This window comes from Solea senegalensis, linkage group LG1, assembly GCF_019176455.1.
Source record: "Solea senegalensis isolate Sse05_10M linkage group LG1, IFAPA_SoseM_1, whole genome shotgun sequence".
Lineage (NCBI taxonomy): Eukaryota > Metazoa > Chordata > Actinopteri > Pleuronectiformes > Soleidae > Solea > Solea senegalensis.
The window spans coordinates 41,490,565-41,616,934 of record NC_058021.1 but is presented as its reverse complement, the minus strand read 5'-3'; the positions used below and the strand labels follow the sequence as shown (position 1 = coordinate 41,616,934).

The following is a 126,370-nucleotide window of genomic DNA, read 5'->3' as shown; positions in this document are numbered from 1 at the left end:
CACATTAACAATCCAATGCAGTGTCGATGTTTGGTTTCATCAGTGACATTCTTTGGAAATGAGAGCACAACCTGACTGTGTGCAGTGTTAAGTTCAAAGTACAATTTTAATATTAATAATCTTTTTTCTGACATAAAAATTGGGTTCATATTTCTTCAGGTTCCCACATGTCCTGGAACACCTGGAAAACCTGGAAAATGACTGGCCAATTTACCAGAAGTCTTCTTTGGAGGAGCGCGCGCACACACACACACACTCACACGCACGTTTAAAACACACGTTTCACTGTATGTGCCTTTATGTGTATGATACATATGCAGCCGGTCACACGATAACTCGTCGACATCTAGGACTTTCTGCTCTCTCCGCTCTAATCAATGTTTCATCTCCAACAGTAGAAATTGTATCGACTCCCATTTATTTGGCGACACATCAGGAATGGCACTTACGCAGGAGCAGGCAGACGCATGCCATCTGTGGCTTTATCAAACTCCCATTCACATCCCTGACAGTGCAAGGACAGCTGGTGGGTGGATCGCTGGCTTGGCACATTGAGTCAGCGTACACTAGAATCAATAGACAGAACAAAGGGGAAGTTAAACTGCCTCCACTGGAACATGATGGAAATACCTTTTGTCCCCGCCGCTCTTTCAGGATCGTCGTTGTTTCCTCTCCGCTCGCATCTGTTGGCTCAATACAAAATGTTGCGGTCATAAGGTACAAGTCACCTTTTCCATCTGTGATCACAGGAATCAAGTCTAATATCTGAGAATTAAAACACATATGTTTTAAATGCAGCTGCAGATGCTTGAAGCAGAGCAGTTAATGTATTCCGGCCATAAAAGAATCTGCTTTCTTGTCACGGCCACAAACCAATCTGATGCCCTCTCATTTCAATACAATCTAGGGCAGCAATCGGCCCCTCAGCTACAGATGGTAATCCTCTTCACTGTCGCACACGATCACAACCCTTCTCTATTTTTTTTCTCAATGCCAAATCCAGCACTTCTGGCCTTCAGTACCACACCTAAATTGCAAATCAGCCTCAGCTTGGCTGGGATTGGCACCGCGAGCCCCCCCGCCGCCCCATTGAAGAAATTATTTATGTATCAAACCGACGCCTTCCATAAATAAAAGATTCACGGTCTGTGCCGGAGTTGTGGTGAGCTTGGAAGAAAATGGTTTATACTCTCATTGATGCTGATCCCCACAGTTTCATCAGAAAGAAGAAAAATAACACACCTGTACAACGTGTAAAACATTATCTCCCATTCTGCCTTTTTCTGGATAGAATGTGTCCCATAGAAATCACACAGTCTTTTTAAACAATGGCTCTTTTCTTGCATCTCATTTACAGTCGGCAACAGTAACCCTGTCACCATGATTTCATATTAATGTTACGTCTACGGTATTCATTTACTCATACTTAGTACTTTTGTGGAGAAAAGATATGGCAACAAATGTTGCATCAGTTTAAATGCTGAGTTAGTTTTTTTTACATGACAACAGGAATAATTCTGTTCATTTAATACAAACAAATTCAACTAACTGTACGTGTGCTGCCATTACTGTGTCATGTTAGACATAGAGTATGATTCTTCTTGTCCCATCTCACTTTTCTACAGTGAAGTCATTATTTCTGGTTTGCAGAACATTCACTTTTAGTTGTGGGAACATCCCGTGAAAGTTTACACTCGGTAGTCCTGTGGTTGTCATGGAAACGTTCTCCTAACATTACTTTTGTCACAACATTTCGTAGAACATTCTTTTAATGACAGCATTTGGTACAAATGAATTGTATTATTTTACACAGTCTGCACATTAGTACTCACAGTATGATACACACTGTACTTCACTCTCCTAAAAGTTACACACTGCATCTTTATACTAGATACATGTTAAAATATAAAGTTGCAGCAGTTGTTTACCAATCTTGGGCATGTCATCTCAAACTGGACAAAAAAAATGCTCTGAAGTTGTTGAAGAAAGAGAGGCACAGGTGGCCGTGGGGGCCCAAGATCCAAAAACAAGAAGCAATTAGAGAGTAAACAGACACACAGACAGTCAGAGAGACAGACGGGCAAGGACAAAAGAGTTATTTCAGTGGTAAACAAAGGGCAGAGGAAAAAGAAAGTGAGTCAAGTGCAGGGAGGAGAACTCGACGAGGGAAGCTTTCAACACTAAAGCCTGACATGGTTCCCTGAAGGAGCGAAGCACCAGTAAACATGAACCTGTTTTGGCAGACATGGACGGAGGGACTGCTAATAAAAACAAGAAGACGGTGTGAGAAAGAAGGGGCAGAAGTGGTGAGAGACAGACAGGTCTTAGCAAAGCGGTCCCACCTCGTTAAACCTGTCCCTGGGAGTCTTTTTTCTTCAGGATAATGACTGACCTGCTAAGTAGCTGCAGCGTCACGCTTCTTTGAACAACTATTGACCTCAAAGCTTTCACTTGCCTGCACACCAGTGCCAGTTCCGACTCGCCGCACTCAGACGTTGTTTGTTGCACCGTGGGTTTTAATGCAGCTCTAGATGTATTAATATGGCTTGTTGTCTCTGTTGGTGTGCTCTTGTGTTTTAGCTACACTGTGTGTGTGTGTGTGTGTGTGTGTGTGTGTGTGCGCGTCACACACATTCATGATCACAAATGATGTCTTAAGACCTTTTTAAAATACGCTCCCCAGCCGGGGCAAATTGGCATTAAGGATATGAAAGTGTTACCCATTAATGCACATTTATTCACCATTTTACATTTAGGGGACCCACCGCTGTCAGACATCAAAGCCCAGCCGGCACATGGAGCCATGAGTCAAGAGGAAGTAACGAGGGTAATGGAGGGATAGAGAGGGAAGAGAGAGACAGACTCAGCGCTTCTCTGAGGATTACTTCATTTAGGCTGCTTTGATCTGTGAGATTTTAATTGCTGGGTCTGACAGAGTCCTCACAGAGTCTTAGAAACACCACCACTCACGTCCGTCCTTCTCTTCTTAAAGGTCCAGTGTGTAAAAATGAGTGACACCTAATGGTGAAATAAAGAACTCCTCCACAGGGAACTACAGTGGCCTTCACGTACCAGAAAGGTGCGTCGTAAATACTTCTTCAAAATGCAAAATACAAGGCCGAAATACAAGATAATGGTAAAGCAAAGCACTTGGTAAGGTACATACATATAAAAGGCTGACGCATCCACCAATCACCCTGTAGTCAGTTCCAGTTATTTCCCTCTCCACAAACGTCCGCCTGGTTCTTTGTGCAGAAAAGATGTATTTTCTTGCTTTGTCTAATGAACAAAAGTTTCAAAATAAATAATCATATCTCACTCATAACTCATCACAATGTGGTCTGTGTATGCAGGATCAGACACTCTGAACACATCAGGATGAATTTTGTCGTACTTCTGTACGATGGCAACATTTCAGGTGTGTAAAACACAGGTGACAAAGTGTGTGTGCGCTCTGAGTGACCATTGATCACATGTGCATATGGACAATTAGTACATTTCAGACATTTTCCAATGAAACTAAAACCTCCTTTGCAGTAGAGCCTTTCATGTGCCACAGTGGATGTAGATCTCTGCAGCTGTGGTTGTGAATGGTCACCGGGCAGGGGCTGAATAGAAATCTTACAGATAAACTCTTTCACAGACTTAAGTCCCTTTGAGAGAAACTGAGCGCTCACTGCATTAAAGGGCTGCTTGAGTTTTCTTCTTAAAGCCGTGTTTAACCCTTCATACAGAAGCTCCAGGGGTTAAAGAGCTCATTCAGACAGATGAAGGTAATGCATGGCTTCCTCCTCTCTCTCTCTCAATCTGTCAGCTTTATGTGTGTGTGTCTGTGTGTGTGTCTCTCACGCACACACAGACACACACATCACCACATTCTATTTCTCACTGTACGTCATCTACTCTGTACAACTCTCTCTCTCTCTCTCTCTCTAACCGGCTGCTGTCCAACTTCTCTGTCATCTCCTTTCATCCCCCTTCATTCTCTCTGGCTAAGACAGGAACAGGCAGATTAAGGAGAGGAAGAGTATTAGGGGGAGCTGTTCTTTGTGCCTGTGTGTGACGCGCGGGTTGGCAGAGCGCAGCCCTCCCTCTGCTGAGTTTGGTTGTTAGAAAGTCTGCAGAGCAGCGGGGGTGAGGGGGTGGGGTGAGTAAGCCTGGGGGAGTGTTTACATTACAAGAATACTGATCTCATGAGACTCTGGTGTCCGGAGGAAAAAAAAAAACATCCTCATATTTCAAAATGCATTCAAGTTCAGTTCTACATGTCAAAGTCCATTCATTGCAAAAATAAATAAATAAATAAGTTTAAATCAATAGAATGAGCATTGTAGGGGCCAAAATGCATATTTGGTCTGTTTGTTTATTGTTTATTTTGAAAGGTCACTCATACTGTTTTTTTGGTCATGTCACTTCCGTTTTGATTGACACATGGGTGTGGTTTAATCTATACACCTGGGCACTCGGACGGGCGGTGGGTAAGAGAGAAAGGGGGTTAGTGGCGTTCCTGATTTATATTTTCTGTTTACCGTCAAATCGTCAAATAACCAAGAATAAATCGTCAAACAATAAACATCACTGGACTTGGATTCATTTGAATGACGCGTAACTGCCTGGAGCCCACCTAAGCCTCTTAGCGACCTTTTATAGGAAAACTGTCGCTACAATTAGTAAACAGAAAATCAATCCATAAAACACCACGGCATGGACGGAATTCAACGTTGCTCTTACCGCTTGGATCTCGATGTTTTGCACTGAACGAACTATGCAACACATTGGACTCTTTTCCGCGGATGCCTTGGATCAGAGACATAAGTGACAGCAGCGCATCACAGCCATCGGAAACGGTATGTTGGTTGATCCTCCTGTGTATTTGTTTGAAGTTGAACACAGTTTGGAGAGGCTGCCGTTTTGTCCATTGGGGACTGTTTGTTTGGGCTTGTGTTGCGCGTGCTTCGTTTGTCGCGATCGGCAATTGTTTGGGCTGATTTGACTGTGTGGTGAGCAGTGGCCGCCGTGCTGTGCTGTTGTGTTGAAAATTGCATTGTGTCTGTTGCTCAGTGCTTTGGTGAATTGTGCACGTTGAAAGTTCACATAATGAGTGACGCAAATGAAATGGAAAATACGGAGAAGAGAACGGTCGAGCTTACAGCCAAAGCGCTGGCTTGCAAAATGGAAACTCTTCAAAAGCAACGTCAATCTAATGTGACAAAAATGAAAGCACTCTCACGCGAAATTAAAGAGCTCATGAAAAATTATGAAAATGCAAAGAAAGTGCAATTCAAACTGAATGAACTCAAACAACTGGATGAAAATGCAAAGGCAGCACATGAGTCAGTGATTGTTTTACTTCCCAAAGAGGAAAAGGTAACACAAAATGAGTGGTTTGGACGCATAATAAAACACAACACAGACTTCACTGATGATGTAAAAACATGGCTCTCTGAGACTGAAAGACACTTTCAGCAAGCAAGAAATGTGACTGCAGATGTGTTTGCTGCACAATCAGTCAACTCTCCCATTCCACCAGAAGAAGAGGCACCTGTTGCACCTGTTGAATTAAAGGAAGATATACCACACTCTGATGTTCCAACTGCCATTCCTTCTCAACAGAATAAAGCAATATCTGACATGCAGGATGAAATTAAACCAAGTGACAGTGTGTCAAATGTTACCAACAGGAGTCACAAATCACATTCTTCATGCTCAAGATTTTCCACCACCTCATCTGCATGCATCAAGGCTGAGGCTGAAATGGCTGCTCTTATTGTAAAACAACAAATGCTAAAAGATAAACATGCCATAGAAGCACAAGAGGAGCAGCTAAGGAGAAAAAAAGAGCAACTGGAGCTGGATGGAAACCTTGCTGCTACAATGGCAAAAATGAAGATTCTTGGAGCCTCAAGTAGATCTGGTGTGTGCAGCCACAGATCAAGAGTGTCGGATGGTATGAACTCGTATATGGAGAAAAAACAACATGAAAAGAAAACACAAATGACTGCCACTGCTGACGGAGACAGTACTCAAACCCAATCTCTCCCCACAGTGCCAGTGACAGTTCAGTCAAATACATTAACTATGGATGCACATGTTACAATACCAGCCACATTGCCTGCTCCTAACAATGGTGAACAGAGCAACATGCTTAGCATCATGGAAAAGCAAAATGACATCACTGCATTAATGGTCCAACAACAGTCTCTCTCTTTAATGCCCAAGAAGGAGATTTGTCGTTTTTATGGTGACCCACTTCAATTTCAAACATTCATAAAATCCTTTGAACACAACATTGAAAGCAAGAACCCAAACCCCACAGATTGTCTTTATTATCTGGAACAATATACAGAAGCACAACCAAGAGAAATGGTGAGGAGCTGCCTTCATATGACAGCAGACAGAGGATTCAGGAAGGCAAAATCTTTACTGCAGGAGCACTTTGGCAACGAGCATAAAATTGCTACAGCCTACATGGAGAAGGCTCTTTCATGGGCGTCAATTAAACCAGATGACACAAAAACACTACAAGCATACACTCTGTTTCTAAGAGGATGTTGCAATGCCATGGAAGATCTCAACAACATGCAAGAGCTCAACATGTCAGCTAACCTGCTAATTATAATTAAGAAGCTGCCATATCGACTGAGGGATAAATGGAGATCTGTGGCATGTGATTTTCAGGAAAGGTACAAACAAAGGGCTACCTTCAGGGATCTGGTCAATTACCTTGAAAAACAGGTGAGGATTGCAACTGATCCAGTATTTGGAGACATCAGAGACACTCCAACACCAAGCAAGGATGGAAGAAGTTTTATGTCACTGTGACAGTTGCACATGAGAAAAATGGAAATGGACCGAGGAAAATGGAGAGTTGGCCGGCTGTAAAAAGGTGTTTGTTCTGTGGAGGTGGACATGCTTTGGAGGTGTGTTTCCTATTGGAAAAGAAAGCACATCATGAGAAAATCACTTTCCTTAAAGAAAATGGAGCCTGCTTTGGTTGTTTGCAGATAGGACACATGAGCAAGGACTGCAGGAAGCGACTCAGCTGCAACATATGCAATTTGAAGCATCCTCAGATGCTGCATATCCACCAAAGGAGATTTGAAATGGACAAACATCAAGCTCAAACAAAAGAAGAAGCTGACATCAGAGCCATAGCCTCGGTACAGACAAGTGGTCTTACTGGGGCCGGTGAAGACAATTGCAAACTGTCAATAGTGCCTGTGAAAGTAAAGGCCAAGAAGGGGAACACAACAGTGCATACATATGCATTCCTTGACCCGGGAAGCACTGCGTCATTTTGCACATTGGGGCTAATGAATAAGCTAAATCTCCAGGGAAGAAAATCTAATATTCTTCTGAGAACAATGGGTCAAAAGAAGGTCGTTGAAACCAGCATTGTTTCAGGCCTAGAGGTTACAGGACTTCATGGCACTGATTTCTGTGATCTCCCATGTGTGTACACTCAGAAGACCATGCCTGTGCATAAAGGAAACATCCCACATCAAAATGACATCAATCAGTGGCATCATTTGAAGAATATTCACTTACCTGAACTGGACTGTGAGATTGAGTTGTTGATTGGCTCCGATGTACCAAAGGCTCTGGAACCACTTCAAGTCATCCGGAGTGTGGGAGATGGACCGTATGCCGTCGAAACAATGCTCGGCTGGACAGTTAACGGACCTCTGGGAGGAAAAGATGATTATGCTCAGGAGCAGTCAGAGATCAGGGTTAACAGGATATCAGTTGTTGCACTTGATGAGCAGTGGGAGCAGCAGTTCAAGATTGACTTTCCTGAGTGTGTCAAAGATGACCAAGAGCCTTCAAAAGAAGATCAGCAGTTCTTGGATTTGGTATCAACATCTGCAAAGCTAGTTAATGGACATTACTGCTTTGGTTTACCATTGAAGGACAGGGAAATCTGCTTGCCTGACAATAAGAACTGCGCTGAACAGAGGGCACTAAACTTAAAAAGGCGTTTCCAGAGAGATCCATGCTATCACTTGGAGTACACCAACTTCATGTCTGACATGATATCCAAGGGCTATGCGGAGAAAGTACCAGAAGGAATCTTGGAACGTAGTGATGGCAGAAAATGGTATCTACCACACTTTGGAGTTTTGCATCCACAAAAGAAAAAACTTCGAGTGGTGTTCGACTGTGGAGCAACATATCGAGGAGTTTCACTGAACTCTCAGCTCTTACAGGGACCAGACCTCACCAGCACCTTGATTGGAGTCATAGCTAGATTCCGTAAAGAACCTGTTATCATCGCTGCGGATATCGAAGCAATGTTCCTCCAAGTGCAAGTACCAAATGAAGATAGGGACCTGCTACGGTTCGTCTGGTGGCCTGATGGAGATTACAGTCAGAACATGGTGGAATACAGAATGACGGTGCATTTATTTGGAGCAACATCATCTCCAAGTTGTGCAAATTTTGCCCTGAGGAAATGTGCTGAAGACAACACTGGTCAGTTCAGCCCACAAGCTATCAACACCATCTTGAACAACTTTTATGTGGATGACTGCCTCGCTTCAGCAGCTTCAGAAGAGGACGCAATAGCTCTCTTTCACGAGTTAAAAGCCATTTGCTTCAAGGGAGGCTTTGTACTCACCAAGTGGATAAGCAATAGTCGTCATGTATTGGCTGCCATACCTGAAACGGAAAGAGCAAAAGAAATGAAGGATCTGGATTTGGACCATGACAAACTACCTGTTGAGAGGATGTTAGGTGTACAATGGTGTGTTCAGTCTGACGTCTTCAAGTTCAAAATCATCCTCAAAGACAGACCACTCACAAGACGAGGGATTTTGTCGACTGTCAGTTCTGTATATGATCCCCTTGGCATGTTGGCACCAGTAGTCCTGACTGCAAAAAGGATCCTGCAGGAATTGTGTCGGGAAAAGACTGGTTGGGATGATGTGATACCAGACCCTATTGTGCAAGAATGGATGAGCTGGATTCAGGAACTCCATAACCTGGAAAACTTCAAAGTCAACAGATGCTTCAAACCTACAAACTTCGGAGAGGTAACATCTGCCCAGCTACACCATTTTGCTGATGCATGTCAGGATGGTTATGGAACTGTGAGTTATTTGTTACTGCATGACAACCATGGACAAACGCATTGTGCATTTGTGATGGGAAAGGCCAGAGTTGCTCCTTTGAAGGCAGTCACTATCCCTCGCATGGAGTTGACTGCTGCTACCATGGCGAGCAGAATGGACACATTATTGAGAAAAGAGCTGCAGATGGAACTAGCAGAATCTACATTTTGGACTGATAGCACCTCTGTGCTCAAGTACATAAAGAACAGGACCACACGATTTCGAACATTCGTGGCTAACAGAGTGACTGAAATTGCCAAAGCCTCAGATGAACATCAGTGGAGGTACGTCAACACAAATGACAATCCAGCAGACATGGCTTCCAGAGGTCTGAAAGTCCAAGCTTTCCTAAAGAAGGAAATGTGGGTGTACGGACCTCCGTTTCTTCTTGGTCCTCAGGAAGAGTGGCCTCAGAACCCTGATGGATGGGATGCAATTTCACCAAAGGACTCTGAAGTCAAGAGCATAACTGTAAATGCTGCTCAAATAAAACCTGAAGTAGTGGATCCAACAACCAACTTCATCCATTACTTCTCATCCTGGAATCAGTTGAAAAGGGCAGTAGCATGGATGCTCCGAATCAAAGGACTGCTTCTGCAACGAATCAGGAAGAGGAAAACAGCAAGTGGTGTTCTCTCGTTGCAAGGAAATCTTGACACCCATGAAATCCGTCTCACAATCGGTGAATTGGAGAACGCAGAGATTGAGATAATCCGCTTCTGCCAAAAGAAGAGATTTGGAGATGAAATCTCAAATCTGAAAAAAGGAATGAATGTTAAAAGGACAAGCCACATTCATAAACTCAACCCCATTCTGGACAAAGATGTGTTAAGAGTTGGTGGTCGCCTAAGCAGAGCAGCAATGCCAGAAGAAATGAAACATCCTGTCATTCTGGCCAAAGACTTTCACATTGCTGACCTCATTCTACGACATATTCATGGAGAGGTGGGACATGGTGGTCGCAACCATATGTTATCCAGACTGCGTCAGAAATATTGGATTCCTGGTGCCACAGTATTGATCAGGAAAAGCCTGTCTAAATGTGTTGTTTGTCGGCGTATAACTGCTACTCCTGGACAACAGCATATGGCTGATCTACCCCTGGATAGAGTCTCTCCAGATGAACCACCATTCACAAACGTTGGAGTCGATTACTTTGGACCCTTTGGAGTGAAGCGTGGCAGAAGTGTCGTGAAGCGATATGGTGTTATTTTCACCTGTTTGGCTACAAGAGCAATTCACCTTGAAATGGCCTCATCGCTTGACACAGACTCTTTCATCCATGCCCTTCGGCGCTTCATAGCCAGACGAGGCCAAGTAAAAGAACTACGATCAGACAATGGAACCAATTTTGTGGGAGCACAGCGCGAGTTGAAGGAAGCTATTGAAGGATGGAATCAAGGTCAGATCCATAACATATTGCTTCAAAGGGGAATAAACTGGATATTCAATCCCCCTGCTGGCTCACACCATGGAGGTGTGTGGGAAAGATTAATCAGATCAGTGCGGAAGGTTCTCAACTCAACACTAAATGTGCAAAGTCTAGATGAGGAGGGACTCCACACAGTCCTATGTGAAGCTGAAGCTATTCTCAACAGTCGTCCAATCACAAAGGCTTCTACAGATCCCAACGACCTTGAAGCACTCACACCAAATCACCTTCTGCTTCTCAAAACTACGCCATCCCTGCCACCAGGACAGTTTCAGAAGGAAGACCTATATGCTCGCCGCAGATGGAGGCAAGTTCAATATATGTCTGACTTATTTTGGAAAAGGTGGATTAAGGAATATCTTCCCCAACTACAAGAACGACAGAAATGGTCCAACATAAGACGCAACTTCACACCAGGAGACATCGTCGTCATTGTGGATGATTCCGCGCCTCGCAACTCCTGGTTGACTGGAAGGATTGTGGAGACCATTATGGACAAAAAGGGACTTGTACGTCAGCTTCGGATCAAGTCAAAGACCGGATTTCTGACCAGGCCCATCAACAAAGTCTGCCTACTATTGGAGGCAGAGGATCATTGACTGACCCAAACTGACTTTTGACCCCTTGACTTTGTTCCTGAACACTTGACTTTGACTAATCACTCTTTCCTTAGAGAACGTATATTGGATTACAAATAATGAAGAAAGAAGATCAAGAAAATATATTTATATACTATGTTGATTATGTCGAAATTGTAATTATTATTTGAAACATAATAATTAGGGGCCGGAATTGTAGGGGCCAAAATGCATATTTGGTCTGTTTGTTTATTGTTTATTTTGAAAGGTCACTCATACTGTTTTTTTTGGTCATGTCACTTCCGTTTTGATTGACACATGGGTGTGGTTTAATCTATACACCTGGGCACTCGGACGGGCGGTGGGTAAGAGAGAAAGGGGGTTAGTGGCGTTCCTGATTTATATTTTCTGTTTACCGTCAAATCGTCAAATAACCAAGAATAAATCGTCAAACAATAAACATCACTGGACTTGGATTCATTTGAATGACGCGTAACTGCCTGGAGCCCACCTAAGCCTCTTAGCGACCTTTTATAGGAAAACTGTCGCTACAAGCATAACTGGTGACAGAAACCAGTGAAAGAAAAAATATGATGGGAACTATTTGCATAATCCGAGAGAAGTTAATAAGAAGTGAAAAATTAATTTGTTTTTTAATTAAAGTCAAACAACAGGAAACTCATAACCTAGAGGAAAACTAAAAATGAAAATAGGGGTTTATTGTTGTGGTTTTAGCATCACGAGTTACAAAATTAAAGTTCCATTCATTTTGGAAATACATTAAAATGAACATCAGGAAATGATGACACACGATTTAGAGTTCTGTCTTTTTCTACCGTGATGACTGAGCATGACTGAGCAGGTCTGCATCACATGTAGTGACACTATGGAACCTCTGGTTTCAGGTTGATGCCACAAAAAGATTTCATTTACTGCATCATCGTTTCATTAGTTTGCTTTTGGGGGGGGGGCTTCGTTTTCACTTCTGATTTACTGAAAAATAAAACAATGTCATCATATTTGTATAAAATGCTAGTATTATTATTATTATTATTATCATATTATTATAATAATAATAAACGTATAATAATAATATTTTTATTTTTGCACTTTTCCTTCCTACAACACAAACAATACCGTTTACCAACTATAGAGGGACCCCAAGATCAAATCCTGCTTACTTTAAATATGTTTTCTCGCTTCTGTTGATGTGACTGTGATTTAAGCTCCATGGCACTGAGACGTCCGCTGCCTTTGCTCCTGCGATGTAACCTCTGTGTGTAAAATAAAGTGCACAAATAAGCCAGTTACATTTGAAAAATCAAAATTCTTTTATTAAACACACGTGGTGAGCGTGTTGTCGATGGAAAACAGAATCTCTCGATGCCCTTGTGTTACCTTGCACTACTCTGAACAGCTGTTACATCACCCTTGAATCATTTATTGTGATAAACACAAAACGTGTGGCGTGTAACTGGCTCTCTGGTTTCAAACGATTAAGGAGCACACAGCGTAGTGGAGGCCTACTCCTGTTTAACAATCAGGCCCACACGCATGTTGTGACGTCTCGAGACTAATGTACAATATAAATCATTTACTCGTGTGGGGAAACTCATTGTGAGCAGCGTAACTCAAATGTTAAATCAAAGATCTTGACACAGGAAGTGATTGTTCCCGGGATCTTGGTCAAAGTCAGTCTTCATCACGTCATCTTGCTTAACGTTACTCGCTCATCGTTCCGCACGGAATCTCACGTCAGCAGCAGAGAGACGGTGGACAGTGTCCGCAACACGGCTAGTAATGATGACTCAACGTTTGTTCTGCGTGGGCCTAGTCTACGTACATCAGGCAAATTCACAAACTTTCAAGGATTTCAAGGACCGGGAACCATGTTTTAAGTAATATTCTCTTAGTTTTTGGTGAGAATTCCAAATTCAAACACCTTTTTTTTCACTTTTTCCTAAATTGTTTATGAAGATGAAGCCAAACTATATGCTTCACCCCCGTGCATGATGTCATAGACTCCACCCACTTCATGTTTATGGTGTCACATGGTCAAAATTTTTGTTTAAAAAAGCCATCAAAGTGCAACACTCGTTCAGTAAATGTTCAAGTTTTAATGTTTGGATGAGTTATTTAAAGCTATAAAAACAAAGTGAAATGTCATGATTGACAGCTGAGACTGACCTCTGACCTGTCATAACCCACATACAGGATACTTTGTCCACATTTTTTTGCACAGTGAGAGGACGTGAAGCTGCACCGGCAATCTTTACATAAACAGTAGTCGACTGATTATCTTAGCATATGGCAAACCTGATTATGCTTTTTACACCATTCTCATGGCTCAGGAGGGTGCGGGGATTTAAATGAATGCAAATGAAATTACAATAGGATAGAACGAAAAGCCTCTGCTCTGATAATAGTCATTATAATCATCACGTTTGCAAAAAGACAGATGAATCCTTCATGCTGCTGCGCTGAAATCTTTCAATCGACGATGTCAGATCACAGTCCGGCAAATTCCATTGAAATAAACACCTCGTGTGCGTCAGCGTAGTCATTTGAAATGTCTTTGATAGAAAGTGGAACACTAACGTCAGAGCTCTTCAGAGTACCTGGCCAGCAGGATCTGTGTTCCAGCCTGGTATCAAAAACATGATGACAGTGAAGGCAGGTCTCACACCAAGCCAATGGAGTCATCAATAATAAGACAAGGTGAATGGATGGTGGGAAGGAAGGGTTATCTCTGTGCAGCACATTCACTTCCCCAGTGGACCACGGGGGCAGACACCACAGAGATGCCAGATACAGTGTGACGCTTGTGGAATCCGTGATTTTGACGTCTGGCTCTGTGTGAGAGTCTGTCAGAGGGCAGCAGAGGGCTTTTTTGAGGTCACTGCCTCTTTCTCTCAAGTCAGAGACTCCGGGTTTTACTGAAGAGATCTGACTGGTGGGGCACAGGGAGTGGATGAGCAGCGTGGCGCTCAGTGGAGGTGGTCAACTCTGAGTGACACGCTGAAAATAAGTCTCTGAGCAAGAAAAGTCAGTCCTCTTCTTCCACATATGTGGAGGGAAACCAGCCTACCTGAGAAGACACAAAGCATGCAACACAATGAACTCTGCAGCAGTGCCTCTACATTACATTACATTACATTACATTACATTACATTACATTACATGTCGTTTGGCAATTACAATAAGTGTATTTCAACATTTGGGTACAAACAAGAGCTAGAAGTAAGTAAGTAAGTCAAATTATAACGTGCTAGTTGTCATCGTCTTAGTCGAGGTAGAGTTGAAGATCTACACTATATGGACAAAAGTATTTGGCCACACGTGTTATATTATAATTAATATATAATATTAAATTCAAGTGTTTCAGTCAGGCTTTATCTCCAACGAAGGACAAACTTAATGCTTCAAAGACCTTTTCCATAAAGCAAGGACTATGAAGACATGGTTTGACTTGGAGAACTTGACTGGCCCGCACAGATCCCTGACCTCACACCCACTGAGCACCTTTGGGATGAACTGGAACAGCATCAGTGCATGACCTCATAAATGCTCGACAGCATGAATGGACACAGATTCACATAGAAACACTTTAAAATCTCAAGGAAAGTCTTGCAAGAAGATAGGAAGCTGTTACAGCTGCAAAAGAGGTATGTTTTATATTAGCATATTAAAGTACTGTTGGTTTAATGGTCAGGCGTCAGAATACTTTTGTCTATAGTGTATATTAGATATAGAGGTAACACTTAACACACTAAGGGTACACAATTCTTCGTGTTAAAAGGTTTCTTCTCTCCACTGTTGTCCAGTGCTTGTTCATTGTGTGAATTGTTGGGTTTCTCTTCTCTCTATAATATTGTAAAGTTTCTGCCTTACTCTGTACACTGCCTTGAAATGTGATGGGATTTGGCGCTTTACAAATAAAATTGAATTGAATTGAAACTACAGCAACAACTCTGTTAACACACAACTCTTCTGTAAGTCTTTGTTAAGTGATGCATGACCCACTTTACAATAAGGGCCATGAGGAGCTTTAACATAGGTCAACAATGGTTAGTTATAGTAAAATAATGCTTATTCCATACTCAAATACACAGTTAAGCTTTAACTGATGATACCAATAAATCCTTAATTGGCCGTGAGTAATTGTTTATCATAGCATTAGTAATGAATGTCCCCTTATTGTAAAGTATTACATAGAGGGAAAAAAAGATAAATCTTCCCCAGTCTTCACATGCTGAGTGTAAGGATGATGTGTGTGTAGTTGAAGAGTCAGACGACCACAAACAATCTCTTGCAAGTTTAATGACGAGCTCCCAGGAGTCAGAAACAGTAGCTGGGAATGACAGCTATCTAGACCATTTCTGCTCTCTTTCAATGTGCAAACATGGTGAACTTATGAACTCTTTTGCTTTATGCTTATATAATAATGACAGAGAGAAAAGTGCATGCTGTCAAACCGTTCATCCACCACGTACACAGCTGAATCATGCCAACATGAAATTGTCGGTTAGGTTCGACACATTCATCCGTCCATTATTTGGTCCCTGATACTTTTTTATTCCAATAATCACTTTTAGATTCATTTATATTGTATTTGCAGAGTTCAGTGCACAGACGCAATTAGTTTTTCCCTCTTATGAGTGGTTTTTTTTTGTTACACTTTCAAAATAAAAGATTGCTTATTTTTTACTTTGTCTCGTGAGTCGTGCACTTGGGTCCGAGACCTTGTTCTGTTGTGACATGGAAGGGGTACTCAAACTAAGGAGCTAGAAACTGATGAGGTTCACCAACTAACAGCAGCAGATTAGACTTTTTTAATGCATGATATACAAGAGCTGTATTGACATATTAGAATGGATAAAGAAATTCTGCCACTGCAAATGAAAAGAATACAGATGACACAAGGTAATAATGAAATAAAAGTGTGACTAAATGACAGGACCCACCTTGCCGCCGACCTCTCCCTTCCACCACCCACTGGACATCTTGGTGTAGATCTTGATAATGTCTCCCTGCAGCAGCGAGAGCTCTCGAGTGTCTCTGGAGCAGAAGTCATAGCGCGCCACCGCAACACCCACCACCCTGGGGGAAAACACTGAGACACAGAGAGCCCTTTTATTGAGGGGGCCGTCTAAACTTAATATCACTAATATTCCAGGAAAGTTGTCAGAGGTAAAGAGTTGTTTAGTGAAGTGATCTAATATCTCACTCAGGATGTGGAGGTAAAGGGCACTTTACTGTCACTGAACTGCCCAGTAATATCTGAGTTAAGTCAAGTTCATTATACTGTTATAGGTGTATTATTATCAATATTTGGATTTGTGTTGATTGTACTGAGTTTCCAAAGGTGTAAAAATCAATCTCTAACAGTCTGTCTGTCTGACTGTTAATCTCTAATTAATAACTGTCTAAAACATAACTGTCAATGTGTGTGCAATGCCAACATTGATGTTGTTTGAATTAGAAATGCAAGCAATATCAGTGGAAATGTGACAGATACTTCGCTACAAGTCCAATGCAATGAAAATAAGAAGATTTTTGACCAGTGTGTACTTGTACACTTGCCCAGAGAATCCTCTGTGACCCCTCCCATATTTGACACTGTCAAGTATAATCACTTTAATTACTCAGTTTTTGCAAAGTGTATCACAGCTCTTAACAGTAGCTTAGAAGAAGCAGCGATACTTACATGAGGATGGCATTTTTATTTATGTATTTACTTTATTTGTTTTTATTCTGGTTTTGTATGATGCTTTAACTCTGATTTGATGATGTTTTCCTTCTTCTTTTATGTTTGAACCACGTCTGATGCTCTATGCTATATGTACCTATACCAACCAACCGACCCTACATCAGCACCTAAATCTAATCATTTCTTCCAGCAGCCATAACCTATACAGCCACAGACAAACGCGATGCTGCTCACAGACAAACAGACAAACACGAGCAAAATATGAGTCAGGTCTAAAAGAAAAGATGACACAGATGTGGCTGCCAAGTATCGCAGTGCGGTCATGAACTTGTTTGAAACTGCTTGGGCACTTATCAGGAATGACCTTGTATAACAAGTCAGGGCTGGTTACATGTGAACACTGGTGGGTTTTTTTATCTCTGCCACATCTGTGGAAATTTCAAGCTGGATCAAAGACACAGAATCCTCAGCTCCATCATGCACGCACAGGCACGTCCCACCTTCACAGATACATACGTGCATGTTCAATATACATAAACACACACACACACGTGTGCAGACCGTAGATGATTACACTGCTCTGCAGCCATGTCAGCATAATGAAAACTCTGCTTCTGAAGTGTTGACTTTTCCTTAGTAGTTAGTAGTTCATGCCACTACTAACCTTTCAGTCACAACTTAGAGAAGGGATAAAAGGCCTCAGTTTAAATATTATTATTGTGCTCATATTTATTTTGGTTCATTAACAAGTGAAACCAAATGTGTTTGCCCCCTTTAAATCAGCTGAACCACTGAGCATTATTGGTTACAATTTAATTCCTGTGTTTTAATATTTAATAAGTGACAGATATTACATAAAGCAGTAACATTAAAGTAGGTTTGTTTTACAGAGACAAAAAAATAACAAACCTGGAAAATGTGGTCACACACACAGCAAAGAGAGTAGAAAAGCTCTACCTGTACCTGACCAGAAAGGCGAGGAGGAGGGAGGAACAAAGCTGCAGCTGCCAGGAGGAACTACAGAGAAACCAAGCGTGTAATGGGAGGGGGGTTCAGGCCGTAGTGGGAGCAGAGAGAGTGAGAGAGAGAGAGAGAGAGAGAGAGAGAACATAAGTAAACACAAGTTTGACAGAAAGAGAGTTTTAGAGAGAGACAGAGCAAAAGTGAGGAAAAGTTGGCAAAGTCAAAGAAAGAGAGCGAAAGTGAAGACAGATGGGAAAGAAAAGTCAGAGGGAGCAACAGTGAATTAATCTGATGATTAATCATGTTATCTTACACATAGACTGTACACACACACACACACACACACACACACACACACACAATCTGATGGACATGAACCACTCGACCTCATACAGATTGACTCACTGACTCTTTGCATCCTCCATTCCAACACTCAATATCTTTGATGTATACACTATTTCTCTCTTTTTTGCATTGAATTGAATTGAATTGAATTGAATTGAATTGAATTGAATTGAATTGAATTGAATTGAATTGAATTGAATTGAATTGAAGCAAATCCCTCCACCTTTTACAATTTCTAACATGGGGCAGCTTGTGTAACTCTATAGCCTTTTCGAGTCATTACGTATACGAATATCACAAGATAAGCTTTCAGGCTTCAGACCAGGTGAGATGAAGCAGCGATAAACGTCCATGCACAGCATCATGCCTTGGATATCATGCTGCAGAGACAATGATTTCTGTTCCCATGTGAAAAACCATCTGAGGCAGCAGGCAACACATACTGAGGAAAGCGGCTCCTGTAAACACAACAGCATGGTTCCATACCTCCTTCCTCTACCCACAGGGATACGTATATACAGGTCAGTGTGTGTCTGAAAAAGATAAATAACTATTCGCCCTGTCACAGGAAACTCAGACAGTATACACACAAACATATACCGTACACACACACAGGATTACAATGACTCTTATATACGAGTATTGTGAAACAGCCAGTACATTTTTCCATATCTGTCTGATAAATTGACTAATATTTTTCAGATTGCATTTGAAAACTCTCCATTTATAGTAACCACAATCAATTTAGGAAAACAGGATAATATATCCTGCTGCATCAAAGCTCAGCCACAAACATCATTCCCCTGTCAGACAATGAACAATCTCTTAAATTATCTCTATCGCACACAGACGTATTTCTCTCAGTCAGACTTAATTAAAGATGCTGGATGAGTTTTTTTCCCCCAAACAAATGACTCCAGAGTTTTTGGTGTGTGTGTGTTTTTGTTTAAATTGTTCAGCATTTTGAAGTTGTTTGCTCAGTCTTCCATTGTGTGTTTTCTTTAGTAGAGATGTTTTGAGATTCAACACATTGTGTGTGTGTGTGTGTGTGTGTGTGTGTGTGTGTGTGCGTTTGTGTTGCTTTTATTGTTTTGGAATGACATCTGTCTTTAAGCAGGCAGAGAATGAGGTGCCCACACTAAGTCGTTCTATGGGGGTGGACTACTTAAGGCAATAATAATCTATCCCAGAATGCACTGAGGCAGCAGCGGCGGCTCTGTCAAGGCTTTCTCACAGAAGGAAGTGCGATGAATGGCAGAGATGCACAAGCATACCTCTTGCAGAGCTTTGAAGCCTGATGTGCTGGGGAGACTGATGCTGCCAAAAGAGGCAGGGGGACAAGGAGGCAGCAGAATTTCACATCCAAACAGACACAAAGGGCTAACTTTGACTTTGTTCCAGCGTTCGGCTGCTGCTATGGCGGCTGTGGTTGTTTACACCTACACCTCTCTTTCAGTTAAGACACTTTACCTCCAGCTGCTTCTTGCTCTTTTATGTCGAATCATATTTGCAAACTTTTCCCAGTTTTGTGAAAACCGGCGCCGTCCCTCTGTTGGACCAGCGGTGTCCCTCAGGTGTGTGTCAGCAGGCGGCTGTCACACAGTTTTCCCTACTGCCAGCTCAAGTGAAATGTTGTGTCCTGTCAGGAAAATTGTGAAGCCATCTCGAAGCGGAGCAGCGTGCTGAGTGTGACGTTTTGGAGCAGCGGGCTCCTGGTGCTTGCCTGGGGCATTGGGCCCTAACGGAGACCTCTCTGCCAAGCCTGGCGAGATGCCACGGCTCCTTCTTTTTTCTTTCATTCACTGTCTCTGTCTTTTTGTCTTGTGCTCTCCCTTTATGTCTCTTACCCCATATTTTTCCTTTATAGTGTGTGTCTCTTTCTTTAATACCTGATATGACTATGCTATGTGTACACATAATATCTTTTCTAGACATTTCTAGACATTAAAAATGCATTGCAGTCTTGAATGCGTTCAGAATGGCTGCAGATCACATATGAAAGTGACCTTTGGTGCCCAGATTAAGAAATGATTGACATATTTAAACATCTGTGGGATGAATATGTTTTTGTGAAGGGTACCTAAGCTCCACACGTCTGATTCTGTCTAAATTTACCTACTAGCACATGAAAACCAAACTCAATATTTTCTCAATAACTATATTATGTCCATAATGATAATTATATATTACTTTTCATCTTATTTATATGTAGCTTATGTAATTTTGAATGTCATTATGTGCTAGAAAGTTCAATTTCCCTGTATTATGTGTGGGACAATTGTATTAAGAGTATCTCAGGGTAACTGCTGCTGTTTTCCACCCTGTGATGTTCCACAGAAAATGATGATAGGTCATTATGCTGCACTAAGACACAGTTTTAACATCCTCGCTATTTTTTGCATTGGCATGATACTGGAACATTAACTATGGCATTTTAAGGATCAGGTACAACGAAATAGCTGGTCTGATTATAACAGGTCTGTGGAAGTGAGATAATCCTTTACTGAATCTCTGTGATAACCTGAGAAATGTACATCTCCATCAACTGTTCTGGTTATGTGAAGACGTTATACAAGCCTTTCTAACCTTCCCAGGACAAAATGCTCCTTATTTTGCCTGAAAGACACACTCCTCTCCAAACAGGTCAAAATAAACACTCAACCTTGATTTATAACTGGATTCAAAGATGGGATCTGCACTGGTTGCATTTTGTCCTGACAAACTGTCTCCGGGAGAGAAGCTGAATAATTGTGGAGACTCACCACTGCCAGCTTTGGTAATGGCCATTGGCATGGTTCCATTGGTCAGTTCCCTGTAGGGGACCTGGAGAGTGGTGTCAAGACTGCTGAAACCTTCCTTCAGTGAGTGCTGCTTGTAATACTCCACCAAGTCCTGTGTAAAACAAGCACAGGAGTAAAAACCAGAGCCTGGAAAAATGAGTGTCATTGTGAGAAAATGCATCGTTGAAATGGTTAACAACACAAATGTCGTCAGCACTAGGTAAGAGAACATTTCATCTGTTCATTTTAGTTGTATTAAATAGAAACAGACTCATGTTAATGTCATAAAATAAAAGAACAGTTGCTCCCAACATGTCACTGTGACTGTGTGACAGTAAATGCAAATGTACAAATAAAGCATGGCTATATTACAGGGCCGTGCTCAATTCCACTTATTCCTGACATCAATGCTGTTTTTAAAACAATAGATTTAAGCCTCTACTCATCATTACCATGTGATAAAGTGGTTAGTATCTGTTTCATTCACACAAAGCTAATTAAGCCCAACAGCTCCACATAACTCTGTCTGATGACTGAGCAGACGAGGCGGAAGAAGCACAAAGTGCGAGTAAAGTGAAACAACTTCATACAGCAGTGCTATGGCTGACAACATCAAGAAGCACACATCATGTTTAAGAAGTGGATTCTACTTCTAAAGATAAACTAAAAATGTTCAGAAGGAATTTACAATCGCTTTTTCATCACAATCGTGATTCTAGTTTCTCACAAACATGATTGATCGATATTCAAAATATGCAAACAGCAATCAAGTGCTCCCTGAAGAGCTGTCTGACTATTTGCCAATGTGCTTGTGTATTTTCTATACGTCCGTTTCCTCGATACAGTCAAGAGGTTGTGAACTGGGGCTTTAAAAACTATCTTCTGCTTAGTGGATCCTCTTTATCCTCTGCACTCAATATCTTTGGAGTGCCACAAGGTTCTATTCTGAGTCCACTTATTTTTTCACAATAATGTCCCATTGTGTCTCTGATGCAGACGATACCCAGGTATGTTGTACTACCCTATCACTCAAAATGATCCATATATCTCCACATGCAAAACGTCCTAACTGAAATCAAAGAGTGGATTGACTTACTTGGAGGCCATTTATGTTTTCATCTTTTCCTGACTCGACTCTTACATCGCTATTACTCCTGCCATTATTCACAGAGACTGTCATGTCTACAACTGATTCAGCTTTTATATGGGTATTATGATTAAGGACCACATTACACATGTTTTATCATCATTGCAGTGGGTCTTCTTACATTAGGGAGTTCCATTTAAAATTGCATTACTTTAAAAGTTCAACTTGACTGACCCCATAATAACGGATCTAACTTTTTCTGAGCCTGAATGTGATCAGTTACAGCTTGTTGTTTCCTTCCAGGTCCAATTCTGTGACAATGGGAATCATATGTTGAGGCAGGAAATCGTGTAATGTAGTAGTATCTTACTAGATTTTACTATTATCATACATGTGTTGATGTGTTGATGTGACCATGTTACCAAAATCCTGCAGTTTTGTTTCTTCTTGACGGTCATTACAGTTATTCTTACCGTCTCGACGCTTATTTAATCAGCTGTTTTGTATGTGTTGTTAAGCACTTTGTAACATTTGCTTTGACAAATGGTATTTTAATAAAAATACAAGTTTCAAAACAAACGCTATATGTTCACTTGCATGCTGTGCTCTATCTCAAGAGAGTGCTCTGTAAGTAGTGTGATGTCAAAATGATTATACTCATTAATGCAACAGCAGTTTATGGGGCACAAAAATCCATACAAAGTTAAAGCCTTTACCAGCAGCGTCTTGAACAGCCGACTCTCAGCGATGTAAAAGCAGCCATCCTTGGTCTGAATCTTAATGTGCCTGATTTTATCGTTGAACCTGTGGAGGATGAATAAGACATGGGCTGCTAATCAAGTATACATGGTTCCACATCAATCCAGTCTCTACAGTGAATCGTCACGAAGGTCTGTATGTGCCGACTGTCAGTTACTGCTGCTGATTCAAGCAACTTTGTAAACCTTGGGTTTTTTCCTGCTTGCATCAGATAATATGCTTTTAAGATTAATTTATCAACTATACCATATTATATATTTACCATATAATAATCCATATCATTTTGAACCTTTCTGGCATTTTTATGAATCCACATCTGACTATGGACATGAGGTACATGCTTTGTAGGAGTTTCTTTCTCTTTTTGAATATTTCTTGTCACGCAAAAGATTTTCCTGACCAAACTCTTGCCAGAAATAAAGCACTTAGTGTGCTCACTTAACCCAACACAGAAAAACATCAGATCCACATATCAAAAGACACTGTACAATTGAGTGTATCCTGAAGACCTGATTAAATAATTAAGTGATTAAATAAACATATGGCACTAGAGAACAGATCAGGCTAAGTACTTTGATGAAAAGTAGCGCAGGCCGACATTGAGAATACATGTACACTGATGTGCAAGCACAGGAACTGTACATTGCATGTGTTCCATATGGTGATGTGCAAGATACACTGGAGATAGATCTGCACGGTAAATCTCCCAGTGTGATATATAACGGATGAGGAGAATATGGTCATGTTGCAAATTCACTGATACATAATGAATATATGGGGACTAATACATTATTGATTTGTGTTGAATTTATATGATGCATAACACATGAAGACAGGTGCAGGCTTCAGTCTGTCTTTCCTGCTACAGGCTCCCAAGATTGCACACGCACAAACACCATCCAGCACACACGCAGTGTGACCACTCGTAGCATTTGACATCAGACGGTTGCAGTTGATTAGCGGGAGCTCGCTGTTATGAAGCTCCATTATCTCAAATGCCTGTCCTGATAATGATCTTAAGCAGTGAGACAGGCAATTAGGATTGGTTGTCTTCAGAAAGTGGCCCCGTACATCAGCGCTTTGAACGAGGGGTGGTGTGAGTCCACTGAACCAAATGGGCTGGAATGGTGTGTCACTGTCTTCATAGTCATACTGTCCAAACACCATTTCGGAGTGTGCACTTAATCATTCTAATCTTCTGGAGCCATCAAGCCTGGTCAGAAGGACTCAGTACTCTGATGTAGCCTGAAAGATATTAACAAGTGTAATGAATGGGATGAATTGTGTTATGATAAAGGGACACAGAGCACTCAGCTTCCAGATAAAGCAGACATTTACTCAGGTCTAAGGGGAATGATTGTTTTTGTTGGGTATTTTTTGCACCGATGGAAGCAAATACGTTTGAACATATGCCTAAGCAGAATACTAAGATGCTGCAAGATCCCCCACGATGCATCCAGTTGAGATAATCATGGACTGAGTGAGACCATCAGAGGAAATTTAAATGAACTGCAGGCTTTCCCAATCTTTCTGTCCTGCAGTTTTAATCACCAACATTTCATTGATGTTAAAGCTGGAATAGATCATTTCCTGTAATCTTGTTATGATGGAGAAACTGCCTAACCCTTGCTTTCACTATAGGCATGTTTCCACTGCAGAAACAGGTGACCAAACCTGGAACTATGAGAGTTTTCACCACAGCGATCAGGGATTAAATGGTAGTTCTGGTGCCTGGAACTTTAAGTGCCACAAACATTTTTCAAGAAGCTAAAAGGTGTGTCATTTTCCAGCCTAATTCGACTTTTGCAGAAAAACGAAGAACTACATGGTGTTTGCACACAATAGTATTTGTGCTAGAATTGTTGCCTCACAACAAAGGTCACCAGTTGGAATCCTGATTTGACCAAGCTCCGTTTACATGTTCTCCCAGTGTGTGTGCGTGGGTTCTCTGCTTGTACTCTGGCTTCATCCAACAGGCCGAAGACAACATGCAAAATTCGGGATTAGGTTAATTGAAGGTGAGTTGGGATTGTGAGAGTGAATGGTTGTTTGTCTATGTATTTTTGAACTGTGATGGACTGGTGACCTGTCAAGGGTGCACCCAGTGTCAGTTGGGATTTGATCCAGCCTCTGAGACCCTCATGTGGAGCGTAAAGCAGTAGAAAATGAATGGATGGTACTAAATTATTCTTTTACAAATGCTGCAAAGAACTGCATTCACCGTACAGAATATATACACACACAGGGGTGTTGAATATGACTGAACACAACAACAGCTTAATCACCACACAGGAACTGCTCGGGGGGACTTCTAAGTAGTTAAAAGCTAAATACAGTTATCCAGGGTAAATAAAAATCTAAAGTATCTCCTGTTCTGAGGTAACACAACTGAGCTGCCAATGTTTGTATATAACAGTAACACATATTTGCCTGAAACTTCTGATAAAAAGCAAGAGTCTGTGATTGTTTTTCTGGAACATTTATTTGGCCTTTTTTCAAAGTTTTTAAATGTCATCTCATTCAAGACAATGTCTGACAACTTATTAACAAAATCCTTCGTTAATCATGTTGTCATTGTACCGTTAAAAGTTAATTTTAGCACTCTGACTCATTTTTAATTTGCCAAAATGTGTCATAATCACACAGTGAAGTATCTACCATTTGTTTATTGGTGTAAATTGGGATACAGGCTTTATCTAATTTAAGATAATTTATCTTTATTCAAACAACCGTTTAACCACACATTTCTTGACCATTAACATCAAAGAGCACATTTGATCTGTACAACTATATAAAGGTAATTATTTTCACAAAATGGTCAGTGGTTACCTTTAAACAAAAATATGTATAAAAGTATAAAACCTTAGACTCCAAGTTATTTATCTGCAGATGTCCATAAATATCTTTGATGTTTAGTTTGAACTTTGTGTTTATTAATTTAACACCAAGTCTCGTACGTTCTCAATATGTGCAGTTTATTTACACAGTGTGACTGTCACAATGGAAAAGTTCTTTATTGGTTTACCTCAGCCGCCCGTTTTAATGCTTTTGAAACATCTAACAGGACTGGGAATATTGTTTTTTTCTGAAACAAGATTGAGAAAGATATCTTTAAAAACCCAGAAAAAAACAGTATTACCATTGTCAGCCTCTCGGCTGGACGGGGACAAGATCATGTTCAAAATAACTTGAAGTCCACAGCGGCTTTACTCTCCAGGTAACGTTCCCATTTATTATCGATATTATGCAAACGTTTCAAATCTCATTATTGCAACATGAGGTGAAGGATAATCTAACTGAGGCGTGTTAGCGGTAAAAACCGTGTCATCTCTCCACCACCCAAGTAATTAATCCATCTGATTCACCTGTGACTAAATAGGTTCACCGTGAGCTGCTTAACCTCCAACACCCCGAGTGCAGACCATCACTATTACTCAAATTTAAAGTTTAAATTTGCCCTTTAAGGTAAAGTCTGTCCTCCGCCATTTACATTACCAACATCAACTTTGAGACATAAACATTTCTCAATCTTCATTTGCAGACTAATTATGATTTAAAGTCATTACAACTTCCTGTTCTTTGCTGACATCTGTGCAGTACAGTAACATCTCCACATGATGTTCTGCCGGTGTGTCAAATTCTTTCTTTTTACACTCTTGTTATTCTTATTACACCTGTTTCTCACAACAAAGGTGTTTTGTGTGGGGTGTATGTGCTTTGTTTATTTCACAGTTCGGGATAAAGTGATGAATAAAAATGGTGGATTTGGAGATTGAAGCCTCCGTATCACTTACTTTATACTTATGGCATACTCCGTGCTCTCTTTACTTCTGTGTCGAACTAGATAGGTGCTGTTTTCTCGGTCCAGAAGTTCCACCTCAGCCTGGTATCTTTCCATCGGTCCAGCAAACCTGAAACACGCATAAACAACCACTGCACTTTACACTGCTATCACTCTTCCTGACTATTAGGATAAGAACCGCTGATATGAGGCAATAAAATACAGAACATATGACTTGCGGATATTGTTAGTAATCTAGAGTGATTTGTTTTTGTCACTTACCAGAGCTGGGCAGAGTAATCCACAGGTTTTGGAACCTGACATGGGAAAGAATTGTGGTTATTATGTGTTTTAATGGAGTCGATGCAGAGGGGGTAGAGGTCATTTGTGGTCAGGTGATATTCAAGCCACATCTAATGGCTAGAATCAGTCTTCTACAGAAAAGCAGAAAAAGAACTGAAATTGAAAAAGCACCATATTCCTTTGCTGAGACATCAATAGTAGCAATTATCTACTGAGTGCATTGTTATTGCACACACAATGTGTCTTATTGATGAAAAGAAAAAACACACACACTTACACATGGGCAAGGCCTCACAGCATCACTTGGAAAGAAGCCAATCTTGCTCGTCCCCAGAATTTTGCCCTGCAATGCCAAACTGGCTTGTTAATCGCATTATATTTGTCCAGGAGCAAGTACCACCTCCCTCTTGTTCTTCTTCTCCTTCTCCTTCCCTCACAGTAGCTTTAATAAATCCTCAGCAATTAACACACAACAAGCAGTGCATCTAATTTGCAGCCCAAGTTAATTATGTTTCAAACTCTGCCAGCAGTAAGATTTGGGATGCATCAAAACAAGAGCCTGTTTAACACTAAATAATGGATCTTAATCTGTTCTTTGAATATCCAAACACCATATGCCCTCAGGTTCACGTTAAAGCCTCGCTATTGCATTTTAGTTAAACTGCCTCAAGCAAACACAAGTAGTTTGATATGAAAATCAGAATTCTTTCAACTGAATCAAAACAAAAAATAGTGTAGAAAGACTATTTTAATCAAATAAACCAATTGGGTCATATTTTATTTGAGTTTTATACACACATACACTGCAAAAAAAATGATTTTCGAGAAAGTAAAATAAGCCTGTACGTTTCTGGGATACTGTTCTTATTTTTTGGCAAACTCTTGGTACGAATATACATATATATGTATGTATATATATATACAGTATATACAGTACATATATATACACACATCCACTTGCTTCTTCATTCATTCATGGATACTTCAGCTTATAACCTTAATTCTCTATTGTGCACATGATCTTGTAAATGGTGATAGATCAACATCAAGCTTGAGATAAACCAAGTATCAAGTTCTGAGCTCAAGGTCAATTTGAAGTCCATTGAGTCAATCTGAGAAGACAATGACTGTTGAGTGCATGTGGATCCTCTTCATTGAGCTTCCTGCCCTGTTGATGTTTTTCTCCTCACTCCTCTTTATTAGAGTAAGAAATGCGTTCCGGGGCCGTGCAAGTCTCGGCACTAACTAGATTGGAAAGCGAATCTTTTACCCAGCTCCGTGATTCATTCTGTGTAATAACATTTCATCAAAAAGGTTTTTGCGAGGCCCTCTCTATTTGTTATGCCTTCAATAAGCGTATGATAAAGATTAAACTTATTACTCTGTTGGCATAAATAGGCAGCAGCCAAAGGATCAAATGAAATTACAGTGATTGATTGTATTGTTCTGCCAGTGGGATGGGGGATAATTGCCTTCTGGGTAACATGGGATATGAATTCTCAATGTTCTGTAATTCCATCCTCTGGCGCCACTGGGGACACTGAAGATTAAAGGTGCCCTGTGGAGCTTTCATTTTAAACAAACACAGTTTCTTTAGAATTTGTGTTTTTTACCAAACACAATGTGTGACCACAAGACCTGACAAACTTGTTGGTAATACTTTTGTGTCCTTTTAACCGTTATTATAATGAATTCATTAGATTGTAGTCTTTCTAATGTTTTTTTTTCCCTTTTATTACTACAAGCAGATGTTAAACACTAAAATGTACAACATCCTTTTTTTTTTCTTAAGTTAATTTGTCAGAGATTTTTATGCCAGATGTCCTTCCTGACGCAACCCTCCCATTCATCCAGGCTTAGGACTGGCACGAGGTTTACACTGGAGGTGCCCCCGTGTATGTCATCAATTTAGGATTGACAAAATAACAATGAGCAATGGGAATCAGTGGGAACCCAGCCCTTGACCTGGCTGCCCAAATGTACAATACATATAAAATCCTACAGTAAAAATACAAAAATACTGAATTTCTCCATGTACTGGAGGAAATGTAAAGACAGCATTATTATTGTTGTTGTTGTTGTTGTTGACATGCAATCACTTCCACCGATGTCACTGCCTCTTACTGTTTGTGCACTGACAGAAAACAGATCGGTCACAGTGTGTTAGCCTGGTGATGAGAATGTTGCTCTATAGCACCACAAGTGGTCAAAACCTACACAAGGCAGCTTTAAGTCACCTTGTTACAGTGTAATTATTCACAAGACAAGAAAACATGAACGTGCATTATCATTGAACGCCTCCCCAGCATGTGTGGTAACCATGGCAGCAGTGGCAACAGTGCATCCTACTCGCCTCTCTACCGGCTTAGGCAGAGTCCTCCTAGCGTCCATGTCCTCACCTTCCACCTCGTGCCCAGTCACAACGGGAGAAACATGGAGCTCAGGGAATCGGGCTAACTACCCACTCCGAGCTGTGCCGTTGGCTAAGACTGCAGTGTGATTGGAGCAGCATCAGGAGGAGGAGGAGGAGGCTTTAATACTGCTGTAAAGCAGAGTGAAGAACAGCGAGGGAGGCTGCCGCAAGACCCCTGATAAATAGCCATCCTTTCAAAAATAGATAAGGTCAGACACTCTCAACCATTGGCTGACCTCGTGAGGTGGTTGCTAAGTGTGCTTGTACATGAGGTTGTGCACCACCATTAAAACATCTTCCAGGGACTCAACTTCCTGCTATTTCATTGTTTTTATGTGACACTCGATCAATCAAGTGAAGCCACTAATTGGTTAGCTCATCTGATGTGAGGCTGGGATTCAGTCTGATGAGTGAACAAACGACTCTGTCTGTAATGTAACTGAGGTCATATACAGTAGATCTTCATCTTAAGATTTCTAAATGACGCTGACCTCATCATAAAGTCATATTTATGGTTGTCAGGATGCAGAATGTGACAAATATCCACCAATACAATGAATGATTTATGACAATAATGTCCATTGGGAGATAAATTAAGGGCATCACCCCATTAATGCTTCTGTCAAGTCTTATCGCTGCTTTCTGGGCATCCAGCATTGGAAAGAAGAGATGACACACGGCACTGATTTAAGCTCATGACACCGCAAAGACATTGCATGCTCCGAGTCAATCTGGCATGTTGTTATTTCATGGTGTCACAGATGCTGCGATAAAAGGAGAACGGGCTGAGTGACACGCACCTGCCACCAGGAGCTGTGCAGGTCTGCAAACATCACTTCGATGACCTCCCCCACATGAATGCTGAGTGGGGGCCCATTCTGTGGGTGGGGGACGCCAGTGTAGTCTCTGATCACAACCATCCTGGGTAAACCTAGCAGAAAGGGAATGCAAATATATTTAAAATCAAACCTTTACACGTTTATCCACCTGTCAAAAACATATCAACATACTTCTCTAATATGAGTTTTGGCTAATATTTGAGTCAAATTGGGAAAGCTGAGGAAAAGTAATATTTCTCGGGCAGATATTATACATTTATTGCTTGATGTGTAGAGCTGAATGTTGACATTTGGTCCATAACGAACTAACATAAAACTATATATTTTATACCTGAACCACATACAAATTGCATTTTATGTTTAATTTATATTTTTTAGTATATTCTCCTAATATGCTGCTGCTCCTAATTCTAGGAATGATTTAAACGCAGGGAGGAATTTCCATACGGGAATAAATCAAGTACCAAAAATTCTAATTCAGAAAATTCAAATATGGCGAGGTGAATAAATGCTGGTGAGTTTTGCAGTCTTGTCACAGCCACAAGGTCGGCTAAACCATTGGTTTTCAATGCTTTAACCATCATAGACAACATTCTCAATGTAAAATAAATAAAAGCAAACAAAACCACTTGGAGATGTCGGACTTGTCGATGTATTTGGAGTGCTTGGGCCAATAACCAACACAACCCAACTACATAATAATTGTCATACTCATGTCACACGTGATGTTTGCCGGTATCTGATAATACTATTTAAAAGACAATATTGGCCGATATCAATACTATGCCAATAATATTATGCATCTCATGATAAAAATACGTGCACACATTAGACTGCTTCACTGTTAGTGCCAAACATGTTGATCAATGCACATAAACCAGCAGTTGTGACTTTGAGTCTGTTGAGTGAAGTTTAAACCATTAAAATGGCACAGTTCTGAAAACCACAGAGTTCATTTCTTTGATTCCTGAACGGCACAGCGCGACTCCTGAGCATGGCAGACAAATACAGCCACAAGCATCAAGCTATGGCTAAGACTAAACACTGCTGCCAACTTAAAAGACACAGCCACTTACTCTCCCCAGACTCACACATTTAGCCCCCGCTCAGACGCAGCTCCCCTGCAAATCAGCCGCAGGAAACTATTATGGTGACCTCCACTGAATGGAATATCTCACATTCATGTTTTTAATGAGAACAATAAGCACAGCTGTCTTTCTTATAAAGCCCCCTATGGAAATTGATTTATCATGAAGGCACAGCTCAGCAGTTGAGACTGAGGCATATAGACTGCTGGAAGTGCTGCCAGTATTTCTCCTGCCATTGTTCTAATAATGATTCCACCTACTCCAATTCATCTCAATGCCGTCAAGGGCTTAGGCGTCACAGCACGTGGTGAGGAAAGGTTGCTTTTTGCTTCTTTTCTTACATTTGCCAAGAGGAAACTCATTTCCTGCTTTGAACGTGGATAAATTCATGTCTGTGAGCATTTCATCTTCAGGGTTTTTGTGGCTAAAGGGGAAAAAGTTGTATAATATTTGATCAGGAATGTGAGATGGTTATGAAAACAACAAAAGATTAGCTTTAAACCCTTTAAACCACCATCTATGTGCTCCAGGTTTCACTCTGGCATCAACCAACCAACTCCTTTTTTTAACAGAACAAAGACACTTATTCACTTATTGCAATTCATTGCAACTTCATTTCATCATTTTTAACATAAACATTTAAATCTTAAGCAAATTAGTTTGGAGCCCCCAAAAAAATCTCCCGCTACCCATCTGTGGACCCCGAGCCAGACTTTGGGAATCACTGCTGAAAACAGTTTCACAGAAGTTATCATGTGGTCAGGCCAACTGACCTGGATCTGGTGGTGTTGTGTTTTCCTGTTAACAGAGAGACAAGGCACAAAGAATGACAAAGGAAACACATTACAAATTAAAGCAATAAATAAATAATGGACAATGGTATTGGGAATGATATATATACACAGAAACCCTGTCTAAGTTCAGCCTAACCCGAGGAATGAGTCATACTCTTAAAACTGTCATCTGTGAAGGTTATACAGATATCAAAGTACAATTTATGAGTGTCTGTGACTGTGGATTTTTAGCTTTATTTGGTAAAAAAATTAAAAAGCACAGAAATGTTCCCAGACTTTTTATCGTCATAACCATTCAGGGTATCATATAGTGTTGACTAATTATGGATTATCTGCCACAAATTAAATTTACAGCAAAGTGGAAGGACACTGTTTAAAAGCGTGCTCATATGGTGAATTATGAAGAGCCTTAAAGGTCCAACATGCAAAATTCTGCCTCAGATCTGTGTTCACGAGACCAGCCATTCTTAACACTCCCTTTGTTTCTTAACTTAACGAAAGCTCAGCGGTCCAGATGCCCTGAATACAATGTGCATGCTGTAACAACACGTACACGGGAAGTAACAAGCTTCACAATGGCGGAAATTAGTTAGTAATAAGTAATAAGTATCCAGCTGAAAGCAGCTTTCAGGATTTACATCCACAGAAAGCTCATTCTTTGGCTTAAATGGTGTCAGACAAGGATAGAGATAAGACTAGGGTTCATTTTAGTCTGGCATTTCTGTAATGGACAGTTCCAAATGAGCTGCAAAAGGGCTCCGAATGACTCAGAGCTATAGCTTCTCTTCTTCTGCACTTGTATCATTTGATACATCCTTCATGTTATACGACTGTTCTCCTTGTAATCAGTTAAACCAGACATGACTGCATGCTAAACTGCAAGGAAAATTCTTTTTTTTTATTATTTTTTTGAAATGTTCTCACTATTGCACTGTATTTTTGCACTTTTTTAATCTTATTTTATTATATATTTTTTTATTCTTATTCTTATTTTTATTCTATTCTCTTTTTTCACAACTGAGCTGTGGTGAATGTGTGTTTCCCCCCTGGGGGAGGAAGAAAGTCAATTCAATTCAATTCAACAGTGGTCTTTGCATCGCTTTTTTTATCCTGTAATCTGTGTGTTGGCCCTGCGATGGCCTGGCAACCTGTCACATTTCACCCTATGTCACCTGGGTCACATGTGGAGGGTAAAGCGGTAGACAATGAATGAATGAATGAATGAATGATAAATCAATTCAATAGCAGGAGCTAGTGGTCTGGTAAAACAAAGCCTCTGCAGTGTGAAGGACTTTTTAAGTAATTAGTGGGCTAGAACTGTCTGCAAAATGAATGCAATAAACTGGACACATTAAACAGGCATTTTTTTACCATTATTGTAATATAATGTTTATGATTTCTTCTAGATTTACATGTAAATGCATTATTTTATTCAACATTTACTGAATCAATGCCTTCCTGTTAGTTAAATAGCTTCAAATACATATAAATGCATTCATTAACTATAACTGCACACAGTCTTCATTGTTTAACAGCCCAATATTGTCATATCTGCTGCATTATACAAGACATCAGTCATAGTATTGGCTTGGGAAAGAGGAGTCGGACTCCAGGTCTTACCTTTGTTCTTGACCTGGCAGAATCTGCAGTCAGGGGAGAAACAGACACAGTGTGAAGGACTGAGACAAAACAAGTGTGTGGTGACACCTTGACGTACAAACATCATCTGGTCCTCAGAGTGTAGAGCAGTGGTGTCAAACACATTTTCATTCAGGGGCCAAATACAGAACAATTTGATCCCAAGTGGGCCAAACCAGTCAAATATAGCATAATAACCTACAAACAACAAGCACTCCAAAAAAAGTTTCCCTTTGTTTAACATTTAGTTTTGTATACTTTTTTCTTTTCACAAAACACATTATAAACAACCCGACATTTCTTGAGAAATACAAGTGCAATTTCAACAATATCATGCCCAAGTTTACTATTTAGCCACAGGTACCTGCAACTGAAACATGTGAAATATGAAGGCCAGAGCTGCCTTTAGTTGTCTGGTACAGCATCAGAGTCCTGACAAGGGTAAGGGTTTTCTAATCATCTCATTTGTCTAATGTATTTTCTAACACATTTTCTTTAAGAGGGAATAATGAAATATTGAGTCTTTTTATTTATCCAAAAACAATCCACAGAACTTAAACATCTTAAGGCGTGAGAGTGGCACAAAACTAAAATGACCTGGTTGATCCTCCATGAATGTGTCGTGGATGTGTGTGAATAAATGAAATGTCACATCCTCATCAAAGTAACTCTACATTACATCTCTTGTAAAAGAAATGTTATATCATGAAAAAATGTGCCCTTGTTGTGATTCATACTATAAATAACAATAATCATTTTAAAAAGTGGGTCCACATATAAAACTCTAAAATGACATACTAACAAAAAAACATTCAAAGGAAGGAAGCAGCTTTTAAAGAAATAACAATAATAACAAAAGTAATAAATCTCCATCTCACCTGTTCTGCCACACACTCCCAGTCGACCCAAACACTCCTTGTGAGCCCCCATACCACATTTCACACAGAGATAACCCTGATTAAAGATGCCCCTGTAACAATAAAACCATGGATACATGTCATGTACAGCTGACTCCTAAAGAGAAATACTTTGACATTTTGAATTTTCAGGCTCATGTCATTCTCAGGGTAGAATAAAAAGACACCGGAAATGTCCTTCAGCTTTCTGGAGCCATAAAACTAAGATGTTAAGATGTCTATATTGTACAATTCTAAGTCTTTGTTTCAATTAAAATGTAGTGTTAATATGTGATTTTCATCTTCATTTTCATTCAACACCTTGGGGAAATTTAACTGCAAACTAAAAGGTCACAGTGTCTCCTCTGTGCCTTTAATTTGAATAAAAGATTTGAAGTGAAGTTTGAGGAAAAACTTTCAACTTTTAATATTATTGCGCCATAGGGATTGTGATCTACAGTAGACAGTAGGCATATAATAAAACACAAAAACAACAAAGATAGTCGTAGCTCACTTCTCTTTGTAACTCGGCTCAGATGCAAAGGATCTGCATTTTATGGCATTTTTCAAGCGTTAAACACCATTCAAAGCTGTTTTGTGCTACGATTTTGCAATCACAGGTTAATACATCACTTCTTCTATCAATCATCTATCATTACATTCATACACTGTTGACTGTCTGGGGCAAACTGCAGAGGTAAGTGTCCTGCCCATTGGCATGTAGACTAGTGGTGCTTTTCCATAATACAGTTGTAGCACTATGTAACTTGACTTGATTCTACTCTGGGGGTTTTTATGCTTGACGTCAACAGACTGCCGGCCACTGATTGGTCAGAGAGTGTCGTCACCGGAAGAGTCATGAGCGCAATGTCTGACACAAGAATCAAACAAATTTCAGAGGAGGCAAGTAGAACCGAGTCGTTCTAGAACTGTATCATGGAAAAGTGCCATATCAGAGCTGGGGATCTAACCCACAACCTTCCAGGTGAAAGACAATGAGGCATCAAGTCCCACATAGCAACATTTTTACTCCACTGCAACATCACCATTTCTATCAAAGAGAAATACACAACGCTGGACTGATACCTGAGCAAGAGTTGACAAAAGCTACAGGACGTGATCCTTTCAAACGTGTGCATCTTGAACTGGTGCGAGTTGTGGTTTGCTTTTTCTGGTCGGATATTTGATCTGAGACACAGAGGCAGGGAAAAAATATACAGTGAGTTCAATGCAAACAAGACGACATGTTGACACTGAAGCCAGGGCCTCAAACTCAGACTTCTCGTCTTATCCGGAGGGAGCTGGCCCATCAGTTCATCATTATGATGTTTAATGTCATTTATTTAATGATGTGCTAAACCTCATATTTTATAATTATAAAAAATATTCTTGATGTCAATTGCTAAAATGGGCCTGTTTCCATTATAACTGTGTGGGTGTTCATTATTAAAACTTGTTGAGAAATTTCAGTCGGAACCAAAGGGGTGGACCAATCAATCAACTCTGTCGTTGCTATTTCTACAGCCATGCTGTTCTCACTGCTAAAACTATGTGGCAATTAAATTTAAGTGGGAAAACCTTTCTTTCAGTTCTCACAAAATGTGTAATTTTCATCATGTAGGTTATTCCTCCACCTGAATGAAATAAAAGCTATTTTATCCCCAGCATGAGCATATGTATAAAATCAAAAGGCTTGTATCTGCACAGAAAAATCTCATTTTGAACTCCATATGTTCAAATACAAGAGGCGGTAGACGTGTGTGGCAGTAACAGGCCTCTGACACAAAAACATTTTTATGGTTGAAAACTTAAACTGAGTGCTCCCATGAATTCCACATACTGTAGGTACAATTCTCAATTTTTGAAGAGGCTCTTCTGGAAAAACAGTTTAAAGACTGAGGTGAAAAAAAGTCTGAAATCCTTGACAACAGTGGTACAGAGCAATATTTGTTATTTTTTAATAATCAGAATGAGTCGATTATTATTTACTAATCAGCCACAATTATTAGAAATTAACCATTTTTGGTGTTGAAAACCTTTTCTAAGTCAATAATACTTAAACACATAATTATATATTATGTATTATATATTTTATACATATATATATACATATATATATATATAAATATATATATACCCAAAGGTTACATGACAATTTAGAGCAATATTAATAAAAAAAAAAAGTTACAAAATGTACAAATCCTGAATTTCCCATAGTTTGAAGAAAAGTAAAACCCTGCTGTTTTACTTTTCTTCAAACCATGGGAACCATGTTCTCTTTTTGAGGTTTGGAGCCGGTGTCAAGAGCCTATAGTGGGGAAATAAGCATGTTTCCTCTAAAAGAACACATGACATGTCAAATGGTGCCGGTTTGTTCATCCCCACATACAACATTCAGTCGATCAGAGTGACAATCGTACATATCTGCTTGCAAAATGCAAAAAAAAAAAAAAACGCATCTATATTTAAAGAACCACTGAGCAAAAGTGATTCCTTTGTATTTTGTGTATTTTTGTGTGTGTGTGTTATCGTACTGTCGTCATCAGTGTGTGCTTGGTTACAGCAAAGACCTGATCAAACACAGCACATGACATGAGTCAACACTTCCCTCGGCCTTGAAACAACATGCATGCAAACAGAGACAAATGAAAACTACACACATTTTCTTCTTCCTGTCACAAACACATTGGTCTAATGTGTTGATCACAATCTGCCTGGACTGTGGTGTTTAAAGTCTTGTTTGTACTTACATGGCCATTTCAAACTGATCCAGCCACTTCTTCATCAGCTCTCTGGTCTTGAAAAAGAGCTCATAGCCTGTGTAGCCCTGCTGGTGAGTCACATAGAACCCATAGCACCACTGTTTGGGTCCAGAAGGAGACAGCCATCAAAACAAATGTATTTTCTCATGCAATCATCAGAACATATGAAATGCCACGTGGATAGATTCACACTGCAACGATCATCTTGCAGAACATAAACATTCAGCGAGTTAAAAGTGCATCAACCTTTGTGAATTTGCATGTTTGTGTTTGTTTTCATCTCTTTTGCGGATCAATAACGCATGCAGGGTCGCTAAGATGAGAAAGAAGAAACACTGTGTAATCCACAGCAAGTGGCAGACACTCTGCTTCAAAAAATGGAAAAATGGAACTAGAGGCGTGGCTAAAAATACAAACCTGATAAATGAATCCTTTAAGTGCTGAAAACAATCATTTTAAGGTAACAGAAGTCCAGTCTAATCGTTTTTTGCACTTACTGTAAATGACTACTGAGAAGACTGTCAATTCCTTCCTGTCAATTGCAATGGAAAATACTTATTTTAACCCAACTGGCACTCTTAATACTAAAGGAATATTCCTAGATTTGAGAAACACATATTTCAATGTCTTGCACTCTTGCAGTTATGACCACACCACATGGTAAATAGTCTAATGGGCACTTGTGTCATTCGTCTCTATTGAAATTCTTTTTAGAAGCTATAAAAAATCATAATAAGTGGACGACACATGAAAACATGATGTCAGAGCTTCACTAAATGTAAAAATGTGGCAAGACAATTAAAGGAGAAATCTGGAGTTACAGACATTCTAGGTCTACTTTGACAAGTTTAATTATTTTCTATTGTACAGTTTAAAAACCTCAACTGTAGCCATCTATAAATGTCCCATATATGCACGCATATCTGTTAGAATAAAATATATGTCTTGCTTGCTTGTTTTCTCTTGTGAAACACATTCAGGTATAGTGCCACCTGCAGTCCTCACAGGTGAAGTGCCTTGCCAATGGGCATGATCGGCCAGGCTTGCAAAGTCATGAGTGTTTTAGGGCTCTGCTGACGTGTGTTCAATCACTGATGACACCACATTCACACACAGTGAAGTTTCATGATATATGGCTATAAGCAGCCTTGAAGGACTGCACACATTCATCACCTGATATTAGCATGAGTGTGTGTGTGTGTGTGTGGTAAAGTGGAAATACTGTAGTTATACACAGAGTGTGCATGTTTGTGTATATCTGTCTTTTTCTGATGTTGTTTTCTTATTTCACTCCAAAGAAGTACTCGTGTATGTGTCTCTGTCCTTTTTGTGTGGCTGGTGATTGATGACGCTGTTCATTGGAAGATGGACGGGATAAAAATAAAGGGTAATGACACCTCCAAGCACTATTTATGTCATTGCATGTTTAGTACAATATTGTTGATTTATAAGACACAACCAGGAGTAATCAAGCCCATAACGTCACAAAGTCAACTCTCTGCAATGACAATATCCCACACAGACCTAAACAGACATACACCATGACAACAATATAGTCATTACAGATGATAATAGAATAATAGAATGAAACATACACAGAACCACCCCATTATGGCAAGCTGTCACTGTGAGGTTAGCAATCAACACTAGAGTGAGAAGACACCATCTGTGAGCACACATCAACAAGCCCCCTTCACCGTGGTACAGCCCGCAAACGTTCCACACAAGGTGAAAAATAGCATGTGGTACAAAGTGTATGAGGTGTCAAAACAGATCCATGTAGGGTTCTAAATCTGGATGTTCCACAACAGAGAAACCCCCACTGTCCCTGCACCAACAAACTGCAAGATATAAGCTTTGATTTTTCTTTATTACACCGCAAAAACTGATTTTCAACAAAGCCAAACCAGCGAAACCAACCATTGCGTACCAGTAACACGCTAAAACAATGGTTTGAGTGCTAATATAAGACATTCTAATAATTTATCACAAGCAAAGAAATTCGGTCATGTACGAAATGTCCAAATCTAAGGTTTTGACCAGTTTTCTTGTTAATATTTTATGGAACATTACAGTCTGAAAGTGGCTAAAATCACAGGCTAGTTTTATGTATTCTAGCCAAAAAAAAGAAAGAAAGAAATTTCAATAAATGTAAGAATATTTGCCTTATTTCTGTTGGGGCAGTTTTTGCAGTGTAGCCAATTAAATGATGTACAATATTACATGGGAACATGTCCATTGTGGTATTTCTTTGTATTTACAGGAAATAAAACAAAAATAATGAAAATGCTCACTGACCTTTTTACTCTCTCTGTCAGAGGTGGGGTTGTCCGTGACCCTGAAGTAGTTGAGGTCGAGGATGTCCTTCATCTCATAGTTGTCTCCTCGTCTCTTGCAAATGATGACAGCCACGTCAAATAAAAAGATGTGTCTGCACAGTCAAAGAAGTTATACTTTAATGTACAGTAAATAATGTCATTTAATGTGTTGTGAATGTAAAAGTGAACAATGCAAGACCTTTTCATTTAGATTCAATGTTACCCATGCATTCACTGATGACTGTGAAATAACCCCCTATATCTGGCCTGAATAATGATATAGTAACGGTGACTTAATAAGACATTTTATTGATTTAACATTCTATTTGACAATGAAAGTGAAGCAGAGCCACCTGTCTAGTTTCCTCCTGTCAATGCTGGAGAACACGCGCACCTCTCCGTCTCCTTTTGGACGCCCAAAGCTGATGAGAGGTTGATTCTGCAAGAAACACAAAATAAACGGTTTTAAAATAAAATATGGACACCACAAAAGCTCATGTGCAACATATAGTGTTTTGTCATGTCAAATTTCTGATATCTAGACCTTCTCCCAGTGTTAGTCTTGAGTATTTTTTGCTTCTATATTGACATGAAATGAGAGATTGATTCAGAGTGGTTTACAGCAGCTCTACCTCCATCACGTGTCACTCACACACCAAACTGATGCAGATTCCTCAGGCTCTTGTTGTACCTTGTTATGACAAATGACATTCACTTAAGGGAATCCTTATGGCCTGAGAAGCTCTCATATTGCCCATATTCTGCTTCTGTTTCTATTAAATGATCAACCTTATCTCATCCTGTTCTACTTTCTCATTACCAAACTTTGTCATGTGTTGCATGATGCATCTATTATATGTTTTTTGCCTGAAGCGACACTGTCAGAGGCATATGCTGAATATGGTGTTTTAATGAAGTAAGAATTCATTTATTAGACTGGATCTGCTGTAGCCAGATGTTGCTGTTCAGTTAGATGTTCCCTATAATGTGTGGAATTTGGAAAAAGTCTATTCAACTCTCACAATGCAAAAAGCTTGTTTTGTCCCTACATATTCAAAAAGTCAAACAGTTTCAATTTATGACAAAGAAAGGCAAGAAATGTGCAAGTGGAAGTTTAGTCCTTTTACTAAAATGGTTCATTTATCACCTAAATAGCTGTTAAATGATTAATCATCAACAAGATTAATTTCATGTCAGCAGAGTTTCTAAACCTCAGGTTTAACTTTATATTTATGATCATATTCAAGAAATTTCTTGTTCTTTTTTCTAAAAAAAAGGAGAAGGAAACATTTGCAATAGTGCAAAGAGTCAATGGGTTGCAATGGCAACTGATGAATTACGACAGAAAAACAACATGGCTTCCTGACGTTTGTACAGTAACAGTCTTTGTTAGTGTTAAAGAAAGATTTTTCTGACTTACCAAGTTTTCGATAGACCTCTGGTACTGGTCGATCTCCCTCAGTGTCTCATTATCTCGCTTCATCTCGTTGACATACTGAGCCAAGTCCTGGACACACACACACACACACACACACACACACATTGTTTATTGAGTGTTTGTATATAAACTGCTGCTGTAAATTAAACTTCAACACACTAAATGACGCTTTTCCATTATAAAGTCCTAGCACTGCTCGGCTCTATTCTACACAGTTTGGTATCAGGGACGTTGATTTCCATGGCTTCATAGAACCTCCTCACCGCGGTCGCAGTCATCATAGCACAGCTGCACGAAAGTGACGTGATGTTGGTTTATAAATGACGCAAACTTTGACGAGCAACGACCAGAGTACAGACAGAAATCTGGCTGAATGGGTTGTGATTCGGCTCATTTCACCAGCGCTGTTGCTACATACACCAGACTCCTCTGTTAAATATTACCGTGCTAAATGTTGGAGATTAACATCTCTAACAACTAGGGCGATGTCAATAGATTCCAGAGTAATCTCACGTGTTGAAATGTGTTAATCTAGATTAACAGCAATGAAAAGTTTCCTTTCCTTCTCGTGACTAATTGAATGAGTAATGAGACAGTGTGCATTTCAGACACCATTATTTAATTGCATCTGTCTTTTTAAACACAGAACTACACATAGAACGATGTGATTTCAGAGAGACTCAGGTCAACGGGGTCATGTTCCCAGTGTTGGTATGAATCAAAACTGTCGTCGTATATTTTCTGTGCTCCTGTCGTTGAAATATTACAGCCACAGTCTATGCATTTCCTGTATTCCTGTCACATTCAGCACTCAGTTCAGCACTTGGGTGATGAAAATTAGGTTTAAATAACGTTTTGATCTGTAGTGGTGAAACATGAATGATTTTTTTCCCATGTGATGGAAGTTGCTCGTGGCAGAGCATAAATTAGCCTTCCACCAGTAACGAGCTGAAATGGCAGCGATTACAGAGCATTTACCATGAGCACTGCTGCACTTACCTTCATGGCATCCAGAGCGATCTTCAGGTTACTTATTTCAACAGCATCGTGAGTGTGTTTGACCAGCTCCTGGTGGAGGAGGACAGAGGAGACACATTGACAATACTCAGATATCATGGTGTACACATATGGAACTCTAAAGTTCAAGTAGCCAAGAGATTGTCATTGTTAGAAATGTTTAAATAACAATAATAATAATAATTTGTTTTTACTTTTAGTTATCTAATTTTTCCTTTTTGTTTCTTTCTTTTCGTCTGTGGCTTCTTGATGTCTCCTGACATGTTTTACTATTCCTTTTCCTTCTGAGTTTCATGCTATTGGTGTGTACAAAAAAAATCTAACAAATATAAAATAAAATGAAATGAATAACATTCAGAACTGGGTTAACACTTCTTGTTGATGTTTTCTTTTTTTCGTTCTACTTGCATCCACCTGTTTGAAACTGTTTTGGTTCATTTATTGAAGCATCATCCTGTCCTTCAGTGTTGAGACGACCAAACGTAACAAAGTTAAAAAGACAAACATATGATTTCTATTTCTCCTGAATACATTTTCATAACCAAACACAGAAGTTGAGGAATTATGTTCTCGTTCTCTCTGATTAATGAACACATGGGAGTGTATTTGGAAAAGTAACCTGCACTGAGGAACCAATCTGTTGATGAAATCTGTCCAAAGTCTCCAGTGGAAGTCTCATTAGCATCAAAACAACAGTCAGTAAAGGAGACAAAAATATACAAATTTGAGTCATTTAGACTATTTAATTACTACTGCAGTGTCATGTAATCATAGTTACGATGACATGTAGTCTCTTTAATACAGCTGTTTAATATCTATGATGGGTGGAATCACTTTAGGTTTTAATAACATCACAAAATGAAGAGATTGACTATTTGTCTATGTGCTGAAAGCCACAGCCACTCTCACTTAACTTCCACTTCACCTCTACCTCTTTCCCTTTCCTCTCTTTTTTGCCACTTAAGTGTCTCCTCAGGGAGGAAGTGAGGTGAAGTGGCTAAGCTCACTCAGGATCACCACCACACAGGCCCTTTCCCTTCCACAACAGTTTCAAACCAGTCTCTAGTCATTGTCCTGCTCTGCCCAACCAGCTCCACTCTGACCCGTCATTCATACGAACCGAGGGAGACTCTGTCCCAAAACTCTGAGGATCGAGAGGGGGGAAGTGATCATTCTACACCGTGCTATACAAAACATGTCGAAAATCTAATGTTACATTTTTTAATACATTATACATTAATACATAAATCTTGTATTTGTCTTGACTAATTTAAACCACAGGTTGGAACAAGGGCCTTTCTGCATGGAGTTTGCATGTTCTCCCCGTGTGTGTGTGGCTTTTATCCAGGTTCTCCGGATATAAAGTGATTGAATGTGAGAGTGAATGGTAGTTTGTCTCTATGTGTGTGTGTGCCCCTGCGATGGACTGGTGAACTGTCCGAGGCGTACACCGCCTATCGCCCTATGTCAGCTGAGATTGGCACAGCACGCGGTAGATGATGGATGGAAGACTGTCACTGTCAGGGACTTGACTAAATACAATAGATGTGTTTTGTGAAGTCTGGATCTGCTCAGACATTGTGGAGTAAAGCAAACATGTGGAAAATGTCGCCATCTAGTGGATTTTAATATGCTTGGGTGGGAACGCCTGCAAGTTCACTTTGCTGATTTTAAGATAACATCAAAGAATGAAAACAGAACATTATGTAGAATCTCTGCGCGTCTCTCTACCTGAAGAAGCAGATGATACTTGAGGACTCTCTGCATTGGGACGACCAGCAGGTCGCTCAATGTGAACTTCCCATTGTTGGCCCTCTTGGAGCACTCCTGAAATAAATGCAAGAGGAATATTTATGTCAGTTTCTTTCTTTCATATTTTATGAAATTTAACTTCTCTTTCAGGCCCAAAACCAACAGAAAATGTTCAGTAAAAAAAACATGACTGTTGTGGTGGCTGTGTGATATGAGATTAACAATAAACAATATTATATTATTATTATTATTATTATTATTATTATTATTATTATTAATAACAATAATAATAATAATAATAATAATAATAATAATATTATTAATAATAATAACAATAATAATAATATTATTAATAATATTATTAATTAATTTTAACTTGATATTAGACTGGGGGCTGTATGTTTGAGACCTCTCTTGTAAAAAGATCAGAGATTTCTAAAGTCTTTTTTGTCAACAAGCTATGACATGACACTGTAGAGCTGTAGAGCACAAAATATAGATTAGAAGTGACTGATAAACTGTGTGTGTGTGGGGGTTAGGTGTCTAACCTCCAATTTAAGTCGGACATCCTCTCTCTCTTTGCAAACAAGGTCTAAAACAGCGATGGCGATCTCCACACGGCTGCAGTATATCCCATAGATGAGCAATCTATAGTTAAGAGGAGAGACAGTCAGACTGGGACGACATCAAACACAATGCTTTACTTACATGGAATATAAAAGGGTATCATAATGTAACTCATGTTATGTTGTATTTAAGAGATTATCTTTTCATAACACAGGCAAAAGAATGAAGAAAAGATGTTTTCTATTCTTTATTAATCCCCTAGGGGTAAATCTTTCTCTGCATTTAACCCATCTTCTACTGGGACCCTTCCTAGAAATGAGCAGTGCCAGGGAGCAATGGGGGTTGGGAACCTTGCTCAGAGGTACCCCAGCCCTTTACCCCAGCTCCAAACCAGCAACCCTCTAATTACAACAAGCCAAGTTCCCTTTCCACTTGGCCATGGGCTGACCACCCATCACAAAAAAAATACAGATTGATCCGTCAAAAACTGTATACAGATAGTTTCTTACAGAAGGACAATCTTACAAATAAACCCCACTGACAAAAACATAACCTTATAACCATAATTAGCTTCATCAGTGAAAATACTGACAATATTTTCTTTCTACCTTAGTGTCATGAAATTCTGCTAAATAATAATAATAGGTTTTTAAAAATGACAGATTTTCGTTTTCATTGCATTTTTTAAGAAATGGGGTTTGTACAATAATGTCTAAACCAGCTGGAAACACACAAACACGTTATATACAAATGAGACAAAGTTCAAGTCAAATAAACGGCTTCAAGTGTCTTTAGCAATTTAAAATGTTTAAATGTTCGCTCACTGCAGGGGAAAGTACAGCACGGTGTAGCAAACATAAAATGAAAGCATCTGTACCAGTAAAGCTGTTCTATGAGCTGTAACTATAAGCCAATGACATACTTTCATTAACACCTGCTTTTTAAACTTCACACCTCACGGACCTCACACACATATCAGTGTGGTTTGTCAGTATGTACCTCTCTTTGTAACTGATGAATATCTGATAGAGGTTTGAAGCGTTTTTGTTCAAGATGGAGTCCTGCACATCAACCATTAGGCTCTTGTGAACTTGAACCAGGTCCTGCAATGGATGGGAAAGCCATCAATGTCTAGTCAAACACATTTTTAGTAGACAAGGAGCAGATAGTTGGAGGACTTACGGGAATGTTGAGAAAGATTTTGTCAATTTCAGCAGCAGAGCAGAACTTCTTCAGCGGATTTAAAAAATACTAGTGAGAGAAAACAAAAACCTTTTTTTTTCAACTATATAAAGTCACTGTGCTACGTAAGAACAGAAATGTTGTTTTCTTCATATGAAGACAGCAGAATTTGCCGATCAGATGTCAATGCAGAGAAGATTATCGAGGCACGTTCCATACCTTCTCGATGGACTCCAGTGTGTCCGTGTATTTCTCCTCCGTCTGTTTGATCTCTGCGAGGCAGCAGCTTCGTACATCTAACTCCACCTGCTTCTAGAAATACAAAAAACTTAGATTTAGTTTTTTATATATATACATATACACACATATATACATATACACACATATATAACTACTATAGTGAAGTTATCAAATTGCACATATGTGATTAGTTTCTATTTTAATACACAAATAGACTTGCATGTATCATACAAGCTGAGACATGATTATATATTAAGCTACCCAAGCATATACTTCTATTATCAACAAAACTACAGTTTCCCAAAGGGTGGGTTGTGGCCAACTAATGGGCCTTGAAGGTAATACAGATGGGCTTCAGAGAGATTGAACAAATGAGTTCACATTATTCAAAACATTCAATTTTTGTGTTCCCGGAAAGAAAAGGCTAAATTACTTAAAAAGTATTAAACATATGGTATAAAATATTATATATGGTATGGTATATTATATATGGTTCTCATAACTTCAAGAGGTTAATGATACTCATTTTATTTATATAACACTTCTACAAAAAAAAGTTGTGTGTGTGTGTGTGTGTGTGTGTGTGTGTGTGTGTGTGTGTGTGTGTGTGTGTGTGTGAAAGAAATATGCAAAGTGGTACCTGTGGGGGCTGCTGTCCAGTCCTCATGAGATCTTCATAGATCTCTCCACCTGTGTCGTCCTCTTCCAGCCCATAGACTGCTGTGTACAAGTCGTCCTCATCCTCAAGCACATTCTCACTATAACACATGTGCACAGTACACACACACACACATACACATTAACACTTCTGTGTTGATCAGTCATAAATGATTTCTTGTGGCTAATGAAACAATAATAGCAGTTGTGTTTAAACAGCTCCTGTTTGTGTGTTTTCTGTCAATGAGAATCAGAGGCAGCATTTAGCGCTGAGACACGGAAACAATCTGCATGATTATAAATAGTTTTAAATACATGACAAATAATGAAGTCGCACAACAGTACATGAAAAATTTAGATGTGGCTGTGTTCTCGATCGTGGTTGTTAATCCGTCAATAAATAGATTAAGAGAAAATATGATCTCAAACTATACATAATTGATTTCCATTGTTTCCTCTTTAATATATTAAATCAAACAGTCAACAGAGTCTTGATGTGGGTGGTGTGCAAGCACTCAGCAAAAACATGCAGAATTACTCATTCATTTCCTCTGACAGTAACAGAGAAACGGAGCCAAGTCAAAACATGTGGGTGTCCAGACCCCTGGAGAGCATGGATGATGAGCAGAGTGTGCTGGTGCTGCCACTGAGCAAAATAATCATGTTCTATCAACATCAGTAACGGGCCCGCAGAGTGACGCCTCATACATACTCAATCAAGTCTTCCAGATTATTGTAAATGTCCTCGTCCTTTAGGCTCTCTTCTGTTGGGAATGGTCTAGAAAGGACAGCGAAACAGCATGAGTTTCAGTTTTGAACACACACAATTATTATTTTTTGATATAATTATTATAAATAATAATTCCCTTTTTTAAACTTAATTACTTTGCCACAACTTGTGTCATTCTGCGCTGTTCTTTCTTTAACAGTTATCAGAATGTATTGATTAAGATTGCTTTTGTTACAGCTACTCCAAACAAGAACTGAATATAAGCGATTCACAGCCTATACTAAGATATTAACTAAAGTACGATAACCTAAGAAAATGTAGAAAAAGAATAAAGATTATATACAATAAAACATTAACCTCCTTCAAATATACAAGACCTGAATAAATAAGTACCAATATATAGTGTATAAACAGTATTATAAAAAGTTAAAGAAACTAAACAAATGAAGAATGTATAACATTTAAGTGGCTTCATTTAAGTCCTTTGGGTTCTTTACCTCTCCCTGCACCGACATTTTTATCTTTATGTTCACATATATATATACTGCACAAAAATACAATGAAAAAATAACTATGAAAAATTTACTTGTTCAGGAAACTTTAAAAACAACCTTAACCTTAACCCATTATCAAGAAAGATTGATGGTTTGCATTTAATGATTTTTGAGGTCACAATAAAACATAAGCATGAATACAATGCTTATGGGAAATCTGGAAAATCTGCAAAATAATGAGTAGGACATTTAATATCTATTATTTGGTAAAAATGCTTGGGTCAGTTGAGGTCCAAGTCTGTGTTTGTAACGTTCAGTGACTTACTTGAATCCTGCTTGCTGTGCAATGGTTGTGTACGACAGCTTCGATAGTGTGTCCATAACCTGGTGAAACAAAGGTGAGTCAGTTCTCATTTCTGGATCAAAGGGAAGGTCTTAGAGAAATAAATAAAGACAGAGAAAGATTGTTGCCATGCTGTTAAATGTGTCACTACATCAACTTTCAAGGTTGTTCTTGCAAGTGGGATAAACCACAAGATTGTATGAAAATAAGATGGATGCCTCACATTAGACAGACATTAATCCAAAATCAATCTATTAAACCTAAAAACAAATGATTGTGTTACAGCAGCATTGTTTCAGGGACTTTACAACTCTTATAATCTTAAATATAAGACATAGAAAACTATGAGATAAAAGCCAAATATACATGTTAGGAAAACAAGATGTTAGAGAATAAATATTATAATAAAGTGTCAAGTGTGAGGGCATCCACTGCCACTAACCAGATAAACAAACCAAATAAACCACAATGAATATACTTTTATACTTTATACTTTTTTTCTACAAAAGCATCTCTTTTTCTACTTCTACTTTATGCTGGTGTTTTGTGAGTGGACAGCAAAGTAAGAATTTCATTGTACAGGGAAACGTGTTTCTTTACTGTGCATATGACAATAAACACTTTGAATCTTTGAATCTTGAATCTTGAATAATTAGTGCAACTAAGCCATTTTGTGCTAAAGTTCTAAATGAATATATTAGAATGGAACATGAGTAAAAACTACAAGTATGCAGTTTGTGCAAAATATTGGTTGAATCTTGTCTTTGAACCATTTGAAAATGCTTTAAATGGTTATTTACAGCCTTAAAAAAGCAGCAAACGAGCTACTGTGTGACAACCATTTACCAAATCTACGTCTAAGTCTTACGATCATGTCAAAGGCAACTAGAGCATGTACGCCTTTTTTTAGCATTAGAAACTAGCATACGAAAGACCTGCTACACAACTAGCTCAGTATTGAGTTTGACATCCTCATACCTCGGTGGCTGACATACCAACCTCAAAACCACCGGGGTGTTTCCTCTCATTCTTCTCTTATGTCATAAAATGCCCAGAAAATAATAATTAAAAAAAAGAAAATGCAAAGTGGTAGCAAATGCTAATAACAGCTAATGTATACGAAACAAGCAACAACATATACATCTACTTCCAGCAGCAAACAAAGTGAGTGAGTGAGTGAGTAAGTTAGTTAGTTAGTTAGTTAGTTAGTTAGTTTGCTGATGGAAGCTGAACATAATCATGACACTTGATCAAGTTTTGAAACCTAAATGTGTTAAATGTGACTTTGGTGAACAAAACAGAATCAAGCACATGAACATTTGATGCATAGTATGCAACTTTCCATTCTTTTTATTTTGTTTTATGTATTCATGCTCTGTGGAGTCAGAATCCTTTCTTTTACCTTCTCAAGTCATGTGGTTTCACCTGAATGTCAGATTTGATTTTCAGCCAACCTGATTTGACCTTCATTGTGCAAAGTGAGCGAATGTTTCAAGTTTCATAGCAGTGAGACAGTACCTACACCAAGGAGTTCATGTTTTTGGCTTTGTCTGCCTACCTGTCTGTCTGTGAGCAGCATTTAAAAATACTAAGAAATATTTTGATTACACCTTCTGGGAAGAAATTATTAGTGGTAATCTGGACATGGATTCAGGTCTTCTTCTCTGAATTATTTCTCAAGTACATTTTAACTATCAGCATGACATATGTGACACATATACACAAATGACGATGTTGTACAATGTTTATATATACCACAATGATCAAATCTCTAATTATAGAGTGAGAAATGTAATTTTGTTGAGATAAACTATTATAATTTACTTGATTTGTTTGTATTTTTTTCCTAATTACACTTTAAATTAACGGATTACTACATGACCTATTTGGGCCCTGACAACTGATAAGTAAATTCCTGTCATTAAATGTCTTCTAGTATCAGGATTAACCACCTACCAGTTGTACTTGTGGTTTTAACACTGCTCTATCACACTACACTAACAGAATTCTATTTTATGTCACATGAGACCTGTGTTTCACAAAGCCACAGCACTCATTCACACAGGAAGAGTGCAACTAAACAGGTAGATATCTAAGCCACCAACTATCTTCTCCACGGTGTCTGTGAAGCTAAATATTTGTGCTGCACTTGACTTGATAGAATAAAGTGACTGAAATCATTACATTTTACATGTTTATAATGACACAAAAACACAGATTGCATAGTTTTCTTGTTATTATTTCAGCCTTGTCAAGGTTCAAGGTTCCTTTATTGTCATTTACATGTCTGCACATTTGTGTAAAGTAGCTAATAATATGAATAGTCAATAATAATAAAAGAGTAAATAACAGAGAAAAAAAAGCACATAGGTATTTTTAACTCAACTCGGCATAAGTATTTTTGAGATTAGGGTTATGGCCCACAGACGGAGTAAGACTGGGGTTAGGTAAGGTAACTACAAATTCAATTCCTGTATACAACCCATAGTTACTGTACGTTTCGTTGTCTCCATGCACAACCATTTACCACAGATCATTCTAAGCTGTCTCAGTCGGTCTGTTCAGAAAGATTTAAAGCAACACCATGCACATTTTTAAAGTCTAGAAACACATTGTGATGGCTCACAGGCTCATAACAGAGAGAATAGTGCATCTTTCCCTGAACTCAGATTTCCAACTCTATGCCACCTCACCAAGAATCACTACAAACATTAATATAAGTGGCTATGGTAACGGCTACGTTGATGGCTGGAAAAGCATGTAGCTCTGCTTTGGAAATGGTGCATCTCTGGCAAAAAGAAAAGTTGGCATCTTATTGTATGTCAACTGAAGCTGAAGCTGCTGAAAAACATCTAAACGTGGGACTAAATGGTTATGAGAAAGTGAGAATGGGGTATTAATGATGGAGAGCTCCCCTATACACCTGCCATTAAAATGTGTTTTCTGTGATCAGATTGCAATGATATCAAATAAATATCCAGAGGACGGATTGTTATCCAGGCTGGGAAAGATGTGGTCAGAGACGCATTGTAACCACATTGAACAGAAGTGTAAATGCAATAAGTCTCCGATGCGTCTCCGCCACACCAACAACTATGTGAGCGGAAAAATGTCGGTGGGTCCATGAAACGTGAAAGCGACAACACAAGTGTGCTGTCTCCTCGTGTGTTTCCTGTTTGTCGAAGAAGACTTCCTGACCTGCTTCAAAAAGCAAAGTCCATACAATAAGATTGTTGTTGCAGCGCACAGGACGTGACACTGTGGTCTGCTGCTGGACATCTTTGCAGAAAAAGTGAAATGACTGTGATCGGACAGCAATCGGATGTTGATGTGGACACCAGAGACGCATGATGAAACCACATGTAAAAGCATGTGGTGAAGCGCTATCTGATCGCTATCTGATCGCTATCTGATCGCTATCTAATCACAGAAAACGCATTCTAATGCCAGGTGTAAAGGTGACTCAATCTACCAGAATCATGAAATTCAAGTTCAAGAGTAATGCTGATCTGACTGACTGGCTTATACAGAATATTAAACTATGGCACTGAACTAAAGAGTGAACAATAATAAAAGGAAACCATTTAAATATAAAGAGTATAAGATATTTCAGGATGGAAGTAAATAGACTTCAAAACTGTGTGTTTACCTATAGTTTTAACGACCGGCATTACGCAAACCCAAAAGCAGCTATAAGTTGTTGATAGTTAGATAAATGTCTAAAACCATAAGAATTTCATATGGTCCTTGAGTGCAATGAGTGCAGTGATGATAGTGATGATAGTGATGAAACAGACAGCTGACGAGGACACACACAGCCATATCTCTGCGACACATCAGGGTAGAACTGTCCAACTGCTCAACTTCTGGCTTCAGCAGCAGCTTCATATTCACCACACAGACACAAGCCTGAGACATAAATCTTAAGATAGATAAGATGTAAGACAATCCTTTATTAGTCCCACAATGGACAAGGTAACGTTGCCACTGCAGTAAAGACCGTAAAGGTAAATAACATACATGCATTTTCACATCTATGAATTTACAATATCGAAGAAATTGACTCTTGAGATTATAAAACTAGAATTTAAGGATACATACAGTATGAGGAAAAGCAAATATTTTTGCTGTTAAAAGGGTACAATTATTTCAGGCTAAGGCAGTAAATACTCTCTCAGACCTGCAGGCTGCTGCATGTGGTGAGTGTACATGCTGCCCAGGGGTGACGCACAAGAATGTAGGTTAGAAGGCTCTTATTAGATATTCAGTGGACTAATGTTCAGTCTACAGGCCCAGTTGGCACAACTCAACCCGAGTGGATTAGACTGGCTGAGATTTGAGATGTTCTCTTTAGATGTTCAGCTGTACAGTACAACACCACCTGAAGCTCGTCCAGTCCAATCGCTAAACCAACATTTGTAAAAATGATGCAGTGAACTCTCCTTCTGCAGAGGCTTGCTTGTTTAATGGACAACTCTTGGACATGACTGAGATTGATGTACTGTACATATTTGCAGGCACCTCCTCCCTCCCCTGTGGGATTACTAGTGGCCAGATTAACTGCAAGCTTCTTTAGAATGTATTACACTGAACTGAAAGAAAATGGACTGTGTGAGGAAACTGCATGCAAGGCTCAACATTGTACTACATTAATCAGTTCCCTAATACTAAAGACCACTTAGTATTCCCTGCAGAGATTTGAGTTAAACACTGTAATCATGTGTAATACGCCTAAATGAAAACAATTAATGAACCTTTCCCTGTGCTGTGTCTAAAGGAGCCTGGAAAGCTAAGACATAAATACCTGAGAAGCACACATCCCTGAAAATCTCTAAAAAGTACACATAGTTTAATCGAGATATTATATTGTAATATTAAAAATATTTATGTGTGTGTGTGTGTCCTTTTTTCCTCTAATTGCAAGAACAAGCACTGATATAACTGTTCATGTTTGATGAAATTATTTGAAACAACAAATACATCATACTTAGTTACATATATTAGTAATACGTGGATTGTCTATATAAAATCACATGTACCAAACAACAGAACTGTGGGAGTGCGACTTCTCAGAGTGAGTGTTCTTTCTTCATCTGAGTTCATTTAGGCTTCTGTGCTAAGAGTGAGTCCACTGAAGTAGCTGAGAGGAGTGCACTACAAACCCACTGACCCACTGATAACGCTGTGTCGCTCACACAATAACACAGCAATCCTCCAACCCTTCAGACATGCACAGGGGAGATACCAGGCCAAATTACAGATGCTTCTAAATAAACACAAACACACACAAACACACACAATAGGGAAGGGAAACACATCATCACACATCTCGATTTACACTATCTCATATACAGTATGTTAAAATTTACTTTGGACAATTTAGAGTCCACTCCAATCACTTCTCTGTTGAGATTAACAAGACCTCAGTTTAATTCAAAATCATTTTATTTTGGTACATTTTAGTTATCTGTAGCATCTGCCCCTGAGATCAGGTCCACTATTAGCCTACATAACTAGATCTCTCCAAATTAACAGTGTTGCCTATAAGGACAGGCATATATTAAAGGACATTGATCTTATCATTTTATAAAGTGATATTGGGTCAATCAACCGAAGACTGATTATACTGATTAAACTTATTTTCTTTAAACTCAGTCCTGACCTTGGTAAGGATGGACATTTCTAGCAAAAACACTATTTGGATGTTCTAAAGTGCAGTGCATGAGAGCTAGTGAAAGTAATGCAGGGGTCACAGCATATTGCGCAGCTCATGAGATGCATTCTCTGACCCTGGTTAATTCCATCACTTCTGCTGAATCTATAGTGTAGTGCACTTAGAAGAGCAGCTTCAAGATGCATTCAAGAAACCTTCATCACTTTCATCACTTCTGCAAACATAAGCCACAATCTAGGATTGGATCATTGCAGTAGAAAGATTTCTTTTTCTAAATGCAATAGTTGTTTGATATTTTTTCAATATGTTACAAATATTCACAGTAACTAAACTAACCTTTTACAATCATCATTTTCTGCTCACATATATAATCACACGTTCTCAAAATTTGACATATTTTCCCAAACAACTCATCTAACAGAGTTACAGTATATAAGGGAAACAACCAATCCTCATAATCGCTCATCTGCGGTCTATGTGGACTATAGAGGAGCTCATCGTGACTAAAGGAGATGAAGAAAAGGGAAGTGACAAAAAAAACATCACGATGGACGGCGGTGTTACCTTGACGAAGTCCCGGACGTCAAAGAGATCAAACGCTTCAAATAAGTCACTTTTCTTCATCCCAAACACGTCACAGCAAGATGTCAGGAACGTGCGGATGTTCTTCAAGCACAGGAACTGCATGGAGCAACACAGGACAGTTGTAAATTCTTATGTTTCTGTGTTGTTTGGTTCATTTATCGACAAGATTATACAAAAAAAACTACACAACCACTTTCTGTCAAACTTGATTGACGGACAGTTCCTGAAAAGAACACTTTAATCTGACACCAAGTTAGGGCTGTGTGAGGCGGTCAGTGAGAAATATTGATTTGTTGATATATCGATAATCAATATGCCAGGGCAAATATTGATATTTTAATGAATAAATAATAAACAGTCCCTGCCAGTTTCACTCGCCTGGCGTCGCTACTTCATGTGTCGTCATGGCGACGTTAAGCGATGCTCCGTCCACATTCGATACATAGACTTTATACACTTTGTTCCCGTGAATAAATAGAGAAATCCTGCACTTTTAACTTTGAATGAACGTTTTGTTTTCTTGAATTGTTAGACAGATATCTTGATGATTATTGATATGATTGCCTTGTTATTGATCATCACAGAATCGTACCATGATATTATTGGTATCATGGACCATGTACATATTGCATCATAAGGTACAGTAACTTGTAATACCCATCCCTGTTGCTCACGACAGATTTTAATGTCTCCAGTGAAGATACTAACATGGATTTCTATAAAGATTTTTCTCACCCAAATGTGGTTAATGTTTGATCAGAACCAGTTGCTAAGTCTGTGTCTGAAAGTTCCAGTGCTCGTATCTATAAAAACTTAAATAAAAGGAAAATAACATTTGTTTGCAGACGCTGTGTCTGATTTAATGAACTGTTCTAAATGGTCGTACAGTGACTTTATAACCAGAACCCTGTGAGTTTCACAACGACGGCACAAAAGTGAAAGTGAGCTACACCACAAAGTGAAAAAGGTTTCGTCGCGCAACATCAAACCACTGACAATGTGCTTGCTTGGTGTCACTTCCTGTTAGGATCAGGGTTTCTGTGGGAAAAGTGCAGACAATGAATTATGGTTATAGGTTTGGATTTGGAGGTCTGATTATATAGGTTGGTCCAGTTGAACTAAAAAAAAAAAATCATCATTTACACATTTGCACATTTTACACATTACCTTTGCCATTTCAGTTCATTATTAAGTGATGACTAAACAAGAATGTAAATATGTGATCATTTAGAGAAATCCTTGGGAACAGATGGACCCATTTTTATCAGTCCATCGTGGCGGCGCCTGTAATTACTCCACCGCCCTCTGGGGTCCTGTTTGTCTGCAGAGGAAGGGCATTAACATGATGGCATTGCACCGCTGCCAGCTTCATAACCCAGAGTACAGTCATAGTCCAGCTCTTCACCGACTTTGAGAGCAAAACCGAGCACGTAAAGCACTTTTTTAATGATTATTTATTATCTTAATTTATTTTCAGTAGGTATGCGAGTAAATAAGACTTAATAATAATACTTATTCATGCATGATCCACACACATATGACATGTCAGATGTCATGTTCAAGGCCTTACATACAGTATGATAAAAATAGTAACTTTTGCATCCCTCTACACTGCTCTCTTACCGTCGAGTCTATTACTTCCGTGTCCTTGTTTCCACTTCCAAGATCAGAGGTCAGCCGGGCACAATGAGAGGGCCATTTCAAATCTGGCACACATGCATTTTTCAGCAATAGTCAAATGACCTACAGCTGCAGGCTGTGACTATCCATTGTTCAGCACCCTGTGTTTGCTTTCAGCATCTGTGAAGATGATGAAAGGCAAGTGCACTGACAGAGCATACAGCTACAGAACACTGCCATTGTAGAAGAAGGAGCACGACCAAACACCCAGCTATAGGACACTGACATTTATTATCCAAAGATCTTTGAAGGCATATAGCATTTTTTTGGCTAAATAAAGAGTATAGATAAGTAAAAAAAATATCTGATTAAAGCTTGAAGCCAGTAATAAATTGCCAGAGTGACATTTGTACGTGTTCTTCATAGCTTTGTATGTGTTCTTCATAACTGTGAGTTTCTTGGAATCAATGAAACAGTTTCTAATGCTTGCTTGAATTAGGTCGATGCACAGGAAGTCTCGCTCTTATCAAGAAATATCGCAAACATGCATGAAAACTAATAATGAGGAGGGATATACAGTATGTGTTGTTTCTTGCTTTAAACATCTGTGACATGGTTTTTCACAAAATATAGTTATTAAATTGTATTTTATTCTACGTCATTTTAAATAAACTGACTTAATAATATCTATAGCAAGGACATCCGGTGTCCATGATAGAGAGAAGAAAGAAAGAAACATTCTTGAAAAATGACTAACCACAAGCCTTTGCACAAATTGTCAGAGTTCCAACCAAGGGGTGGATCAAAGCCAGGATTTTATCAGGCAGGAGGAATGATGAGTGAAGAGAACTCCGTCAAACCTCGGACCATTCATTTAGGTTTTTACAGGCTAAAGGACGTTTAGCTCTGTGTCACTTATGCCAGAGTAGTCATTACAAACAGCAGGCAACACGTTTGTTTGGGTTAATTATGTTATTTAGAAGAAATAGATGTGTACAGACAGGTCCACATCACACAGTATAATCCCCAGAGTCTGACTGAGGTCACTCTGTGGCCTCTGTGTTTACAGTGACAGATATCACAGTTTGAAAGTGTGCCAAGGAAAAAAGAAGGAAAAGAAAGAAGGCTAACAGTTTCCCAAACTTTGGACAGATGGTTCAAAAGCTCAATTTAAGATGCAAATCTTGACATTTTCCTCTTTTGAAATAACCTAGATACTGCGCACATGCATTTGATTTCAACATTTCTTTTTGTGGTTGTGGGTTTAAGACCTTTATTTGAACATTCCCAGCCAGTATGTCCAAGATTATAACACTTATGGGACGACATAAGTGTTACAACTCAAGCCCACTTAGTACCCTTTCCAGGCTACCTGGGTACACAGTGGGCATGGGCTCAAAGAGGGCAATTGTGCAGGTCCCAAATTAGTAATTAGCAACTATTCTGGCTAATCAGGGTGATGTGTAATAATATGGAATCATTTGTAAAACCAGACAACAGGGTGAATGAGAAGATTTCCAGTAAATCATGGACTAAAGAGATGTAAGTATTTTATAGGATATTGATTTACAACACATTTACCACAATAACTTAACGTGCCGCACAAACACAATTTTGTGCCAGAAAATTACTGGCTACATTTTAAGCAAACTGCCAAATTAAGAACATATATGTTCAAATCAAGCATAATTATTGTGCTGAACCTTAAGTCCGTCAAAGTAATCCTTCCCATGGACCATGGCTGATTTAAAATGGTTCATGAATTACGCAGATTGGGTGAAATGGAGAGTCACACTTTCCTCTGTATATTGTCCTCACTGTGATGATGTAAGAGAACACCTTTACTGAATGATATGTATTCTCAAACTCACTGATGAAGACAGAATGGAATGGGTGTTTAAGTTAAATCTATAAAAGTTGGTGCACCTTTGTTTGTAAAGTCTGGGGGAAAAACACTGTGTAGTGTGTGATTTGTGTGCTACTGTGGTTTGTTGCTGCTCTGTATATTTAAATAATGGTGTCTTGTATGCCCATTTGAGCTCGATTCGATTTATTCTTTATGCATGACAAAATAATAATAGTAAACAACTTTATGGGGCCCACAAGGTAGCTGTGATGTTTTTGTTGTGTTTTGATTTTCCCTCAAAAAAGCAGCTGCTTTGATTCATGCACTCACTAAAGCCGTTTACAGTGAGGCATAAAATACATACAAATAGAGGAAATTTAAAATGTAACACAGATGTGTACAGAGCTTGTATTTAAGTGAACATGTTCAAACAGGATGTGTACCTGTGACATCTGTGGCCGGAGGTTTATCTCCTTCAGGTTGATGGTGTGAGGTCTCAGGTTGTTGAGCAGCTGACACAGCAGCACCCCGTCCCGCAGGGTCTGCGCCAAGTCGAACACCTGCGCCGTGTCCGCAGTCACCCGGTGGTTCACCGGCAGCACTTTGCAGCTGATCAGCCACACTGCACATTGCCTCCAGTACTCCATAATAAATATCACAGGAAACAGCGGGTTAATGTAGACTCTTAGTTCAGACTTCCTGTTTCAAACACGTGCATGTTTTGGAGTAAAGGAGCAGCGTTCCGTTCCGTTCCGTCCCGTGCGCTCGTGGCTCTGCGCTCCAGCATCGCCTGTGTATATGACACTGACTTTGAGCGCAGCAGCAAATGCGCGCAGCACCGTGAAACCCCCTCTGACTGTCTCACTCAACTTCCCCTTCCTCCTTCTGGAAGTGACATTTCCTCTGAGGTGGTCGCTGCCCTCATGACTCACTTTAAATGTCCCCCGCACTACTGCGATGCGTGGAGTTCAGACACACCTGCAGAACCCCACTGCAATTACTGACACACGGCTGCTACTGCGGTTTGTTAACCTCATAGACTTAACACATATAAATGTTTGTGATTTTTTGATTTTGATTTTGTAAATAATAATCATTTTTATATATCATTTTATGACAATAAATACATCTAAATATTAAAAGACAGAGGGAATATTGAATCCAATAATAAATGAGATGGCAAACAAAATTCATATCAGTCTTAATTGAATTATAAAAAATGATTCTAAATCACAGTATAAATCATGCCAAGAGCAAATGCGTGCATAATCAACAAACTAATTTATAACCATAATATCTGTAACAACTAATATCATTTTAATTTGGTAAGCAAATGAATCACAACTTCATTTTATGCAAATACACATAAATCTGAACTGTCATGACCCATCTGTGTGTCCCGACCCAGACTTTGGGAACCGCTGTGTTAGTAAATCCCAAAAGATGCTATATGCTAAATCAGCCTGGGCACAGAAACTGTAAAAGTGTTAATATTTTGTCCCATTTTGTTGAATGTTTATCAACCATTTAACATATTTAACTGCATGTTTTCCATTCAGGAGATAATCACTAAAAATGTCAGCACTTGCTGGTGCTAAATGAAGTATGAATAGTGCATATGAGGAATTACATGTGGGTAATCCTTCACCCCCACACTCAGCTGACATTCCATGTGGATTATATGCAGCTTTGACTGAGTTTGGGGCAGATATGAGATGTGATTTCAGTATCATCACTTGCATAAGTAGAAAAGGGATGAACAAGAGGCAGAGAGAGAGGGAGGGAGGGAGGGAGAGAAGGACATCTTCCTGCCATGGGATTAACTGTGGTCCACTGTCAGCCGGCCCATGACATAAACACAGGAAGGAAGCTGAGGGACCACGTCATGTTTTAGTCTCAGTGAGAGATCCAGATGTTTCCAGCAGTGAACAGGACTTCAACGGGGTTAATGCGTTGACTTGGAAGATTGTCTGTTCTTACTTATGATTAATCAGAATCAAACCCACACCTGCAGGGAATTTAGTGGAAGGTGGAAAGAATTGACTGGAAAATCCATCCATCCATCTTTTCATCTTCTATCACTTTATCCTCCACAATGAGGGTCACGGGGGGTGCTGTGCCATCTCAGCTGACATAGGGCGATAAGCGGGGCACAGTCTGGACAGTTCACCAGTCGATATAGGGACACACAGTCAAACAACCATTCACTCTCACAATCACACCTATGGTCAATTTAGAGTGTTCATATTGCATGTTTTTGGACTGTGGGAGGAAACTGAAACTGACTGAAAAATAGTTGTTGTTTTTTAAAGTCCAGCTGAAATAAAATCAATTTTGAAGAAAACATGACAAGGTCGGCAACTGCTCAGGTGTGTGGAAAAAAAGGAGGGTCCATTAGAGTACAGCTTACCACCACTGGGGGGCGCCAAAGTTCGAGGGGCCCTTTTGATTAAGAGGGTGTAATAATTTGTGATTGTAACATATAACTGTGGAGGGCAGCATTCCACCACTCAGTGTAAAAAATAAAGATTAAAAGATAATAAAATATAGACGACTCATTTTGTGAAGAAAAACAAAATATAAGGCTTTCATCAAAAAATTATATTAAAAAAATAGAAATAAAAGTAATTGTTTAAGTCTTGTGAGAACGATGGCACTCATACAGACACCGGGACAGTGTAGTCAATATTTTCAAATTAACAGATCAATAGATAAATCGGCTGCTTTTTAATCAACAATGCTCTCATGGTTTTTATTCTTTTTTTATTATTTCAGCATCATTCAGTTCACTGTTTTGGTTTGATATCACACACACAGTGGTAGGAGGGGGGTCATAAATGATTTTGATTATTATTTAATAATTGGTGGTACTTACCACAACTATATTATTGTTAACAATCCACAATGTCTGTTTGTTGATTTATTTATTATTGTTCTGTATTACATTATAGGATATTGTTATATTGTGTATGCTATATTATTGCATATTAAAATCTAGATTCATCTTTAAGTATGTTCACATCTAAATAGTGTTTATTACTTGGTTTTATTTTGTAGCTGAAAATTGCCCATTTGCACATCTGTTCAAGTTTTAAAAACCAAAATGCACTGTTTGCTGTATTTTATTTTTTAATTCAAGATAATAAAAAACAAGAGTGAACTGGTTTGGTGTAAATAACACAACTATAATTAATGTAATCTGTTTGTATCAATGTTAGTCAAGCACAGGTGACTCCAAAGTGGTGCCACTGAATACTATACAATCTATTAGTAGGCTATTTATATATGTTGTAGGTCTTTTTTTAAAAACCTATTTTCACTTATATTAACGCTCGAATATCCCCCATGAACATCAACTAGGGATTGTCATTGTTATTATTAATAAAATAATATTCAGTGATGCGCACTCAGGCGCCTTTTATCTTACAAGTCGTACTAGTACTATTGCAAATACTCGTAGTAATTGTTGTGGTAAGAATGGTAGTATGATAGTGTTGCGTGAGCGTTTATTATCTGCAAACGTCCAGAGTTAAAAAACAAAAACAAAAAAAAAACAAGCGAGCACGACACCGGAAATAGAATCACAAATAAAGAAGCTGAACCGTCAAAACATAAACAGAGCAGTCAACCTTGTGTGAACGCTGTTAGCTCATCGTCTGATCGCCATTATACAGAAATATTAATGCACGCAGTCCCAATGTTGTGTGTTTCCAGTCAGAGAAACCCCAGTATAGACACTTAGCTCAACTGCTAAGCAGCGAAGCAGCGCAAATAAATCTGCAGCAAAGATTAGGACTAAACTAAGAAGACGTACGCCTCGTCGGGCCTTCGAATAGAGGTAACGCTAGCTGTGCAGCTAGTTAGCCACGACTAACACTGTTAGCTGCTGTCTCGCCTGTTTTGGGACAACCAGCTGTTTAGTTGCCAAGCGGAGCTGAGCTGCAGTATTTTACTTTCGGTATTTATTGGCCTCAGGGATGCTAGTTAGCATTAGCAGGCGCGAAGAACAGTGCAGTGTCACTTAATAAGGATGCTTGTTGCATTGAAGAGGAGATGTAACTATTTAACAGCACAAAAGCGACAGAAGTCAGACGGGCCTGCGGGGCAGCTAGCGGCTACGACTTAGTTTGTTTACATTGTAATGCAAAGAAAATAACGTTATCCTGCGTTATAGTTAGAAAGCCAGCGATCTAACAGGTAACCTGTGCACACTGAGCGACGTTGGTTGTTGACAGCAGTTTAGTGAGTACATTGTGGTGACGTCAGTCATTCTATATATTACCAAAATATCCTAATGTTGCGTGTGTGACACTTCACAGGCTCTTCCTCGGGTCGACGGAGGACAAAGGGGACAGAATGGCAGAGGCTGACGGCAAATTGACTGCGCTTAACGGTGAATGATCAGTGCCTTTAGTAACATGTCATAACTGTGCTAGCCGACGTGCTTTCCCACTGACTGAATATTGTTTGGTGTTTCCAGGTGGATCTGATGAAAAGGAGCCAGGAGAAGATCAGGACAAGGAGGTAGATGCCTCTGGCAGCAAAGAAGCAGAAACACGGTCTTCTCAAGATGGTAAATCCACTCTTCTGACAAAGTAGTTCCTGTTTTGTGTGGTTTTTGTATGTTTAATCATTTCTCCAGTATGTAACATTTCCAAATGGCTTGAGATGGGATCTCTCAGGTCTCTCAGGACTGATGACGATAGTGGCACTGAACTTGGCCAAAGTTGTCTGAAACTTATTTCTTTCTTGTGTCTGGGTTTCCTTTTTTCTGTAGCTCCCAAAGAATCAGGGGAGGCATCTGGAGACAAGCCTATGCCAGACACAGAAGGGGAGATGTGCACAAACAGAGGGGCAGGGGAGGAAGAGGAGGAGGAGGAGGAGGAAGAAGAGGAAGACACAGACAGCATGGATGGCAGTGGTCTCTACTCCCTAACTGAAGATGGTGAAAGAGAAAGTGAGGGAGGCAGGAGAGAGAAGGTAAAGGACACAGATGGCAGCAAAAGGGCAGCGAGAAAGAGAAATAGACCCGGCGGTGGCACAAACCACTCCTCCAGCTCAGACGAGGATGACGATGAGGATGAAGACGATGAACAGAAAGAGGATGAAGATGATGATGATGATGATGATGAGGCTATGGAAGCATGGCTGGGGGCGGAGCTCTGTGATCTCCGTGGGCCTGTATGGCGGGCGGTACCTTCACTGCGCTCCAGGGAGATCGGCAGGGACTCGCACCAGTTTGTGAAGCAGGTGTGTGGAGCCCGGGGCCTCGTGCAGAGGCTGGAGCTCCAGGGCCGCCTGGAGAAGCACACTGGCTGCGTCAACACGTTGCACTTCAACCCCTCAGGCACACGTCTGGCTTCAGGCAGTGACGACCTGAGAGTTGTGATCTGGGACTGGGCTGTCCGACGTGCTGAGCTGGAGTTTGACAGCGGCCACAAGAGCAATGTCTTTCAGGTGAGGGGCAACAATAGTCATGTCAGAAAAGTAACGTCATCAAAAAATATATTTACACTGTTGTGTAAGAGAGAAAATCAAGAAAGCCGTGACAGACAGTGGCTGACATGTGCTTGAAGATTACAATGTAGAGACTGGATTGATTTCATTCATTTTGTCAACAATTATAAATTGTAAATTATAAAACGTGGAGGATAACTGTCTAATCAAAGTGTATTTTTCTTGCTGCTGTTATTGTACCCAGGCAAAGTTCCTGCCCCACAGTGGAGACTCCACCTTGGCCATGTGTGCTCGAGATGGTCAGATCAGAGTGGCCGAGCTTTCTGCCACGCAGCGCTGCAAGAACACCAAGCGGGTAGCACAACATAAAGGGGCAGCACACAAGGTGACTCTTTGCACTGTGCAAAGTTATGTGTTCGTGCTGGTAGACACAGTGGTTGTAAGATTCTCTAATCTGTGTGTCTTGTATCTGTATATTTGTACTTCAGCTGGCCCTCGAGCCAGATTCTCCCTGCTCCTTCCTGTCTGCTGGAGAAGACGCCGTGGTGTTTGGAATTGACTTGCGTCTGGACCGCCCCGCAAAGTGAGACATATGCAAGTTTAAATTAAAGGCTTATTTGTCCTTCCTTCATGATAGATATAACTGTCACTGTCCATGTACTGTCATGCGCCTGTCCCATTGGGATTGTTAATTCATACATCCAATAGAGAGCAGGAAAGAAGGATGATGTGATAATGTCCATCCATCTGTTTTGTACCGTTTTGAGGGTCGCAGGTGGAGCTGGAGCCAATCCTGGCCCACTGCTCTCCATGAGTTCATGTTCTGCAGTGTTTGCTCTGTATAAGATGATAAATGATTAACCATGAGACAGTGGTGGTTTTCTGATACAACTTTGTTGTTGATTTTTAGGCTGTTGAGTCCATATTATAGTCAGTTAAGTTTCCTGTGTGTGTCATACACTGTCTGGACTTTGTGACATTTTGTTGGTTTGCCGTGGCTCATTATAGTTTCTCCTCTTTTGTGTGTCATTACATTTGCGTGGCAGTAAACTGGTGGTTGTGAAGGAGGGCGATAAAAAGGTTGGACTGTACACCATCTATGTCAACCCAGCAAAGACACACCACTTTGCTGTGGGTGGGAGAGATCAGTATGTGAGGTAGGAACCAGTCTTTATTTGAATAAAAATCGAAGTGGAATGCAGCTCAAACTGTCATTTCTCTTTCACTTTCTGTTCCTTTTACTTTCTCTTCTCACTCTCTTAGGATCTACGACCAGAGGAAGATCAATGAGAATGACAACAATGGTGTTTTAAAAAAGTTTTGCCCGTCACATCTGGTGTCCAGCGAGTCCAAAACCAACATAACCTGCCTGGTGTATAGTCATGATGGCACAGGTAAATCCCCTTGCACCATGAAAACACTTGTTTAAAATGTTCTAATTATGTTATAATGACTGTGTCTTAGAAAGAATTTTTGAAAATAACAAAGCCTGCTTGAAGTAGAGCAGCTCTCTGTGACACGTGCATCTGCCAAAGCCAAACTATTGAACATGCATCTAGTTCTTATTTCAATAAAACGATGTTGAATACTCCATCTCACTGTGATAACATTTGATATAAACAAACATAATCTGGCCCTTCACTGAGAGTCGGTGGTTTCTGTGCTCGCCCTTGTCTCAGACGTCCACCGACTTTACTGTAAATCTATAACTTTATTCCTATAGCACTGTTTAGAAAGTGCTTTCACAGAACACATTAATGAAAGCCAAAGAAGAAGACAGACAAGAAACAAACTAAAGTAACACAGAATGAAAAGTAAAATATAACAGTAATAAAAGTTTAAAGTTAATAAGCATTTGAGAGGCAAAGGTTTAAAGGTCAATAATAACTGTCAACCTCAAAGGTCAGGATAAGGGTAGATGGAGAAGTATAAAAACAAGTAAGTGAATAAATATATATGTCAAGGTCACAAAAATGCCAGTCTATAAAAATGGGTTTTAAACGTGATTTAAAAGAGATTTAAAAGAAGAAGTCACTGATGTATTGCAAACAATCGAGGCAGCAAAGAGATCTGGCAGTGGTCATCGCTTCAAAATGCCAAATGTCTCCTTTCTCAATCAAATCATTGAATATCAAAAACCTGCAAATACTGTCAGGTCCAAACTCTTGAAATCACCTTATTTGTACAGATCACCAGAAAAGTCAGGTTCACAGATGATCAAACCTTTTTCTATGATGTCTAATGTTTTTATGGGTCAAACCCTCCCATCTGCTGCCTTTATGGCATCAAAAGAAACTGAATAAAGTCTCTCTGTGAGTCTAGAGCTCCTGGCAAGTTATAACGACGAGGACATCTACCTTTTTGACTCCAACCACAGCGATGGAGCCGACTATCGCAAGAGATATAAGGGACACCGCAACAATGCCACAGGTATTCAATCCATATTCTTGTTACAGCATGAAAGTGACCTGTGTTATTCCTCCTGTGTCATCCTCTCCTTCCATGACTGTCTCTTACAGTGAAGGGAGTGAACTTCTATGGACCATGCAGTGAATTTGTGGTCAGTGGCAGTGACTGCGGACACATCTACCTGTGGGACAAGAATTCTGCACGTATCGTTCAGTTTATGGAGGGAGACAGAGGAGGAGTGGTGAGTAGAGGGAGAACTGTCGATGAGAACTGAGATGTGTGTGTTAGATACCAGGGATGAGCATTTGTAGCGAACAATTCTATTCAAATATTCAATTGTATTTCTCAAATATTCTAAACTCTAGCGCATGAGAGCTGGTTGAAGTAATGCCGTTAACAAGACGCGTTCAAAGTCCCTGGTAAATTTCATCACTTCTGCAAATGTCATCACTCCCACAAACACGCATTTGTTTTGGTGTCTTTTTAATCGGACAAAAATCTAGAAATTATTATTGTAAATCCATTAGCATGGTCATGCTAATTGATTTTTCATTTTAAATTGTTTTTATTGAAATAAAGTAAAATGAAGGCAATTTTAAACGTTTTAAATGCCCTTTTTCTAATTGCTTTACTGAAAATTTGATAAATAGATGTAGAACAAGTATAATAAAAAAAGTGATCCTAAGTAGAAACTGACAAGTGAGCAACCTCATGTTTCTGTTCAGAAGCGGGGTTTACTAATATGACCATCCACGGTGGATGCTATCATTTTCCCGGGTTCGAGCCCCGGTTGGAACAAGGGCCTTTCTGCATGGAGTTTGCATTTTCTCCCCGTGTGTGCGTGGGTTCTCTCCGGGTCTCTATCTTTATGTGGCCCTGCGATGGACTGGCGAACTGTCCAGGGTGTACCCCGCCTATCCCCCGATGTAGCTGAGATTGGCACAGATTGGCTGAGATTGGCACAGCCAAGTTTTAAGTTCAACTTAAAACTTTAAGTTGAACTTAAAATGAACACCAATAGTTAGTTGAAGTATATAGTTGTCACCAGTTAACATTCTCCCTGACGTTAGTCTAAATGCAGTATAATGCAGAAATGTACATGTTATGTATACATTTAATGAAATTGAACATATTGGTTTAATTTTCATGGATTATATGATCTGTAAATGTATCTTTAATGTAACACATCACCACACTAGGTAGCCATTGTTTCCATCATGTCTGTCTCCACAGGTGAACTGTCTGGAGCCTCATCCTCATCTTCCTGGTATGGCCACCAGTGGACTGGACCATGACATCAAGCTGTGGGCCCCCACTGCTGAAAGTCCCACAGGACTCAAGGGGCTTAAAGAGGTATTCCGCTTTATTCTATGGTTCTATTATTGTGTATTATAGCATTGTACCCACCTCTGGCTGCAGGGGTGTCAGTAACATCATCACACAGAGTTTCATGTACTAGTTTGTGTTTAAATATAGTGTTTTGTAATATTTGTGTTAACTGCACAGCAGTGTCACGTGGTTTCAGAGACATGAACGTGTAGGGCCTTGTTTAGCCACATTCTTACCTCTAATCGAGGATGTGTGTTATCTCTTTCTTTACCAAGGTGATGAAAAAAAACAAGCGAGAGCGCGATGAGGACAGCGTGCGCCACGGCGACCAGTACGACACTCAGCTGTTGTGGTTCCTAATGAGACACATGAGGAACAGGCGGCCCATGAGGGTGAGTTCACAAACTCCCCAAACTTTAATTCATATTTCCAAATAGGTTAATCAGGTCACCATTGCATCATGGGAAATGAAAGATTGAGCATTTTCCATCCTTCTTTATTTCATTTTTAACTTAAGAATAAAGTTAGGGCTGTCACAAAAAAAACACATATTTACATGTTAGAGCTGAAATTTATAATAATTGGTGTTTAAATGTAAAACCACATCATGAATGTTTGTTTGACACAAAGGAAATGTTCTTTAAGTGTAAACACTGTGAACTACTATGATTTAAAACATTTTTATACATGAACAGAGAACATTTTTGCATACAGTTTGTTAGGAGGAGTGTGGTTATAGTTGCATATTATTAAATGGTCTTAATTGTGATTTAGTCTGTTTTCTTCTCTCTTCTTTAATGTAGGCTCGTCGTGAGGGTGCAGACCCGGACTCGGATGAGTCCTGGAGCTCTCCAGATTCTTCTGACGAAGAGGAAGGAGGTCCAGACCACGTCCAGTGCATGTCCTCCTGAGCCAGACACACACATACACACACACACACACACACAAGCACTAGGGCTGTTGCTTTTTTACATGAATATCAGAAATCTGGTCAAACTTGGGAGGGACAGTTCAAACCTGACGCTCTGACTGTCTGGAGTCATTTCTGTGTCATCCAGCAGAAGGCGCTGTGAGCACTTTGAACGCCATCTTGCCCATAAGTAAGACGGTGATGTTGTGTTGTTCTGCCGTGAAAATGGAGGACACACCACTGAGCTAAACCGGAGTAACATGCAAATCCATGGACTCAGCTGTTAGCTTTGCAGCTAGCGCTAACAGAATCAGCAGAGGAGGAGGAGCCATCCCAGACAAGTTCAGCCTCACAGGGGTGGGTTCTCTGTGTTGTGTAATATAATTCTTGTTAAATCATGATTTTTGTGAAAAGTGACAGCCCTAATGTGCGCGCACACACACACACACACACACTTTATTGCCCTTGAATTGATGCACATAGGCAAGCACTATTGACACACTGGCACACTCAAACACTGATGAGCCACAGACTTTGGGTGTTTTTTGTTGTTGTTTTTTTTTCTTTCTTACAAAATAGAGTCTCATACAGACAAACATGCATTTACCTAAATCTGCTGTTGAAGTAAAGTGACACAGGTGTGTACACACACGCACACATACACTTCCAGAGGTAATGTTTTTTAGGTTCAGTGAGTGTTTACATCCCTGTAAACCACTCGGAGGCTCCAGTTTGTCCTTATCCTTGTCCCACTACTCCAGTGTATACTGAGGGTGTAGAGCAGCAAGCACCTCCAACTTTACTCACCCTGTAGTAAGCTACTCACACAGACTGCTTATAAAAACTGGATGCAATCTTCCGAAGTAGCAGTTTGCCACCTGGGGGCGACTCCACTGTTTCCGGTCTTTATTAGCACATGATGTTAGTTTTGTGAATGACGTTCCCGTGTAGAGGGAAATACTTGATGAAGCACAGCACATATGAGCAGACACCAGTGTGATTGATAGCTGGTATTGTCTGATTAAGAGCCTGTGAACTTCCAGGTACATTACAAAAAAACCAAAAACAAATCGTTGGTCCGGGCAATTCATGAATGTGGAGGCTTCCAAACGGGAGATTACATCCATTTTTTCTGTTCAGTCTGTGTCCTACATCACCAGCACACGGTCCCTCCTCTCTAAGCTACACACCAACGAGGTTCATCAGTGAGGAAGGACGTAGACTCTCACCCTCATCCCCGAAATGTGACTTTAATGTTTGAACATAAAGCCCCGTCTCAGCCATCCATATTGATTCTTGACCTTGGAGCTTGAGCCAGTGAGTTCCATTACAGGCGACTAAAACTCAGCCCCCCACTACTGAGTGCACTTTGAATCAGGGACGCTTTGGTTTGAGATGCAGACAAAAACATGCACTAAAGCCTGTCATTTGTTTGTTTTTGAGGGGCAAAGAGCTTTTGTCTTGCTTTAGAAAATCCACAATGGAGTTTTTCTTGCATTTTTTATAGGGAGGGGTATTTTTTTTTTTTTGCACTATGGTATTTCTTGAGTAAGAAAGAGGTTTAATTTTTGCTTCCACCAGCCTCTCCTCTACTCCTCCTCGTCCTCCTTCCTCATGTCCACCCACCAACTCTCAGTCCTGATGACCAGAGAATCTTGACTTCAAGGAAGAAATGGTTTTCAGCATGTGCATAAGAAAATACAGACTTCATTTTAGTTTTCTTCTTTTTGAGAGCAGAGCTGACCTGGATCAACTGAAACACGTCCTTCCTGTGAGACAGTTGAGACTGGAATGATCATGGACTCCACTCGTTCTTGCAGTTCTGTTAAAACAAATTATGTGTGCGATGCTAAGTCACATTTGAGGCAGGTCGGATGTCTCTTCTGTCTCATGCCGTGTCAACACGGGCGCAGAGAGGAGGACGGGGGTCGGCAGGGGTCAATATGCTTGCCAGTCATTTGTTGTGTGAGAGCGATAAAGTCCAGCTTTTTCTCATTTTCTATGAGAACCCTAGTTAGTTGAATTTATATGTACATATATAAATATATATTAAAACTGTAAAAAAAAAAAAACTTTAGCAAATGCTGTTTGACTTCAAAGAAGAAAAAACAGATTGAAACATTTGATTGGTAATTGATGCAGAGGTTTATATTCTATATGAGAACAAAGTACTTTTAAATTCAAGAGGAAAAAAAAAGACTCGAGGCTCCATGTTTCCTTTTATGAATGACATCCCTCTGTAATGACCAGAAACACTGTCCTTGTAGGTGTTGATTGAAGTTTAGATTCTTTCTCATGAGGAAAAAAAAAACAGTATTTTCTTTCTATACTTCAATCCATCAATAGAGACAGTGATATTCAGAATTTTTCCCACTGGCTATTTTTGGCATCTTCTATACATACTGAAGCTTTTGATGGAAAAATCTTTCCACCACTGCCTAAAATTGTATTTTACCAGTTGAGTTGGAAATGTGTACAATTTGTGCAATAAACAAAAAGACAGTGCTTCTGATGTTGATGATGTTTGCTGGTCTCATTCTTCTGTGCTCAGCTGGTCACAACGCTTTATATTCTTCACTGTCATGGTTCTCAAACTGTGGTACGCGTTGTGTCAGTGGTACTTGGAGGGAAATCACTACTGTTGATGTGATCAGAGAGTAGAACATTAAACAACTTAACTTAATGTCACCTTATCTCTCGCTCTATTTTAACCCAGTTTAGCATATGTGAGGAAGAGGAGGATGATGAGAGAGCTACACCACTGTTTTTTAGCGTTGGTGATGATGGGGTTACTTTGAGAGCTCAATATTGTGCCAGTCTCAGCTGACAGGACGATAGGCGGGGTCACACCAGCTAAGAAATGACTGTAACAAATATTATTCTCCCATACAGTAAAGAAGAAATAAACAGCCCACCACATGACTCAGGCAAAATACTGTTACACATTTGTATTTACATATTTAAAGTCATAGTAGATCATTTGTATAATCAATAATTCATTTTTTATACATTATAAAATTATAATCAGAGTAGACAATTGAGGCCTAATTACAGAAATAAAGCGCATGACATAACATGTAATGCAGAACACTATTAAACAATAATACAAGTGGAAAGAAGAAAAAGAATTGAGAAGGAAGGGCTGGTGAATGACTTTACAAGGAACACCTGAACACATCACAAGACACATGGGTAATCTCGCGAGATTACAGACTGCTTAAAGAGGAGGAAGAGAAGCGCTGTGTGTTTGTTTAGATTTTCGAGGACAAAATGGGGACTCACTCCGGCTCCGTCTGCTGCTGCTTCTTGGTACTCTTCGTGGCGCTCTCGCGCTCATCGGCATCCTCAGAAGTGTTCGACAGTGTTTTGGGAAGCACCGTCTCTTGCCACAAATCATGTGAAATGACCTACAGTTTGCACACTTATCCGCGGGTGAGTGCTCATCGTCTGATAGCGTTAGCTTATCAACGCTGAAGCTAAAGCAGGCTACTTATCTCCCTCACTGTTTACAAACACTCCGTGGAATCGAACGCTGTCTCCGACGTGGTGTTTTGACACAACTCAAACGTGTAAAGTGCGTCGACTTTGTCGTTCACCGTCCTCTGGTTTGTTTTTGCAGGAAGAGGAACTCTACGCGTGTCAGAGAGGCTGCCGTCTCTTCTCCATTTGTCAGTTTGTTCGTGACGGCGACGACCTGAATAAAACCAAGTCATCGTGCGAATCCAGTGAGTTCCCCTCTTTATCTCGTTATACACCTATACTAGAGCTATGGATAGGAATGGGACAATTAATAGAACTGTACTGTCTGTGTCTCACTCGCCCACATCTCTTCAAACATCTGACATCTCATGATTTAATTATTATTACTTTAAGACCCAGTGTGAACGAATTCATAACGCCTAATGTTAAGACTGTAAAATGCAATTTATGGATTATTTGCGCATACATCTCAATCTCCCTGCCTTACATCAGGGACACAGTTGCCTTACATACAGAAATTATTTGAACACTCCTAGTCTTTCTACTGTTTCCTCCACTATTGTTTTAGTGGCTCTGTGTATCTGTCTGTCTGTTTGTGTTTCCGCCCCTTGCTATTATGACCAACATAACCAACAGAGGCTGACAGAGGCTTGTTGTGTGAATGGGGTGAACCCTAACCCATCTCTGATTGCCTTGTTGGTTTATGTATTGGGTTTATGTGTGGCATGCCACTCAGCCTCTGTGTCATATGCAAAACACATGTCTGTTTGAGCTGCTTTAGAAACGTGGCCACGTTAGATTAGATTTGACTTTATTAATTTTGTTAACTTGTTACAGCAGCTGGGTCTGGAGCACAGCAGACAGTACTACACTAGGATATGAAATATACAAATGCAAAATGGAGTGTTTTTAAATATCCAAGTATGAAAAGTAAAATATTAACACCATTTAAGGTGTACATATAAAAAGTGTTTTGCTACAGATGCAACTAATGATCATTTTCATAATCAGTGGATCAGTCATTTATTTTATTGATTGTGGCCCATAAAATATTCTGAAATGTCCGTTTCCCCATGTTCACAAATGTCTTGTTTCGTACATAAATAAAAATTATACAGTTTTTATTATTAATTCTATGGAGCAAAGAATCCAGAAAGTAGCTGAAAAGAGGCTTGTTTTGATGACAAAAAAAAACCTCAACGCTTAATCAATTATCAAAATAGTTGACAATTACTTCAGTAGTTGGTTAATAATTGACCATTGTAGCCACACTTAATGCTATGAAAACCATTTTAAAGCACATTTATCAGAGTTGGTTTAAATTGTTGCCCATAAACCCTCTACAATGGTGCACACTGGATCTGAAAGGTTTACTTTCACTTAAGACTGTTTGTAAAAAGTAATATCCTGGTAGAGAACGGACAGAAAACCCTTGCACTTTTCATGTTTATCGTGTCTAGCGATATACAAGTGCTCAGCATACATACAGTAGTGTATAATTGGGCCAGTGTGTACACACCTGTCTTACCATCTGCTTGTAACCTCCATACTTTCACAGCCTGTCATGAAGCCTACACACAGTCTGATGAGCAGTATGCATGCAACCTGGGCTGTCAGAATCAGCTTCCATTTGCAGAGCAGAGACAGGAGCAGGTATGCATATGCAATAGTCACACACTTGTCTGTATTGAGTATCCCACTATGTAAGAGTGTACTCAGCACTGCTTGTTTCTGCAGTTGGAAGCCATGATGCCCAGGATTCACATGCTCTACCCCCTGACTCTTGTCAGAGGACTCTGGGATGATATGATGAATCAGGCTCACAGCTTCATCACTTCAACATGGACATTCTACCTACAGGCTGATGATGGCAAAGTTGTAATTTTCCAGGTATTGATCTGAGAGAGAAAGAAAAAACAAAACTTGGTCTTTTAAACTTACTCCGGTTTGAAAAATACACTCTGTTGGAATACTTCACAACCTTGTTCTGTCTTTCAACAGTCTGTGCCAGAAGTCAAGTTTTTCTCCCTGTTTTCGATTGAAAACGACGACAATGTGGAGCAAGAAAAAAGCTGTAAGTCTTCCACACAATATTCTTACACTCCGCTTTCATGTTAGGGTATAGCTAGTGATGTTTCTCTTTTGTTTTTAGGCAATCTTCTAAATAAACATTTAACATAAAATTCAATGTATCTTATTATCAGACCCTGTGGAATATAAAAGAACATTCTTCTGTGCCACAGACATCCATTGTGTTGCTGTAACAGTAACGCTTTTACAATAAAATGTTGAATCTTCTAACTGGTGCAAATCAGTAGTCGTGTCCTATTCTACAGGTTGAAAAAAAACCCTCCACTAATGATACATCCTTAATTATATTTGTCTTGTCAAACTGGGGGAAATGGTTTCATATCTTTAGTTGTCATACAAAAGAAAGCACTGAGAAAGTAACATTTTAGTTTTAGATATTGTTATTGACCGGACAAATATTAAATGGCATATGTTCTTAAAAGCACTTGCATTGAGGTCATCTATTAGTTCTTCTAAGGCCCCAAGGGAAATAAATAAATAAATATGAATATTTCACCTCTTATTTCTCATTTTCTAGTCCCTGAGCTGAGCAGACCAGTTTACAAAGAATACCAACGCTCTTTTATTCAGGAGAGGGACCGAGACTTGACCGGGGACGATGAATATGGCCTGTTTGGCTGTCTTTCGAGGTCAGTTGGTTATCACGCACCCTCAGCCTACACTTTATTCAGAGCGGGTAGTAACTTTATTATCGGGTAATCAATGAAGACGGCCGTTTTGTTTGTCAGTTCTTTTTGTCCTGTCTGTCTGTCTGTCTGTCTGTCATCGCATCATATGGATTGATGAGTTGTGGCTGTGCAAAAATCCTATAAAAGTCTGTTAATATGAAATACTGAAGTAGTGGAGGTCAGCTGATGAATATCGGGTGTGTTCACATCTTAATTAAACTCAACTGAGACGGATGTTTGTCACATTATTACCAGTGGGGAATTTCTAATTGCAATGGCAGTGCACAGGATGAATATTTGCATCGTCTTTATAGGAACCCTTGGCTACCAGGATGGATCCTGAGCACAACTCTGATCCTGTCTGTGTTGGTCCTGATCTGGATCTGCTGTGCCACTGTGGCAACTGCTGTAGACCAGTATGTACCAGCTGAGGTAAGTGCCACACTGCCTGTGATACAAGCTTAATCTTGGTATGGAAATGTTTATATGGAGATTCAGGGTGTTTGAGATTTGTCCACCCCGTCGTCTATTGTTGTGTGATTGCGATGCAGTCTGGTGTTTGCAACCGCTCAACCAATCAGACCAATGATCCTGATGACTTATGCGGAGCAAGAATGTCGACAAACGACTGGGAGGAGCTCCAGCACATGCCGGGGAAGTGCATGTTTGATTGTAGAAAACCAACTCCACCAAACATGAGTCTTGAGTGGGTTTCTGTGTCGGTCATGACCATTAACCATATTTTTATTGCATCAAGTAACTCCTAACATAACTTATTTAAAAACAGAATTTTTAGGTTTGCTCATCGACTAACATGGAGAAGGTTGGGGTTTATCACCTTTTGAGATGCTTTCTTGGCATGCTTTTTTTTTTATTGACGTTTTATTATTGCCTTTCAGAAACTAAGCATCTATGGTGATGGAGACATCAAGGAAAAGAAACTGATTCCATATCCAGCATCCTCCTTACTGATCGTCACTTCCAAAGGGGCAGAAGAAGAGGCTGGGCCACTCCCCTCCAAAGTGAACTTGGGTCAGTCTGACGTCTAGAAGCCAAAACTGAAACAGAAGGGACATTTTGCTCTACAAATTATCTTAAGTTGATTTTTTTTGCTCTACAAATTATCTTTTTTTTTTTTTTTTTTCTTTTTTTAATCCTCTGGCACGAGACCTGTGCTTCTTGTGGTCCTAACAGGAGTTAGTACTTGCAAAACATTTTGTATCACTGATATCATGTCTCGTCTTGCTTTTCATGCTTTTATAATTGGAGTGATGTGTGGCTTTTTCCCCTGTGTATTGGTATAATCGAGGCATTATAGTAATGGAAATACAAGTCAAATAGGTTTGGGATTTTTCCTCCAGTTTGCATTAGCACTCGTGTACTTTATTAAATGTTTATATGAACTGCTTGACTTGAACTAAGAAGTGAAAAGTAGCTTCATCCAGAATCTCAACTTTTGGTGGCTGTACTAATGTTTCTGTTCATGATTCTACTGCTGTGATTTCTAAATTATAATGAATTTTACAATAAAATTCTATGCTCTTGATCTTAATGAATAGTGATGGTTACATGCAGTAGTTCCCCACCCACTTTGTTGTTTTCTACATAACATTGAATCAACATTAAAGTGGAGTGAAGTTGTTGGACTTGATGTGACTTTTATTTATTTGGACCAGAAGCTGTTACTGCTAGCTTTGATACAGAAACATATTTGGACCATTGTTGGTTTAAAAAAAACATTTGTTTACAACATGGAAGTGATTATGAGGAGAAATCACTCGCTATCATTATCAGCAACAATCATTGTAATAAAACAGTGCCTCAATGTTGATGTAAAGGGCTTCAAATGGTATTTTAATAACATAATTTCAGTGCAAGAAAAAATAAATGCATAGCAGGAAAGTGAACACACTGTCTTACACAGCCACAATGGTAAGCTGTTAAACATCTTTTCATGCATAATATATGGTCAAGCTGATTATTTGGGGGTATTCAGATCAAGTAAAGACTTTGCTTTCCCTCAAACTGTTTCAATCAATTTAAAATGGCTGTTTCAATAAAGTTATACATTGATAAGAGTTCAATTTTAGATACTTTTATTGCATTACATGTCATTTAGCAGATACTTTTATCCAAAGTGACTTACAATAAATGCATTTCAACATTTGGGTAAAAACAAGAGCTAGAAATATATATACTGTATGTATGGTTAGATGTACCACACAAAAAAACAAGCAAGGAAGGGATTCCATGTAACATATTGAAGTTTATTTAAATGTCATTTAATGAGGTGATAGTCCTCCAAAAGTCATTGGTTCACTAGCATTTAGACCTGTACATGCCTATTATTACATGATTCCTGCACTCACTGTTAAAAAAAGTAACATAAAAACAGAACAACACTGGCTGCATCAATCACATCAATTTAAATGTGCACACTATCCACTTTGCTAATAAAAAAGTATTGTACATAAAGCATATTGCACACACCCATGGGCTTAAAACAACAGAAGACAATTGCACAGTTCCTGAAACAGCGTTGTTTAAAAGGCAGGAGAGATAAGATGAGCTGTCACACCCCTTCTACTGACACTGTCTTGTGTTGACACAGTGACAAGGACTCTTTTGAAACCTGTTATTCAAGTGAGTGATTATTTGCTTCACAACCTTCAAGTAAAGGTATCTGTATACATCACCCAAAAACAAAACATTAAGTCCATGAACTGTTATCTTTTTTTTTACTCTTCATTGTTCCGCAAATAAAAAGTAATTAAATGACGATTCTTAAGTTAAACAATTACATGTTCTTAACCTATTCATGCTCACGACTTAAGGTAAAACCACGCTAAGAGTGACTTTATTATGTGATACTGTTCTATTTGTTTTTATTTTCGCACAGATTACTTCCTGTTAGACTTAATGTTTACTGAAGTTCCGCATTTTCCAGTCTGCCCTGTTAACTTCAAAATAAAAGTCTACTACGAAGAGACGTTTGCGTCAGTGTTTCACGACACCAAAGGTAGCAATTTTTCGTTTTGTTTTCATACCGATAATCCATGTAAACATGATAAGCAGTATGACACGCCATTGATGATTGTACATTTAATTTTAAAAAGGTAACATGTTGTTATTTTGAAAATATTTGGGAACAGGAAGAAGCCTTGTTTACACGATACATATCCTGACCCGCAGGCAGCGCTAGCAAACAGTAGCTTAGAGAAGTGAAATGATTGTTTGAGATTTGAAATATAATTTGGTGAGCACATGTTTTGTTTAAAATAACTAACGAAAACGTAATGTTGACTTTGTTGAATACCAAAGTTATCTCTGCGAGTTTAGTTTTGCATTTCAGAACTGACATCATGGGGTAATGTGTTGAGCTATCGAGATACACTAGATAACGAGTTAGATAACGAGTTAAGCTAACTTAAATCGATGGATGAATATTTGAGTCTGTTAATGATCACATTATTGTTTCTTACCTCCTTTGTTTTGTACTTCATGCGACATCAACTTTCTGACATTTCTGAGACACGAGCATCTTTGTGTTTCAGAGTGAATCCGTGCAAATGGCGTCAGCAAATGATCCATTTCAATTTCAGGGTGAGTTTCCCCGCGGTATTTTTTCCACTGTTAATTCGGTCACATCACTTGTGTTTTTCTTTCTCCTGTCTTTCTTTCTTTCTCTCTCTTGCTCTCTCTCTCTTCGTGGGTGGTTCAAAATGATGTGATTATGTGGTGATGATTTTTTTTTTCCTCATGTCATGAATTTAGAATTTGATGAGGCTGGCAGCCTGTTAGAAGCCAACAGAGATTCAACAACCATCAGCATTGAGGTTGAACCTGTCAAACCTGAGAAACAGAGAAAAGCTGCTGGTTTAAATCCTGCTGATGAGGATGATGAATTTGACAATGATGACAAGACAGAGGTCAGGACAAGGCTAACACATTTAAAGGTCCTGTGTGTAACAGTGTGTAATTTGTTACGTCTAATGGCATTTTTCCATGATACAGTTCTAGCACTACTCAGGTCGACTCAACTTTCTCGTCTTTTTGGGTTTTTTTGCTTTTCCATTAGTGATAATAGTACATGGTGCTTTTTTTTTGTACCTGCTCTGGTGAGGTTCCAAGCAAGCTGAGCCGATTAAAATGTGACATCAACAGACTGCTGGCCACTGATTGGCAGAGAGTGTCGGCATACGTGTGATACATGAATTAAACCGAACGATGCCAAACTGTAAAAGCACTTAAAAATCCTCAATCATGCATTCATCTCCAACATGTAGCAAGGAAATGTCTAAAATCTCAATATTTAACAAGTCTGGTGTTTAGGGACAGCACTGCCAAAAGCCGGCAATTGTGAGCCGAATCACAACCTGTAAAGTCGTGTTTCAGTTCAGTGGCTGTGACAGACAGAGTCTGTTCCGTTTCTGCCAACAATTCCCTCTATATGTTACACACTGGACCTTCAGCTTTAACATTATGAACTGTTGTTACATCTAATATTAATTTTTGATATAATTGAATGTGTTTTTGTTTGTTTTCTACTGCAGCTCCTCTCTGGGCAACAGAAAAGTGTCCCTTTCTGGACGTTTGAGTACTACCAAAGATTTTTTGACATTGAAACCCATCATGTAATTAAACCTTTTCCTCAGTTTGGCCATTTGTAATGTGAACTGCATCAGATCATATGCAACTTGTTAACCTTTTTTTTCCAGGTGAAGGAAAGAATTATTGGATCAATGCTGCCATGGCCTGGAAAGAACTTCATTCAGCTCTACCTTCGTAGAAACCCCGATCTTTATGGTGAGCACTTTTTCATGCCCTAAACAGTGGTTGTGTATTTATGGGTTCACAAACAGAACTTCTAATAATAATATGTGCTTCCAGGACCCATCTGGATTTGCACTACTCTTGTGTTTGCCATTGCCATTAGTGGAAATATATCCAACTTTCTGGTGCACTTAGGCAAACCAAACTACAGGTATACCCCAGAGTTTAGAAAAGGTAAGTACTGTTATTTCTGGCTCACTTTCTTGAAAAAGAGAAGACACTATTGTAAATTCTTTCTCATAATAAAAACCCTTAATTTTGAACATGCCATGTTTTACAGTGACCATTGCTGCAACAGCGATCTTCAGCTATGCTTGGTTGGTGCCTCTTGCCCTCTGGGGTTTTCTACTATGGAGAAACAACAAGATCATGAACTTGGTGTCTTACTCCTTCATGGAGATATTCTGTGTGTACGGTTACTCACTGTCCATTTACATACCTGCAGTGGTAAGACCAGATTTTTTGTAAAAATCGATGAATGACACACAATAACTGATCACACAACTATAAAAGAAGCCCATTTGTTTCCTAAATAAGGTGCTATGGATCCTCCCATTTGAATGGCTGAGGTGGTGCTCCATCGTGGTAGCTTTGTGCCTCTCTGGCTCAGTGCTGGTGATGACGCTCTGGCCTGCAGTAAGGGATGACCACCCCAAATTTATTGTCGCAATTATGTCTGCTGTTGTGATGATGAACATCCTGCTCGCTGTTGGTTGTAAGGTAAAGGCAGCTTTCCCCCTGTATTATTAATTACAAGAGGTTGAAAATGAATCTGTTTTGAAGAAATTAGATACAACATTGATTGTCCTACTAATTCACGTTATTTAATTCCTGCCTGTCTATCTTGGTGTAGATAACAACAACTGACCCACTCTCATTTGTCCTTAGTGATCTCAGTACCGTGTCTATGCTTAAGTCTCGTGTCTATGTCAGTCTCAGTCATCACTATGCACATGGGCAATTTTGCGTGTCTCTCCCAGGGCGTTTCTGGGAAGTGACTGCACCCGATAGTGTCGGGTGAACTCACACCAGTGAGACTCTCTTCATCGGAAACTGTGACTGCATTTGATAACTGGTGTGACAATGGGCTTTTAGTGCCCTTATTCATGTGAATACTCTCGTGTCCACAGGGATATCATATGTCTGGTCACATTCAAGTAATTAGTGGACAACAGAAAGCCATGTCTGAAGGCTGATGATGAATGGGCAGCAGGATTACTGTGTTCTCACCTCAAACACCGAACATTTGTTGCACACTTACACACTTACTCTCAGACACTCTGTCTTTTGTGCTTGATTGATAAGACGTTTCTCTCCATTATGTAATGGCTTCTTTTACACTGTTGTCCTTCTTGGCATGCCTTTTTTTTCCAGGCCTATTTCTTCAGCAAACCGGAACCAGTACAACATCTTGACAGCCCCGTCGCAGCGGTGGTGACCAATTCAACATGAAAACCTTTCTTTGTGTTAAGGTAAACGATAAAGTCAGAATATTGAAAGTCATGAGCCTATTGTAACCTCATACATACTAGTCATATTTATCCGCTCTGTTCTTATTTACTCACAACAGTGTCTATATTAATTGCCTCCCATAGTAGAAGCTGTACATAGTTGTCCTACATTGTAATGGTTTTGGGTTGAGCATGTGTTCTTTTGACCTGCTAAAACAGAACACCCGACACCGGACTTCCACTACACAATTTCTCCTTCCCAAAGCGAGTGTTATTCTTTTTTTAAATTGCTGCTTCTCCTGTTGCCTTATTAGAGGGAATCGGATTGCTGGGGTGATGAAGTCATGGGTCGTCTGGATTTCACCTACACTTGGACATTCTGGCTCAACACCCAAAAACCCAATGTGTGTGTACCTGGTTCAACTGCGTGACCTCTGAAAATGAACACTTATACCACGTATGTTATTTCTAATGGGATGGGTTTTAAATTTCCTTGAAGATTAATGGTGTATTGAGTTACACTTCACACATGATGAAGTTTTAAGGATGAAATATTTTCGATAAACCAGTATGTGCAGTAATGTCCATGGTATCTTAGCAATGCACTTTCTACTTTGGGAACAGTTAGTATGTGTCTGTACAGGATTTTCTTGTATGAACAATTATAGGTGTTGGTAAGATTTTCAGTGGTCAGACTTGTCATGTAGAGTTTTTTCTTTCTGTTACTGACAAAACCATGTGTGCCCTTAACTAATACCAAAGACCCAAGTAATTTACAACATGTGTAACTATATTTTTTAAATTTTTTTATTGTGACAGTTAGGTTATGATCTATTGTATGGAAATAAACTTTCATTGCAAATAATATGACATAATCTTTGCTGGTCACACTTGACATTAATGGGATTATTTGTGTCATATCAGAGGTTTATTTATAGTCTACTTAGAGCATCATTCTCAGCAAAAAGGAAACGATATGAATGTGTACAAACTGGCCTTATCTGTGTAACATTTTGGAATTACTGAAAATCACATTATTGTCATGTTGCTAGTCTAAATATGAGGCTGCAGCTGTTTTTTCTAGATTAGCATAAACTCACAAGGAACAACACATGTTAAGTTGGTATTCAGAGGCATGTTTTAGTCCACTTGGTTAGAGACAGGCAGCTTATCCCCTGGGGCTTAGCACTGGTGCCTCACAGCAGGAAGCAAAAATTCTGTAGAGTTTGCATGTTCTTTTCATGTCTGTGAGGGTTTTCCTGCAGGTAATCCACTTTCCGTCCACATTTCAGAGACAAATATGGAGACTGTAAATTGCCCAAATGTGTAAATGTGAGTGTGGGTGGTTGTTTATGAATGTAAACGACCACTGGAGACTCATAAAGTATGCACCATGCCTCTCACCCAGTGTTAGCTGGGCCCCTGCAACCGTCAAAGGATGCATAATGGATGGATGGATGGTCTTGTTTGCAGTAATGCAACCTTGAACTTCTATGAATTGTTTTCAGCCTGACACAAATGTGTGATATACCTGCCATGTGTTGCAGTAACTTCCAGTCTTAATCACAGTCAGTGAACTATGATATAATGTTAAAAATCTGAATAGGCCCCAGTTATGGTTATGAAAACCATACAAAACACAGTACATCAGTTCAAGAAAAAGCTAAACTTGCAACTATCTGTCTTTTTACACAAATTGATATGAAAGACAATATGACAGTCTTTTAATTAGCAGGACTGTCCATGCAAATGTTTGAAATGTCAATGAGTCATTTGTTTCCTGTTTTTACACACACACACTTGCAAAGGCAACTTGACTCTCCTGCCGAGCTTCTGATCGTGTTAAAGGCTGCCAGTACATTTCAACACTTGCCCATTTTAAATATTTAAGGGAGAAATTCTGATAGCTATCAATTCCACATTTCAAAGTACATTTAGATTTTAAAGTATATCAGTAGCATTTTCTTCTGTTGTTTTCTAACTCATCTGTCTTAATGGTCATGTGGATGGAATCTAATGCTGCTGTTTGGATGCGCAGATCACCCACGGTGGAAAATGTTATTTATGTATGCAAAGCTTGTCTCTAAAGGCTCACTCTGTGTAGTCAACACCTCACATGAAGTGGACCAGGCTGCAGAATGCATTTAATATTTTCTTTGATTAATCATTGCAAAGGTTTCAGAGTAATTAACTAAATCAAGAGAAATTGTGTCACTTGAAACTGTGTCAGAAGGATGGCGGCGCCCTAATTAATGGTCATTCTAGCCCTAGCTTTGAGTTACACAGGAGCTGACTGTCAACCAGATAACCTTCTTAGAGGAATGTCACCTGTCTCAGTCTCAGGCACGCAGACTGCTGCTTGTGCTTGTGGATTTATTAGCCCAGTTCTCAAGGACCATTTCAATTGCCTCTAAGCAATGTCTATATATATTATTTAAAATAATGTTTTTTTCCTTTTTCATATTGTGATTTGGAAACCTTTTAATAGGATGGCTTCTGCAAATGGAAAGGTTGAAAAAGTGTCCAAATTTGAGACTTTAAAACTTCTGGAGAAATGCAGAAAGGAACGAGATGATGCCCTGCACAGAGAAAGCATTCTCAGAGAGAAATTCCGACAGTATGAGTCAAGGTTGCGTTCAACTGAAGCTCTGAAACAAAAACTGAAATCCTTCACCATGGACAACAAAGAGCTGAGGAAACAAGTGAAGGCACTTCGCACTGAGATTGGACTTGAATGCAGCCCCAAGTTCATTGGGAAGACCACGAAGGACATCATCAATGACTTGCAAGAGAAGGAGCATGAGTGCAGTTTGTTGGTGGAGAAGGCTGGGAAACTGAGCTTGACCATTGATGATTTGACATCAGAGCTGGCAAATACAGTCACCTCTAAAACTCTTTTGGAGGACCAAGTTCAGTCACTGCAGCAAAACCTAAAGGACATGACCAATAATCAGCGCCGTTTGCTGAAGTTGTGGGAAGACAAGAAGTCCCAGAGGGAACAGCTTGCCCTGCCTGCAATTCCTCAGAAACCAGGACAGAAACCATTTGTCCATCAAGCAGCGCAAACTGAGATGTCCATTAGTTCATCACAGAAGCTCCCAGTCAATGCTTTTGAGAACAAGCCATTCTCTCGAGACAGTGACAGAAGGACAGTTGTAGAAAAGCACAGTTTTCCAACTTACGGGAATGGCTACCTTCCTGATAACAAATCTTTAATGCGTGACGAACCTAATGGAATTCAGAACTGATTTGACTCAGAGGATTTACACTAATAACATTGTATTTTTTTAAGTTAATGTTTTCATGAAAATGAAAGAACAGAAAGTTAGAATTTAATTTATATTTGAATTTTTGTATGTGCCTTGTGTAAATTAATATTAATGTTGTGACAGTATAATTAAAGTGTAACAAACATGTTAGTTATATTCAAGGTATAGTATATATAACACATTTTAAGCGATGGCAAAAATGTGTTTATACAATTTTTATATTGAATTAAATATATATATAGAGAGAGATATCCATGTATTTTTTTTAAAAAAAAGCAGATTGTTAGTAAATCCATGAGGATGTGAAATAGCAGGCAAGAAGATGGACTACTACTGGCCTGGGTCTTTCAAAGGTCTTTTGAGTGCATGTGGCGCGATATGGGAATCTGAGTGGAAAGTAGTTTTGACAGCAGTGAGAATCTGGAGCTGGAGATTCTGTTCATCATCCAAACATGTTTTCAACAGAGCAAAGTTGCTGGTTTATCCGCAAGGTGAGTATATCTTGTGAAATTAAGTTCCTCATTCATAAACGTGAGAAATGCCTCGTCTGTGCTAGCTTGCTAACTACAAGTAGCCGGTGTGTTTATGCTAGTTTACGTGAGCATAGCTAACGTGCTTTCTATGTAGCTGCTAGAAAAGTACCGTTATGATAACCAGTAACACAATAACATGTTTTAACGTACATGTTTGTACAGTAATACACGTTTTAATTTAAATTTGACACCCCATACATAGTTGATTTTTCTTTTAGTCCTCATACCGTTTTGCCTGTTTCGCTTCATGTTTTTCTAGACTTAATAAAACATGTAAATACATTAAAATGATTACATCTGTTAACACCGTATTCAAATGATCATAGACTATGTGTACGCCTTCTCAACTTCATTTGACACTGGCCCTGTTTGTATTTATCGTATGCTGTTAAAGTCAAGGACAATATGCCATAGATATAATTTCAAGCGTCAGGCGAAGTTTTTTTTCCTTTAGCCCAAATATTATACATTAAACTGAACGATCCTCGCAGTCTATTCCAACAATTGGGACGGTTTTTTTTGCTCACAGAACCTTGATAAATTCTGCCAATTACGCCTGAATTTTATCCAAAAACATATTTTTTACTGTTGTGCACATAATAATGACTCGCTGCTCTGTTCAGGTGATTTGCTGGAGAGCCGCAGCTAGTATTGCCTGGGCCGTGCTGTTGTTGCCACCCATCACAGCAGTGTTTGTAATCCTCAGCAGGTTCAGTCTTCTCCACCCCATCCATACCATATCAGGTCTGTCGAGCAAGTTTACTATGAGACAAAACGCTGTGATGTGAAGTTGTGTATGAGGCTCATTTTTGTTCTTATACTTACAGAATGCTTCTCCTTGCTAATGAGTGCCAGTGCCATATTCTCTTTCATCCTGCTGTGTGGGGTGATCATCATGGTGGGCTTCCTGAACCTGGAGTATTATACAGGTGAGTCGCAGGGTGTAGCTATCAGAAACTGAAGAAAAGGATGCATTGCTATTTAACAGCGGACTTTATTTAGTATTTTTGTCTTGTGTAAACATGTGTTGTTGGATCCGGTAACTGAATAGCTAGCACGAATGGAAACTGCATCTTCTATAAATTATACAGGTTACACAGGACTACTTCATTTGATCCAACATGGTTATTTTTATTTTCTCTCCATGCGTGCATGGGTTTTCTCTGGCTTCCTTCCACAGTTCAAAGACATGCAATCTGGGGTTTAGGTAAATTGGACACTCTAAATTGACCATAGGTGTGAGAGTGAGAGTGAATGGTTGTTTGTCTCTATGTTTGGCCCTGCGATGGACTGGCGAACTGTCCAGGGTGTACCTTGATTACTATATGAATCTTCAACTTGTTTTGATGTGAAAAAACTCCCACACAATTTATTAATTTAGTAATCGATTAATAACCATTTGGTTCTTTGTTAAATACAAACAAATCATTTCATGTATATATTGTTGTTACTTTACTACCTAGTCCAAATTCCTCAAAAGTGTGAATCTGAAAGATTTCTTCCAAAATGGAGTACAGGTTTATATTTGTCTTCCTTTTATCTTTTTAACTTCATTGTTTTATTGTTTCTCTGCAGTCATCCCAACTATTGCATGCTCAAAAATTGCCATGTTTGGACAACTGCTGCACCCTCGTCAGTTTGTCAACACCCTGGTCCATTGCATCATGGGAATAATTGTGGCTTGGTGTTGTGCTGTCACAATCGGGGGCCGATACGAGACGCTTGGCTACCCATGCACACAGAGCGATGGGTAAGATGGCTAACACAAAACTGTCAGGCCTGAGCGTTGCATAAATCATCTACTGTCTAACTGCCTCTAATTTGTTTTCTCTCTGACAGTTCAACTCAGATGTGTCTGAATGAGTATCACCTCATCCTTCTGCTCGCTGGAGCCTTTGTTGGATTTTCTCACAGTCTGCTGGGTGTGATCTACAACATGAACTATGTCTCATTCACCACTGTTCAGGTGTTCTGTATTTTCTTTTTCCTAAATGAAGTGTACTTTTTTCTACTTGTACTGCATCTAAATACCACACTTCTGCTGATTTTACATTAGATCTAACAGGCCCCCCTTACACCTGGCTAGAGTTCTCAATGGGCCCTGAAAATTACAACCTCACACGACCCAACCCTCGGGTCTTTACACCCGACCCAGCCTGAAATACATTTTCCCATTAACTGAAGCGAGGTGTTTAATTTGCAGCGGGAGCTGTTGACGCAGCACCCGTCTCCTGGCTTGTGTCATCTGGGTCCTCCAGTACCGGCTGCTGCGCAGCTAACAGACCCTTTGGTCAGCGGGCAGCATCCACAACTGGATGAATTTTGTCCACAGGAATGTTGCGGCTTTGTGGAGTGCTGCGCAAAACCGGTGCTCTTGCATGGGCGTCGGGTCTGCCCCTCTCCATCAAGCCGGCAGCCAGATTTACACTTCACCACACGTGAACGCCGATGATTCACATCAAACAACATATCATTTACTAATGGCAAGAAATGTGTTTTATGAGGGCAAAAAAGGAGGCACGACCGAACCCATTATGAACTCTACACCTGGCATTAAAATGCGTCTCTGGTGTCCACATCAAGATCCGATTGTTTTCCAATCAGAGTCACCCATTTACACCTTGCATACATTGTACAGCCGAGTGTAAACGGGTCCACAGTTAACCCAAACTAACCCGAAATGGGTTTTAATTTGAGCTCCACCTTGTTATTGTGGTTAATGCTTACCGTTTCTCTCTTCAGCAATACAAATACCTTCGCTTCAAGGGATCACTGCCATTAGTGGTGAAATGCAGTGCCACACAAGCACTATACTCTATCAGGAACTACATTGTTGTGTATTTCTTTTTGGGTGAGTGACCTTCACATCCTACATGCAATTAAGTGCAAGTTTTTAAGATTAGATTAGAGTTATTTTAATTCTGTAAGTTATTTTTCTTGAACGTTTTTTTACCTTGTCTACTCAAATTTGTGATGGATAAAATATTTTAATATTTGAACTACTAACAGGACACATTCCAAGAGCATGGATCTGTAAAACACTGAATCTTCATTTGAACAGGTCAGTAAAGCCCCTTTTCTACCTATGGTCCCAGCTTGACTCACATCGGCTCGGTTCGCCACGGCACAGTTTAGGTTGGTTTTCCACTACAAAATAGTACCTACTCAATGTGGGCGGAGTCCTCACCGCAAACGAGTTACTAGTGACTTGTAAAGCAGTTGTTTTCACTGTAACTGAATCATTAGAATCAGTTAATTCAAAATATTTGTTCAGTACCTCCTCTATGACCGGAGCACAGTCACTGGACTGAAATACAGCAGCAGGGTTTGTGATGCCGCTCGCAATCAGCATTGTTGTAGCTACATACACCAGACTCCTGTTAAATATTGAGATTTAGATATTTAACTGGTAATTGTTGGAGATTCAACTTGATTCTTGTGTCGGACGTCTCTTCCTGTGACGCCACTCTGACCGATCAGTGGCTGGCAGTCTGGCAACGTCACGCATAGTAACACCTCAGCTCGCTTGGAACCTCACTAGAGTAGGCACTAAATAGTACCGGGTGCTCGCTTGTGGAAATGTTGTGTCGAGTCTAGCTGGTGGAAACATGCCATATATATTTCTTTTACTATATACAATTTATTAAATGCCAATGGCCAATCATCGGACTTATCATTATATGGATGTGTCTGCATGTAATCTCCACCTGCAGCTCCATCCACACTCTTGACAGCATAGCTGGACTGCTGGACCTCTCTCTGCTCTACCACATGTGGATCAGTGCCACCTTCCTCCTCTTTACATGGTACATCACACTGCTGCTCTTTAGGATCTTTGTCACTGAGGTAGGTTTTTTTTTTTGTTTTTAACATTTGATCAAGGCATGGTTTATTTCTTTGCACATTTTTATTCTGGTTTTAATTCTTTTAGTTTTATTTTCTGAGTTGATCAGCATTTTTTTAAACTAAATTCACTGTATGTTCTGTGAGCACCATCAAGTTGAAAACTGCAGTTTTGTTAATGTAATTCTTCTTTCCAAAATAAAGAAAACAAATTACACGAAAGGAGGATCATGTGCATACATCCATTATTTGAGTTATATTGGTGTAAAGACACCAGGTGGCAGCAATGTTACTGTTCTGATAGTCTTCAGTCTTTTACGTGTATGTTATTGTAAACACCTCATGTTGTTCTGAAATGATAAGGTGAGATGTCTGACTGTAAGGTAACACATCATTGATCCCATTTTATGTCTACAGGTTTACAGTTTTCCTGTGCAATCGTCCTTTACCGAAGATGCCCACCAGTGTCTTCCTAAAGTTCTGTCTGAAAAGCAGTCAGTGATAGTAAAGGTTGGTAAAACACACAGTATGAGCCTTTCTTGTGTAGGTACAGTCTGTGCACTCATAACTGAATTTGTCCTTCCTCTATTTTCAGTTCCTAGCTCTGCAGGACCTGGCACTGCTGTCTCAACACTCTCCATCACGACGCTGTGAGGTCTTCAGTCTGAGTCAGCCAGGTCTGTGATGTTATCTACACAGTGCTGCCCTAGATTGTTTTCCTCTGTAAAATAATAATAACTCTCAACTAAAGCAAAATGTCTTTTTCATTGCTTTGTAAGGTGGCCATCCTCATAACTGGAACTCCATCAGCCGGGAGTGTCTGTCCTTGTTGGCTGATCTGACCCAGAGACTTGTAGCTTATCATGACACCGTGGCAACCAATGGCAGGGCCAAATCACTGTCGACAGGGAGTGAAAGGAAATCTTCATCTGGGACATCAGGTACGTTTGTTTGAGCCAGTTGTAAAAGCCTTCATTTTAAATCGTGACATATACTGTATTTTATGTTGAAGTAATGTAACAATACACACACTGTAATAGCTGTTCAGGTTTTACTGTTTTTCCTTTAGCAGGAAAAGCTCAGATTTTACTGATCACATTATCAATGGCTCTATTCAGTGCATGTAAGTCAGGACAGTTTGTCAGTGAACCAGTGTTCACCCTGAAACTGAGGAAGCTAAATGGAACTAAGCTGTCAATGGTTTACTCAGTGTGACCTGTCAGAGGCCATTTTAACCTGTGAAAATATTAAATAATGAGAGTAATTGTTTATGACCTCTTTATTTTCCATACAAGTAACATCGGGTACAGAAGAGTTTATGTCTCCGAGGCCCACTCTGCTGATGAAAACTCCAGCTTCAGTCTTTGCCCGCTCCATCGGCAGAGGCCAACAGAGTCCTCTGACTGCACCATTCACTCCAGAGCTGGACAGTCCCTTCACTTCACCATCCCTGCGACGCCTCACCGCTCCACTCGAGCAGTGCTCACCTTGGTACGGCACTGTGCAGAGCCCGCATGTCATGAGGAGAGCACCAAAACTCTGGTCCGCCTCCACAGGTGAGAGTAAAGGCTGTTTATTACATGGATTTCTCACTGCTGCCTCTGCTGATAGTGTTGTGGGGAAGTCTAAAATGATTATTTACTATTAAAATATCAACACCAAGACATTTTTGGTTCATAATTTGTTGAATCCATTTTCCCCTTAACTCTTCAGCCAATTTTTGCTCTTGCCTTAGGTTTGCAGCTTCTTGAATTTATGCGTCAGTGATTGATATTTATCTTGTTAGATCAAGATTTGAATTTTTTTGTGCCCAGTTGTGATTTTGTCCTGTGTCGCTGCAGATTCACAGATTAATGGCAGTTGCCCACCGTCCCCTGCCTCAGTTCCCAGTCCCCAGCAGGAAACCTCCAAACCCAGTCTCCTCACTCAGTTCCTCCAGAACAGAAAAGAACAGGTACTGGAGCCGTTTTTTAAAGCAATATCATTATGTAATCTCTATGCTTCATAAGTCTTTTCACACTTCCTCATCACAGTCACACTAGTGGCAGAATGGCATTTTGTTTCAGAGACGAGAAAGAACTATAACTGAAACAGTTTTCAATAATAATGATTAGATTTAATTGAAGTAGAGCTTGATATATTGAAGTCACAACGTGTTAAAGTACAAGTTTTATCCTCTGCTTTTGTTTGTTTTTTTCAGGGCGTATATGTTTCTCATTACCAAGTTCTTAAATGTGAAAAATCCATGACGTTTTCTAGTTTTGACACCAAAACAATTCTACATTTAATTGTCCCATTCAGGTTAAAAATTTCTTGGCAAAGCGGGTGCTGATAATGTATTTGTTTAACAAGGTAAGACTGTGTTGCATGTGCATGCTGTCTCTTTTAGATGGTCTTTCTGCATGCTGTTTTTGCACAGTAGATTCACAATAGAACTCACTCTCCCTTCAGGCATTTTACGCTGTGATTGTTCCTAATTGTTCAAGAATTACTAATGTAGCTCTTTTCCATCTATATAGTTTTTGACCCTTACTAAAGCCCCTTTTCCACCTGTGGTCCCAACTCGCCTCGGCACGGTTTAGGTTGTGTTTCCATTACAATATAGTACCTCCTCAACGTGGGCGGCGTCATCACTGCACAGCTGCATGATACTGCTGTGACTTGGTATTACACACACCAACGACTGACTAGTGACTGTGTAACTGAATCATTAGAATCCATTTATTAAAGCTATTTGTCCAGTACTTCCTCCATGACCTGAGCACAGACTCCATCTGACATACAGCTGCAGGGTCTGTGATGCCGATCGTGATCAACAGTGCTGTCGCTCAATACATCAGACTCCTCTGTTAATTGTTAATTAACTGGTAATTGCTGGAATTGACCCACGTGTTTAGGATTGGTGTACAGTTCGGCATTGCTCAGCTTGATTCTTGTGTCATACATCTTGTTGATGCTTCTTCCTGTGACGACAAATCAATGGCCGGCAGTCTGGCGACAACACGCATAATAGGGCTGTCAATTTTCCTCTATAATCCCATTCGAAATCCATTCATTATTATTTTTAATTAAAATTGTGATGCATTTTAACGTAATTTGTGGTTTTTATACGTCCTGTCCACCGGGTCATGCAGGCTCCTCGCGACGGCTTTAATATAATTAGCTACACTGTCGGTGGCGATGGAGAGCACTGACTCACGTTGACTCACAAGAGTTTTCGGCCGTGTGGCTTGTCTGAGCTTCGGTCGTTTTGAGAATTATCTCTTTCAGCTCCCATTCCTCGTATGTGAAGTGTGCCGTGACTATCACTCTGGTGACCTCCATGGGTGTTTCATCGCCGTCAGCCATTTCTGACTGAACATGAGATTGTTGTGATTCAGAAAATGTTTTTGTTCTGCGAGGGTCGTTTTACACACGTAAAGAAGGCGGGGCTTCCGTCACCACGTTTTTACATTACATTACATTACATGTCATTTAGCAGACCCTTTTATCCAAAGCGACTTACAATGGAATTGAGTACAATCAGCCAGGGGTGGAGTCGAACTTGCAACCATTGCGTCCATGATGTCTTTCGCACACAGGGCACTGGTCTTAACCACTGAGCCACTCCACCCCCGTTTTAAGAATACACATTTGAATAGTAATTACAGGTTTCAATTATCATTGATTTTTTTAAATATTCGAATTATATTCGACTCCTGAAATTTGTTCCAACAGCCCTAATGCATAGTATCTCCTCAGTTCGCTTGGAACCTCGCCATAGCGGGTATTAAAATAAGCACCAGGTACTATCACTAATGGAAATGCAAAAAAACTGTACCGTGTCGAGGCGAATAGCGTAGTGGAAAGACGCCAACAGCTTAAATTCAGTTATTTAGCACGTGTCTTGAATGCTAGTTGACTACTATGTTAAATCGTGAGTACCCCATGTCTTGAAATCTGGTCTTTGTGATCATTTCAAAAATGTTGGACACTTGAAGTGTTTTTTACTGCTCATTTTCCTTTAGATAGAAACATGTTGGATTTCTGTATCTTCCTTTAATCGTGTCTGTATGTGTTGGGGTCTAGTGTCACTAAAATGTACTATTGAAGCACTCTCTGCTCTCAGTTTGCTGCAAACAAACAAAAAGAACACACCTACAAACTAACTTAACGATTTCCAGCTTCCAGAGGCTTCCAGTCAGGCTCTCTTTGCTGACAGCCAGGCTCACATCTGGGCGTTAGAAGGTAAGAAGACACGTGGATGTGGTTTTCATTTTCGTACAATTCATCATTACAGTGTCTTTATCACAAACGTGTTCATCAATCTCTCCTATATCATCCTCCAGGACTGTCCTATCTTGTTCAGGCCTCCTTCTCAGAAGACCAATTTGGGGTTGTACAGACTACATTACCCAGCATTCTCAGCTGTATGCTGGGCCTACAAGAGGTGAGTTGTAGCGACTGAGCTAAAACGGAGGCTCCAGCATCTGCTACCTGCTTTTGATGGGTTCCTTCAACATGAACAACAGTAAATAAATGTCCAATGAGGAACATTTTCTACTGAATATGACAAATGAATCAAAGCACAATGATGACACCTATTGACCAGTTTAGTGTCTTGCACTCAAATTTACATTCATTTGTTATAGCTGCATGTCTCCTGTTGTTGAAAAGGAAAACTTCTTTGGTTTACATTTCTGAAGTAAAACAAAACTCCATGAATACTTTACAAATCTGTAAATAAAGTTTTAAAACTGTTATGAGTGGTCAGGACTAAAAAAGTGCTATATGAATACAAACCATTTAATTGTACCTCCATAAAGCTCTGTGTTACTGTGTCGTCTGATCCAAATCTGGATGTTGATTCATTTTGACGCTGTGTGAAACCAGGCTTTGTGGCTTCTGTCTGTGGTTTATTGAACGGGGTGAACACATTTATGTCCTCCTCATGCTCAGGCTGTCGATCGCCACTTCAAGCTGCCTCACGCCTCCAGTAAACCGCTCAGGTGGAGCAGCAGCATGGGTGACTCCACTTACAAAACACTGCGATTTGCTCTCAGAGCCACGCTCAAGACTGCCATCTACAGAATAACAACCACTTTTGGTGATCACTTAAAGTAAGGCCCATCTTTATAATGTCCTTCATTCATATATACAAAAAGAATCTGATCACAGTTGTTCATTGCTGATTATAAATGCATATGTTTCATCCCCAGTGCTGTCCAGGTGTCTACAGAGCACCAGAAGAGACTGCAGCAGTTTCTGGAATATAAGGAATGACCACCAGGCCACTTGGCATTCTGTGCCTCTGGATTCTTATCAGTGGGATGTGTCGTGTGTGTGTGTGTGCGCGCACGCGAACAGACGTGTTGACATGAGGCGACAAAGGGAAAGCCCATGACGCTGCCTCTCTATTTTAATATTTATGCCATGGAGGATTGCATTCGATAGGCTAGATCACATCTCTCCACATTACATGAGGTGGGGCCAGGACTACACCTGACACGAGGCACCTTGTGTGTGTTTGTGTGTGTATAAGGTTAAAACCACCTGACTCCATCAAGCAACTCATTCCAAAAGATTTGTTTGTTTCATGAAAATAACAATATTATACTTGTTTTTAATGGAATGAGTTGTGAAAGGGCTATTTATACTGCATTATGGTTTCATGATTTGTCTGCTGTCCTCTTGAATTGTATCTGTATGATTTAACAAGATTTAGTGTTGAATGAGAGGAGTGTAGTAGCTGATGGGAAGGTGTTGTGAGATGTCGCTTCACAGGTTCAGGCTGAAATGTGTTTTCTTAGATCCGGTTTAGTTCTAAGTAGCAGTGAACCAGTACACTACTCAATGTCAGTCTGATTGGATATTGGGAAAAGAATGTAAAATCCAATATCATCTAAACAGCCCAAATATCACAAATGCTTCAATAATCACGGGTTGTAAAAATGTAAATAAAAAGCAGAAAAAGCATTTTTTCTTTTTTTTTTTTACTGGATCATATTTTTGGGGCAGAGTTGGTTTCACAATCAGATCGTTGCGTTCCAAATTGTCTGGTTGTAGCTCAATGGTAAATAAATGAGCACACGTGTTTAAAAAGATGTAAATCGTGTGTGTTTAAACAGTGCAGCCGAGCCCTCTCTCTCTCCGTCATTCTAGATTGCTGATTTCCAGCTGTGTGCTTCTGTAATTACACAACACCATCGTCAACAGCTTTGACGGTCATGTATGTCAAAGTAAGAGGTGACTGGTTACACTTGTGGGTAAATGCTTTGTCCCTGCCGACATGAGTTTGAGTTTTCACACTTGAGACTTGTTGAATAAAACATGATGTAAAGTTAATTTGTCAGGTTTTTTTTTAATTATTATTTCTCATCTGAAATGATTAAAATTGAACATAAAGGATAAATGAGGTCTGTTTTGTCCCGTTGACCCCATTTCTGCCATAAAAATATCAAGTGCCTACAGTGCATTCTATAATTCCGACAGCACGTAAATGCACCATTGTGCTCCACTGTTTTCCTAGCCTCTCTGTTGCTACTAGCTCCACCAACGATACGAATTTAACATTTTCCTCCTGGATAAGCTTTTGCTTCTCCCGCTTTCCCTTTCGGTTATGTGTATTGTGTGAACTACACTAAGATGATGTGTGATGATGAGTGATCTAACTGACATGACCGAAATAAACATAAATAAATAAATGCTTGCGATATCGTAATTTTATATTGAATATGATATGTAATGTATAATATTTAAATCATCTAAACTATTGTAACGTATTTTTTATATAGTCTATTTTACTGCAACATGCTTATTTTTTTGTTTATTTATTTAAATTTTTAACCATGCGTCATGTGAATTTGCCCACAGGTCATTCTGCAATTCCGACAGCACGTAAATGCACCATTGGGCTCCACTGTTTACCTAGCCTCTCGGTTGCTACTAGCTCCACCAAAGATAGGAATTTAGCATTTCCCTCTACAAAAGTAACTTTTTATTTGCGGTTTACGGAGAAATGTGTTTTTAAATGCTTGCGATATCGTATTTATATATTGAATTTGATATGACAGAATGATATGAAAGGTTTTAAACCTGGTAACTGCTAACAGTGGTTAGCATTGGCACCTAATCTGAATTGCTACAACCGAGCAGCTCCCCCTTTTGTGGCTGAAGATGGACAAGTTTGTGGTGCGGGTTCCGAAGTTGAAAACTCATCCAAAACCGAAAAGCAAAGAAAGGGTTCTCAAACAAACTACAATTGAGTCTTTGCGGGTGAGCTATGAGTTTTCTACGTGAATGAATCCATGGCTATGTGACACATGTATTTACTCCTCAGTAAAACATGTTGTTTGTTTGTTTGTTTGTTTGTTTGTATTTGCAGAGGGTGGTCGTGATTGAGGACATCATGCGCTACAAGTCCATGCTGGAGCTGCCACAGCAGAGCAGGGACAACATGCTGATGGCCCTGTCAGAGCTGAGCAAGAAGATCCCATCCAGGGAGGTGCTCAAGTCCACAAAGATAGGTAGATAACTAGATTAAATGGTTTAAAATGGTATTCTGAGTCTGCCAAACGAAATAAGCAACATTCAAACCCCTAAAGTGTCAATACACATAGAAATAGTCTTCACTGAGGTTTAAACATTGATGTGTATTGAACTATTTATTAGGGATGGGCATGAGTAGAGGTGTGAATCTTTCAGAGTCACATGGCTATGATTTGTTTTAAAATAGATGTTAGAGTTTATCAAAAACAAGTTTATCATTCAAAATAATGTTTGATTCAAAATTGTTTCAGTACATAAAACTGATCACGTGAGGGTCTACTAATCTCTGTCATAAAATCAAAATAAAGTGTTTTGCAAGATCAGGTAAATAAAGTATGTGGTGTGAGAGTACGACATACTCTGGCTCAATTGTAATAAAACTGAAGCTTTTGTTTTCTACTACGCTGTAAGGGCATAAGTAAAGTCAAACAGGTTATTTAAAACATGTTTTGAATCGATTTAGAATCTTTGAGGATAAGAATAAGGATTTTAATGTGAATTTTTTTGGACACCTAGCCACGAGTAATTATATTCTCAATTATAAAACGTTGATCTATTACTGTGACTATTTGTAATATGTCAAAACAAATCTGAATGACAACAATGATTGAATTTACACATTTTCATACATTCACATAAATCTCTGTACTCTAATGCCTAAGGTGGCAGCAGCAGTAAGCATTTAATTCATGAACTGCATGTGTGTTTGAATGCATCTTGAAGCTGCTCCTCTAATTTCAACATGCTGTAGATCCCGCAGAAGTGATATTATTAAATATTTGTATATTTCATGAATAATACCATAATATAATCAAATAGCATTTGTGCAAGAATTGTCCATCCCTAGTATTTATCAAAGTTTTAAATACAGCTTGAAAATGCAGATTATTTCTCTTAATATCTTATACTATCTGCACCAGTGTTATGTGGATATCTACTACATCTATAGAGGACTGACACAATGATTATTGATGTAGAAAACAAATGGTAAATTTACATTTAAGGGCTGTAACTAAAGAGTATTATCATTATTAATCACATGTTTATTTCCTTAATTCATTAATTAGAAGTTTTCCATAAAAAGCAGAACATAATCATTATATGTGTCAGTTATTTTATTGATTATGATTATAGCTTGAAAAGAAAAGTGTGTTTGCCTCATACTTGCAGGACCCATGTTTGTATTTATGCAGTTAAGCCCACAATGAAAACCTGTCTCTTCTAAGGTCACACTGTTAACAAAATGCGAAAGCATCTGGACCCGGAGGTGAGTTCAATGGCTGCAAAGGTGTACACTGACTGGAGGACGTTCATCGAGGAGAATTCCAATAAGCCGTCTATTGAAGTGCGCTCCGACAAACAATCTGAGGGACTCAGGAGCAACGCTAGAAGACTAATGTCTGAGGTCCTGGAGGTCAAGGTGAGAAAGACGAGCTCAGTGAAGAGCACTGTCCTCATTCTCTTTATACGACTGCTTATTTACATACTTTAGTTGGGAAATTTCAAACATGTAATAGATGGAATCTGTATGATTGTACCCTCTTTTTAAACAGCATTTGATGTCTTGAAGCTTGTGTTTGCTGGTCAGTGGCAGATGTTCTTAAACATGCATATGAATATGAAAGTAATGTATGGGTTTGCTTCTGATGTCTCCGACTTGCAGGAGGATTCAGGTCTCATAGATGTCATTGAGAGAGAGGTGTTTCACCAGAGCTCCCGGTTAGTCAGCGGTTCATACAGACGGACTGTTCGAGCGCTGGTGTTTGCCTTCAAACACAACCCTGACATCAGAAGTCAAGTGAGAGACAACACGATGTCAGTCAACCAGGTGGTTTCTAAATACAAGAAGTAGCTGAAGATTGTTGTTTCATGTTTACACTTTTAGGTGTTTTTCATTTTATTTTCTGTAAAGGAGATACAAAATATGTCGTGCACTGGTGTTTAAACTGTGGAATTCATTTTTGTGTGCGCTGTCATCACGTCTTTTTATTGATAGACAGTTTGCTTTTAAACATTTTTTTATACAAAATAAAATGTCAAGTATGACAACATCAGCAGCGGAGTCCTTTCTGGTGTTTCTACAACAACACCAGCCAAACAATAGCTATCACCATGAGAATAACAGCCAGCACACAGATGCTAATGAAGACGATGTCACTCAGATCATGAGGCTCAGTTCTCTGCTCCACTGTGTTGCTGCCACTTTCAGTGTCCGTTTGCTGGGCCTGCTCCTCCAGGCGACGCTCCACGGCAGTGATGAGGGACACTGACGCTATCTTCCTCAGGGCGTCGCACTGCAACTTATATTCTTGTATGTTGTGCTGCTTCCCGTCGGAGAAATCAATGTAGAGTTTGTTCACCAGCATGGTGATGTTCCGATGTTTCTGTAAGGAATTGCAGTATTAACTCAAGCGAGTGTCTGACACATAGGATGCTGTTAATAAGGAACTGTGGCTCGTCACCTGGCTAGCTGTGCCACAGTTGACAAACTGAGCAAGTATCTTATACGAGGTGGCCGTTAACTGGGCTGCACAGGTTGGGTTTCCAAGATAGATGCTCTCACGGTCCAGTTGAGGTAAAGACTGCTGGGCTATCAAAATGGTGAATTCCGATCTTGTACAGCTAACGTTTACAGGTACCACTTTTGCAGAGGGTAAAAAAGACAGTTGACAGTGTGAAGAGATGTTAAAGTATAAAATACTTTTTTCTTTCCTTATGGGTTATCTAGGAGTTTGTCTTTCGATTAGCAATGTCTTGTCTACAGTTGTTGGTGGATCCATTTTTTTGGGAGTGTGTTCCAATTCACTTTGGTAAGAATCTACCCACTGATGATGTCACAACAATGATAACATTTTCAAGAAATCCCTGTCTTATAATAGATAAGCATAAACAATCATATCTCTGTCAAAAGTTAAAATGACATTTGGTAAGAATATGCAGGTTTGGACACTACCAATGCCTCGTCCACATGCAGCCGGTTCATTCTAAGAACTATGGGTATTTTTTTGCTGTCCTTTTTGTTAAAACTTAACATTTTTGTTTTTAAATGATATCTCGATCTACACGACAATGCTTGGAAACCTTGTTAAACTGTAACGAGCATGTCAAACAGCGACAGAACACATATTTTCGTCATTTTTATACGATCAAAAATTCAGTTTACATGTGGACGGAAGACCAAATTGCATTAAAAAAACTCACTTTTAAGTGAAAATCTTTCTTTCAAATCTGACACATCTGAATCAAAGTTCAGATGTGTTTGTCTCTGCAACACCTAAACAGAGCGGGATGGATTTGTCATGCTGATGGTAGTATAAGCAGATAAAGTTCTATACTGATCCATAAAGTTTTCTGGATCCAGTTGATTAAAAATGTTAATCTTCCACCTATTTGTAAAATATAGGTGGAAAATAAAGGGTTTAAGCCTTGGCGGAGGTCTGCGCTCTCTGAGTCGTCTTGTTTTGGAAATAAATCAGACATTTACCTCCAAGATACGATGCACTGAACCCTGTGTGAGCTTCATTTCTGTCTGTGTTAAGTACCACCAGCAGCTTGTTGCCCTTTGAGACGAGGGAGGACGGTTGCTCTCTGCCACACCAGCGTCCCAGCAGGGTGTCTGTCTGACTGCCCCCGTCATAAACCGCCACAGAGTCGTAGTCGCACTCGCCTGACAGACTGTTGCGCTCCTCCAAGTCCATCATGGGGAAGAAGAGTTTGATGCGATATCCAGCTGCGAGAGTGATGCTCCAGTGGCAGTTGATGTTGTTTGGATAGATGCTGGGGAAATGTGGGCTGCTGAAGTTGCCACTTACAGCGGACAGGATCTGCTGGCACTCGCCTGTTCAAGTACAGTTTTTTGGACATGTTAGCCAACTCTGTTTATTGGAATAGTCTTTTTACACTTTGTTCACTTCTTGTTCTCTTGCCAAAAGTGAAAGAGTGACAAGATCAATACCTCTTTTGTCTGTGTATAAAGGGGAAGTAACAGCCACCATCCAATTAGTTTAGGTTAGCACAGATTGGCAGTGCCTGAGGAAAACACTGTGCTGGTGAAACAGCATTCTGGTACATTCAAATTGTGACTATTCAAGAGCTTCTACATTCTCATCTGTGGTCAGAATCGTGCGACAGGTGACGACAACTCAGCTGTTGTCATTGTCTGCCAAAAATTGCTAGAAAAGGTGTTTAACTTATGTTTCATCAGCTGATAGGATGTTTTGTGCTCTTGGATATTTCTCTTGTTGGAGAACCAATGATGTGAGGCAGTGAACGCCGTTAGTGTTGGAATTTTTGAATAACAACTCATTAAACCTGTCTACCTGAGTAATAATAGGCCTTGAATCCTCGTCCCCCGATGTTGAAGTCAGACTTGAAGACGACCAGAAGCTGGTTGGAGGTGGTGACGATGTTGGGAGGTGTTTCTCCTCCACAGTATTTGCCCAGATGGCGATGGGTGACTGTTGGGCCATCAAACAGGGCGACAAAGTCAAAATTGCATCCTTCGTTGTTTTCCAGCTTGAAGTCCAGGAAAACCAGAGTGACCACGCTGTTGTTGGACACGTGGACGGTCCACGAACAGTCAGCGTTGTTGCTGTACTCCTGAGGGTAGCCCGGACTGGAGATGACACCCGAGAGGCCCGTGAGGACTCCACCACACATGTCTGATGAGAATAGAAGACACATTCAGATGCTCCTTCTATGTTTGTGTAATGCGGTGAAAACACAAACACAAACATTGAAGGTCTCATTCATTCATTCAGCCATTCATTCATTCATTTTCTACTGCTTTATCCTCCACATGAGGGTCACATGAGGGATTGGAGCCAATCCCAGCTGACATAAAGCAAAAGTACCCAGTACCTGGATAAAACCCACGCACACACAGGGATGAAATGCAAACCCCACACAAAAAGGCCCTCAATTGAACCAGTGACCTTCTTGCTGTAAGGCAACATTGCTAGCCACTTCACCACCATGTGATGGACAAAGGTCTCTGACTGATAAAATCTAATGATTTGGGAGCTTAACTCTTTGTACCTTTAAAGTCTCAACCTTTGGTTGAATCCCATCATCAGCCTTTAGCTTCCCTTGTACTCTGTGTGCTAATGAAGCATGCTAACATGACAGATGGAAAAACATTAACACTAATGTTAAAGGTCGAGGTTTAGCAAAAAAAAAAAAGCAAAAGCTATGTTGTTGCCAAGATGACATCAAGTTTTCAGCCGTTATCCGTCTGATTCCTGTCAAGTTACCTTTTCTGTAGCCAACACTGAAGCCCCTGTAGACCACATGGCGGTCTGAGTGGAAGATGATGGACATGACGTTCCAAGAGGACGTGAACTGGGGTGGAGAGATGTCACCACAGAACGTCCCAAGGAGGTTTCCCTCATCCTCAGATATGCCGTTGTAGATCTTGATGTAGTCGTAAGCACAGTTGGCGTGGTACTCCAGCTCAAAGAAGTGGAAGGTGAGGAGGACGGATGAGCCCTCGGCCACAACGATCAGCCACGAACAGTCAGTGTTGTAGGGATACACGCCTGGGAAGTTTGGGCTGGAGATATTACCAGATGGAGCAGCCAGGATTCCTCCACACTTGACACCTTATTAAACCCAAAAATAGAGCGTGAGAGACTTTTAACAGCTCAAAGAGTGGAGATTCAAAATGAAGGTCATTGCACTTGCATGGCTTACTCTTTTTGTTTGACTGTTACGACCTAATACGACCTCCAAAAATGGTCCTTTACAAGCTGACATTGAACAAGTGAGGCCTAGCATCTATTTAATGCAGTACCTGCACATAAAGTTGAAGCTTTGCTCCATCAAGATAACAAATAGAAACTCACCCTTTGCAGAATCAGCCTGGTCAACAACCAGCAGCAAATGAACCAGCACAGCCACCCTGAGACTCATGTTGTTATTGTCACAGCTCAGCTACCATAACAGACCATAGCAGCAGAGACAGACAGCGGCCTGGAGACATCAGCGGTGGAGTCTGCAGAGGTAACAGCACTTTGAAAAATTCATTCACAGCCTGAATGAGGAACCTGACACCGGCCAAGGCCACGCTGGGCCCTCCCCGCTAAATTTTAATGACTGATATCCAAGAAGCCGGAGAGGCTTGTCAGGACACTGTTTGCAGAGATGCTATGCATTTTTAATCATGCTCTCTCTCTCTCTCACACACACAGAGACACACACAGAGACACACACACGCCCTGAATACCAGCTGTGTGTGGAGTTGATGAAGGAGACAGCAAGAGGATGGTCACATTTGTCATTTATATAAATGGCTTCATTAGAGTGACATGATGGAGGGAAGATCCCAGAGCTACTGACATGGTGGAGTAAGGGTCAGTGTCTCCACTTTGCTTTTATTTGTGTAAAAAGCAGCGAAGCACGACACTTGGATTTCAACATCTTACCCCTGAGTGGGAATGTACGTCAATAGAGACGAAGCACAGGCGTGTCAGATGTGTCTAGACTCCGAATAATAAAATCTGTGTCTCACTTTATGGTTAGCATCAATCGCTTTGTTCCCCAGCTTCTATTGCAGGATGGTCAATGAATCTCAGGAGTAAAGTTTATTTTTCATTGTAAAATGTTGTTACTGACCATGGAAATTGTTGTTTGACAATAAAAACAGAGATAATTCTCTCTAATTTGAACTCCCCCAACACAAAAATGTAGTAAATGCTCGTTAATCATGTACTTTTCTTCAGTAAATGTACCTTTTGCATCTTATTATACTTGATCATCAAAAATAAAAGGATGAATCAAGTCTGTAACATTAGTGTGAAAGCAGGCTGTTAACCCACCAAACGTCATCTGATTTATGTGTTGAGGCCTGAATCTTATCTCACTGTGTAATAAATGAGATACAATATGTTTTGCAGCCGTCTAATTAATGCAGTTCATCAAAGAAAGTTGAGTTGAGTTAAAACTGCTCACGTCAACAACACCTGTCATTGTGTTCTATAGTTATGTGTTTATTTGAAATGTATAACAATGGTCTGTCAAACAGTTCATAATAAATGTGATTGTTTATAACTTCAAAGCAAGGTCAAATCTTTCCCCAAGAAAGATATTTTAATGCAAATTTTGTTTACACTCACAGTTTTTGTTTTGGACAAGGATAATGCAATGATTCACAGAGAGAGCATTTTTTATATTTACCAAACGCCTGCCACATCCCATGGGCCATTCCTCCTGGTTTGGCAGCCGTACAGCAGCGTGGTGCAGACGTGTCGACAGCAATAATCCTGACTGAATGAGGTGTAGCTTATAACAGACAGGGAAATAAATACTCCTCGTAAAAGACTATTCTGCAAATAAATGTTTGCTGTTCCAGCTCTGCTGCGAAGCCTGTGCTGTGAGAGTGAACATCCAATGGCTTCAGTACCTACAGAAACCTGCTAGATGGTGCTGTTGCACTATGAAAACACAGTGGAAAATCACCACCAGCTTTTTCTGAAGTCACCCTGTGCTCTAAGCTGAAAAAAAAAATGTGATTAAAATCAGTCAAGTGTTTTTCACACAGTGGTTCCTGGAACTAAAATGAACTGCTTTGCCTTTGAATTTGAATTCTGTCCTCTCTGGAATCTCGTCATTGTTCAAGGATTCAGGCACTGGGCTCTGTCAAAGTGTGTTTCAGAAAGATATCGTTTGTTTAGAGCAATTAAACTATCTATTAGCAAGTAAATACTAATTTTTTAATGCAGAATAAACATCAACAACAACAATCTCTCAAGCATATATCTGATTTTTGACCCACATGGGATCTCCTGGAATGTAATTAAATGATTGTGGCCCAATAAAATACGTTAAATTCACTTATATTCAGTGGTGTAAAAACTACGTTTATTCAGTGGTGGATCTAGGCTTTTTATGAGACCAGAGCCATAAAAGGGGTCATATTTTATACAGAGGGAGGCAAGTATATATCTATATATATATGTATATATATGTGTATATATATATACATATATATATATATATATATATGTATATATATATACATATGTATATATATATATATACATATATATATATACATATATATGTATATATATATATATATATATATATATATATATATATATATACACCCATTATCCATGTAATTGTCGCTGCGGTGGTGAGTTACATTTCTTTGTCCGTTTTATGGGGGACATTCCTCAGAATTGTGTTAAATACATATATTATGGTTATTATAGGTGAATTTAAACACATTGTGAACAAAGCATCGTCATTTCCGTCATTCATGGCTTTTGGTGAGCATGGTTTGTCTTTTAATATTTGGTATATTAAATATACCGAAAAACGACACAATGCTACAACCTGGTATTCCCAGCTAATGCTCACTTACAGGCAGAGGTGTAACCAAGGACAATATTGATATGTCATTGTGCTGCCAATTCAGGGAGCTTAGATTGGATTATGGACCATAATGAGCTAAGCCTCTCTTCAAAGTTATGAGGGCGATGACATCCGTTAATTACTTTAAGGGACAGGAAAGAGGAAACATCAACTTCCCCAAATGCTGATCCCTGCTACCTTCACTCCTGTATCAGATGGAGTGACATTGATTATGTTGTGTTATTAACGACAGAGGCCGGGTTAAACGCAGGTTTACATACCTTGCTCAAGGACACAACAGAATGTAGACAAGCGGGGCCGGGAATCAAACCCACAACCTTTGACACGCTCTACTACTGAGCTACCATCATCCCTATAAAGCTGTCTGTCCTTATTGCCTGTGGAAGAAATAACTACCTGCATGTGAACACAATCTTCATAGAAAGTGTTTAAAAAGTATAAGATTCACTGGCAAAACAAATGAATGGAATAAAAAGCTTTATTTGTAGAGATGATGGATCTGTTCCATTTTATGTAAGTGTATCAGTAAATAAATGTCCAGGCCTCGGGAGGGCTGAGAGTCGGAGACCACAAAAGCAACAATTCAAATGTAAAGTTCTGATAATAAATATTATTACCACCACCAAGAAGGTTTATTTTTGTCTGTCTGTGAAAGTCAACGATAGATTCTGAAAAGGAATATTTTATGGCCCAAGAAAGAAATGATTAGATTTTGCTGATGATCTGAAAATTCATTTAGCTGTGCTGATGAAAATCATGCTTTAGAGTGTGTTGACAAAAACTTCTGTAGTTTATTTATTGTTTCTCAAACTTTTTACTGTTCATTATTTCAAAGAAAGCCGCAGTGGAAAGAGAACTTGGCTGGTAACTGAAGGGCTGCTGGTTTGGATCCTGACAGATCTATTCATGCTAAGCAGCGGTTGTCTTGTCCAGCTGCAGCCCCGCAGAACAACACCCTGGCGTGACGGAAGTACTGTGGTGTGACGGAAGGTACCTCAGAATTTTAGATTTTATTTATGTATAATAAATAAATAATGCTTATTATAACTTTATTTAGACGAAGCTAGTTTCTAGTTTTCTCTGTGTTTCTTCTTCTTCTCTGTTGCGGTGTGTAAACAAAGTTAAAAAAAACAACAACTTCCGTCACGCCAGGGTGTTGATTTCCGGAACTGTAGCTGGATGCTACTCCTTGGATTGGTTCTTTTTTTTTTCAAGCACCGCCTCTCCCCTGTCAATCAAAGTTCAGCAGCACGTGAAAGTGCGTCACCACCGAGTGAACTTTGATGATTCACCGGTTTATAAACCGTGCAAATGTCGTTGGAATCGAAATGGTCGTGATTGACAGAAGTAAGTAACTGCAGTGACCACTGTAGTTTTTGTAAGACTGCAATTAATGAATTAACATGGCTGTGACTAATTAGTGTAATTAGTTATCTTTAGCTTATTTATAAAAGAACTAACCGATCAACACTGCAATTAATGCACCCATTGAAATGTGGTGGCTTTTATTTATTTATTTAATTTACTGACAATTCAGCGTTTTTTGTTCTTTTGTTACATTTGTGGCTAATTCTGCGACTCAAGTTTCTCAAACAAGCTAACAGTTAATTTTGCTAATTTTGCTCCACATATAGTATTTGACAAGAAAGCTAAGAGTTGAATACTGTGCCTGTATTAGGACTTGGTGGAGGAAGAGCCCTCAAACCTAAGATGTGGATTCTTCTCAAAGTGATGCTGAGCTCAGGTGAGTGTCTACTGCTTATGTGCTTCTTATCAGCCAAAGTGTCTCTTTTATCTGTGTTTAATTGTGATTCGCTTTGCTGCACTGGCTGAGCTTATGCTTCTCTTCTCAAAATGGTTGCTTTTGTTTTGGCAGATGTATTATGGGGTTTTGTTCTGTTGTTGTATGAAGACTAACCTGAGTGACTTTCAGGCCATATGTCTTCATAAGAAGTTGCCATGTTTTTGTGTGGGTTCCCTGTTGCCTCATTGCACACCTGGGTCTCTAATAGATGGCAGGATTGTGTTGCTGTAGGGAGGTCAATGATTGTTGTTGTGCAGACAGAGGCCTCTTCACATCATTGTTGTTGTTATTGTTATTATTATTATTGTTGTTGTTATCACCTCTAATATGCACATAATGTGAGACACAGCACAGATTTTGACACACACACAGAGTGGCCAGATGTTGCTTTACAGTTCATCACTTTTCCAAAACAGTATGTTTTGTTTTTTTTAACATACTGTGGTGTCAATCTTGTTTGGATTTAATATTTTGAGGAATCTCCCTGGCACACGTCTTGCATGTATTTGATTGGCTGACATGGTAAGCTGGCCAGATGTCATTGAGCCAGGTTTAAATCTTTGTCAGATGACACTGCTTTTCTGCTTGAGCCTCTGGATTATCATTCCACTGTGTCAATGCACTCGTCTCATTAAATGGAATAAAGGGGCCTGTTTTTGCAGACGAGATGGTTTGTTGCTTGTTTCCACTTAGCCAGAGGTCTCAAATATGCAGCCCACAGGCCACACATGCCCCCCCCCATTGATTAATGATAAATGATTGATTAATTTTGCTTCAAATATGATGTTATACGTTCATTGTGAACTATATATTGTTTCATATCAAACAAGAACTTTTTCACAACTTTTAAAATGCACTGAAATATCATCATACCTGTACTTCTATTATGTGAAATGATGAAATGTTGTGAAATAATTAGAAGCTCATATCTCAGGTCTCTTAAATGTTGTATACTGACTTTGGACATTGTAGTTATCTTGGAAAACTCATTCACATAATTATTTTCTTTGAAATGTTACCTTTTTTGTGGGATGTTTAACTAGAGGTGGGCAAGATATATGATATGTTGTTTTTATTTTTTAAAGGTATGCAAATTGATATTATCGAGCATTTAAATAAGTGAATGTGTGCTTGCTGCAGCAATGAGCAGAATTCAGTGTAACATGAACACTAGTGAGCCAAAGTGATCACTTGCTACCAAAATTGTTTTATTATTTGATCTGAGTGTTTTCCCAGTGTTTAGTGTTTCTACTGTAGTTCAGTGAGAAAAACAACAGTTGTTTTCCTGAGACATCGTGTCCACTAATATAAGCTGTAAACAATGATCAGTGATAAGTAATTAATTAAATAATTTAATTCAAATTCTTAAAAGGATATTGATGAATTACTAGGGATGATCAATTAATTGAAATTTTAATGGAAATCGTAATACGGCTTGCTGCAATTTTTCAAATTCATGTTCATCATATTCCACTGACTGAAGAAAACATCTTTATTTCGCACAGATCTACAAAATATCACACAGTAATAATTTTAAATATGTTATTCAAATCAAAATGAGAATAATTATGTTAAAAGTACTATTCCCTGATATCATATCGCGATAGCAATTTCAGTCAAAATAATCACAATTAGATATTTATTCAAAATATTTCAGACATAAATTTATTTTATGGATTGTCCCTCATTAAAAATCATTAATAAACTAAACTAAGGTTTTGTCTTACAGGGCAGTCTAATTAGCATTTTCTCCACAATCTCAATACTGACCAAATAATTGGTGAAAAAGTCTTTATTAATAAATGTATGCAGTCGATATGGCGCCCTGCACATAGCCATCACATTATAATAGCTGGCTTTTGTTCTTATGTTAATGCTGTTTTTATTGGGAAACATTCATCATCATCTTGTGTGTGTGTGTGTGTGTGTGTGTGGTGAGAAGTGTGACTAATATGCACCTAAGGTGAGAGCGATCCGTCTTTTTCTCGGCACAAAACATCTTTAACCAGATGCTCTCAAAGTGATTGACAGGCCTTTTTTTAATACAGACATTAGATGAGTGTATAATGATGCAGTGTTATTATACAGTTCAGCTATGCTCATGCTCTATAGTGCACAATGTTTTAAATAACACAGTGATGTAGATTCATTAGTAGCAATGTGTTCTGCATAATAATAACTATTATGTTTATGATGGAAATATATCATATTAATATATATATATATATATAATAAAGTTTAGCATCAAAACAAAGCATTACAACTCAGTTCCAATCGAAATGTCTAGGCTGTGTTGTATTGGGCAATTTCAAAAGTCATTCATGCTCTGATGCTGCAGCGTAAATACCCCAGTAACCGAGAGTCACAGGGGAGCAGAGAGCACCCTGGCACATAAACAGAGTACATTTATGACCCTTAGCAAGAACACTTGATTAAGCTGCTTTAGTGGCAGGGGACTAAACATCTGACTCATCGTGCATCTAGTAAATCATAAGATTGCTCTTGCTATGATCGTACATGAATATTTACCAAAGTAATTAAAGGAGTGTAATGATGAAGTGGATTGGGGCAGGAATCAGTGACGCAAACAGTTCATCTGCTTGAAAACAAATTCATGACTTACAAATATCACTTGACATTTGTGTAGAATTTTCTTTTCTTTTCTTTTAATATTTTGGCACAAATAATTGTGTATACTGTATGTTGACTTTAAAAGTGGTCTGAGCAAATTCCCAAATCATGTTTACATACAAGAGACAAATTCCTCTTACGGCTGTAGGAATTATTTATTGGAAACAACAGAGGAAATATTGTAGGTTGAGGTGGTTGGATTCCTGCTGATTGTCAATAATGGCATTAAAGTATACATTTGTTTAATTAAATGGAATTATTTAAGTTTTGTTGTCGATATCGATCATGTTTACGTTTAATTTGTGACTGACTTGAGTGACTTGTCGACTTATCCTAAATGAATCCTAAAAGCCAGTAATACGCATAAATGTAAAAAACAAAAATGTACTGCACAACAGTTTAAAAACAATTTTAGCAGACACAGTATCTAACAAAGGCAGCACTTAATGTCAGAGAACAAGATGGTAAATCCACAGAATGTCACTTTTTACACACCCTAATATGACACATGGCTATGAACAGCAAGTGTAAGCCTCGAGAGAGTCACTCGTGCCACTGGCAAAATTAAAATGTGTGTTTGTATGTGATACCAGTTCAAAGTACTCTGAACAGTTGGGGATAATCAACCCCTCACTGAGAATCAATGAAAACTCCCGGGATTCATTTGGAAATGATGCCCACCAATATATTCGTAGTTTGCAGGATAGCAGGAGCAAAAGAGATGGAGGGTTAACTGGCTAGTTACACTCCTGGGATGGCAAATTAAGATTAAGATTAATAGAGATCTAATGAAATAGTTTGCCTCCCTAAAATGCCAGTAAAGTTTTCATTGAAAACATTGAAAAAAATATGAAGTAGATAACATTTCCTCTTTCCCACACTTTATTTCTCGTATCTTTTTCATATCTGTGAGCGGATTGTCAGTGCTTTTCATAACACGTCATCATTATTTACATGCAGACTGAGGGAAGTGTGTGTGTGTGTGTGTGTGTACGTACATGGGGTTGTTTGCACAGTTTTCCTCTCATCTGTCAATACCCTTCTCTGATGGCCACTGAAGCTCCATTAGTGCCCACGGTCCTGATTGATGTAGCACAACACTGTGTATGAAGGTGAGGATTGTTGCTGTGAATGTTCATTACGACACCTTTTCACCACAGAAAAGACAAACAATCATTCTGCTCAGATTTGCGTTGAATGTCTATAATAATTGGTATCCAGGTGTTTCCTGAATGACTTTGTTCATGTTTGTGCTCCCTGTGACCGATACAGAACTTCTATGTTGGTTTTAAATACTTCAAAATTGCTTGACTGGAATTGCTCAAGATATGGAAACTGTGACAGTTAATATCCGCTCTCCTTATAATTTCAATTATGGTCTGTCTGACACAATACACAATAGAAGCATATCTTAATTAGTTCATGAGATTTGACATCGATGTTGTTTATCTTGGTAGAATTTTGTTTTCCTGTGATCTTTCTTCCCGCTGTTTTTCTCGTCCGTTTCAGAACCGTACATTTTGATGAGTGAACAACAGTTGTGTTGCTGCTTTTCATTATGATCTGCAGTCATTAGTGTGAACAGTGGGTCAGCTGCCAAAACAGAGATATTAAGTCTGTCGCCTTCTGGGCTGTCAAGAAATCTGAACTGAATCACTCACACTGAAGTTTGAACTTATTTTGTGACAGCTGTGCTTTTGTGCCTTGTACAGTGGCTCATTATTGTCATTATCAAGTTCATAAGTGAGTCAGAGATGGGTTTGAAAATAGTCCTCACTTTGTCTCTCCTGTGCTTGTGTTGGTTCTGCAACTGTTTATTTGCCTTGAGTGTCGGCTGTTGTTGATGATTAAGATGATGTTTGAGAATATTTGTCTATGCAAAGTTGGAAATGAGAGAAATTGGATGACATGCAGGAGAGACTGATTCAGATTCAAACTGACAGCCTTAACCAGCTGAGCTTCCCACGTACAAACAATTCACTTTCTATTGTTGAATTCATTCTGCTTGGCAGATGGTGTACAGTTTTCCCATCATATTTTCTTGCCAGTAATGTATGCGTATCTTCGCCTTACCCACAATGACACGTAACAAAGTGAAGTGATTGCTTTGCTGCATATTTAACACACCATTTCAGTATTCCGACGGTGTGCATTATTACACAAGTTTCCACACATTAACCTTTTCTGAGTTCTTTCCTTGCCGCTGTGCCTGGACTATGATTAATATGCCTTTTCTCTCATGTGATAGAATCTTGCCAATCTCCTTCCCTGCCAACCCTACAACTCCAGTCACCTTATTATTTCCCAAAGATTGTATGGTCACTGAGCTTAGATTATTCCATTCCCTGCTTTACATTGAATGCCCAATGTGTCCTTTCCTCATTCAAATGTGTTTTTTCTCTCCTTTACGAATGGAATATGGAAATGTCTTAGCTTATTCATGGATGATGTTTCAATATATATATCATCATAACAATTTCAACACGAGGCCAGTTTGTGCAGATAACTTTGGGGTTGCTTGTATTCTTGGCTTGTCCTTTGTGACTAAATTGGCACAGGGAACATTTGAATCCACATGAACTGAGTACTATAAAGGGGAAATGGGGGTGTTTTTTCACAGCCTTTATTTTTATGGTTTAATATACATTTCCAAACAGTGTTGTCTCAGTCAGTTGAGCTTAAGAGTTGATCTACACTGGTGCTCAAAGGATCACGCTGACATTATTGTCTAGATTTAAGTGGTCCATCGAAAAGACTAGAACCAACAATACGTACCAACATGTCAATATTTTCGGACTTACTGTCCTCTATGTGGCGCTCATCACTCAGCCTATTTGTTTGGTTAATACATGTATTCTGTCACCATTATTCAAAAAGGCCTACTGCACAGGGCTTCCACAAGGCATGTCAATTAAGGTGATTCACCACACAATTCTTTGATTGACATGCTGTCACTATAGAGCAACACAAGAGTGGGGATGATGTCACTTTTGTTGTGCTAAATCTAGAACTAAGCACTAACTGCTAAGAGAATCTTCAAGTATGTGGTGGTTTATAGCCAGTATCTTATGTCCTTCTGCTGGTAATATTTCTCCATGGCAGCAAAATCAATCTCACCAATCAATCATCTAACCCAGCCCGTTAGTGATTCATCTAGGCAGGACTTACTTAGGTGGAGGGTGACGACACATCTCTCTTGTTTCTCTCTTAGGTCCAAGAAGAGTTTGCGTAATTGTTCTCATGGCTCTCTTTCATTTTAGTAACAACACAGCGCTCGATATCAATATGTTTATGTTGGGAGACAACGTTATTGGCAGTAATTTGACAAATATATTACAGAGCGAGACTGAACGTAGGAGCTCAGCTTCACGGCTGCAACGATTATTAGACTAAAACATTGAATTATGTGGAGCAACATAACGCAGACGCAGAAGTCAGCTTACCTTTTTTATACGATATGCCATGTTTTAGTCGAGCTGTGATATGCAAACTGTTGCTGGTAAACTTTGCATTCAACGTTTTTCCCACCATCTGCCACACCTTGACTGTAGCTTAAAATGAAACGCTCACAATGAAATAAAACCACCGGTCACTTGTGCGTTGGACTAATCCAAAATACTGAAAACAAAGGGGGTGTTCTCTGAAGAAACGGGTGCTCTGAAAACACCTCCATTAGCACTTGGTATATTCCTCCAGATGAAATCAAATTAACCATAGACTGTATGAAATCAGAATTTGAGTCGAGCCAGAACGTATCCACTCATAAATGGACCAGTGGACTTGGACTTTACAGCCCTAGTACTGAGAGATTGCTGTTGTCTGTACTGTCACTCAGGGGAGACTATTTTGTTCTGCAGTGCAGACCTGAGCAATGCATCTTCTTCAGCTTTCCAACACATTGGCTATCTCACGTTTCCTGGAAGCACAGCATTATTTTCAGGGAAAGGTTGTGAAAAATTCAGCATGTTCACACTATTTATTTTCCTCATTGTGTCCTTGGGCAAGACGGTTAACCCCAAATTGCTCCTGGTGGTTGTGCCAACAGCATGTGAGTAGAACTTCTTGCAGACACACTCTATGAATGTGCATGTGAAAGGGTGAATGGCAAAACTGTAGTGCAAAGCACGTTAGTAGTGGGGGTTCAACAACACATGCAGTTCTCTTTCACATGCAACAGACCCCAGATAAAGAGAGCTGTATTGTCTCTCTGTGTGGACATTAAAAGGTGCATGTGAGGGGGTCAGTGAGCATGGGGCAAATTGCAATGTGCACAGCTATATAATACAACAACAGAGCACAGAACACAATAAAAAAAAGAAAAGAAAACACAGTTCCTTTTTAAACTGGTGGGACACAGTAGAATATAGTAGGCCACTACAGTCTGGTAATGGGAAACACTGCTGTTGCTCTGTTGAGCTAAGGATTAACATGCAACGTTGATCATAGTGCTAATATAGTTAATATTACTGTTATTGATGTAAATGATAGAATATCCAAGATAGGGAAAGTCTGCAAAGATGATTTGAGGACACTGGTGTCTAGCACCTGTTGTACTTTAATCACTCCTGCTCATCAGGTACACACCATTTGTCCTCTTCTCTCAGGAGGACACCATGTGCTCATAAATGACTGGTGGGTGTTTTCAGGCCAGAGAGAAACCCTGCATTTGACCAGGTGTCCACTGAGTGCTCTGTATTTGCATGTGTCTGCCTGTCTGTCTGATCTGGGTAGAAGCCAATAAAAGACGTACATACTGTGCAGATGCCCTTTCTATCATGGCAGGCTCTGCTCCCAACGTCACCTTTTGTTGCTGTGACTGACAGCATGGAGAGAGAGGAGGGTGGGGGGTCACCTGCTCCTCAGCACAGGACCACCTGTTGGAGCCAGCAGGCTTTAAAACTGATGATGTATAATCAACCTAGGGGCAGCGGCCTTCAGTTCAAGGATGTGCACTTTATAAACTCAGTTTGGGACCAATACATTTCTAAATGTCATTGATTCGAATGGAGCTATTTTTTTGGAGGCACGATTGATTTAATTCCGTTTGAGTCCAACCTATTGCCGGGGTCAGACCGACAGTGCTACAATCTTTTAAGCGTAATTATAGCCCCATCCAATAGCTATTGGGTATTAATAATTTATCGTACCATTAATTATTTATCGTCAATAAAGTAATGATAACTGTCATGTTTGTGGATTTTTGGGGATGTGGCGACAGCAGCAAGGGGTGTATTTCAATGTATTTGAACGAATTACGTGTGACTTTTTTATTAAATAACCGAGTAATGCCTCACAGAATAAAATCAATGACTGATCTGGGATGGCTCCTGACCTTCTGACATAAAGTATAGCATGTTTGATTTTTTTATGATATGTTCCATCACATTAGTGACATCAACCAATGATTGCCCCGCCCCATGGTCCAGCTTCTCTTCCCCTTAATATGATAACATCAGTCCTGATAATGATGTCGGAATGGTTCTGGCATGTCTCTCGGTCACGACACACATTTATGGCTCTGTGATCACCTAATGTCGACATAGTGACCGCTGTAACACACTGAAAGATGGTGTCGCCTGACCTTGGTCAACCTTAAATTTAGTTTATGGCCCCATTTTTGCAATGTGACTTAATCGGTGTCACAAATCCCCTTGTGTGATGTCACCTTTTTGAACAGTTCATACAGTATGTGTTGTATTACAAAACGTGATGTCACTTTGGGGTATTTCCTAAGAAATAGGTGGTCCCCTGCTCTCATCGGATGCTCACCGAAGTGGAAAATTGAAAAAGGTGGAGGCTCAGATTTGTAGCCCATCACCTTCATTGTGTCTTGTTTGCACAGACAGGCACACAGACAGTGAGTGTGTTCCTGTCACGCTTAAAGATAAGCGAAGCATCTTCTGCTTCTGCCTATTTCTGAAGGCAAATCTGCTGTTTTTGTCTTCTTCCTAGTAACAGATGGAGCAGATCACGGGACGTAATCTCTGCATGCTTCGCTGCTGATATAGTGTGTTTACACCTGACGCAAGCAATACACAGAAGCAGAGAGGAGCGTATGTTAATCAGCATCGTGATATCATAGATTGTAATCTGTATAAACCACAGTGTTGCAGGATTAGTGGAGAAACACAAAATCATCATCATGGACTCCAGGCTAGAAACATACCTGCGTTTCCACCAAGATATACAGTGCAGATCAGTTAACTACAGTATGGTTTGCAACGGTAACTCTGATCTGGCTTGCATTTGCACTGTAGGGTTAGATCAGACCTGCGCACATCACACTAGTATGATTATAATAGTATTCATTATATAGTGTAGTCATTTCATATTTTCAATACAGTTAGTTATAATTGAATAAAATCTGCGTTTTCCTTAGTTTTGTTTATTGTGTGTTTGTGTGCTGCCCATTTAACACCAAAACACACAGAAAGAAATACAATTTACTATTATTTTATTTAAATAGTATTGTTCTAATTCAGCCCATTGGTCCGGCCCTATTTTATGCTTCTCATGTGGCCCCTTGGGGAAAATAATTGCCCACTCCTGGGTTAGATGGCATAAATAGCATGACATCATAAGGCACAACACAGTGTAGCCCACAAGTAAATTCAACTGAGAAGAAAAATGTGACACGGTAAACACTGTTGCATGCTGACATTATTCTAAAGGCCTTGTACCTTGTGAATGTAGTTTCTGAATACTTGGATAGGATTCCACATTGTATTGGATGGGTCTGTACAGTGGAAGCACTGCCATTACATTAGACTGTCCTGAACCCAACTTCAATAATAATGTTGTGTTCAGTGTAGTATAACTGTATTCAATATACTACCCCCTGACCAGCCACCGCAGAAGGGACAATTCTATGACCAATCAACAGACGGCAATGTGACTAGCTCCACCCATTAGTTGCTGGACCACTGTGCTTAGTACCCCAACAGACGGGATGGCATGGATCACTTATTTTCATACCATTCACATCTGTTGACTGTGGACATTTAAATAACCAAACTAAAGTGAAGTGTATACTGTTACTCAGGGTAATGTGTCATTTTCAATGTTCTGGTTTTGTCTATGTCACTGATGTACATTCCACACAGTCATATATAGGTTGCAGGCACTATTATGCACAAGATGAAAATAGTCATCATTGCTATAACCAATAATAGCTTGCGATACTGCTGCAGTACCCACAGTGGGAGTTTTAAACCAAATGACCGTATTTCCTTGCAGTGAACCCGGCAGTCTTTGCTTGCTTGCCTGAGAAGTCCACACTCTGATGGACTGTACTGATGAAGACAAGCCTCCGGTGCTGGAGACAAAAGTGGGTCATGCAAGAACATCTTAAGGGACTGCTGTGAAATTCTAAAAAGTCATTTACTCGGAATTGAATTTCTAATGACACTTAATGAAAATGGAGCTGTGCAAGTTTTCCGCTTGTGCGCAAGCTCAACTTTCTACAACCCCACTGAGACATGCAGGAGACACCGAGGTGGCATGTGAAGGTAGTAAATGCAGAGATCAAGCTTGTCATTGGTTTACAGAGTTAGACGTTTCAGAATTCATTTTTATAAACAGTACAATAAACATTTAAATGGACAACCTGACTACAGTCGCAGCCTGGTGGAAGCTGTTGGATGAGCTGCTGTCAGTGTTTTCCCTTTATCCCACTGCTCCCACTTTATTTTTTTCTGTCCATGTTAGGGCTACAAATTACTTTCAAAATTGAATCATCTGATTATTATTTTCTTCATGGAGTCATTAGGTCCATAAAATGTTTCCCAAACCTCAAAAGGATAATGCTCTGTCTTCTTTTGTCCACAAAGTAAAATGATTCATTTCTGTCTTATCTGTTATTTCTTTATTATATGGCACAAAGAAACCAGAAAAATGAAAACTTTCTAAAATGCTGTGAAATGTTCATGACTAGAGAACACAAATGAATACATCAATCAATAAATCGCTTAGTGGATTATATGTTTCAACATTCATGAACACATTTTTGAACACTTGGATTTTTCAATTTTCTTTTTTGATGATCTTTGAAGTGACAGTCGTGCATAATAATCCTGGATTCATGCTAATGTGCCGCTCCCCTTCCTGTCCCATCAAACTGAGGCTAAAGCTTTTGGCATCAGGTGATCGCGACGTGCACGTGTGCGGCAAGTGGGAGTGTGGAATATAAAATGAAAATGGACCAGTGCGATCTGTTGCTCTGAGTGTGTCAATGCTGCGCCATGGCTGCTGCTTATTGGCCTGGTGGTGGAGAGGCTAATTAACAGCAAAAGCCTGCTAATTTAGTTGCCAGCACCAACAGAAGGGCATGTTCCAGATGCCAGCTGGTATCTGGAGGGTGGCTGCTTTTAGATTAATGGAGAGCACATTGGTAGAAGGGAGGCATAAAGTAAAGCTTTATGGTCTCACGGTAAGTTCAGGCTGAAAAATGAACAGCCACAAAGTCACCTTCATCAGGAAACAAATGAGTTCTGGGAAAACACATTTATTTATGTTTTTAAAGTTAAATTGAAATTTGAGGTTTTTTATTTTATTTTTTGTGTAAGTAAATGTCTTACACACATGACCATACTAGGACTGGTACTTTTTCCAAATATCGCTCAGTTCTGATGCAACACCGGCTAGTAAAGTTAGCATGCACTTACTAATAAAGAAGGAAGAAGTCAAACTCAGCCTCAGAAGAGCTTGTGCTGAGAGGTGAGGAGTAATCCTGTGACATCCTGTGACATGTTGTGAAAGATTCTAACCACTGCTACACTGTTAGTTATTTACTGAGAATAAACTACAAATTATAAACGAACACAAGCCTATTTTGCAAACTACACTCAGCTGTTATAATCTGGTCAATATCTGTGATGTGACTCCATGACACCATGATGATTCATGCAGCACATGAATGTTCATGTCAGCACATATTCTATCCTTTTTTCATTATTTAACAACAACAACAACAACATAGACCTGCAGCCATAGCTTCTATGAGCTCACCTCCAAACCTGACCACTTTCCCTGTGGTGAAATGATGTGTTTTCAGTGATTCCATGACTGTCAGCTGATTTATATTATTATTCTTCCGCATCGCCTCCACAGCTAAAGCTACAGGTCTGATAAATGACGCGCTAGTGGGAAACTTCCCGTAGCTACAGCGAGGAGGCGTGGCAGAAGTATAAACCTGACTTGTTCTAACTTTATTTTATGTGACAGAATGGCTACAACTGTGTGAGATGAGTTATATTCCTGGAAAACGTTTTTGCCCTCAACAAATAATTGATGATTGTTTGTTAGTTTGTAGCGATACAATTCCCAACCCTATCCATAACTTATATTTAATCACATTTGTTGTGGGAACTGTGTCCACGCTTCAAGCCTTTGACTGAGTTTCCGCCATAACAGTAGTTCACTGGTATTTCTAGGACGCACTTAAAGTGGAGGCTCATTAGCGTAGCTTGCCAATGTTTGCTTTGGTCATTACACATTATACAAAGAAGAGGTGCGTAACTAATGTTACCTGTCTGGTTTTAACGTGTTTCGAAAGACCAGCTCGGCAACAAGCTGTCCGTCAAAGTCTGCATTCTGCGTGTTCTATGAATGACATGACGATGACAATAATGGACAGAGGGCTCTCAAACCAACAGCTCCCTGCAGCACGTGTGGCTGCTCGTACTAAAACTGTTTCTGTGCTGTGTCCCACACAGATGTTGGAACAATCAAATTGTCATTTCTAAATTGTAAATCCCCCAAAATTAAATCTCCAGGAACAACTGAAATGTGGGAGCTACCACGTCCAGAAGTGAAAGTTAAAAAAAAAGAGTAAACTTTCACTTTTAACATCAGAACAAAGTTTAGTTTTCTATGTTGAGTGTAAACAGAAGGATGACAATAAATGTTATGTTAAATGATTTTAGCTTATTTGACCATGTCAAAAAAAGTGACTTCACCTTAGGTAGAGGATGCAGATGAATAGTTATTGGCCACCTCTGGTCTATTCACATACTCATGTTAATCACTGTGCAGGGTCCATGACATAGCAATAAAGTACAATACATGCCTCTCCCCTCTCAGATGTTTGCCTATCTACAAAAATGAAAAATGACTATTTTCATCTATGCTGTGGCTGATAAACAATACTAAACCTTTGATAAATGGGGCAGCTTTGCTCAGTTCATGATGTATGGTTTGTGTCAATACCTTCTGTTGAAGAGACTTTGATTCCAGGAGTTCATTACATATTATTATGGAAAAAAAAGATTAAATATGATTTGGCTTTGAGATGTGATGGAAATGTTCATGAAAAATGGCAAGAGAATGCAGATATGCTAAAAATAATAATAAAAACTATTTACTGTTTTATTAAAACCAAGCACAGTTAAATGTAATCAGATATTGATTAAGCCTTTGTTCTGCTATTGACTGATTCTTTGTCTTCCCATTTGTGTGATAGAAAATGTGCATTACGTAGATGTTCTATATGTAACTGTCATCAAAACTAGAACATTTACATTTGTTAATTAGGGTTCGAGCAACAAGGTTGCAAGAACCCTATTGAAACTGGAAGGATTATTATTATTATTATTATTATTATTCTTATTATTCCCCCAAATGAATCGCCTTTTTGAGGCCTTTCCCATACCCCAAAACTCACCAATTTTTGTGACCGCATCAATCCTGGTGTAAATTTACGTCTGAAAAAGGTTCGGGGAATGTGCGTCGAAAATTGAATGTGGGAGGGGCCAATAAGTGCGGCGCCACCTGTCCAAATTCACCATGACCAACACAAATATCGCACATGCACGAAATTCGGTACACATGTGTAGTGGGTCAGGATGAAGAAAAAATTACATTATGACCATGATCCAAACCCAACAGGAAATCCGCCATCTTGGGTTGATTGGCCATTTTTTGGCGATTTTGGCGAATTCGCAGCAATGGTATTTGAACTAACTCCTCCTAGAGTTTTCGTGCGATCACCTTCAAACTTGGTGAGGTCCCTGTGGACCAGTTGAGGAGCTCACGGTATCAAAAGTTTTTTCAAATGTCACATGGCGCGCGAGATAGGGGGCGGCAAAGTTCGTGATGATTCTGATGTTTCGCATCAGAAAAACAAAACTCTTATAACTTTGCGATGGAAGGTCCGATCCAAACCAAACTTGCTACCATTGATGATGGGCCATGGCTGAAGACGTCTATGAAAAAACGGTGAAGTTTGAAAACAGCGCCTCCTTGTGGTGAAAGAAAATACACCAAAAAAAAGTTTTTTTACGATTTCGGGAATAACTTTTACACAGATAATCGTACCGCACTCAAAATTGGTGACAACAGTCAAAACACATGGTAGATGATGTGTGATCAATATGACGACGAATCGTTTAACGGTGTTGCCATGGCAACGACGCAAAGTCGGATTTTTGGGACAAAAAATCAAACTGCTACAACTTCGCGAATCCTGGTCCGATCTGAACCAAACTTGCTAGGATTGATGACAGTCCGGCCCTAAAGACGTCTATATGAAAATATTCAATTTCGAAAACAGCGCCCCCTGGTGACAGCAGACAGTATGACAGCTTGTATTTCAATTATCTCCTCCTAGAGCTTTTGTGCGATCACCTTCAAACTTGGTGAGATCAATGTGGACGAGTTGAGCATCAAAAGTTATCAAAAGCTTTTTAAAATATTGTATGGCGTACGAGATAGGGGGCGCCAAAATTGGAGATAATAATAATTTTTCACAGCAGACAATGAAACTCTTATAACTTTGCGATGGAAGGTCTGATCCCAACCAAACTTGCTATAGTTGATGATGGTTAGTTCCTGAAGACGACTGTGTTGCTGAAACGGTACATTTTGAAAACAGCGCCTCCTGGTGGTGGTAGAAAATTCTAAAAAAACAAACTGTTACAACTTTGCCAATCCTGGTCCGATCTGAACCAAACTTGAGAGGATTGATGACAGTTCGGCCCTGAACACGTCTATATGAAAATATTAATTTTCAAATACAGCGCCCCCTGGTGACAGCAGACAGAATTACATTTATAGTTTTTGATGCTGCTCCAACAGGGATTGTTGTATCCACTTGAAACTTAGTATGTGGGACCCCAGACCCTTCCTCAACATGTCCGTAAAAGGTCACCTCCCTACAGGAAGTGGAACGCCCGAAACAGGAAGTAAAGTCTTACATTGTCCGATTGACACGAAACTAGATATGTGAGTTACGGGACCTTCCCTGAACATGTTTCCGGAGACGAACAGGAAGTCGGCCATTTTAAACAGGAAGTGCCCTCTAACTTTGCCGCACGTTGTCCGATTTGCACAAAACCTTATATGTGAGTTACGGGACCTTCCCTGAACATGTTTACGGAGACGCCGTTGACCGAACAGGAAGTCGGCCATTTTAAACAGGAAGTGCCCTCTAACTTTGCAGTACATTGTCCGATCTGCACAAAACCTTATATGTGACACCAGGGACCTGTCCTGAGCATGTCTGTAAAAGGTCACCTCCCTACAGGAAGTGGAACGCCCGAAACAGGAAGTAAAGTCTTACATTGTCCGATTGACACAAAACTAGATATGTGAGTTAAAAGACCTTCCCTGAACATGTTTCCGGAGACGAACAGGAAGTCGGCCATTTTAAACAGGAAGTGCCCTCTAACTTTGCCGTACGTTGTCCGATTTGCACGAAACCTTATATGTGAGTTACGGGACCTTCCCTGAACATGTTTATGGAGACGCCGTTGACCGAACAGGAAGTCGGCCATTTTAAACAGGAAGTGCCCTCTAACTTTGCAGTACATTGTCCGATCTGCACAAAACCTTATATGTGACACCAGGGACCTGTCCTGAGCATGTCTGTAAAAGGTCACCTCCCTACAGGAAGTGGAACGCCCGAAACAGGAAGTAAAGTCTTACATTGTCCGATTGACACAAAACTAGATATGTGAGTTACGGGACCTTCCCTGAACATGTTTCCAGAGACGAACAGGAAGTTGGCCATTTTAAACAGGAAGTGCCCGCTAACTTTGCCGTACGTTGTCCAATTTGCACGAAACCTTATATGTCACACCAGGGACCTGTCCTGAGCATGTCTGCAAAAGATGACCTCCCAACAGGAAGTGGAATGCCCGAAACAGGAAGTAAACTCTAAGATTGTCCGATCTGCACAAAACTTGATATGTAAGACAAGGGAACTTCCCTGAACACGTTTACGGATGCGCATTTGACCGAACAGGAAGTCGTCCATTTTAAACAGGAAGAACCCTATAACTTTGCCATACGTTGCCGTTCCCCCCCGAAATTTGGATCGACATGTGCGGGGACGCCGCTGAAAATAACTAGTACTGAAAATAACTAGTACTGAAAATAACTAATACTGAAAATAACTAGTACTGAAAATAACTAGTACCGCGCGCGGTGAATGAACGGGTGAGAGCGCGAGGCACGCGGGGAGCCGTGGCACACGGCGACCCGCGTGGGTCGGCTCGAACCCGTTCAGAACCGCGCGCGGTACTAGTTCTAATTGATACAGTTATTCCTATACTACAGAATTGGTGCTTGCTATGAGAGGTCAGACTGTTTATCCATTTAATGCTCAAGGAGTTGATGACCTTAACAGTATTTACAAACTGAGCTCTGGTAGTTTTGACCAAAAACTACTCACACACAGGAGTGCAAACCTGTGTCCCCTACTTGCATTTTTGGAGACGCATGTATATCACACGATGTTGCCATAAACGTTTGTTAAACATGAAATCATCTTTAATAATTGCATGATCCAGAAGGGTTGTTTTTAGACTTTTCTTAGACTTTGAGTTACACGTTTGTTAATGGTTTCTCAGTGTAGCAATGGAATGAACCATGTTTGATTTTGCAAAAAAGATGACATGAACCAGATGATTTAGGTTCATTAGTATGAATGGCTGGTCTGCACAGAGAAGTATCACCGATGTGATGTGGGCAGAGCATCCCTCCTGGCACTGTAGAGACAATCTTTGCCTCTGATAATATTCATGCAATAAAGTCACCCATCTCTTTCACAGAATTGCAACCCTTTTTTCCCGCTCTTATTTTACAGCGTGTCCCTCCATGTTATCATTTCTTCCATCTTTGTGCTGCTCATTCAGTTTAACGGTAACGACTCTGTCTACAGAGAGAGCGCAGGGGGTCCACTATCCATCAGTTGAAGGCGGCATATTTTGTCAGCCAAACAAGACATTTGTTGTTGTGTGAAGGAACCTGGGTGCACTGTGTTTTCTCATGATTCAGCTATAACTAAGCAGTCTGTTCATTTCATTTTGTAGAAACTAAACCTTAAGACCATCCAGTATTCAACAGAACACATTATAAATATTCTCATATGAGGCCACTTTCTCATGTCGTCCTCCCACTTTTAATACTACATGAAATACACTTCTATTTACATTTGTTAGTGATAGTTTTGAGTGTTTCCACAACATTGCTCGCTCTGTTCACAGAAACAAATTCAAAGAACTTTATTTGTCCCTGATGGGCAATTTATGGCACGTAGAGCAGTTGTGCACATTTACAGTCGATGGCTTTTTTTTAAAAGACTAAAAAATAGTAAAAAACAGTATTTACATACAGTAGGTGCGAGTTGCAATGGGAAGTAAATGGAGACAATATGAAAGCAGCTGTGAAGTCGGTGCAATGAGCAGTCAGAATGGAGCCCTTGTTAATCTATAGCATTGTTAAAACAACAAATCGTGATGATGATGATGATGGTAATACCTTTGCACATCATGCTGTATTTCAAACTGTTGGAATATAATTGATCATTTTGTGAATATTATCACCAAACCCGAGCATACTTTGCAATCAAATGTTTTCTGCGTCGTTGTTTTGCTGTTAAATGGGCAGCCTTGTTGTGATGTGTAATATTATATTCTGCCGTGTAACCGTTTACATGGTCCTGTGCAGATGTAGTCATCGGTAAAGCTGCCTGTGGGGCATGCCTGTGTTTACCATCCCATCGATATTCATCTTTAATCAGCTGGGCCACAGCTGGATTAGCATGCTACATGCAGAGCTGTGTCAGAAATTAGCATGCTCCCCCCCCCGTTTGCTGGTGGGGAGGTGATGTAGAGGAGAGAAGATAAGGTCCACAGTTAAATATTATCACTAGCCACAGGAGAGGGGCCTGGATTTGGTGGAGTTAGGCAGAGAGGCTGCCGTTATGCTTAAATGGCTCCATAAACACCAATCAATCAAAAATAACCAGGGGCCCCTTAACAGCCACAGCAGTTTCCTTCAGGCATCACTCTCACAAAAACTTACACCGGGTAAGGACACATGATAATAAGCAACTCCCTTCTTACTCACCTTCTTATCTCATTCATGCCAAATCTACTGCACGACTGGGGCGGTTTACATGATTCACTGGCGATGCTGCAAAACTTAGATTCTTAAGCACTTTCGGGAATGACGGATTACTGCTGAGATTTCATCTCACTGACCTCCAAGTTTAAGTTAAATCACACCGTAATGAGCCGAGCGCTGAAATGTTACAGCAAAGCTGATGTACAGTATATCACCGCTCAGAGCAGGTCATGTTTGTTTTTCCATCAGCTGGGACTCCCGTTCCATCATCTCTGAAAAGACCATGTTCTCACCGCCGTCACAGAGCAAAGCTCATAGTCTATCTCCAAAGACATCATCACATTCAGTAGATCCCTCTAATCAGCATGGGTCAAATAGCCTCCATAAATCATAAAACAACACTTTTCCTCTGGTTTCTCTGCAGCTGTGTTGTAATGGAACAAGGAGCCAAGATAAATTGTTATTACTGCTCCTACAGCAGGAACCAAGGCTGGGGGAAAAAAAAAAATCAATTGTATAATCAGTCGTTGAAGAGAAGGAGGAAAGGGCGACATTGAAGTGTTCCTCCATTTCAGGTTATTCCTCTCATGGAAGCTTAGCACTGCTCACAATCTGGGAAAAGGACAAAAAAAGATTTATACACAAAGCTTTCATCCAACTTGAACAACCAGCAGGAACAAAAACTATGCAACTCTCTGTGGCTGTTCATTTGTTTTCACAGGAAGTCATTTTCATTAGCAAAAACCAATTTCCCCCAAAGTCTCCAACCTGAATAATAAACACACAGTCTTGCAGAGGGAAGGGAAAAACAACATTTCAACTCAAACTCGTCTTAGCAGCCATCTCCAAATATGTTTGGATGTTCTCTTTGTTTGGGCTCCAGGTAAGAGGTGTCAAGGTTTGCATAGTGTGTCATAATCACTGGCCTCAGGAGAATTCTTCTCGAGAGCTAATCATTATCACTCTGCCAGAGTTGTTGATGGCAGTTTCTCCTTTCTCAACTTTGGGCTGTTTTCATATCTGTGTGACTGATGCCTTTCAAAAAAGGAAAGAAAAAAAAAAAAAGCCACCACCGGTTGAAAAGGCAAGTTTACATCAAAGCCACTCGCAACACAAGTTCATTTTGAAGCTCCAATGAAAGCTTCAGTGCTGTCTGCCTTTAATCAGAGTGGAGCAGCATTATTCTCTGCTAAGAGCTAGTTTCCCTGAAAACAAGCTGCCTCTCACTGCAGTATCGCATACACGAGCCACATCTTCCTCTGAAATCGTCCAGCTTTTCTTCCCCTCTAAGAGAGATGTACAAGATTTGACAAGATGCATGCAATTTGCAGAGTACACCATGCACAACTGCTTTCTGCTTCAGTTAGCCTACCTGCTGAAACCATGAAGGGAACGTCTATCTGCTGGCAGCAGATTTTGGCACATCGCACTATGCTTTGTTGTTAATCCTGCACGTCCTTCAACTGCTCAACTGTTAAATGTGTGAGGCGTTCGAAAAGTCTAACTGGAGACAGAAAACAGGAAAGGACAGTTTAAAAGCAATCCAGGCCTGACTTTATTTCATCCTGATGTGTTTTTTTGTTTTTTCTTCCACTCAGGACAAAGTGTTTTTACAAAGTCAAAAACAATTTGCGATGTTTGGAGACACATCTGCGAGGTAAAATTTAGAATGTTTTAAGTGAGAATAGCTTTACATGTATGATTAGAAATGAAGCTATTAACACTGTAATCAAAGAAATTGTTGGTCGACTGAAGCCGTAAACGTTCGACTAAAGATCAACTAATCGGGGGTCTGACGGCTCTGACAGCGTCTTGACAGTATCACCTGCATCTGTGCAATATCATAGCACATGATTTTAGAAAATATGTCATGTTATTCTATGTAGAAATCAGATTACTTCTATCCACAGTCATGTCTTGGTTTTCAATTAACCAGCCAGACTATTTTTGAATAGCTATCAGCCAACGCTGCAGAGATGTTCTACAGTCAGTGTCTGCAGAAGTTACTGCAGAGTATTTAGTTAATAATTGTAGAATTTCTCGGCTGTACACAGAGAGATGGAGCAGTCTCTTCTTGTCCCCTCACGACGTTGAAATTGAAATGTCCTTTTCATTTTAGGCCATGTTGAATCCCTCAGGGATTCACTAAAACCACTACTAAAAGACGTGAAAAGTAAATGTTTTTGATTGATATCAGAAGGTTTAATTGTTAATGTTACCTTACAGTCCAAGTTTCCCCTTAGCAACAACTGACAAAGAAATTATATAAACCGAGGGGAAGTTGCAATTGGCGGTCATAACCATCTCAGCCTCATACCTAAAACATCACACATCACATTGTCCAATGCTTTTGTTGTTTATAGGCCTGTAGCAGTGAAAAGTTCCCCTGTGGTGGTTCAGAGTGGTATAGGTATCTGTCGAGAGCAGCAGAAATCTCCCCAGGTTTTAGGTCTTTACACTGTTCCCTTCTCCATCTGTGTGAAATTGTGTTACAGTGTAAGTCGTTTGACTTTGCTCACTGTTGGCTGACACTGGCCTGAACTCCTCCACAACTTGGTGCGAGAGAGGAGCGTTCATAGACTGATGATAGCTGAGGAACAATGGCAGGCTGCTGCTCCAGAAACTAACACTTCCAACTTACCTCACAGACGCACGCTCGTGCTCACTTGTATT

General features: G+C 39.7%; 8 protein-coding genes across 16 annotated transcripts; 6 read left to right on the top strand and 2 right to left on the bottom strand.

Annotated features, from left to right (window-relative positions):
* Positions 1 to 13,217: 13,217 nt before the first annotated feature.
* LOC122781817 (guanine nucleotide exchange factor VAV3-like) lies at positions 13,218 to 58,615 on the bottom strand. Of its 5 annotated transcripts, none has more exons than XM_044045874.1 (28): positions 58,185 to 58,615; positions 54,255 to 54,371; positions 47,999 to 48,057; positions 47,162 to 47,227; positions 46,433 to 46,550; positions 45,772 to 45,864; positions 45,553 to 45,621; positions 45,370 to 45,473; positions 44,352 to 44,451; positions 43,783 to 43,878; positions 42,034 to 42,102; positions 41,017 to 41,103; positions 39,950 to 40,035; positions 39,577 to 39,709; positions 37,267 to 37,376; positions 35,603 to 35,704; positions 34,499 to 34,590; positions 33,603 to 33,625; positions 31,962 to 31,986; positions 30,062 to 30,192; positions 27,126 to 27,191; positions 26,828 to 26,862; positions 26,559 to 26,675; positions 22,722 to 22,809; positions 20,901 to 21,030; positions 17,794 to 17,847; positions 16,085 to 16,233; positions 13,218 to 14,208 (listed from the first exon to the last, which is right to left on the bottom strand). In XM_044045874.1, the coding sequence occupies exons 1-28, from the start codon at positions 58,386 to 58,388 to the stop codon at positions 14,167 to 14,169; spliced, it is 2,565 nt and encodes an 854-aa protein (XP_043901809.1). In that variant the 5' UTR covers positions 58,389 to 58,615; the 3' UTR covers positions 13,218 to 14,166. The 5 variants fall into 5 exon arrangements, with proteins under 5 accessions (XP_043901809.1, XP_043901792.1, XP_043901800.1 ...); XM_044045857.1 differs by having other exon boundaries at positions 13,218 to 14,204; XM_044045865.1 differs by having other exon boundaries at positions 13,218 to 14,204; positions 45,772 to 45,861.
* A 2,724-nt stretch (positions 58,616 to 61,339) lies between these two features.
* Positions 61,340 to 68,503, top strand: dcaf8 (DDB1 and CUL4 associated factor 8). 3 transcript variants are annotated; one of them, XM_044027096.1, is made up of 13 exons: positions 61,340 to 61,579; positions 62,061 to 62,134; positions 62,222 to 62,314; positions 62,519 to 63,198; positions 63,443 to 63,583; positions 63,687 to 63,781; positions 64,245 to 64,355; positions 64,462 to 64,592; positions 65,521 to 65,628; positions 65,718 to 65,848; positions 66,841 to 66,960; positions 67,212 to 67,328; positions 67,740 to 68,503. In XM_044027096.1, the coding sequence occupies exons 2-13, from the start codon at positions 62,098 to 62,100 to the stop codon at positions 67,845 to 67,847; spliced, it is 1,872 nt and encodes a 623-aa protein (XP_043883031.1). In that variant the 5' UTR covers positions 61,340 to 61,579; positions 62,061 to 62,097; the 3' UTR covers positions 67,848 to 68,503. The 3 variants fall into 3 exon arrangements, with proteins under 3 accessions (XP_043883031.1, XP_043883039.1, XP_043883047.1); XM_044027104.1 differs by lacking the exon at positions 61,340 to 61,579 and adding an exon at positions 61,594 to 61,938; XM_044027112.1 differs by lacking the exon at positions 61,340 to 61,579 and adding an exon at positions 61,925 to 61,983.
* Positions 68,504 to 71,071: 2,568 nt separating this feature from the next.
* On the top strand, positions 71,072 to 75,731 carry tmem59 (transmembrane protein 59). Its single transcript, XM_044027084.1, has 8 exons — positions 71,072 to 71,278; positions 71,466 to 71,571; positions 72,885 to 72,979; positions 73,064 to 73,216; positions 73,328 to 73,400; positions 73,935 to 74,046; positions 74,400 to 74,517; positions 74,985 to 75,731. Exons 1-8 carry the CDS (start codon positions 71,117 to 71,119, stop codon positions 75,132 to 75,134), a joined length of 969 nt encoding a protein of 322 aa, XP_043883019.1. The 5' UTR covers positions 71,072 to 71,116; the 3' UTR covers positions 75,135 to 75,731.
* Positions 75,732 to 76,329: 598 nt separating this feature from the next.
* Positions 76,330 to 81,236, top strand: yipf1 (Yip1 domain family, member 1). Of its 2 annotated transcripts, none has more exons than XM_044043921.1 (10): positions 76,330 to 77,104; positions 77,640 to 77,688; positions 77,860 to 78,014; positions 78,639 to 78,719; positions 78,804 to 78,891; positions 78,976 to 79,092; positions 79,199 to 79,365; positions 79,456 to 79,638; positions 80,293 to 80,390; positions 80,684 to 81,236. In XM_044043921.1, the coding sequence occupies exons 2-9, from the start codon at positions 77,655 to 77,657 to the stop codon at positions 80,368 to 80,370; spliced, it is 903 nt and encodes a 300-aa protein (XP_043899856.1). In that variant the 5' UTR covers positions 76,330 to 77,104; positions 77,640 to 77,654; the 3' UTR covers positions 80,371 to 80,390; positions 80,684 to 81,236. The 2 variants fall into 2 exon arrangements, with proteins under 2 accessions (XP_043899856.1, XP_043899846.1); XM_044043911.1 differs by lacking the exon at positions 76,330 to 77,104 and adding an exon at positions 77,240 to 77,341.
* A 75-nt stretch (positions 81,237 to 81,311) lies between these two features.
* Positions 81,312 to 83,686, top strand: zgc:113691 (uncharacterized protein LOC503529 homolog). Its single transcript, XM_044043936.1, has one exon. It carries the CDS (start codon positions 82,859 to 82,861, stop codon positions 83,615 to 83,617), a length of 759 nt encoding a protein of 252 aa, XP_043899871.1. The 5' UTR covers positions 81,312 to 82,858; the 3' UTR covers positions 83,618 to 83,686.
* Positions 83,687 to 83,932: 246 nt separating this feature from the next.
* On the top strand, positions 83,933 to 94,338 carry ndc1 (NDC1 transmembrane nucleoporin). 2 transcript variants are annotated; one of them, XM_044044275.1, is made up of 18 exons: positions 83,934 to 84,129; positions 84,795 to 84,915; positions 84,999 to 85,100; positions 85,747 to 85,921; positions 86,011 to 86,137; positions 86,914 to 87,022; positions 87,181 to 87,232; positions 87,885 to 88,017; positions 88,432 to 88,524; positions 88,610 to 88,691; positions 88,794 to 88,955; positions 89,310 to 89,570; positions 89,856 to 89,968; positions 90,316 to 90,366; positions 92,178 to 92,241; positions 92,343 to 92,443; positions 92,953 to 93,113; positions 93,213 to 94,338. In XM_044044275.1, exons 1-18 carry the CDS (start codon positions 84,091 to 84,093, stop codon positions 93,274 to 93,276), a joined length of 2,010 nt encoding a protein of 669 aa, XP_043900210.1. In that variant the 5' UTR covers positions 83,934 to 84,090; the 3' UTR covers positions 93,277 to 94,338. The 2 variants fall into 2 exon arrangements, with proteins under 2 accessions (XP_043900220.1, XP_043900210.1); XM_044044285.1 differs by lacking the exon at positions 90,316 to 90,366 and having other exon boundaries at positions 83,933 to 84,129.
* Positions 94,339 to 94,895: 557 nt separating this feature from the next.
* On the top strand, positions 94,896 to 97,595 carry tceanc2 (transcription elongation factor A (SII) N-terminal and central domain containing 2). The gene is made up of 4 exons (XM_044045423.1): positions 94,896 to 95,268; positions 95,378 to 95,519; positions 96,768 to 96,961; positions 97,205 to 97,595. Exons 1-4 carry the CDS (start codon positions 95,170 to 95,172, stop codon positions 97,391 to 97,393), a joined length of 624 nt encoding a protein of 207 aa, XP_043901358.1. The 5' UTR covers positions 94,896 to 95,169; the 3' UTR covers positions 97,394 to 97,595.
* On the bottom strand, positions 97,576 to 101,696 carry cdcp2 (CUB domain containing protein 2). The gene is made up of 6 exons (XM_044045436.1): positions 101,385 to 101,696; positions 100,794 to 101,141; positions 99,861 to 100,202; positions 99,026 to 99,379; positions 98,004 to 98,182; positions 97,576 to 97,925 (listed from the first exon to the last, which is right to left on the bottom strand). The coding sequence occupies exons 1-6, from the start codon at positions 101,449 to 101,451 to the stop codon at positions 97,620 to 97,622; spliced, it is 1,596 nt and encodes a 531-aa protein (XP_043901371.1). The 5' UTR covers positions 101,452 to 101,696; the 3' UTR covers positions 97,576 to 97,619.
* Positions 101,697 to 126,370: the final 24,674 nt, after the last annotated feature.

What these genes read in the sequence shown, in the direction of transcription:
- LOC122781817 (XM_044045857.1), bottom strand. Translation starts at nt 58,388, where the DNA reads ATGGAGTACTGGAGGCAATGTGCAGTGTGGCTGATCAGCTGCAAAGTG. An exon ending in AAATCTTTCTCAACATTCCC is followed by an intron (nt 45,474 to 45,552) that starts GTAAGTCCTCCA and finishes CATCCATTGCAG; the next exon opens with GACCTGGTTCAAGTTCACAA. An exon ending in AGTATCATCTGCTTCTTCAG is followed by an intron (nt 42,103 to 43,782) that starts GTAGAGAGACGC and finishes CTCCTCCACCAG; the next exon opens with GAGCTGGTCAAACACACTCA.
- dcaf8 (XM_044027096.1), top strand. Translation starts at nt 62,098, where the DNA reads ATGGCAGAGGCTGACGGCAAATTGACTGCGCTTAACG. An exon ending in GACTCAAGGGGCTTAAAGAG is followed by an intron (nt 66,961 to 67,211) that starts GTATTCCGCTTT and finishes TTCTTTACCAAG; the next exon opens with GTGATGAAAAAAAACAAGCG. An exon ending in GGAACAGGCGGCCCATGAGG is followed by an intron (nt 67,329 to 67,739) that starts GTGAGTTCACAA and finishes TCTTTAATGTAG; the next exon opens with GCTCGTCGTGAGGGTGCAGA.
- tmem59 (XM_044027084.1), top strand. Translation starts at nt 71,117, where the DNA reads ATGGGGACTCACTCCGGCTCCGTCTGCTGCTGCTTCTTGGTACTCTTC. An exon ending in GCAAAGTTGTAATTTTCCAG is followed by an intron (nt 73,217 to 73,327) that starts GTATTGATCTGA and finishes GTCTTTCAACAG; the next exon opens with TCTGTGCCAGAAGTCAAGTT. An exon ending in ACCAGTATGTACCAGCTGAG is followed by an intron (nt 74,518 to 74,984) that starts GTAAGTGCCACA and finishes ATTGCCTTTCAG; the next exon opens with AAACTAAGCATCTATGGTGA.
- yipf1 (XM_044043921.1), top strand. Translation starts at nt 77,655, where the DNA reads ATGGCGTCAGCAAATGATCCATTTCAATTTCAGG. An exon ending in ACAATGATGACAAGACAGAG is followed by an intron (nt 78,015 to 78,638) that starts GTCAGGACAAGG and finishes TTTCTACTGCAG; the next exon opens with CTCCTCTCTGGGCAACAGAA. An exon ending in TACCCCAGAGTTTAGAAAAG is followed by an intron (nt 79,093 to 79,198) that starts GTAAGTACTGTT and finishes CATGTTTTACAG; the next exon opens with TGACCATTGCTGCAACAGCG.
- zgc:113691 (XM_044043936.1), top strand. Translation starts at nt 82,859, where the DNA reads ATGGCTTCTGCAAATGGAAAGGTTGAAAAAGTGTCCAAATTTGAGACT.
- ndc1 (XM_044044275.1), top strand. Translation starts at nt 84,091, where the DNA reads ATGTTTTCAACAGAGCAAAGTTGCTGGTTTATCCGCAAG. An exon ending in TCTCATTCACCACTGTTCAG is followed by an intron (nt 86,138 to 86,913) that starts GTGTTCTGTATT and finishes TTCTCTCTTCAG; the next exon opens with CAATACAAATACCTTCGCTT. An exon ending in GTATGCTGGGCCTACAAGAG is followed by an intron (nt 92,444 to 92,952) that starts GTGAGTTGTAGC and finishes CCTCATGCTCAG; the next exon opens with GCTGTCGATCGCCACTTCAA.
- tceanc2 (XM_044045423.1), top strand. Translation starts at nt 95,170, where the DNA reads ATGGACAAGTTTGTGGTGCGGGTTCCGAAGTTGAAAACTCATCCAAAA. An exon ending in CTACAATTGAGTCTTTGCGG is followed by an intron (nt 95,269 to 95,377) that starts GTGAGCTATGAG and finishes TTGTATTTGCAG; the next exon opens with AGGGTGGTCGTGATTGAGGA. An exon ending in GCTCAAGTCCACAAAGATAG is followed by an intron (nt 95,520 to 96,767) that starts GTAGATAACTAG and finishes GTCTCTTCTAAG; the next exon opens with GTCACACTGTTAACAAAATG.
- cdcp2 (XM_044045436.1), bottom strand. Translation starts at nt 101,451, where the DNA reads ATGAGTCTCAGGGTGGCTGTGCTGGTTCATTTGCTGCTGGTTGTTGAC. An exon ending in CCAGGCTGATTCTGCAAAGG is followed by an intron (nt 101,142 to 101,384) that starts GTGAGTTTCTAT and finishes GGGTTTAATAAG; the next exon opens with GTGTCAAGTGTGGAGGAATC. An exon ending in CAGTGTTGGCTACAGAAAAG is followed by an intron (nt 100,203 to 100,793) that starts GTAACTTGACAG and finishes TATTCTCATCAG; the next exon opens with ACATGTGTGGTGGAGTCCTC.